General features: G+C 34.3%; 2 protein-coding genes across 2 annotated transcripts; both read left to right on the top strand.

The window, feature by feature from the left end:
* The first annotated feature begins 23227 nt into the window (after positions 1-23227).
* On the top strand, positions 23228-99706 carry LOC129802225 (knirps-related protein). The gene is made up of 3 exons (XM_055847892.1): positions 23228-24071; positions 92647-92724; positions 96203-99706. The coding sequence occupies exons 2-3, from the start codon at positions 92647-92649 to the stop codon at positions 97331-97333; spliced, it is 1209 nt and encodes a 402-aa protein (XP_055703867.1). The 5' UTR covers positions 23228-24071; the 3' UTR covers positions 97334-99706.
* A 10182-nt stretch (positions 99707-109888) lies between these two features.
* LOC129802226 (phenoloxidase 1-like) lies at positions 109889-113327 on the top strand. The gene is made up of 3 exons (XM_055847893.1): positions 109889-110608; positions 111417-112359; positions 112427-113327. The coding sequence occupies exons 1-3, from the start codon at positions 109925-109927 to the stop codon at positions 112888-112890; spliced, it is 2091 nt and encodes a 696-aa protein (XP_055703868.1). The 5' UTR covers positions 109889-109924; the 3' UTR covers positions 112891-113327.
* The last annotated feature ends 30852 nt before the right edge of the window (positions 113328-144179 follow it).

Genomic DNA, 144179 nt, shown 5'->3' on the forward strand with positions numbered 1-144179 from the left:
TATTCTACAATAGAAGATGGTACTATTACGCGAGATAACCACCGTGAATGATAGACAAAAAAAGTGTTGGAATTTGATGTGAAAAGGCTTTTGGAGTTTCAAAAAAATGGGCTGGCAATGTCAAGAGGACTTTGCAGAATGCTTGAATCATTTAGCTTGTAAATACAATTCGTTCCTGATCAAATTCCTCACTAAATCCAATATTTTTTCTTTTGGTAAATTTAGGGTAAATTTACTGATCAAAATTGATCACTTTACTGTTCAAAAATCGATTTGTTAGCCAATATCGACTATCTCCTGGCTAAAATTGATATCTTACGAAACCAAATTTATTTATCACCTGACCGAATGAAATATTTTTATTTTCCAAAATCGATTTTTATGCCTCTGGCATACCTTTTAGATCGATTAAATTTCATGAAATCAAAATTCGCGTCCCATTCTCTCTCACACTATTTCTATAAGTCTATCTCATTCTTTCTGACTCAAAATTGGACTGAACTAAATTTAATTTGTCGTGAATTTCAAAAGAAGAAGAAGAGTACGAAAGAGTAGGATAGACATAGGAAAGAAAGAGATGTGAATTTTGACTTTATGAAATTTCCCGGATCAAAAAGGCATGCCAAAGTCATTACTGACTAATAATTATTTTTTACGGCATGAAATCAAAATTCTCATCCTGCTCTTTCTCGAATTGTTTGCATAATTCTATCTTACTTTTTCACACTCCTCTTTTTCTTCTTTTGAACATCACTAAATTCAGTTCAGTCCAATTTTGAGTAGGAAATAATGAAATAGACATATCGAAAACGTTAAATTTTAAGAAATTTTCTGATCTATTCTGATTTATTACTGACCAAAATGTTTTTTTTATAGCTTCGGCACATCTTTTAGAACAGGAAAATTTCATGAAGTCGGAATTCGAATCTCTTTCTTTCTCATACGCTTTGTGTATCTCTATCGCATTCTCTCGCACTCTTCTTCTTCTTTTGAACATCACAAGAAATTCGATTTAGCTCAATTGAATTTGAAGTGAGAAAGAACGCGATAGACAAGTGCAAATCTTTTAAGAAAGAAAGGGACGAAAATTTTGGTTTCTTGAAATTTTACCGATCTAAAAGGTGTTTCGGAGCTATTATAAATAAAATTCTTTTATAACCTATATTTTTCTTTTTTTAAATTGGTTTTAATAAATTACCAAAATTAATAAATTTAATTATCAAAATCAATTTTATAGTGAGCAAAATCATTTTTTAATAACTAGAATTGTTTTTTATCGACTAAAATCGATTTTTTCAATAACCAAAATTAATTTGTCACTAAACTTAATTTATTTTTAACCCGGTCGAATTATATATTCTTACAGACGAAATTTGACTACATTACTGATCTAAATTGATTACTTTTACTGACAAAAAACTTGATTTTTTACTGATCATAATCAAGTTTTTTAATGACTAAAATATTTTTTTTACTTATTAAAATTGATTTTTACTGATCAATATGTACTTGCAACCTGGTCGAATTAGATATTTTTATAAACCAAACTTGCAAAAATTGATTTATCAAAATCGAATTTTTACTGGATAAAAATTGATTTCTTACAAAACAATATTTGTTTATAATTATGACCTTTTGGAATTAAATATGTTTGCTTATAGAATTTGATTTATTTAATGATCAAAATTCACTTATTTTTAATAAAATTAATTGATCTTTTTTACTAAAATATTGCTGATACCCCTGAATGGCTTTGACGTGCAAACTTGTACGCAGTGAAGCTCACGGATGATATTTGAAAATTATTAAAACCAAAAAGTTCCAACTGAACTGATGGAGAATTAGACCTAGAAACCTTGCATAATAGAGCAATCATTCTACCATGTAACCCATTACGTTCCCCCAGTTGATTATTTCGTACTTTAAATAAAGTAATGGTGCGAAATTTAGTGAAGCAACATTCTCATCAAACCCAAGTTAAAGTAATCTACGGGATCTTATCAATTTCATCACCCCTCTTTGCGCCTTTTAGCTTTTAATTATTATGTCTAAACTGATTGGTGTAAAATTCCTGGAACATGCTAAATAAATTATCAGTACATCTTTTGTTAAAAAGTTTATAAGAGAAGAACGAAAAAGTTTATAAGACATAGAATTTTTTCGATTGATTTTCTTAGAATGGAAAAATTTGTTAAATTTTAATCAATTCGATTCAGAAATACGCCTTTAAGAGAAGTTTAACCTTTGACCTTGACATACTCATGGAAGGAGTAGTTAAAGGTCACTGTCGTGTTGCATATTAGTAGGTATCACAAAATCGAGGAATTATATTCGTATAATATTGCTACTTGTTGGAGTTAGAGCAATAAAAAGCGCAGGAGTTTGGTGAGATGGAGCACGAAAAAATGTGCCACAAGAAGACATTGAGTGGTGCACAATGGTTCTGTTTGAAAGAGGCACGAGCAGCAGCATCCACAAACCAGAGGCCAGGGAGTTGCTGGAGCATCAAGTGGATGTCATCATGTGTTTTAAGGTGATCTTTTTGTCTTGATGCAAGAACAGGCAGATAATAAAAAGTGCGATGTTGAAGAGGAATCTACAAACAAAAGCCTTTTACTTCTTAACCCCGTCAATTTATTCACCTCAATTATGCACCTCTTTGGAGTTTTTCATCAGCATTTCTTTCCTTTCTGACTACAATGTTGCTACTCTTTTGCACGATTATCTCATACACTAGAATAGTACGATTTCAAATTTAAGAACTTTAATCGTTAAATGTTCTTTTCTGTGGTATTTTTCTGCATAAAAATTACTGAAAGAAACCCTGCGATTAGTTTGGTTTCGTTTCTGTTTAACAGACTAATTAAACGTAGATTTTTATCATTTAAAAAGTACAATGTATTTAACAAAAAACAAAAGCCTAAGAATATGGGCTTCAGGAGTAAGGCTTAGACATACGTCTTAGGACATGAGGTCGAACTCTCTAGCGCTCTTGCATAAAACCAACAACAAATTCTTGATCAGGATATTCGACTATACCAAACGTACCATATAAGATCCGTGTGCCAAGAGAAGTTGAAAATTTGTGGTAGGGTAAAGTGATACAAGTTGGACATAGTGTTACAATTTGGACAGAGCTTTTTTCTTGATAAATACAGTACAAAATTTGTTTTTAAGCACAAGGAACCAAATTATAAAACTAAGCAATAAAAATATACAAATAAAAATTAAGTACTTAATTTATCAAGAAAAAAGCTCTGTCCAAATTGTACCATTGATTGTGACCATTGTCCAACTTGTACCACTTTACCCTATAGTGTAATTTTATGTTTCTGAGTGTTTCTATTTCAAAACACCGAGATGCTTCCGGTGCTTTAGGGATTTTGGATTTTCGGGATTTTAACCCATTCGCAATATTGGCCCATTTGGGATTACGATCTATTCAGGATTTTGGCTTTTAAAATTTCGACCATATTCGGTATATTGCCCCTTACGGGATTTTGTCAATTCAGGATTTTGGCCGTTTCGAATTTCGCCTTATTCGGGATTTTGGTCTTCTGGATTTTGCTTTCAGGGTTTTGACTTTCGGAACTTCGTATTTCAGAATTTTGACCGGAACCCTAAAAGTGCCACTAAAATCGAGCAAGTCCGAATTAAATTTACTCCACTTAAAATCCTAAAACTATTTTTATTTTGCATTTGCACATTTTCTTAGATTCTGGTTAAATTTCTTAAATAGCTAGTAATATAATTCGCAGTAGATTTATTAGGTTTTAATAAAAGTTTTTGAACTTTCTCCAGGTTTCTCAGTAGATTTATATGATTCCTCATCGACTCTTTCGGATTTTGTAAAACATTCTAAGGTGAATACCATAGGTTTTCCCATATGAATCGCCCCTTGATGCTCGAAAACGTAATGATATGTTTAGAATAATTCATGGATATCAATAGTTCAATAGCTATTTCGTTTCCCGCTGTTCCTAAAACAAACTCCCCAGAGAGTTTAAGAACTTTATTCAGAATTGAACTTATTCCAATTATTATAATTTTCAGCATTGAAAAGTAATTGTATCAATTACTTTCTACGAGACTTATACGAACGATATAACCTTCTTGGGTGTAACAATAACCGACAAAATGTCTGTATGTTGAATTTCTTAAAACCCACTGAGCTTTAGAAGTTCTAAAAATTGAAACATAACAAAAATCAATCAACTTTCTTCCCGGAATCTCATCTGATTGACAGTTATTCTTTTCCGCGCACTTTGTAAACGGCCTTTTGAGAAAATAAAATCAATGAGCCTCTGAGGGAATTACATTGGAATTTTTATTGTATCGGGGACTCCTTGACGAAAATCACTCTAATTATCCTCTCAACACGCGCATACATTGTCCAAGAAGTGCGTCATTCTTTGGCAGCATTGTCGATGGCTTTTTTGTTTGGATCACTTTTGAGAACTGTTCAGGTGAAGGTGTGCTGAAGGTGTCTTGATGGTTTTTTTTTCTCCTCGTGAATCTTCTGAGCCGAATTATGTCTTGATCAGGAAGAGGTGGGGATGGTGTCAGATGTGCAGAGAGAATCCATTCGTCAGGACGGTGAGAGATCCCAAATGCCATGGAGAATTTCGACAAATTTCAAATCGCGGAAGAGCCAAAGATGCCACAAGGTTGCCACTTCTTGTTAATCTCGCACCAGCGCGCCATTGGGCTCAGCTTTTCGTGTGGACTTTTGCACCAAAGACGTTGATTGGGTGTGAGATGGAGGTACTCTGAGAAAAAAAAATATCTCGAGCTATAGTTCCGGAAAGACATGAGCTCATCGTTGTGTCTGGAATTGTGGCTGAAAAACACCAATTTGATTTATTTAGCAGAGCGAAGAGATCAGCACTAGCGCCAAGCCCGATGATCATTCGATCATGACAAGGACATTAGCTTATCGTGCATTGCAGTGGCTTTTGCAGATGCGCTAAAACGATAAATTAAGCAACAATTGACGGAAGAATGGATTCATGTCGTCAATTATTATAAATAGACAATTAATTAATGGGGAATATCGTGTGTGACATCATTTAGAATACGATCCCCCAACAATTCCATTCCTTCGCTTTAGAGCTTTCATCTCGATTTTCACTTTACTGACTCATGATCCACCATTCGACCCTGCCACAAGGAATTTCTCAATAGAAATGTTGCTCAATGTTGTGATATGAAACTTTTTTCGATGGTGTATAATTATAATTAAATACGTCGTTCATTGAAGACATGGAAGATCTTTTGTTGTGGAGACCCTCTTTGCCATCCCGTACAACTTACAGCCAATTTTCATTCAAGCCACTCTGAAATCTTGACACTGTATCCTCTTCCACTTGAATAAGGGAGAGATGAACTGTTTTGAACACTTTTTAATCCTTCTGAAAAAACCAGGAGTGACATGATAACTTCTTTTCGATAGTATCGACTGTCGATTCTGAAAAAAAAAATTGAAAATGGCTTCACTTTTTGTAGCCAATATAAATATTTATCAACAGTCACATTCTATTTATAATGTCATACTAAATGGCCTAACAATGCGTAAAACCTCATCATTCACATAATCTACCAGATATAGATTTATCGATACTGTCGATTCGATAGTATCGAAAAGCTATCATTCCACCCCAGCTTTCTAAAGAATTAAATTTATATAAAAGGTGGGGTAGTTTCTACTTGGTATTGGCAAATTTATCTTCTAAAAATTTAATATTTTCAAAAATTAGACGGTGAGGTGACACTACCTCACCGTCCCCTACTCTGAAAAAAACATGTCTTGTTAAACGAACAAATGGATTTTGTTTAAATTTTGTGAAAAGGTTGTTATTTACCAATTTGACATAACTTTTTCTTACATTTTATATGGAAAAACACCCTTTTGACAAACTTTTATCAAGATCCAGTTGGCCGCCGATTTGACAAAACTTTTCCATATTCTGTATGAAAGAACATCCTTTTCACAAACTTGTCTTGTTAATTTGACAAAACATTTTTTTTTTCAGAGTACCTTTAAATTGCTAAGTGTGTCAGTGATGACCGTTTTAAAAATCGTTTTATTTTAAACAAAAAAGTCGTGTACAATAAACTTATTTTTGATTAGTTTGATTTAAAACTTCTTTATAAAAATAAAATTTAGTATAAGTTGCGACATTTGAAATGGAACACCATTCCAAACAGCAATGAAATTAATTTTGAAAACTTTATTCTTTCTTTGCACACAATTAAAAATACAGAGATATTTGTGTGATTTCAGCATATGCTATCTATCGATTTTACTCAATAAACTTTCTTGAAGACCACTGCACCATTAAGGCCTCTACAGACTGAGAGTAATTTTTATCAAAAATTGATTTTTTTTAAGGAAATTGCATACACTCTTGTAAGTGAAAACGTCAGAATTCTGTCAAAAATGCTATTTCCGTCAAAAAATGCGTTTTGATTGAAATTTGAGATTTTACGTACAGCCGTGCAAGCAATTTCCTTCAAGAAAGCTTTTTTTGACGAAAATTGCTCCTAATATCTAAGGACCTTAAGGCCTCTACACATTGTGAGTAGGTTTCATAAAAAATTACTGTTTTGAAGAAAATTTCCTTCAGTTCTATAGGTAGAAACGTCAAATTTATGTCAAAATACAATTTTTGACGAAAATTGCTCCCAAAGTGTGGGCGTGATGAAGCAATTTCCTTTAAAAATATTCTTTTTAACAGAAATTTTGTTTTTCTTTATACATTTGATTTCCTTCAAAGACACAATTCTTGACGAAGATCGCTCAAAATGTATATAAACTTTTGAGGCCTCCACACATTGGGAGCAATTTTCATCAAAAATGCTTTTTTGAAGGAAATCGTCTGCACTTCTGTAGGTGGAAACGTCAAAATTCTGTCGAGAATTTGACGAGAATTTTTCTTAATGTGTAGAGACCATTAGCCAAGGACCTCTAATCATTGGAAAATTTTTTTTTATAAAAATTGTTTTATTGAAAGAATTTTAACGTCTCTACACCCACAGCAGTGCAGGCGATTTCCTTCAAAGAAACGTTTTTGACAAAAATTGCTCTCAATGTGTGTAGGGGCCTAAAATAGGGTAAATGAGCAAAAAGGAAAAAAATGCACAGTGGTTATATCCCTTTCAGGCCTCTGCATTGGGAGGAATTTTCGTCAAAAATTGCTTTTTGAGGAAAATAGTACATGGTGCTGTAGGTGAAAATGTCAAAATTATGTCAAAACTGCAATTTTTGACGAAAATCTATTCCACCCAAGCGACATTTGATATTCAAATATTGTATGTCTCAAATGTAACCAACATATTTTTAACGTAATAGAGCTATTTCTAAAAAATAATAATGTATGAACATGATGGATGTATATTATCTCAAAATTATATGGGTTATATATCAGAAAAATAACTTAAATAAAAATTGTATAGGAAATATCAGTTATTTTCCATTAATATGAGTAAGACATTTTAATTGATAAATTTCACTTATTTTATTGGTATTTCCCCTTAAAATTATGACTAAATATTTTTAAATCCATAAACAAGTCATAATAATAATAATAAAATTTACTCAAACTCTGTCTTTCCCTTCCTCCCATGCGTCTACCGCCGTCTTAGTGGCAGATGCATGGCATGTTTCTTTACTGGCAGTGAAATCTTTCAAACATTTGATATTACAAATTTGAATTCAAAATTTTACAATAATGGCAGGAATCTAGCGCAAAGGCACAGGGATGTAGAGTTAGAGCTTAGGCAAAAGGCTGTTCGCGCCCTCTAAATGGAGATGAGATCTCCATAATGCAATCTATTTTTGAGTGAAAATGTATAAATCTGTGTTGAAAATGTCGAAAGTATATTTATCTTACATATTCATGCTGTAATGTTCACATAATGTCGTGAAACTGTATGTACATCACGTTTTAATATTTTTTAGTTACATTTGTTCCGTATAGGAGACAAGTTGTATACAACTTATGTTTTTTTTTCTGTATGATGTTGCCGAATTGTCAAACTTTGCTTTGTTTACTAAGCAGTACCATGGTAAAAATGCTACCTGAACAAACTTATTTTTACGTTTATTCGGTTTCAAACGGTTTTGCACACCCTTGATTTAATGAAATTAGCTTCAATGAAATATTAAAATATAACGATATTTTTTTGTTCAATTTCTCAATATTTTCTAAATTGCAGAAAATTCAAAAAGATCGTTAACACAACTAAAGACCATAGGGGAAAGCGTGCCATTTTCGGACGGATTAAGAAGCTTCGAACAACTCAATTTTTTTCTATGTTCTTAATGGATTTGCCCTATAGATCTTTTCAAGAAATTTGAGGCACCGGACAAAATATTAAATTAATAATTATAATGGACCACATTAATTAAAAACGTGTTGGAAAAAACGAGTTGTTCGAAGCTTGAGTCGTCTTTGAAAGGTAGCGTACTTTTTCTACAGCCTGTATTGGTCTGTGAAGAATCATTTCCGCTGTTTGGGTTTGGAGGTTAGTCACCAACGGTAAGACGGCGGCAGACGCATAACATGGGCCTTATTCCTACATAAATTTTGTGCCAATTGTGTATGCTCAAGTATAATAAATTTATAATATTACATTGCCATATTATAATAAGTTATTGATGAATTACCAGGGCGTCCTTTTTGAGCAAATGACCCTTCGAATAGGTTTAGTTTAAATGTCTCTAAATCGTGAGTCAATATTTTAGTGAACCTCCAGTCAATAAATAAAACAATGTAGCTCCATTTTCTGCGGTGAAACGTGAATTTATTCCTTCCGGGGGCGCATTTAAGAGCGGCAAAAGAGATATTCAACCACCCACTTCTCAGCACAATATTATTGCTATTTTTGATACAATTTCCCATGCTTCGAAGTTGTAGAAAAAAAAAACGAGAAGTCTCCCTTCTGGTTCTCCGAAAGGCATCATTTCACGATCTTTCTCCACCTCTTAAAGAGTTTTGTGCTTCTTTTTGCCGACTCTTTCTCCCATGAATGCCCAATGCAATAATAATAACAATAATAATAATAGCAATAATAGAAAAGTCCATACAGCTGAATCAGATCACTGTCTGAACTTATGTGGTAAGTCTGAGGGCACAGAAAGGGGAGGAAAACTTCTGAATGTGCTGATCTTCCTTGTAATAGCAACTTGTGAACTACTTGAGCGGCACGTACAGCACGATTTAGTGTCTTAGCTATGGCTATAGTTTTAATTTTATCACATTTCAATCGGATGTTATGTAAAATGTGAATATAAGAAATTAATTCAGGAGGATTTTCTCCCATTCAACCATCTTCAATGGAAACTCTTTCCAGCAACACTTCTTCATTTTTTTTTGTTGTCTTAAAACCACTGCCGATGCAGCACAAATCATAAATTTATGAGCGATTATAAAAATACTCTCTGGGCTGAATTGTACACTTTATTGGCAGATAATGAGTGCTTGAGAGAATTTAGCGGCTTCTTTTCAGTCGTCATCTTCTTTAACATAATAATTGGATCTCGCAAGACCGTTGAGGCAAAAACCATTTTGGAGGTTTTAACCATGCGATTCAACTTGCCACCGGAGGAAGATTGAAGCCCTTACTTCAGCAAAAATTGGTGTCTCTTGAGAAAAGTGAAATCTGTGAACAATTTTTGCTGTAATTAAATACGCATAGATCAACTTTCTCCATCACACTCACACTTGACCCATTGCTCAAATTTCCACGATATGCCATCTCTGATATGGCACTGTCTGCAAATCTTTCCCGAGAACTTCAGCCGGACACGAATCTCGCGTGGAATATCTCTAATTGAAATTTATTTGGTTTAATTAATTTTAACATCTCCACCGAGCGATGTTATTTGTCAAAGTGGCGGGAAAAGCATGTGATTCAATTACACTTCATTGGAAGAATCTTGCACTCCTTGTCTATGCCAAGGGGTGAATTGCTTGACATATGAACTCGTTTAAAGGTCTTCTTATACTAATTGAGATGGCAATAATAATATTTTCTCAGGTTAATTTTCAAATTTGTTTTAAACTACTATAAATTTACTATATCACTTTAGCAAACTTCAATAAATGTTGGTACTATGTAGGCAATGAAGGGGCAGTTTCAGATAGATAGGTCTTATACGTGAAACAGCGAATAATCAAAAATAAAATAATGGGGTTCAATTGGTGTGTCTTGATATTAGATATTCGAAAACTTATAATATACACTATATTCCCCATAATTATCAGAAAATTCTAAATTTTTGAAAATCATCTACGCATGAAAGAACCCCACCCTCCCCTCCCAATAAGCAAAACTTGGCCAAATCGTCGAAATTAAATCGAAATCTCTGAATCTGTCGAGCGTATTTCGACAATATTTTGTCAAATTTTCGAATTGGTCAGAAAATGCTCTTTGGGCTGGATACATGATCATGAAGATTAGGTAAAATCCACCGTATAGGATGAGACTAAAACAACACGAAACGAGATACTTAAAATCTAATAAATTCGTTTATTCTCCGCACAAATGCATTTGTAGTAGATTTTTTGTAAAATTGCTTTTAAAAATTCTATATTTTTTTTAGAACAATGTAATTTAACAGTAAAGGACAGGTATTGTTTCAATAGAAAACTTGAAGCTACTGGGAGGAATTTAGAAATGAGGTACCTTCAAAATGGCAAAATACAAACGAGCAGTAAAAAATTCAAAATGGGCAGCAAAAAGATAAAAATGAGCTGTAAAATAAGTAATTATGGTCAGTAAAAACTTAAATCTTTAGAAAAATGGGTCTAATTTATATATTTATTTAAAATTGTTGCAGATAGAATGAAAAATCCTTTATTTTCCCTTTACCAAAACTTGGACGATAATATCAATGTTTCAATTTTTTTGTTACTGCTCAATTTTAACTTTTTACTGCTCATTTATACAATGCCCTTCAAAATTGTGCTTTTTTCTTAAATTTTAAAATGGAACTAAGCCTACAATTTAGTTTCAGTTCCGTTTGTTGGAGAAAAAAGCCTAATTTCAATAGTACCCCAAGTCAAAAGTGCCCCACTTCCTCCTATAGGAGATATTTTAAATTTTTATCACCGAAATATAGTAGCCGTACTCACTATGGCGCTGTTATCTTGTAATATCGTTATCTCGTTATCTCGTTATGTTCTCGTAATGTATTTTATAAATGAAAAATTATAACAAGATAACAGATTACGGAGATTACGAGATAACAACGCCATAGTGAGTACGGCTAGTATTTTTTATTTTAGTTTTAATATTGATTTCAAACATGAGATTAATAGAAATTCACTCAAACACCCTGCTGATGATTTACAAGATTTTTTGTGATAATGACAAATTTTTAAATTATTTGTTTTTCATACTTTGAAAAAAAATATTCAAAAATTTCTGCAAATAACTGTAGATCATAAAAATATATTTAATAATAATAATAAGTAATAATAAGTTTATTGGTTCATGCCCAGGATACAGAAAGTAACATGTAGGACTATACAATATAAAATATATACAATATAAATTTATATTGTATTGTAATATTGAAATATCGTCGGGTAAATCAAGAAATGTTTGTGTTTTTACTTATATTGAAAACTTATTATTTCTAATTTACATTGGTGTTATTATTATTTAAGAATGCAATGTAAGGATTTTTCAAACTTACAGATCTACGAGTTAAACCGAAAATAGACTGTGGAAAATTTAAGAAAATGTGATTTAATTGATATTGTGATAATAATTATGCTTACTCTTCTGTCAGCTAACCTTTATCCTTAGGGGATACTGGGGCAGAATTAGTCAGGGATAGAACTATACAGTATAATTGAGGTGTAAGTATAAGAAAAGAAATGAAGGAATAGATTCAAGTCGAATGGTCGAATGTGAATTGACTTACTTCTTACTTACTTACTTACTTACTTACTTACTTACTTACTTACTTACTTACTTACTTACTTACTTACTTACTTACTGATTGAGTAATTAACTTACTCCCTATTCCTTAAAATATTTAAAATCCTGCTGATTCAAATGCATTTTTCGCAAATTATTTTAAAAAAAAAAAATTCTTTTGCTACCCCGGTCTCCTCTACTTTAAATGATCTTTAGACCCATCTCAGTAAACTTATCAGGGGCTAGTTTAGGCCTAATATTCAGGGCATATGATTTACATATTTGATTATGAAAAATCAATAAAATTGTTTGTAATTTACAATTTAGAGATCTTCGGGATGTAGGCATGGGTCCTTGGCAGACTTACAACTTAAGACGAGACACGTCTTTCAGGTCTTTTTTCAGGTCTGTTAAAGTCCTTAGCTTCCCGCCAGTAATATACCTAGGCTGAACATCAAGCTTAACATCTAGTCTCAATGATCTTCATTATAAAAGTGGTGATCTTATAAAGCTTTTAACACTATTTTTTAAGTAAATAGACCTTGAATAAGTTTAATAAGTCTATCAATAACCGAATAAAAAATTATAATACCGATAATATCGTAAAAACAGGTGACTTTGTCCCCTACGGGTGACTTTGGCATCCCCTGTTCGTAAGCTTTTCTCTATTTCTAGAACTTAAGGATGGTTTTTACCGATCAGACTTGGTAGATCGAATCAGTAAAAACCATCCTTAAATTCTAGGACTTACGGTATATTGCAGTTAACAGCGTAATAGGTTCTTGGGTAGCTTCTTTGTATTGCCTTAGTAATTGTGGACAAACAACTAGCTTTCTTTACTCGGAAAATCCATAATTGAATTTACCCAAGAAATTTTTTATATGCATTTCTCTAAGTAAGAGGTTATAGAACCAAAATTCTTATAATCTACTTATAGCGTTCTTGGTTCCGTTACTTACACTACTAAAAGAATATCAGCGCGCTCGAGCTTAAAAGTTCTTACAGGCATTACAGACACAAAATTCTCATTATAAACCTTTTAAAGGCACATCAACAGGCTTGTCAATGCCTTGGTTCTATAAGGCAGCTATTTTGCTTATTTGTGGTGCTCCTGCAATGCTTCTCATCCTGATCATTAATTCTGTAGAACCAGTTAGAATTGTCACATGAGAAATTATACTGACAGTACACAAGAAGCAAAATAGCTGCCTTATAGAACCAAGTATTAGAAAAGTCTTTTAGTGTACTTTTAAAAGGCTTAAAGTGAGAATTTTCTGTTGAAATTCCTATAGAAGCTCTTAAGATCCTTAAGAGTGCGCCACTTTACTTTTAGTAATCTCAGTGTTGGAACCAAGAGCGTTATAAGCAAATATAAATATTTTTGGTTCTATAGTGCCTTACTTAGGGTATTCTACAAGACTATATTAAGAAAAAATTGCTTCTTGGGTAATGGCGTGGACCTTATAAACAACTCTACCTCATATATGTACATATAAGTAAGGTGGGGTAATTGGATAGTTTTCCGAAGAGTGCTACTTAAACGCTTGTTTTTGGACTGATGAAATTCTTTTTTACTTCTTCTAAATCCATAGAATTATTCACTGTTTCATTTAGAAACATAATATTAAAAGAAATTATCAAATATATTAAAGAAAATTTATTAAATAATGATAATACAGAAATAAGTCAGCATGTACTAACTGGGTCGCCTTTTCGCTAATTCACCTTTAATTAAACCTTTGGATTTAAAATACTTTTTTCTGTCAGTTTTTTGTTCTGTTACTTTTTTAGCTGTCATTAGCGAAAATATCACTGCTAGAAAATTTTTACTGAGGAACCCAGGTGGCACAAGATTGAAATGAGTCGATTACACTCACTTATTTAATGGATAAAATATTATTTTTGGGTTTTCTCAAACTTGAATAGTTATATTATGTTACTGTAATGACTATATTACGGATATAAAAATAAAATATTTTATTTTAAGTGGATTAGTCATAAACGATCCAGATAGCGAAGCGCCCGGATTAGCACACTTGACTATATGTACACTGATAATCGATGGTTCATTTTGATATCATGATTATTATCAATCTTTCTGAAGCTCGTGACCCTCGTCTCATGGGACAATCACAAACTAAGAAATTTTGAAGTCATGAACAATATGCAATTTTTAATAATCCCCTGCAATTCGAGACGAGTAACTCGGAAGTCTCTCACCCCTCGATATCCATAAATATCATGCAAAGTGTGTAGCATCTCCTGAGGAAATCCCCCAGTTGCGTCTCAATTTTGGGCAGAAAAAACGACTGAATTTCCCCATGGTACATTTTTCTTCAGTCTGGAAGTCTGGCCACAAGAATTCCCTGCATTGGCTCCAATTGCCTCAGCACGGCATCCATAAATAATGCACGATTAAAATGTTATCCGGGGTGCTGGTGCAATGGCAAGTCTTGGGTTCTTCAGCAACAATTTGTTGTTGTGTGTGAAACTGACAAATTGGATTTGTGAACTCCGCACGCGGTGAGGGTTGAACTTGAGCAAATTGCAAGATGAAAAAGCACACAATTCCAGACACTCAATATATTCCATTCTTGGAGTGTCTGAATCGCTTTTTCATGCGTCTTTTGACCGTTTTTTCCAGTCAATAAATTGGCTCTCCTTTTTTTATATTTTCTGGAAGCCATGGGAATTTCCTTGTGAGGTTTTTGGATAGAGAAGAGGTCATTGGAATAGTTTGGATGAAGAATAGGCGGGAGTTGAGGAAAATTGGCATAAGAGATGAGCACGATTGACCGCGTCCAGGTAAAAGAGCTCCTCCAACTTGATGTTGCTTGTATTTGTCGTGGACGAGAAAACATCGACATGGGCAGCCAAGAAGAGGATTCATATGGCTATACAATAAATTTGCATGATAAGGAAACACCAAGAGACACTTTTATGTGCATCATGTGAACATCATCGTTGTCTTTTCTCAGTATCCATTGCCTCCATTTTTGCATAAATATACTTTATACGCTGTGTCTTATTCCCCATATAGACTTCTTTTGCAACTCATCCAAGTTGTCATAATTTGCCATTGGTAAGCTTTGGACAGCACAAAAACACTGCCAAGAAGTCATTTATGCACATTCTCTCTCCTTCATGTCTATGATAACATTTTCCCTTTGGATTTGGTGGTCGCAAAAACCAAAGACCTCAATGCACTAAAAGCTACGAACCCGATTTTATTTTATTGTCCCTCACGCGATGATGCTCATATTTGCAGAAAATATTAAAAGTCTATTTTCAACCTTTTTTGCATAAAACCTTTTACTGCAAGAACATTTTGCATTTTACCCGAGGACCCGTTACTTTACTTTATGGAATGCCATTCCTTATACCTCATATGAGACTCCTCTGCCAACAATGCACCTTCTTTTTGCCTTCAGCGGGTCGTGTGACAAAAAAAAACGGTGATCAATAAATTTTTATGCACCAAATTTGTTCCAAAGTTTGCAAAAAAAAAAATCTGCCGACATTGGCAAATATTGCACTCAAAAAAAATTTCTCTTTCAACCCCATAAAAGAAAATGAACCTACCCAAGAAACATTTCATCTGCCTAATTGCCTTGTGGGATGCTTAAAGCCAAGCGTTACCATGAAATCAGAAATCCAGTACTTCTTCAATAACTTCTTCAAGGAATTAAATAGAAAATTTTTGTTATAGGCCTCTTTTAGGTCTATTAAAAGAATTTTTAAAACAACTTGGTTCTATAAAGGCAGTCATTTTTCTTCTTAAAAAGCACCTTTTATATAAAACTGGTGCACTATTAAGGGGCTGAGTAAGGGCCTCGACAGATCTGAGGATTAGCCGAGAGACGGCTTAGCGTAATTATATTAGAAATAATGGTCAAACTACATTTCGATCATTTTCCACTAAGTCGTCTCTCGGCTCAAGTCGTAAGTGTATCTAGGGCATTAGACTTCTAAATAAGAAATTTACGTATTCTATACGGATTCCAGGTCTAAGGCTTAGCCATATGGCTTAATAGTTCCAATTTCTTATCAATTAAATTTTTTAGAAAAAAATAATTTATGACTAAATAATTTTAGCCTTAATGACCTGTTAGTTTCTGAAAAACAATTAAATTGGTTGCTATTTAGGATTTTGAGACCTTCCGGAACTGGGATAAACCTCTAGTCTTAAAACCGCTCTATACAGAATCCTACCTTGTGTTTCCTTAAGTCCAAAATAAAAATTATAAATGTTCAGCATAAAATTTTGTACAGAGAACAGGCTGTTCTATTTTATTTTTAAATAAATTAAAAGTACAAAAAAAACACGCCATATTTATTTGTAACAATTTCCTAGACTTCGAACGCGAAACAACAAAGAACTCCCAAAATTATTCAAACATTCACGTAAATAATTTACTATTCTAAGGATTCACTTTTTTATTTATTCGAGAGCTTGCTAATTCATGCTAAAGTATTCTAAAACCTACTTTTATTAAGCAATTCCTTATTTCGGATTGATTCTTTAAATTTATCAATCAATTTAATCCTAAGTAAAGCTGATGTATGTACCTAAAAGTATGCGAAAATTTAATACACGGATAGCTCTTTCTCGTGAGTTCAAGCACTCTGCAAAGCTGCGACGCTTTGTCATCTCTTTTATAACTATAAGAGTAAAGCGGCACACTCTTAAGGGGCTTAAAAGCTTCTACAAGAATTTAAGTACAAAATGTTCGCCATTATAAGGCAACAAATGTAGTGAACTAATAAGAGATTAGCTTGGTAAAAAAACGATAAAACTGCATATTTTCTGAAGTTTTTATTTAATTCAAGATTTTTGGCATTAAAAGTACAACATTTAAACTATGTATTCTGAATTACTTATTTAAAAATTTTAAAACTTCGACCATTAGTACCTGATTTTTGGCGACCTTTTTGAAGGAAACTTACTTTTCCATAGATAACATAGATAACTTCCATAGATTTTTCCAATTTGTAAATTCAATTTAATTTTCAGATAACTTGTTCATCTTCGTCATTTTGCATTAAAAATCATTTGAATTGATAGATTTTCGCTTATTTATTGACATAAACTAATACTTGGCCCACCAAAACATGTTTAAACACTCTAAAATAGCATAAATGTGGTTGCTCAATTAAATTTGAATTCAGCAAATTTAAATGTTAAAATTACTCATTAATTTCAATTTTATTGCAGTTAAACAAGTAGCATTTTGAACCAAATTGTTTTTATTAAATTTATTTACTCGTTATTTAATATTATTTGTGGCCAAAAAAATATGATAAGTACAGTAATTTAGTGATAAACTTGTACGCGAGTGAAGCTTTAGTATCGGGAGTAATTTGCTAAGTTCGAAGGAAATTGTTTTATGATGAAATTGCATATGTTAAACAAGACTGTATGAGAGTCTCTCCATGAGCCCCCCTGCCTAGAACCCTTTCTTCTGGCTTTGGGGATTCTTTTGCATAACAGATAAGTGACTTATAAGACATTTTAAGTACTATCACACATTTTCCGGAGTCATTCACAATCAAAAATCTCGCAACACTACTTAAAAATTGAGCAAATTTCTTGCAAAATGTGTCCTGGCTGTGAAAATTTTCAAGTAAATTCTAGAAATCTTATAATGCTCAATTGGCTCAATTGAATTTAAAAATAAATTGTGAAAATCCTAGTGTGATAGCACCATGATTACTCAAAGTAGGTTCATCCGAAATCAAATATTCAAATATTTCCTGTTAGCACCGCAGTTAAAATCGGACAAAGGATTTTTTGCTTCCTTGTTGACAACTTAGTTTTCAGTCCGAAACGTATTGTAATTACGCAAAAACTGGCAATCTTTTGATTAAAATTACTTTAAAAATTCAAATTTCATTTTTTTTTCAGAACCGTTCAAGTATGAGTTTAACTCGTTTTATAAGAACAACGTCGTCTTAAATTTAGATGAACCTACTCTGAATTAAAAGCACAACATTTTTCAAAATGTTTCCGTAAATCAGGTTCCAATGGCTGATCTTTTTTTTTAGTTTTTAATGAAAATTTCAGAAAATATAGTTTAAATGTTATTTTAATTAAATAAAATTTTTAATATTCTAAATAAAATATACAAAAAAAAAATGTTTTAAAGCCTGTCGAACAACGTAACTCTAAGAGGCCCTGGGTATTGTATGACTAGTTCCACTACAAATAAGAAAATTCGTTGTAGAAAAAGTATTGTAGTACTATATTCTTTTAAGATGTCATAAGTGTAACGACTCATGATCGATTAAATCCGATTCAGTCGCGTTGGAAATTTCAAGGTCTTTTCAAAAATTTAAATCTAAGCAAATCGGTTGAAAAATTAAAATAGGCCCTCCAAAATCGTTAAACTTTGATATTCGGAAACTCATGCTTTGCCAAAATGTATGTTAGCGACCTCTATAATAAGCACGTATGTCCTCGAGAAACAAAACATCAGTGAACTAATCTTAAGCTTTTAGTTCTTATAAAGTCTTCATTTTGATAATTCCCACTGTCAGCTTCGTGTAAAACCATTATGAGACTATTTCAAACTTTTCGTTATATTAGGCTAAGTATTTTGTGATATTTTGCTTCTTGGGTATGTAATAAGTATATTCCAGGCAAAAGTAGCTCTTTTTACGCGTTCACAAAAATTCTGCCTCATGTCCAACACACGACTATTAATTTTTGCAAAAAAAATACTATCTACTTCATAAATTCTGTACAGCAAAAAGACTTAGACATACCGAAATTCTTTGCTGACGAATTGGGCCAATAAAAGAGCAAAAAGAAGGGACATTGTTCTGCCTCAATTTGGTTTTATTGACCCCCTAAACTTTCCAACGCCATTCTTGCAAAATTTCTTAGTTTTTTTTCTGGAACGGGACATTTGCAGAAATATTTTTTTGAAGAAATTCATTTATGCTAAAAAATATTTTGAGGCCTTTTATTGGTTGTTTATACGTCAACCTTCAGAAATGAGGGTGGCAAATTCCAAGAACATAAACATTTTTAGAAAATATTCCAGTGAGAGAGGGACACTTTTTAACAGTTCTTTTTTATACCTGTAAATGCGAAAAATCAACATGAAAAAGTAAATTTTATTTACCTTTTTTTGACTTTAGAGTCTTCAAGGATAAAAAAGTGACAGTGTGATTGGAATTTTGAGGCAAAAGAGGTGACATTCTTCCTCATCTTCCTCTCCCTGGAAGAACAAGGAACACCCAAGGGAAGAATGGCAAAATTTCAGAGAAGATAAAAAGCCAAGAGAAAAGTCTTCATCATCACATAAACAATTTGCATTACAATACCTCAGCGAAAGGGTTGAAGAAGGAGTTGAGGAAAGGGTAAGTCGAAGGGTATCCTCAGTACGTGAAAGAAAATTTATGAACCCCGTGGCCAGACAATGACAAAATGCCGAGAAGAATCTCCTGAAGAAGTTCTGTGGTCAGTTGCTTGTAATGGTTTTGGGTCATTCTTGGACACAATGTCCTGCAATAACTCACTGTTTTGCCTTAGTGCACCCCTTGTTGGACACCCGTGAAGGTATTAGGACAGACAATACTGTTAACTTGGATGATGGTCAGAACCGTAACACACCAATAATGAGCTTAGATGGCATCCTTCTGTCCTCGCCTTGACCACTATGATAAACAGGTAGATGGTCAGAGTATTTTTCATTCACTAAAAGTCATTCTATATTACCAAGTCTGTGCCCTACCTCATAAAGACCTTTTTAAGATTCACAATTATTATCAATCCAAGAATTGTTTATGGTTTATGAGTAAGAGATAGGGGGAAGTGGGGTACATTTGAATTAGTGCGTCTTTGGGGTTCTTTCTCCTGGACCTTACAACGATATAATTTAGATCCACAATCCAATTGTGAAGCTAAATTTACGTTATGATAAGGCTAAGTTCCTTAAAAATAGGAGAAAAAATCCAGATTTTAAGGGTGTCTCAATTTAAAGGTCCCCACTTCCCCCTAGAAATCTAATTCTCGATTTGTGTAGGCCCGCAAGAATCTAAAGAATATTTCAACTGATTTATCTGATATTAAGTTTATTTAAAGATTTTAAGACTTTTAGTAAAACAAGGCAAAGATTCTTAAGGCCTAAAGTTTACACAAATGATCTAAATTTTCTAATTGAATTTGAATTTATTTCATCTCATTCTTTACCTTTCCCACCCCCTATGCGTCCACCGCCGTCTTAGCGTTGATTTCAACCTCCAGGACTAAACGGTGGAAATGTCCTTTCTCTGGTTGTATGTTTCGGTTTTACAATATGTTTTACATTTAATTGGGGCTAGGCCAGTCAAAAAGATGGCAATTTCATTTTAACCTAATTTCACAACTTTTCATAATCATCACTGTTGTTATTGATTTTTTTTTTGGAAAATTTTGATAGAGTTTATACTATATTAATTAAGGAATTGATCTTACAGATTCTTACAAATTCAAATTAAAATATTCTGTTTTAAATATTGTGATATTCTAATCGGTTTTGAGCTATGTTTTTAAAGACTTCTGTATAATTTCACTAAAGAATCGTAGAGGAATTTTTAAAAGCATAAAAGTTTTCAAATAAGAAAGATATGAACTTGATTAAAATGAAAACTTTTATAATAATTTTATTTATAGAAAAATACTGTGTAGGGTAAGTGTGCCTAATTTTGGCCATTATGTGTGTAATTTTGTCGGAAGTACTTTTGAGGTAATTCACAAGGTTCGAACATTTCCCAAATCCTGTAACGCTTTGCCACCCGTTTTTTTTTTTCTTTTAAATAAGGTCAAAGGAACACCTCTTTGACAGGAAACCCTTATTGACACTTTTGCCAAAATCTTTAAATTTATTTGAACTATTTAATAAAATGTAATATGCCGTTTGTTTTCCTTAGTCTACGTTTTCTGATGAGGATAGATGTTCAAATTTCGTATATGAAATGGTACAGAGTAGGGTATCAATAAGTCCGGACACGACTTCTTAAAGTGTCAATAGGTGTTCCTTTCACCCCTTTCACCTATTGACTTCAGTTTATTAAATTCTTTTCAGACAAGATTTCTAGGAAAATCTTGATTTACAGGTCATTTGGACGGCTCAAAATGTAAAACGAATAAGTCGCGATTGGCTAACTTTACAGAAATACGATTTCCAGCTGAGATAACTTTGAGAATAATTACTGCTCGGTATAATATTCACAGAGAAGGTAGAGAGTGTCAAAAACTACCCCAAAAGCGATGAAAATTATTTTAGCACAAAATCGACTTATTCGACTTATATTCTGCAAAGTTGATTTCCATTAAGAAAAAATTCAGATTTTTCTAATTTTCAATTCACACAAAAGCTTGCAATAAAGCCTAATTTAGAATCCGAACATCTCGTTGACATTTGGTGGTTTTCTTTTTTTGGTAAAAATGAAGGAAAATATCCGAAACATTCATGGAATCACTCCTAAAGGATATCTTTAGTCGTTTGATATGCGAATTTAGGAATTCAAAGAGATAATAAAGGGAATTTCTAACCATTATACCACTTTAACGGCGTTATCACACTTGCACATTAAAATTTTAATGTGTTTCACATTAATTGTCGCTTGTAAGCGTCCAAATATGTTATTTGTGTCTTTGAGTCACTTAATATTTGGGGTTTTTCTATTTATTGATAAAGAAGTGGACTTGGCCTGCAAAAATAAGTTTAAATTTACTTAAAGCATAAATATTTTTCACATTAAAAAATTAATGAGAAAATCGCATTAATTTTTCACATTAATGCTATAAATCAATTTATATCAAATTTTGCGGGCCAAGTCTACCTTTTTATCAACAAATAGATCAAATTTTGAATGTAAAATGATTCAAAACACACAAATTACACATTTTGACTCTCTTTTGATACTCTTTTGATACTCTTTCTGACGCAATTCTAACACTATCCGTTTTTACCGTAAATCAGAGTTCTAGGTATGCCATACACCGGAACTTTCTGTCACTGAACGCATTATTTTTTACCTCGAAGAAACTACAATGACTTAAATTTAATCTAAAAACACTTTCACTGTGAAATGAAAATAAGCTTTTTGTGGGAATTTGTTTAGTTGACTAACTCACTTGCGTGCAAGTGTTCCCAATGAGAACAGCGTGGAAAACTGTTCCCAATTTTTATTTTAAGCTTTTATGCGAAACAATTGAACCAAATTCAAGTTTTTCTCATAAAATTGCCTTTTTTATAACAAAAAAAGTTCTAACAAATTTGTTGAAACATTTCTCAGTGGAAATGGCCCATTAAGAAAAAAATAAATAAAAAATAGTCTTTGCGTAATAACGGATTTAAAGACAGTCAGGAGCTGGACTAAAACTTGAGTCTAAAACCCGTATAACTTTAATTTTAAACTTAGTTGAACAGATGGCTTTTCAACCTATTAAAAAACTTTAAGTTAAATGCTATTCAATTTTTGACAAAACAGTTTAAATGAAAAAAATGTTTATGATTTTTTTCATAATGTGTATGAGCACTAAATGAAGTGTCAAATAGCCCTTACTCTGAATGAGAAATATTCATTTGGTCAGTAAGTAGTTTAAGAAAATTAAACAGAAATCTCTGCATTCAAATAGTCAAAAATATCTAATATTGTTTCTTAAATATTTTGTTTTTATTTCAATTACTATTCTCCCTAAATTATGTATAAGTTTTAATTTTTTGCGTATAAATTACTTGCAATATTTGAATGTAAAAAAAACCAATTTCAAATCATACTTAACAATTTTTAAAATTTATTTTTATTGTATTTATTGAGGAATATCCCATTGATAATTTTGTAGAAAGAGTAGATGGAGTAGATTTTATTAAATTGAAGAATAATAAACAATACCTGGAAAAACGCAAAAGGCGAGAAAAATATCACAGAAAAATTGTTAAAATGTCGAATGTGATGATTGTTGAAAAGGTAAACAAGAGCGCGAAGCTGAAACACGCCAGAAATGCGATCTCTATACCTTCAGAATCGAATCAAAGCAGAGGCTAAAGAGAGAAAAAAGGCACCAGCACACACCTGGAACAGTTTTGTCTGCTGGTGGGATCTTGAGACCTCCCGATTTCTAATAGTTCACATCCGCTCAACTCCGCCTTTTACAGGTGTAATACCAACGGATTGGTGCTACAATTTCCCCTACCCATGTGATCTTGCCCAGGTAACACCGAACCCGACCAGTTTTGCAAGAAATTTCAAGCCGAACCGTCGCTCTTCGGCTAACAGCAAACCAATGTTGACTTTACTACTCAGTTCGCTCTCGTTCGTGCTCACGATCACTTGACTTTTTTGCTGTCTTTTGTGCTATCAATCGGTCTCAAAGTGCGATCGTGCTTGTTTTTTTTCGTATCGGTGCGTTTTTTTTTATTTTGAAAAAGTGCGTGCTTTCTTATCATCAAAGAACTCCTTCGGCCTTATCAACAGTGATTTCCTTGAAGGATTTTATGCTCTAAGTTTGTCAATTTTTGGTGCTATTGTGACTGAAGATCACTCAAAGATCACTTGAGGATCACCTGCGATCAATCGCGATCAATCTGAAGGAATGCACTACGAATCACTGTGATCAATTTGAACGTCCAATTGATATCTCAGAAGACTGGATATGCTTGGTAGAGGGCAATCTACTGTTGAGGATTAGCAGTTTATGTCTAATTGAACTCATTTCTATTCCAATTTGCCAATTTGTCAGCAATTAGATCATCTGGAAGAGATTGTTCCAAAAATTGACAGTGCTAATTCATTATCACGAGTGACTCTGTGATTAACGTGTGGGACCAAGAAGATAGCCAGGTGCTCTAGAAAGAGCGCTAAGAGGTCCATGTGTCAAATGGCACCGCTTCCATACTTTGCTACACTTTAACTAACCAATTAGAGCTTGAAGGTGCAAGAAAGTTAATCAAATTCCACGGATTTTCGAGATACAGACACCCAGAGAAAAAAAAGCCTTACTGTGATAGTGGAATAGTGACTAAAGTGACCTAAGTGAACGATGGCATATTAGCTATTGGAATCACGTTCGAGTGACTTCTCATTGTTATTTCGTGTCCATCCCTCCAGATTATTGTGACAGCATCAAAATTGAGGACTTATACAAGGTAAGACAGTTTATTAAACTACCCTGAGGTTCATGTTAAAAAAAAATTTCCATAAGAAAAAAAATTCCCCTTCGAGAAACAAAAGACTTCAACATGCTAATTAAGTGACGAACCCGTTTACAAATCACGATATTAATTATTCCCCAAACGATGTGGCCACTTTTTGGCAATTATGTAATTGCATTCTGCTGTCTTGTTGGAAGCTCCAGTAATCGTCACTGAAGCCCTTGTAAATTACCTATTCAATTATTGCACCAATTAAGCACAAATCCTCAATGGTACGATGGTAGAAAACTTATGGTCAGGTCTCCACCGTGGGCTTTGAAGTATCATTAGAGTGAAATTTACATGGTAAAGGAGAGGGACAGTTAAAAAGACAACTTTACACAAATTATCAGATTAAAGTGAAAGAAGAAGATACTGCGCGGAATTGATGTGAAAGTGATCAAGAAGGTGATTTTAGTGACTCTTTCAACCAATCGACATTTTGTCCACTCATAACAATTTTCATGCTGCTCATCCTTTTTTTCTCTGCTGCTATTTCTCTTCTACTAAATTATGGAAACCGTGAAAAATGAGACCCTGAATTGAGTACTTTATTTACAATAAATCACCAAAGACCAACATTTTGGAGTGGTTGAGCAGACAACCCAAAGAATTTACACAAATAATGGGAAGAGTCTATGCGAGAACCACAAAAATACCACCATACAAGTGCCACTTGCCAAAGTCATTGAATAAATTAAGTGCATGCTCTCGGTTTTTCTAAACCAAAAGACCTTTAGGAAGCGCGCACTCTTGAGAAATTCCACCATTGTGGCCCACCTTTCGGGAGCGCAATTTCAGAGCAAAGGATGGGCCGAAAATACAAGAAGTGCAATGAATTAGTGCAAATTTTAGCATAAGGTGCAGTCTGTCTCATTCTCAATGCGCCTTTTAAAAACAAAAAGTAGTACGGAAGCCTCAAGTGTTATGATACCGGCGAACACTGGAAATCGATATCTTTGAAACTTTCTCCTCAAGACTCGGAAAAATCCTTTCGGACGCAAAAATAGGGGAGAGCCTGCATGTTTGAGACACGGTGGACCATTTAATAAATTTGGCAAAAACACTAATCGAGGTGTTTTAATAAAGTCTATACTAGGGGAAAGTACTCTCCTTTCGAACGTTTATGCCTTCACTGAGAGAAATCCGAAAAAGTTAAAATAACATTCCGAAAATGTTAATTTAACCCTACAGTAGGGTGGAGTCTACACTTATGGATGTTATACACTTATGGACAGCGTGCAAAAACATCATGTTCTTACGTAAAACAGAATTCGAAAAGTTATAAAATTATTAGTTTATGATCTTAATGAACAATTTTTTGATTTTTCAAAATCTGTTAAAAGTAATAACTTAAGATTTTTGCGTTGTCCATAAGTGTGTATAACATCCATAAGTGTAGACTGCACCCTATTGATCCAAAATTGGTGTAAATATTACACTTTTTAGGTGTATCAGGGGTTAATGGTACCCTTTTTCATGTTAATTTTACTCTTATAAAGGTGTAAAATTAACATTAAAAATGTTGGTATATTTTTACACCTAAAAATGTTAAAGTTCAGAGGAAAAAATGTTAATCGCACCTTCTTTTTTTTCTCAGTGTTCGAATAATATGATTTTTTTATTTTTCCTAAGAGATTTCCACATGGTTTTCACATAATTATCAATAATTTATAATAAATTAACTAATATTTAATAGAAATGTTTAAGTCTCTTAGAAAAACTTAAAGAAAATTCACATTATTCGAAGGCATGAACGTTCGAAGGGAGAGTACTTTCCTCTACTGGACGTTATACGAGATTTCAAGATAATTTTCTGAGTTTTGGAAATAATGCCTTAGTATTAAAACATAAAAATTCAAAATTCACCAAAATTGATCCTATCGAGTATAAGGAATCGTTATGTCCATCCAAGACAAAATTGTTATGGCGTTGGCACACCTTTTCAATTGAGTGAAATTCAATCAATTGAAATTTTACATCTTACTCTTTCAAACTTAAATCAGATACAGCTGTCTCTTTCTGTCGAATGAAATTTAAAATTGAAATTGTAAATGAAATTGAAATTTCAATTTTCATTTGACAGAAAGAGACAAATATATCTTATTTCAGTTTGAAAGAGTACGAGGTACAATTTCAATCGATTGAATTTCCCTAAATTGAAAAGGTGTATCAGCGCTATTGAGTTTAAAAATTAGGAACACTTCCCAGCGCCACTCGCGGGAGAATGCAGCGACTCCATGCGGAAGAAAATGATGTTTACTAGACCTGTGTTAGGTCTCAAATAGACTCAGGCTGATCCTCGAGAGTTTTTAGCCTGTAAAATTTGGCAATAAAAACTTGGTAAAGTAAATTTATGCAACGGACCTCTAAAATCGATAATCCTAAGGTCTAAGTGTATGACAGTTCGGAATTAATCAGTTGCTGTCAAATTTTACAAGCTAAATATTCTTGAGGATCAACATAAATCTATTTGGACCCCTATATAAGTTATTATTAATCGTGTCGAGGCCTAAAAAAATTAAATTTGTCTTACCAAACAAACGGGTAAAGTCAATGGCAAGCGGACTTACCATCATGAGTTACCATCATTGTTCTTTTCGACAATCAATTTTAGCCTCATCGTGAAAGGATCAGTCAGTTCCCGAGGACTGTCCAGGAGCAGCGATTTAGTTCTGATAAGCCCGAAATACGCGTAGAGGTTCCTTCCTTGCTCCCTCTATATGAGATACAGACTGGAGGCTTAATTCAGTTCCCGAAGGTCTTGAAATTCTAAATAAAAGGAAATTTTACTTATTTTTAATATCTAATAATTTATTTACCCAACATCCAATCGTAAGGTACAATTTCCTCATAAACCTGACTTGATAAGAAATTAACAGAGTTAAGCCATATGGTTAAACCATAAGTTTGAAGACCGTTTTATCTTCTAGAGGACAAAACAAATGAAAAATGAATAATATAAAAATGATATTAATCTGGAATTCATGAAATTCCAAAATTTTGATTAAATATCACTGAAATAATGTTACAAAATTAATAAATTTCAAGGAATAAAACAAATATTAGAGTACTTTTGTTATTGATAAAATTAATATAAACTTTTATTATACAAAACGATTTTTTTTAACATAGAAAAATCGGGTAAAAAATATTTCTTACTAAGTTATTAATTTATTATTATTAATATATTAAAATGTGGCAATGGAAAATTAAAAAAAAATGTATAGAAATTCTCTAAATATTTCTTTATAATTCATTAAAATACATATCAAACATTATTGGCAAAAATTTTATAAATTTTAAATGTGTTATAGTTTTCTCGTCTTATAACGTCTCCACACAGGAAGTAATTTTTACTAAAAAATTGCCCTTTAAAAAAAATACGTTTCTGCCTACAATTATGGGGAAATTTTCATTTTAAAAGAATTTTTTTTTAATTGCTCTTAGTTTGTAGACAGCTTAGTTGAAAGATCTCCACTATAGAAGTTTGTGAATTTTATTATACTTTTGGAATTTTACAAAATTTTCAAAACTTCTATTTATTGCAATATTTCAAAAAATAAAAATCAATATGATAAATCCATCACGCAAAATTGAAGATTAGGTTAAAAAAATTCCAAAAGCCCTATAAGTGTTATACATTTTGAAATATCTTTTTTTTTAATTATTAAATCTCTAAGATATCAGTATAATAATGTCAAAAAAAAACCTTACATGCCCTAATTTTTGTTTTACTAGTTGGTCTTTAGAACTGAGAGACTATTATAACATAAGTAAATGCAAAAGAGAAATTTAATATTTTTAAAATTGTTGCTATATTCGAAGTTTTATTATTGAAAAGGATTCTTAAATTTTTATTTTAAAAATATTTAACTTTCTTATTACTTTAGATGCGTTTGATTTTGTCCTCTGCGAGTAACTTTGACCCCTTACAGTTCGTAAGCTTTTCTTTAATTCAAATGTTTAAGAACGGTTCTCACCGATCAGACATGGTAGATTGGATCGGTGAAGACCATGCTTCAGTTCTAGAAGTAAGGAAAAGCTTACGAACAGGAGGGGGCAATGTCATCCACGAGGGACGAAGTCACCCGAATCTACGGTAAGTTTACTTTTTACTGAGTTCTGGGTATGTTCAGTGTGATTAATAAGTGTTTTTGAACTTACCAATCTATAAACCATTTTAAGTAAAATTTCATTTATTGAAATATTTTTAGTTAGATATAGAATCAAAAAGCCTAAGTAGCTATGTGGTTTTGAATGAAGGGATTTTCCATCGTTTTCATCCCGAAGGTTTGAACGTTTGGAATTAAAAACAGAGATTACACTAAGATTCAATTCAATTCAATTTTTAGCCAAAATAAAAACCGAACATAAGAGTAATGCACCCCGAATAGTACGATTCGTCTTTTTTTTCAAAAATGTTTAGTTATTTATTATATTTTTTTTTATTTTATTATTATTTTTTAATAATACTTGAAATATAATAAAACTAGTTTTTTTTACTCAAAGCTAGTCTAACTGTGTTATCATACTTGCACATTAAAATTTTAATATGATTCACATTAATTGTCGCTGGTGAGAGTCCAAATGTGTAATTTGTGTGTTTGAATCATTTTATATTCAAAGTGTGATCTATTTGTTGATAAAAAGGTAGACTTGGCCCGCAAAATGTGATATAAATTTATTTATAGCATTAATGCGAAAAATTAATGCGATTTTCTCTTTAATTTTTTAATGTAAAAAATATTTATGCTTTAAGTAAATTTAAACTTATTTTTGCAGGCCAAGTCCACTTCTTTATCAATAAATAGAAAAACCCCAAATATTAAGTGACTCAAAGACACAAATAACATATTTGGAAGCTCACAAGCGAGAATTAATGTGAATCACATTAAAATTTTAATGTGAAAGTTTGATAACGCCGTAAAGAAGGCTTAAAGTAGTGGACTTAATTTTTATTTCCCGAAATAAAATTATTAGTCGAATCAGCACTTGCGAACACTTCTTGGATTGGATGTAACATTGAGGCCATTTACACTGCCTGATTGGATTGAAATTGAATTGTCCCAAAATCGGATTTTAAGACAATTCAATCTGAATCTAATGCGATAGTCTAAATGGCTTGAATGAAACCGTTTAGATTGCGGCCTTAGGGCCTTGACACACCTAAGGATTAGCCAAGGGCTTAGTGTAATTATATTCGTAATAATGGTTATACTTCATTTCAATCATTTTCCACTAAGTCATCTCTCGGCATAAGTCGTAAGTGTGTGTAGGGCATTAGATTGAGCAAAATCGGACGGAAAACGCTAGACCTCTCTTGATTTTCTCAATTTCATTCTTTACGACGCCGACGTTTCAAGGATGAATGTCCTCTTCATCAAATTTACAAATCATTTCTAAGAAAACCTTTAGACTATTTTTTTGTCAGTGATAACAAATACTTTCTTGGACTTGGATCACAGATTGCACTTCGAAGTTCACCTTAGATTGAGACTTAATTATCCGAAATCCAAATTATCCGAAAATTTTGGGACAGTCCAATCCTTATCTAATGGGGCTATATGGTCTCATTCATTTGACCAATATGGCATTTCAAATGGGACACACTGCTAAAATTATTCCTGGAAGGAAAAATGACTTTGGCATGAGATGCAATTAAAATTGATTTTAATTACTCAAATATGACGTTGCACAAGTGATTGAAACTCATACTCAAAATAGGAAAATACTTGATTGAACAATGGTTGAAATATTGAATAAATCAATTCTGATAAATCATCCTTTTTTGTCCCCCGGTCTGCAATTCGTGATGCCCATGTTTTAAATGGGTAGACTGTGTGGCTTTTTGCGGTGAGAAATTGCCACTTGGGACACTTTGCATCTTTTGCCAAGCATATATAAGATTTTGAATTGAAGAGCGCTTTCCTATATAGAATTTCACTTTGCAATCATGCCACAATGAAGATTCACACCCAATAATCTCCAACGGAGGGAATTGTGCAGAATCTTGTGAGAATGAGATAAATCGCCTCCCGGAGAGACGTGAGATCTCACCAGCTTCTGCAATACCTTTTGACTGACTAATAAATACCCATCGGGAGAAAAGTTGTAACAATTGACACTCTGGAGATTGGAAAGACTATTGAGAAGAAGCTCACCATTGATCCAGAAGATGCCAAATAATTGATTCGTGGGAAAGTGTCCAAGAAACTTTTCCTCAAGCCAACAAATTTGCGCTCCAGAAACACCTTCTTACCACCTTCAATCAATCTGTCTCTTCCTCTGTCCCAGGCACAAAAGACATTCATGTGCATAAGCCACTTTAGCATTAAGTAGCCCTATCGCACATAAACCATCTCTTCCGACCGCTAAAGTGCAACTTCCTCACCAACTAAGTGCCCCCTATCTCAAGAGAATTAATAAAAAAATAAAATGAACAAAGTGCTGAGATATTGTGAGAGATCTCTGCAAAAGAATTATGAATAATAGCAATTCTATTCATAATTTTCAAGGAAGCCAAACCGTCAAAGTGTTAATGTCCTAGAAGACTAAGAACAACCCCAACTAAATGCGTTCTCTTGGACAAAAGAATCAAGAGACACAATGCACAAGTGCATTAATTTATTGCTTTAAGGAATAACAATTAAAAGTGTAAAGCTGTTTGTATACCTTTTTTTTTCATTTTATTTTCGGTGGCATAAGAATTAAAGAGGTGGAAGAGAAAAAGAAGTCAACAGTGCAATGCACGCAGATTTTTTTTGCTGCATATGCCTCGTTTAATGGTAATTACCAAGAGAATTGCTTTTTGTTCCAGCCTCTTGGAGGTCTTGTGAATTTCTGGTCAATTGTACATTATCTTGTGCATTTTGTGGGTGATATGTTGCAATCCAATGGACCTTATCACACTTTTCACTCGTTCTATTCACTTCATAATTCTGCGCAATTAAGTACCAAAGAATGGCACATTCTATGCTTTTGACGCATAAAATGTTGATGAGCTTCTTATTTGAGCCACGAGCTTAAAATTCAGGATTTTCCCACTCATCCATTTGATTTATTCCATTTAGTGTCATGCTAACTTTTAGCATTGTTTTTGTTGACAATTTCTGAAAATTTAAATTCAGCCTATCACAAAAACCAAGACGTTAATTGACTTCACAATTTCCATATCTCTATTATACAATCTTTTAAATATAAGTATTAAAACTATGCAACTAAGGGTCTATTTTGCTCTGTGCTCCTATTTGCATTTGTACGATGTGAAGAATATTTGCCATAGTTGTGATTCTATGATCCTATGATGATTCGTAACGAAGAAGATTTACGATTTTGTCACGGAAGAATATTTAACTTCATAATTTGCTTTACAGCATTTTACAGTGAAGAATATTTGCAATTTTGTCTTAAACGAATATTTAACATTGTGATCTTCTACGCTTTCAAAGTACGAAAATTTCCGATTTTATCATGAGAGACTATTCAATTTATGATACATATTTCTTATAAGCTTTTAATATGAAGATTTACGATTTTTCTACGGAAGACTGTTCGACTATTTGATCTTCTTTATAAGCTTTGAAGAGGACCTTTGACTTTGTCATGGAAAACTTCAACTTTATGACCTTTTTCTCAGCCTTTTGATATGTAGAAAATTTCTGATTTATTCACAGAAGGCTATTCTACTTTATGATCATCTTTATAAGCTTTGGAAAATTTCCAATTTAGTCACGGAAGACTATTCGACTTTGACATCTTCATAGGCTTAAAGTTTAGGCTCTGTACACGGAGGCTACTCTACTTTGTGTTCTTGTTCATAGGCTTTCAGTGTGAAGAAGATTTTCGACTTTGTCCTGGAAGACTATTCAACCTTGTGACCTTCTTCATAGACTTCAAATTTGAAGATTTCCGATTTATTCACGGAGGATTATTCCACTTTGTGATCTTGTTCTTAGGCTTTCAGCGTGAAGAAGATTTCCGGTTTTGTCCTGGAAGACTATTTTACTTTGCGATCTTCCTCATAGGCTTTTATTATGGTGTTTTTTGATTTTGTCACGGAAGGATATTCAACTTTGAGGACTTCATAGGCTTAAAAGTTCAGACTTTGTAACAGAAGGTTACTTTACTTTGTGATCATGTTCATAGTCTTTCAGTTTAAATAATTCCGGTTTCGTCCTGGAATACTATTCAATTTTATGATCTTTTACTTTTGATACAAGGAAGATAATCTATTTTGTCTCAGTCAGAAAACTATTCTACTTTGTGATCTTCTTTATAGGCTTTTAAATTTTCGATCTTGTAACGGGGGATTATTCAAATTCGAGATCTTCTTCATAGGCCTTCAATATAAAGAAAACTTCTGGCTCTGTCACGTAAGACTATTCAACTTTGTTTTCACCGAAGGTTATTTTGTAAAAGAAAGTAATTTCCTAATTCTAATCCTATATATATATATATATATATATATATATATATATATATATATATATATATATATTTTTTTTTTTGTTTTTTTTTTCAATTGATTTCTTTACCTAATTCCTTCTTTTCTTTAAGGTTTCAAAACAAATAAAAAATAAATAAATTTATTAATTACAATTAAAATCCCAATAAGAAAAACAGAAAGAATAATAATTTTTCTTTCTCAAAAAATTTATGCTTCTAAAACTAAGAACTTTTTAACACTTTTCTTTTCATAATTATCAAACTATTGAGAAAAATTCCAAATCCTAGAAAAAAATCCAGCCAATCTGTGAGCTAAGACCAGTGAGTCAAATACAACCAAGATCACTCCAGTTAGCAGCTAATACAGATTTTAAATGAATATTGCTTATTTCCTAAAATAAAACCACTATCCAAAGACCGACTTAAGACTTACTAATTTCATGAGTTAATTAGTACCTTTTTTGGGAAATATTGCTGCTAAAAAGTAAATATTTTTAGCTACGATACCTTTGAGTCATGATCCAAGAATTTCAAAGCTGAATCCTCCTGAATGCAGATTGTCATTCTGAGAATATCACTTTCTTCCTCCTCTAAGTCATAAATTGTGAATTATTGGGATGCAAAGTGGCCAAGAGACACCGTGAGAGATGCTGAGAAGGTGAATAAAAGAAGTAAAAGAAAAAAATAAGAGAGGCACAGACAAAAGAAACAATTAATCGCACGCAATCATGATTAGACGGTTGAATTCTTTCCACTTTGCCGCCAAGAGGATCCCCAGAGCAATTGGATGGTGAATGTGAAAGAAAACTCGTGGCAAAACCTGCAACATCCAAACGGCATAACACAATTGGACATGAGCAATTCCAAAAATACAAATTGAAATGATGCAAGATATCGACCGGTGTACGTGAAAGTCATTACTTAGTGCTGTGGCGGATTGAATTGATTTTTCTGCCCTCGTCTCTTGCCACCTTTGCGCCATTCTCACCAATTTTCGGGCATCCTTGTGGGGTCCCCAGCTTCTTACCCAGTGGCGCCTCAAGATACTACAACTGCTGGACAACTCATTGAACCGTATAAGCTGTTGAGTGTCTCATGGGATACCGCGAAGAATTGTTCTGCTCGAACATACAAGGGGCAGACAACTTGTAAAATTTAGGTCGCAAGGTTACTGATAAGTGCTTATAGTTTTTTATTTGTTACTAATTTTAGTTAGATTCTTTAACTAAAAACATCTTACAAGATATTATATAGTTTGTCACACAAAGGTTACCGATAATCTTTGAGAGGCGTGGCCAAGGGCGTGGCCGAGGGCAAGGTCTATTTTAGTAAAGCAGGATCTCTTGCCACTCTTTTCTATGGAGAGGGGGAGAGAAAGAACAATTTGCAAGGGATTCACTGATTTACAGGCATGCTTTATCTCCGCTAGAGGGCACTGTTTACTCCCGCAAGTAGCGCTGCAACTGTCCTCTGGTATTCTTGCCCTTTTTATCTCCGTCGGGGTCTCTATACTGTGTCAGAAGTGAACACATGGCCCTGGTCTGACGATCAAAGTATCTCAAATTTTTATGTAGGGTGGAATCACCAGTTCTCGCCAGTGCCCCACTTCTCGCCACTTACATTGAAATCGCTATTTTTCGCAATTTATGAAATAAATGAGTCGCATTTTTTTGTATTGTTTCTGCTTCTACGCATAGAATCGAAAAATAATAATTATTCGTTTTGGATTCACGATTTTGATCACTTTTTAGAGCAATATTTTAAGCAAGTGCATCGAATCCAACATCTCTTATAAAATGTACTAAGTGTCGTCAAATTTTTATCAGGCCAAAAATACCTATTTGGGTAAATAATTTGTCTATTGAATATTTAATTGCACTTGTGGAATACATAAAATTTGTATTTAGTCAATATTTCATTTTATATTATTTTTGTATAAAAATGAGGCATGGCGAGAAGTGGTAATATTCTGGAATTGATTTTACCACCTGTCGCCATATCTTTTCAATAGGCGACGCTAACTTCACTTCGTACATTCTCAGTTGTCAAATCTGCATTGTTTACTTTCTGCAAAAGCCCCATAATTTGATTTCTCAAAGAAAAGTGAAGAAAAATCATTTAAAGAGAGTAATAATAAAGTGATCACAAGGAAAGAGAAATGGTGAATGTATTCTTTTCATAGCATTGCCTAAAATAACCGAGTGTGGTTCTTTTCAAGTGGGTGGCGAGAAGTGGTTACAAATTTTACAAAACTGGCGAAAAGTGGTAAAAAGTGGCGACGAAATGGTTATTTTTGCATTATTAATAAAAATCAGTTTTTTAAGTAGTCCAGCGTTATGTTCTAGGATTATTGTTTTCACGTATCTAGAGCCAATACATCTAAGTAACTTTGTGGTCCAAATTTGACTTATCTTGTAACAAGGATTCAAAAGGTATGATTAAATGAATTTAATTTTTTCCTAAACATGGCGATAGCCGGTTATTCCACCCTATTCTAAATTAGAATTAGAATTTGAAAAGAAAATCTCAAATTAAATTACGCAATGAGCACAGTTAGCTAAAAAAAAGTCAGAGTTGTCAGCATATTTTTGCTGAATTGATCAGCAAATATATGCTGACCGGAAAGCAGTTCTCGAACAAAAAGTGATAGCCAAATATTTGGAAATGGGATTTCCTCGCGAGTGTTGTTTGAAAGATTATCAGAATTCGGCTAAAAATCTTGAAAATGCATGTATTTTCAGCTGAATTAAAATCGGTTAGCATTCTATGTTCACTGGGTAGTACAAACGCAGATCGCTTGACACGAGAACACTTCCAGAATCGACCTCGTTAATTTCAGTATTCATTTTTCCTTTTCATAAATCCAATAAGTAAATCCATCCGGTCGGTATCCATCCGCTAAGACGGCGGTGGACGCAATGGAAAGAAAGAAAAGCATTTGCCGAAGAACGAACATCTATTTATCTATATAAAACGATTTTAGGGAAGAGCTCATAATTTTCGACAGTTCCTAAATTTGGACACTTTAAGGATAAAATTGGACACTAAAAATAAATTGATCAAAATTAAGGATTTTTATTCCAATATTTGATTAGTAATGATGAATTCTATCTAAATATTTGTTCTTTTTGGATGATCTTAACACTAAATTCGTTCAATTTTGAATACGATTTGAGTTGAAATTGCTTTGTTGAAACTTCAGTGTTGCTTACGAGAAATATGACAGAACTTTGTATTTACTTCAGTCTTATTTAGCTGTGGTGAAGTACTACCAATCTTTCCTCGATATTTTTGAGTGATATTATCAAATATTCATTGAATATTGTGTTTTTTTTTTTCAAGTTAATGGTGATTTGTTCATTTGACCTGAAGTGAGATTTGCCTTGTGAATTATGTTTTTCATGTGAAACTGGACAATTTTCTAACAGATTCACCAGGTGAGGCGATACACTTTATTTTGGACAGGTGTTTTTCTCTCGAAATATCGTGAAGTTTGAGCTTTTGTAATGACTAGGTTCTCTACTAGCGAGATGTAGTGAGAAAAAAGCGTTAAAAGGCTTCCAAAAAGGCCATGAAATGCGCGAATCCGCGCGTACTTGGAGTACTGAAGTCAACTCACTTTAATTAATGATATGGAAAGTTTCCAGGCTTCTTGTGGCATTTTACGGTTCCCTTACATAAACAGGAAGAGGCCCTAGTAAGATAGGTTCTTGAAAGAGAGAACAATGGGCATCCTATTGAGGCGAATTAGTTGTCCAAATATACAGCCAAGGTGTCCAAATTTACAATTAAGGTGTCTAAAATTACAGTAATATTCACCTCTACATCTCCTCGTTTTTTTAACGTATAAATACTAATTTTAGTAAAAACAAATACGATAAACAGCTTGACAAGTACATAAATAACCCTCCTGAAATTAAAAAAAGAAAAAAAGTAACAGAAAATATCGAATAGTTTCAAAAATATTGCACTTCAAATTGGGAGAAGCTTATAACCACCCTACCCAAAATTATGAGTCTATCCCCTAGGGGTAGCCTCCGGCGAAGTGCTTTTTTTATATGAAGCTGTTTAAAGCCAACCCACAAATTCATCAGAAACTCAGCTTACACTTCTCAGAACAAGACCGCATTTAGACAGATATATAGTATATCTATCCTTCTTTACAAGGATCAGAGTCTTGTACACAAGGCCCACGTCAATTTTGACATATATCGTGTAACGGTCACGAGTGCAGAAAAATTCCCTTACACATTTGTATGTGAAAGAAAGAAATTGGCTTCAACTTTGAAGGCCACACGCCGGGGACTAGCCCTAGGGTAGGGTATCTGATTAAGTTAGATTCAGATATTCCTTTGTTCGTCAGAGGCAGCTTTATTTTTTCTCAATTCAAAGAACTCAAATTTTCTCCAAAGCCTTCGACCCTTGATTTGAGTTAAATATTTATCCCTCTTTAGAAGGCTCAGAGTCTTGTACACAGGGCTCACCTCAATTTTGACATATATCGTGTAAAGGTCACGAGTGCAGAAAATTCCCATACGCATTTATATGTGAAAGAAAGAAATTGACTTCAACTTTGAAGACCACTCGCCGGGGACTAGCTCTAGGGTAGGGTATCTGATTAAGTTAGATTCAGATCTTCAGGTATACGTCTGAGACAGCTTTATTTTTCTCAATTCAAAGAAATCAAATTTTCTCCAAAGCTTTCGATCCTTGATTTAGGGCCTTCATTGCAGATACTCAGAAGCCCCTTAAATCGCTGGGTCATTCTGCGTTCTAAATCGTCTGAAAAAGCGATCGAGCGTTTTCAATGGAATTGTCTCAAATGTTTGTGTTGAAATTCACGTTTTCCATCACAAATCTGTGTTTTATCTTGAGAAGTAATTGATGTTTTTCTACCCGCCCATGTCACGTGAAAATGTCGCTGATTTTCCACGGGCGCCATATGCACCTAAAGCCCAGCCGATTGGTTGGAAAATGCGTTTTTATCTGTATTTTTTTTTTAGTCTGTGTGATGGGAAAAAGGTGATTTGATGACCGTGGAAAATGTTATTTGCTTGGGAGACAATGGGGGACAATTGAGATGATTGTGTCTCGAAAATTGGAGGAAAAACTATGGAGAGGGGCTAGGCGGCATGAAGCCTCAGAGAGTGCTTAAGAATTAGATCTTATGGGTTTGGTCACCAGTCAAATTAAATTAACATGGTAATTTGGATGGGGCTTTTTTTGTGCTCATCGCCTCTCTCACGTAAGTTCGCGGCACTTTTTTGCTTCCCGGATGGTTCGGAATGGGGCATTTAAAAAGAAATCTCTGACGAAGTGGCCACTCCACGAGACCCACGGGATAAAAAAAAAGAGTACTTCATCTTCCCAACTTCCTGGCATGAATGAATGCTGTAAATTAGAGTCATTGATGGACGAATAGGAAAATCCCTCGAGAGACTTTTGTATATATCCCAATCCACCGCCAAGATCTCCAAATATTATTTTAATTAATCTAAAAACTCCATAATCATTGAACTAATCGTCTTTCACACACAAGCACCCCTTATTAACTACAATTACACCTGTTTTTTACACGAGATTCACCTTCTTGGCGACGGGATTTATTACACTCATTAAAATTTATATATGTAACTAATTGGTATGCACCGACAGGGCATTTTTTTATTCACAAACCACCTTCTTAACACTCCATTGGGAGGAGATTGGTTCAAAAAGTAAGAATAAAAAGTTTGATATTGAGATTCAATGGATCCTATTTATTCGCTTACAGAGTCCAAAAAATTTTATGGTGCGAAAATATTTCAATATATTTTTTTTATAAGCTCAATTGGCTCTTCCGATGAAAATCCCACAGTGAGATATTTCAGTAAAACTTTTTATTGTCTTCACACCAACGATAAAAGCCCCGCGAGAATGATACTTTCGGGAGCTTCACAAAGTCTCTTAAATACTGATTTACATTGAGGTGTTAATTGAACCAAAAAATCAAATGCTTCAAAATATGATTATGCAAATTGATCTGCAGTATCGCCAAAAGACAAAAGCACAGTCTTTTTTTTCATCTTTCCTCAATAATTCTCTCGATATGCAAGTTTGATCGCAAATAAGCAATGAGGTCATCTGAATTAAAGATCAATTTGCACAGTGCGAGATATTTTTGTCTTGAGCACCATCCAATTGTGGTTTTAAAAACTTCCACACTTAATTAACACATCTCCGATCATTTCAATGGAATCATCTTTCAGATCCAGGAGAGAGAAAAAAAAACAGACCAATCGTCAATAAAACTAAGGCGCAATCGGTGTGAGAAGATTGATCAAAAGTCGGTGGGATTTAGCCGAATTTAGCCCCAAAATTGCCACAGTATACCTGTAATAAATCCATGGAGGTGCTAACATTCAATTGGATTGGTTCTTTTTTCTACAGGGCTTTTGAAATCTTTAGAAGACGATGAGTAAGAAATTCAAAACAGAAGCTGAAATTAAGAAAAATATAGACTTTGAATCAGAAAATCTAAATTATTTCATTCCGGAATATAAATTCCGGAAGCATGACTGTGCAGCTTTTATTGGAACTTTGAAATCACCATTTGATTAATAAGAATCTTAATGGATCTTCTGAAAGGGTATTGAAAAAATATTATTCCACGATTGGGATTAGTAATCATTTTACTTAGAAATTATTTTTTATATACAAAATCCTCGATTATAGAAAAAATCATTAAGATTTTGTATTAGGGTAAGGTAGGGCAATTTGGAAACATGTCAAATTCGGATTTTTTTAGATTTCCTAACAGTTTGGGATGACAAAAAAAAACAAGGAAGAAGTATTTTCGAATGTAAAGCCTTGTACTTCTTCGTGGTTATCTTTTCCTCTTTGATTATCTGAAATAATGAGAAAATCTCAAAATTCCAAAATAGACTAGATTCCGAATAACTCCATCTTACCATTTGATTTTTTGAAGACTTATAAAAATTATTCGGAATATAAAGTTCTATCTAAAGGTTTCGCTTTAAGAATTCAAATAAAAAACGTATTTAGCTATTTAAATTCTATTGAACAAATTCTTAATTTTTTAACATTTTCATTCGTTTTTGAAAATTAAATTCCGTATGAGACTTTATCCGGAAAATTTCCGGATCTTTAATTATTCGCTTTGATGAAACATCTTATCATCCTGTCTTGCTTTATTTTTTTTTTGTAAAATAATAATATTATATAATATAATATTGAATATAATATTATATTTTTAATTAAAATAATAGAATTTCTGATAAAACAATTTTCTATCAACAACTTAAAACAAAAAATATTTTTTTTTTATTTTTTATTTATTTATTTTTTGTTTTGACATAATAATAATTATAAATTTGACTAATTTTGACATAAATATTTACCCTATCAATTGACCTATTAACTGACATCCTAATTATTGGTAAATCAAATAAAAAATTAAATCAAAAAATCTATTTTAGAATATTAATTCTTAAATTTTCACGCTTGAAAATTTTATATTTTTTATTCAAGTTACTTGTACTATTTTTACATTGAACATTTACATAGAAAGCCAAAATGTAGAATGATTCTTTCCTCAGCGGAACAGTCACCACTAACAGCCCCCATTAGAAGTACTAAGGGAAAGTACCCATGCTTTACACGATCCCAAGCTTCATAGTGACTATTTTTTTCTATATTTTTCAATAAATGCGACTCATCGTACCCATATTGTAAAAACTAGGGGACAGTGTCCTGTTTTTAAAATATATTGCAGTCATATTTATTCAGAAACATAGGAAAAATTAAGCCATTATGAAGCTTGGGATCGTGTAAAGCATGGACACTTTCCTCTACCTTGGCGCCCTCTTTTGCCGGATTAAGCTATTCGAGTTCTTTGTCACTTAGGGGTAATACTTACCGTAAATCTGGGTGCCTTTGACACCCTCCTGTTCGTAAGCTTGTCTTTACTTTTAAAATTTAAGAATAATCTTTACCGATCCGATCTACCATGTCTGATCCGTGGGAACCGTTCTCAAACATTAGACTTAAGGAAAAGTACCTACTTAGGTAGCTGCAATGTTCCTTTAAGGGACCAGACCTCTCGCACTAACCTGCTCCAGTCTTGGCGATTCTCCGTCAGCTCGTTCCAGAAATGTAGCATAGGTCGTTATCGAAAAGTCCGTCCTAACGGTTGCTCCTTGCCAGTTTTCGCAGCAATCTTGCTTTTACGGGGAGGGATTGTTATTCTCTCGCCCAAGCCTTCTCTAGATAGAAGGACCAGATCCCTTATTACTTTAGCCCATTTGGATTCAGAACGTAATCTCCTATGACTCCATCTGAGTGCACCGGGCCTACCGGGCATCTAGCCCGCATGAAGATGAACATAGGAATTGAAGGGAAGAATGTATGTATCGCTTTACCCCCTATTTAGACGCCGATAATAATTAGGTAACACAAAGTAAAGTGATACTTATTTTGTCTCTTATTCATACATTTTGTTAGTAATTTTTTTATTTACTTCGAACTGAGAAATATTGCATTAAAATGAGTGCTTAATAAGTACTTAATAAGTACTTAATGAGTTAAACGACTAATGACACTGGAGGCTTGTTCACGCCTTCGCTGAGCGTGATAGATTAAAAAACGAATTAGATGTAAAGAGCCTGGCAGTGCCTGTTCGGATAGTATGACTTAAACTTGCAGAATTGTATTTATGGCCTGCGATACTTATAATGTCCAATGCAAACTATAAGAGTAAGAAGAAGATTGACAGCTTGTCCGAAAATATTTGAATTCAAATATAACGATCATAACGATCATTAGCAAAAACGTTGGTATTCTTGTCGGGGCAAATCAACTAAATAATTTAAGCAAATTTCTTCACATGAACCTCATGAAAACACTCTAAACTGCTTTTCAAATCATCTCTTCTGGCTCTTTCTGACCATTTGAATTTGATGGGTGAGAAAACTATCGCGCAAACCGCCTCATCTCACAATTCGCTAGCATGATGGGTATACGAGGTAAAAAAAAAGGCCGCACAAGTGCAGGCAAATATTGAGATCGAGAGACGAGCATGCAGAAAAACATGTGAAATGCTGTGTTATTGCTGTGTAATTATTGACTGTTTGGTGCTATTGTATGAAATTTCTTTTGCAGCCTCAGCAAATTGTACAATTTTGCGTCTATTGAAGCGCAAACAGTCAAAATAATTGATGTGGCCCAGAAATTCCTCAATGAGTCGAAGATTTCTGCCATGGTAGGTTTATCACAGGGAAAAAAACACCCAACACCTTCATCTTCACTGTGGGAAAAAGTGTTGGACGTTGTTTTTTTTTTTTGGCAAAATCGTACAGAAATCTCTACCAAATGGTCAGTCAATTGACATTCAACAAGCAAATGGACTGAAATCAAAAGTGAGCCTATCAATTCAACCCAGAAAAAAAAAAACACTTAAATTGCCGATCCGATGAAAAGTAACTCCTTGGTTTTTCTTAAACATGGGTCAGGTGAGAAAAAATCTCTTACACAATTTCCACGGCGCGCTCTTTTTTCTCCCTCGCCAGAGTGTGCAAGAACGCGTTACACATTTGATGTCGTGCCTCAACTACAAAACACCAATTTTTCACCTGGAATGCTCAAGAGCTGTGGCACAAGAGAAGCACTTGCTGAATATTTATGTGGATTAATAGGCAGATAAATATTCAAATGTTGCTGTGCATCTAACACTTTGCATTGACTCCTCTCATTGTCGTACCAGGAAGGTTCCAATTTTTTCCATAGTGCACTTGAAGCTAAAAACTCTAAAGGCATCTCTGTCAGAAAAACAAAAAAAAAACCAAACTCTCTTATAGGAAGAAACGTGATTGAATGTCTCGCACACGCGTTCACCTCAATTGTTGACAGATCTTTTTCCCAGGTGTATCTGAGAAAAGCCAAACACGATGTTTTCCGAACAAAGATTGCTCTAAGTGAGTTATTGGATTGAGAAAAGTCGTGAATTTACCATACTCTTCCTGATACTCTTCCTTGAAGTTTGATTTTCGCACCAATTTTCTGTTTTTTGACATTGACAGTTATTTGAATGTCAATGTCATAATTAATAAAAGCTTAAAAATAGTTAAGGGTTACTTTATTAGAATAAACTTGCAAAATAACAATAATAAAGTATAGTTGGTATGAAATATTTTGAGCACCTGCCAAAATTTAAATGTCAAATATCACTTTTGACAGATGCGCAATGATTTGAAATGTCAATGTCATCATTAATGAAAGCTTAAAAATAATTAAGGACTATTTTATTAGAATAAACTTGCAAAATAAAAATAATAAAGTATAGTTAATATGAAATATTTTGAGCACCTGCCAAAATTTAAATGTCAAATGTCATTTTTGATAAATTCGCAATGGTTTGAAATGTCAATGTCATAATTAATGAAAGTTTAAAAATAGTTAAGGGTTATTTTATTAGAACAAACTTGCAAAATAACAATAATAAAGTACAGTTGGTATGTAGTATTTTGAGCACCTGTCAAATTTTAAATGTCAAATGTAATTTTTGATACATGCGCAATGCTTTGAAAGATCAATCTTGCTACACAAATTTAAAACTAATTCCAAAATATGAAATATCGAATATTTCATTACAATTTAAATACGTGTTAAACTTAGATCGTTATTTCAATTTTAAAATTAAATGTCAATGTCATTTTTGACAGAAGCGGTAAAAAGGTACAATATTACTACGATTATTTCTACAGATTTTACGACTAATTCTACAATGTTAAATGTTAATTGAAATTATTTTATTACTATCGGCATACTTTTTTTTTTAAATTAAATACATGTCAAACAATGATTGTTATTTCAATTTTAAAATTGAATATCAATGTTATTTATGACAGAAGCGGTAAAATGGTGCAATATTGCAACCGATATTGTTACAGATTTTACGAAGAATATTAAAATGTTAAATGTCAATTGAAATTATTTTATTACAGTGGGCAAAAATATTTTTTTTTTTTAAATTTAAATACATGGCAGAAATTTGTCGGTATTTCAATTTTTCAATTTAATGTCAATGTCATTTCTGACAGAAGCGGTAAAATGGTCCAACGGACTGGTATTGCCAAAAATTTTAAAAATAATCCTAAAATAATAAATATATCAATTGAAATTTTATCACATTCGTAAACTAAATTTGTGATAAAATTAAATACCTGTCAAAATTTGACCGGTATGTCAATTTTGCATTATAATATTTTTCACAGAAGCACAAAAATAGGCTAAAAAAATTATTAAAGGAAAACTCTAATTGTGTCACTTTAAGGTTTTGCAGATTATACTCCGATTAGTAAGATCAATTAGAGTGACATTCTATCTGTCAAAATTCTATCTGTCAAGTGGTAGATAACTGTGCCGCTGAGGATTCTCTCGAGTGCCGATATATGGATTTCCTCCAAAAATGGTGCCAATCTGCCGATCTCTGCTTAAAATAGTGCCGATTTACTGATTTTTAGCTTCAAATCGGCACTATTTTGCCAATCGCTGGTCACGGTACACTCTGAGAGCCATTTATTCACCCCTTGATGACCGATAATTCAAAATAATTAAGGGAAAAACAAGTGGACTAAATATTAGCATTATTATTTTTGAAACAATAAGTTTGCTATTGACTTTAGCATTGTTGTTGATCAACAATCAAGCCATCACGACAGAACCTTTGATTGATATTTGATAATTTTGAGAACTGTCCAAAAAAATTCCGATGAAATAGATTTTTTTAATATTCTAGAAACGGAACCAATTGACAGTGGTAAATCCAATTGAAATCCCCGTCGAAAAGCATGAATAAATGTGATAGGAGATGGTGGTGAAACACCCAAAAATTCACCTCATAAATCGACAAATCGCCTTGAAAGTCTGGTAGCGACAGAAAATTTTGATGTCAAGCTACTTTGAGAGAATTACTAATTAATCTGAGATGTAGGCAGGGGAGAAGGCAGGTGAAAAAACAACAAACTCAGCTACTGTACACAACATCAGGTTGATTTTAATCCCATTGATGAGCACGATTCTGCCGCAAGACAATCATCGTTTTGCATATTAAGATGGGTAAGCCCTGCTGGGACAAAAAAAAGGCAGTGATCTTAAAAAATTGTCCACTCACTGTTCCACAAAAAACAAAATGTTGACCAAAGAAACCATCGCGGTGATTTGCTTTTCGCAGGTAAATGCTAAAATTTCATTGATGGAACTGCGAAAAATCTTCCTTGGTGGGATCTTGGGAGAATTTTGGGTCATTTAAAAAAAATGATCTTAAACCCGTTGACAGCAATTACCGCGGAAAAGTTTGTATATCGTCCAAAATCCATGGGAGAAAGACCACGATGTTGGCATTAAAGAGATGATGATTTTGAATAGGAAATTGCATTAAAGGAATTAACGATGTCAAAGTCAGAAAACGCAAAGAAATCATTAGTGATCTTGGCGAATGGTAAGAAGAACTTGGATGAGTCTAAAAAGAAAAAAAATGATGTTGGAATATGAACGATCAAGAAGATTTTTAAACTCATGTACGCCTCCACATTCCATCTTCCAAAGCATTTCCAGCTCGATGATCTTCAAACTAAGCATCAAGAAAGTCTTGGGAGATTGGAGCGCGAAGTGCGCAAAATTGTACGATCAATCTTGATGCACCTCTTCTCCAACTCTTCCTCATCCATCCCTTTCACCATCTCTTTCTCCCATAGCGTGTTGGATGATCGTGTCTCCTTCTGGTTGGGCCTCTCACTAACACTCCCCCGCAGTTAGTTCAATAATAATAACTCGATCGCTGTTCTATATCAAAACAAAAATTGTCTGTGTTGAGGAGCGCGAGAAACCATGGAAGATGAACACTATCACCTCAGCCAATGACTCTACTCAAGCCTTTCGTCGGGCTCTAATGATCTAGTTCCCACGCCGCGATCGACTAGCTGGATCGAGACGATTTTCAGATCACAAGAGGAGCCCCACCTCGTGATCGTGACCGCATCGACCATTTCAAATTCCTCACATCGCTTTCGTGATCGCTATCATGAGGGAAAACACTTTTCGAGGATCACCACGAGATCGGCTGTGATCGCGATCGCCCGTCTTGCATTTCTCGAGGATCTTGCCAACACAGATCTTCAGACAATCATGCTCTATATATGATCTTGGAGTTAGTCACACTGAGAAAAAGAGATCAGTTAAGCATAATTGTGCTCGAAGAGAAAAATATACCTAAACGTGAAATAATTTATTAATTTATTAATTAATTAGCTACAAGTCTGACTGCTTAATTTTAAGCTTTTACCAATCCAAGAACGTGATGATACTAAAATTTTAATTCTTTTAAAATGTTTTAAAACTGGGGGAGAGTCATATTGGTAAACGAGTGACAATGAATGACAGATTGGCGCCGATCTGTCTCCATGATCGGCCGATCGACTGTGTGGAAGACATATTTACCGCTCCATTAATTGGAACATGAAAACGTTTAAAACGCTAATAGCCTAGACTAGACACACTTACGACTTAAGCCGAGAGATGGATTAATTAGACACCAAAAGGTGGTTCAGTGACTCTCAGATTGAACCGTGTACGGCGATCTGCAAAATAGTGCCGATTTGGAGATAAAAATCGGTAGTTCGACACTATTTTGCTAAGAAATCGACAGATCGGCACAATTTGGTAAGAGTTCGGCACATTACCATGCGATCAGTAGGATACAGTAGGATCAGTGGTACAAGTTGGACAGGACGACAGGACTTTTTTCTTGATAAATTTAGTACTTCATTTTTATTTGTATATTTTTAATGCATTAGTTTTATAATTTGGTTCCTTGTGCTTCAAAAAATGTTAGTATTGTATTTCTCAAGAAAAAATCCCTGTCCAACTTGTATCACTTTACCCTATGCGATCGGCAAATTGATATGAGCTTGACAGATCTGCAAATTTTTGGAGGAAATCGGAAGATCGACACTCAAGGGAACCCTGAGCGGCACAGTTATCTACCACTTTTTCGAAACTAATAGAAATGTGATCTGACCATTATTTTGATTATAATTAGGTTTAACTGTCTTTCGGCCTAACACGTAAGTCTGTCTAAGGTATCATCCTATTTTATTCTTTTTCTTAGACATTGATCTCACGATTTTTAATACTCTTCTTTACACAAAAAAATAGCCAAGTGTATATTTTGTATATTTGCTTTCTTTTTTTTTATTTTACAGAGAAATATATTTTTTTCAAAATTAATATTAAAAAATCTAAGTTAGAGGTTAGATTTTAAAAACATATTTCAAACATGGCATATTATTCTTAAAGAAAACAAATTAATAACAGCCATAATTTAAAAAGCTTTCAGGATTAAAGAGAAAGGGCGTCTAAAAAAGATCATGTTACATAACCCCAGATTTTTTTATTAAAATTTTTCAAATTTTTGGTTTTAGTCAGGGATTATTTTCTAAAAAAGAATATTTTTCTAAAATTAGGTTATTTATTTCTCAATAAATTATTGCTTGGTTACGGTCGTTGCCGAATTTAAGTCATATTTTTTTGTTTTCAAATCCTGCAATTTTTGCACTGGTTCCAATGAAACGTTTGGAAAATTGACCATTAGATTTCGAAAAAGAACTAAAATTAGGGTAAAATGGGTAATTTGAATTCATGTCTATTTTGAAATTTTGAGATTTTCTCACTGTTTCAGATGGTCATATAGAAAAAGAAAACCACAAAGAAGTACAAGACTCAAGATTCTAGAGAGCACTTCTTCGTTGTTTTTTCCCTTCGCCATCTAAAATTGTTAAAAAAATCTCAAAGTTCCAAATTAGACATGATTCTAAATTACCCTATCATACCCTACATGTTTATTTAGAGTTTCAAAAGATGAAGAAATTGGGCTGATGCACTTACAGTCCTAAAATCGTAAGTCATCTTCATCATCATTTTCAACCACTTATCCCTATTGTAGTGGCAGGCCTATGCCATCCAATTTAGCAGACCATACCTGTCGATCTTCCGTCACTTTAGGGAGATGTTCGGGTTCGATCCCAAGGCGCCCCAAGACAAGATCCTGAATTATGCCCTAGATACACATACGACTTATACTGAGCGACGGCTTAACGATTATAATCAAAATATTGGTTTGACTAAATTCCCATCAGTTTCCCACTAAGTAAGCAGTTTCTAGGAGTGAGCCGAGAGACGGATTAGTCAGAAATTGCTGGAAATGTAATCTGTAGGAGACTTCTGTAACAGTATGACAATGTCATATGATGAATTTTAAAATTTTTGTGTGATAAACCCGGAAGAACTAATTGAAAATCGGATTGATACCAATTACTAAAATCTTCACAAAGCTCGTTCGAATAGTCATTCAATGCTCACTGGGATGGAATATTGTCCTGGTTTTGAATTTATCAGGAAAATTTGTCATATGACATTGTCATCCTGTTATAGAATTCCCCTAGAGATTACATTTCCATTAGTTTCTGACTAGGGTCGAAGAAACACCTCTTCGACAGGAAAAAGCCCTATTGACACTTTTATTGTCAACATCTTGAAATTTATTTAAAGTATCTAATAAAATGTAAATAGTAGGGGAGACTGGGGCAAAATTTGTCAAAACGAAAATTTCAATATGCACTATTTTCTAAAATAAAAGAGACTGAGGCTTGAAGTTTTTATTCTGGATAGTCTTCATGAACCTTCTAAAACTTACAAAGTTTCAAGGGATTCAAGGAAGGATTATGTAAAATAAAAAATAATGAAATTTTGAGCCCTATTTGTGGAATATTTGGCTTACAGAAAATATTATAATACTGTTTAGCTGAATTTACGAACATTTCTCCTGTCAATAGGTGTTCCTTTCACCCTAATTAATAATTCGTCTCTCAGCTTAAGCCTAGAAACGGCTTAGTCAGTGGGATACTGATGCCAATTTAGTCAAACCAATATTTTGATTATAATCATGTTAAACCGTCTTTCGACCTAAGTTGTAAGTGTGTCTAGGAGGGCATTAAATATGAAGCTTTTAGAAGACTAAAAATCAAAAAGAATTATTTTTATTATCAGGCAATCATACTCCAACTTTTCTCAGTGTATCCAAGAGGTAACTGAGCATACATATAGGGGAAACTGGGGCAATACCGAACACGGGGTAACACCGAATACTGCGATGTTTAATCGCATATTAGACTTCAGAGGGTAGGAACGGTAGCAACTGAAGGATTTTATGGGCACTATAGCGAAGCTTGTCCACTGAAGAGTGCGATGATACGCAATGTTCGGTAATGCCCCAGTTTCCCCCATGAATTTACTATCAGTTTACCTCTGAAATCGGTAAATTAAGGATGTAACACAAAGTCGAACACAAAGTCACTGTCGATTTGGCAGGCCTAATCAGATATTTCCATTTGCAATTAAGATTCATTCTGTGTTTTATGGATTAATTTAATAGGTGCGAGATGATGCCACCGAAAGACTTCACTTGCTGCAACACGCGATAAATCAAGCGCATCGAATTCTCAATACCGTAGCGTGATTAAATAATAATAACTTGGTGAATTTGAGTCAAATTGTGAAATGTCGCTTTTTTCGGGGTGGATACGCCAAGAGCCCATGAAAAAAAAAAGATCCAACGCGCAATTCTCCGATCACAAAATTGTTAGTTTCATTGAAATGTAATTGGATAGGAAGAGTCACTTCTTGCAATCCCAAATGCAATATTTGCTATTCCATGAGGCCCATTCCACTGAGGACGAATGGATATTTTGAAATCAATTAACGATCACTCAAGAGAGTGAATATATTTTTTTTATGATTATTATTGTTATTGTACTTTGAAAGATGGCAAAGAAATGAGAATAATGATGATGATTGGGCAAGTTTAATTTGCAGGTTGCTCTTACATGAAAAGATAGAGAATGTTATTATATTAAATGATTACGAATTTGCGTTTAGAGAGCAATTTGTTTATCTTCTGAATGTGTCTTTTTTCGCTGGGAAATGTAATAGCAGATCTTCAGGGAATTGTATGAAAAGTATTGGATTTTTTGGGTACATATGGCTTGCAAATGAGCTGAAGAAAAAATATGTTGTGCAATGGAACATGATTTAGGTGTTGATGAGAATGGTACAAATTGCTCATCATGGAGATGTTATACGCAAAAATATAACATGAGGGAAAAATTGTGGATGGGTAAACATTAGAATAAATTGTGCAATAGAGCACGATGATCGTGTCTCAGGTGAGAGATTGTGGTGAAGGAGGCAAGAGCCAATGCTACAGAAATTCTTCTTTTGGCGATGCTCTCTGAAATCGCAAAATCTATTAATCTGCATTCTCCCTTTTTCCATCTTCTAATTGAGCCATCATCACTTCGTGAAATTGCAATTATGGCAGGTTGAGCTCGGCAAGAGTCACAACATCCAAAGCCCGGAAATGCTCTCCTAAATTGGAGTAAAATGATTAATAAAGCAATCATTTGTGAAAAGGGGGCGTCCGGTGAAACGTGATTGTGCCTGAGCAACAGACTCTTTTTCCCATCCACCATCCTGGGTCCAGAGATAGAGATGTCTTGACTCTTGGGCGAATGATGGAATCCCGCAAAAGGCAGAGATATCCATCCCCGAAAAAAAACAAGAGTTCCTGGGAGAAGGAATTCAAATGGCTCGGCAAGTGATGAAGAAGATTCATCATTTGCACAATTTATTTGATGGAAAGCATGGAATTTTCTTTCCAGAAGATGAAACTTGGTATGATTTCTTAAGGGGTCTTCTCTCTTTGCAAAATGGCAATCCTGGGATGCACCAAAGCTGTGGCGTTAAATAAATTGATTCATCAAACTTGTGATGAAATTGATAAATTATTCACAATCCCGCGGATGGGTGAGAATGCCACGAGGTTACAATTTCTCTATCCTTGCCCACAAATATCTCCTTCCACGTGCTCAACCAGCCAAAGATAAATCTCGATGGGATGGAAAAATTAGCAATGGAAAAAGTTTGAGAGATTAAAGAGGGAAAATTGCTTGGGTTGATTTTAGGGAACGTAAATTTCATGAAAATTTCTCAGCAAAAGTCGAAAGTTTCACATTAGGAATTTTATTGAAGAAAACCATCACTGATAATTGCATTCTTTGACACGATCAAGCAAAATTGGCATAGGGGAAACTAGTGCACCACCAAACACGGGGTAGCACCAAACACTAATTTTTATTTCTAAACTATTTGGACTATCTCGACCATTTCTTCAGCGGACTGGACTGGACAAGCATCCCTATAATGTCTAAAAATTTGTATAAGTCTTGTCCTCTGAAGTCGAATAACCTATTAAAAAATTGCAGTGTTTGGTGCTACCCCGTGATTGGTTGTGCCCCAGTTTCCCCTATAAAATACTTCTCAAAGAATTTTATTTGAACAATTTATTATATTTTTTTCAAAAGTCCATTAAATTGATTTTAAATAGAATAATAATTTCATTATTCCGTATATCATTCCAAATTAATAAAAAACTAAATAAAAATATTTGATAAAATTCCTCACAAAGTTATTTCAAGATATAGATGACAGTATTCAATACTTAAATTTGAATAATATTTTTCAAAAAGTAAGGGAAGTCATGTGAAATACATTTACCTAAAGGCCTCTACATATTGGGAGAAGTTTTCATGAAAACTTAGTTTTTTTTATGGAAACGTTAAAATTCTGTCAAAAATCAACTTTTTGACAAAAATGCTCTCAGTTATAACTGAAGCCTTAAATTAAAAAAAAAATAATAATTTTAAATAATTTATCAATTTAATTTATTGTTTGAATTAAATGGAATTGGTCGAGCAAGGTTAAATAATAATACGATAATATTGAGGAAGACAAAGAGAAAAATTATTCTATTTCTCACTTCACCTAAAACTTTTATCACATAACCTCAAATTTTGCATTTTGAATTTAGCCGTCGCGTGGGCGTCGGTCTACAGTCGTTCAAATTTCAGAATCTTGACTGTAAACGGTTTTAGTGTGAGATTTCAAATCATTGTGTAATAACTAGTAAATCTTACTAAAAGAAAAGCAACTCAAAAAAAGCATTCAGAATATCACAAAATCAATAATTCTTTTAAAAGAAATTTTTTTTAATATTTATTAATTAGAAAAAAAAGCACAATTACTCTGGGTTTTAGATCAAATAGGACTTCAGTCCAATTATTTCGGTCGAATTATTTTATTCGTTTTATTCATTTAATTTGGATTAAGATATATAATTATTTTATTTTTATATATCTGTTGAATATAGTTATTAAATTATTTATTGAATTAAGGAATAATAAGGTTCCGTTAGAAATAAAAATCGTTTTCTTTTCAAAAAAAAAGAATTTTTATCCTGAGCTGAACCTTCTCTCATAAAAGACTACTTTAAACTTAACGTCAGTTTCCCTATTTTCTGGTATTTCGAGCGACTTCCAGTATTTTATAGGGATACTCAAATATTAAAGAATTAAAAAAAAGTAATTGCAATAAAAGCCTGAAAACTTTAGAATTCCATAAAACTGATTAATTTTTTTACAAGAAAGGAATTTGTAATTTTGTTCTTTTTTTACAAAAAAAAAATTAAAAAGAGATATTTTGTAGTTTAACAAGTTGCTATTCCAATAATTTTTTAAAGATACGATGGGGTAGGTTTACACAGTTTAATTTTTTTTTTAAACTTTTGCCAAATAAATATGAACAGTTTTCAAACTCACCAATGCCCAGTGTATTTCTTTTTTGTAATAATCATAACAAATTAGAATGCACGATTTAATGCGGGTATAGCCCTGAATCCAGAATTCCGAAACTAATATCAAAATTTCAAGCTGTCAAATATTTCCAAAATCAAGACTTCATATTCTGTCGCGAAGTATTTATGAAACTTTAATTGTCTTAACTAATTCAGCAGGGAAATGAAAATATTTGTCAGAATTGACGTTTCGTTAAGTATGGTTAACCAAGATTTCAAGATTTTCCACACTTAACGAAACGTCAATTCTGACAAATATCTTCATTTCACTTCTGAATTTATCGAAATATCATAATTTAAATGAGGAAAATTAATTATAGGCCGTATTAAATAGTTTGTAGGATGCCATAATCGGGAATAAAGGAAGTGCAAACCGAACTTGTGACCTGTGATAAACCTTATACAGGATGTGATTCTTTTGCAGATATTCTCAGGGTGTTGTACTTCGATATGAAAATCTAGAAATATGTACCATTTCCATTAAATTACAAGACGAAACGCAGTATTTTTCATAGAAATTTTGTTTTTGTGTCACCTCTTGTAAAAATATTCTTCATCAAGAACGATTTTTGCGTGAAACTCTTCAAATTGTTAGTATCTTGGAATTATTTCAAGAAAACAAGAAATATTTTAATTGCAGAATACCAAAATCTTGAAATTTTCTTGATCTTGATCTTGGTCTCAGAATTGAGGCCATTGTTTAAGTATTCCAAAAATATTAGCTTTCTAAACTTATCCATTTGAGGAACTGCCCCATACCCCTACCAGGCTAGGCTTTAATGAATATATTCAATTTTGAATTTTTTAATCCAGTAACGGAACAGCATAACTTTGGCATATTTACGACAGTTGTTCAGTAAAGTCTACCGTTTAGAAAAAAAATGATTAAGGGCAAGGCGCGCTACCTTCGAACAACTGAAGCTTAGGAAAACTTATTTTTTCTTTGTTCTTAATGGATTTGACCAATGGCTGTTTTCTGAAAATTTGAGGCATTGGATTAGTTATTAAAATACTTTAATATTGTAATGGGTGAAATTCATTAAAAACACATTGAAAAAAAACAAGCTGTTAGGAGTTTAAGTTGTCCAAAGATAGCGTGCTTTCTCTTAGGGGAAAGCACGCTATCTACGGTATCTTCGGTTGCTTCTTCGCTATCTTCGCTATCTGCTAACTTCGGACGACTGAACCTTTGGACAAATCAATTTTTTCTCTATGTTCCTTATGGATTTCACCCATAACCCTTTTCTGACAATTTGAGGCATTAGACTAGCTATTAAATATAGTGATATTAAATATTAATATAGTGATGTTCCAAATTCATTTACAATACATAAAAAATGAATTGTCCGAAGCATAAATCGTCCGAAGGTAGCGCGCTTTCCCCTAATAAAATTTTCATATTTTAAAAGGTCTTTGAAAAATTGCAGAAAGTTTCGTGCGATGTTTCACAAGTTTCAGCAACTCCCACCGTCTCTTGTTGCTTGACGAAGTGGCTGAAAGTGTGATTAATCAACACATTGAGGGAAAAATGGTCTTGTGCTTGACATAGACAAAATAGAGTCCCTCAGGGTATTTTTTGCCATCCCGAAAGAGGTGTTGCTAATGGTAGAAACGATTATAGGGTTGCATGGTAGCAATTAAGTGTTCTGAAAGTTGGTGCCTTATTGCCGCCCGCAAGTCACCTCTGCCACGATCATCCAAATGAAATGTTGGTCTACTCGAGGCGCAACAGCCTTGTTTTGCGAGGGAACGATGTGACATCCAGAAAAGGAATGAGTTTACCATTTATAAACGATAAATCGGCGAGCTATCAATAAATTTCACCTATCATCAAATACCACTTGTCTCACTGTGTGTCGTTACTTTATTGTCAGGCTAAAGTGGATAAATAGCCAGAGCCACACAGAAGATACTCTCTCCATGGCTGTCGAGGTCTCCACTTTTGCCCATTATGCTGGCAAACCTAAATAGAGAGCTTCTTCTTCAATGGCGATATGGCTCGAGATTATGCAAAAATTCTTTGCATTTCACCATCACACACTCACAATTTTCTCAATATAACATTATACCCCAAGCTCCTATACCATCTTCTTCTTAGTCCCTCAAATCTTTCCTATCTTGCGCGTCTCTAGGTCTCTTGTCAGGAGAGACAATCAATCAATAAGTCTCAAAAGTCATTCCCTTAGTCTCTGAACATTTCTCCCATCTATTCCTATTCTCACGTTCCATCTTCAATAAAACACTTTTGACCCCAAATTGTAAACTTTATTGCAAATTTTTTTTTTGCTAAATGAGAAATTTTGAAAACTTAAAAAGAAAATTTTAAAAATAATTATTGTAATTATGGAAATATTTGTATCAAATATTGGACTATGCACCCTATCTCCGTCAATTAATTAAGTAAACCTATTTTTCCGTATTAATGCGTAATATTAAATATTTAGGAAGTTTTAGAGCAAAGCTTTGGCAATGCTTAACCCTAATGTCAACCTCTAAATATCAATTGAACTAGAACTCTAATACACATTAATTATTGCATAAATTGCGTTTTAGAAGCATTGCACTTGGAATCGTGATCAAATGGTGCGTAAAAATCGTGCGAATTTTTCTATGTAATTTATAAGCTGTATGATACAAATGCTTATCGATCGTTTTGTTTCCTTTTTTTGAATATGAGTAAAGTGTTAGGTTTCAGGTTTATTAATATTTACATTTGTATCAGTATTTTAATTTGAGTTTGTAGAGCAATTGTAAATAGGGTGAAATTAATAAATTCGGAATCATTTTCAATTCGGAATTTTGAGAGTTTCTCACAGTTTAGGTCTTTAAGTTGAAAGACAGCTGACGGCTTAATGTAATTACATTCAAAACAATGATCAGATGGCATTTCCATCAGGTCCTGACTAATCCTTCTCTCAGCTTAAACTAAGAAACGTCTTAGTTAGTGGAAAACTGATGAGAATTACGTTAAACCGTCTCTCGGTTTAGGTCGTATGTCTAGGGCTCAAGGGCCTAATACGGGCTTCAGACCCAAGGCTTAGCCATATGGCTTAACTGTGCTAATTTCTTATCAATCACGATTTTTATAAAAAAAAAATTAACTTAGGATTGGATTTTTAATGATATATTGTAATCCTGGGTCTCGGTACAATCGATTATTCACTCTGCAAGACACAGGATACGGAGCTCGATGCTCCCCTTTCTCTGGTCTGATCAATACTGACCCTCTTTCTTCTCGCATTCGCGATACTCTCTAACTACCACGAAAGGAAATCACACACGATTTTCAAAAGAATAGCCGTTAGGATTATTGTAAAATAACTGAATCCTACAATATGACATATTTAGGTTCTCAAAAAGAAATAGAATTGCCCGCTATTTAAGATTTTGAGATCTTCAGAAACTGGGCTAATCTTCTAGTCTGAAGACCGCTTAAGACTCAAGCTGATCCTCGAGAATATTCATCCTGTAAAATTTGGCAGTTCAGGATTAGGCAAAGGAAATTCTTAGAAGGAAGAGTCTTAGGCCCTTAAACCCTAGACATACTTACGACTTAAACCGAGAGATGACTTAACGTAATTCTCATCAGTTTTTCGCTAACGAAGCCGTTTATTGGTTTAAGGGCAGTATCAGATTGACAGTAAAATATTCACCGTATTTTGTTAATTTACGCATTTTCATTGCAATTCTTATGCAAATTCTCGATTACCGTATTACCTTATCTCATACTCGGTGGCATTAGGTGAAAAAGAAAATTGAAGAATTAAAATGAAAATGTGATAAACGATGAGCAAAAAAGACTGTACGATTAATTTCTCTTTCAGTTTTTTGCTCATCGTTTATCGAATTTTTCTTTTATTTCTTGAATTTTCTTATATTATTCACGCCTAGTGCTACCGAGTATGAGATAAGGTAATACGGTAATGGAAAATTTGCGTAAGAATTGCAATGAAAGTGCATAAATTAACGAAATACGGTGAGGCTACGGCGAGCATTTTATTGTCAATGAGATTTTGCCCTAAGTTGAGAAACAGATTAGTCAGAAACTGATGGAAATATAATCTGATCATTATTTCGATTCTAATTATCGTAAGTACGGGTGGCTTTGACACCCTCATATTCGTAAGCTTTTTTTTTAATTCTAGAACCTAAAGATGGTCTTTACCGATTTGATCTATCGTGCCTGATCGGTGAGAATCGTTCTTAAACATTAGAATACTAAAAAAGGCCTACGAACAGGTCACTACTTAACGCACTTACGGTACGTTAAGCCGTCTTTCAGATTAAGTCGTAAGTGTATCAAGGGCATTATACTCAAGAGTTTATTGGGCCAACCGACTATTGAGCCGAATATGATTTCGGATTATAAATCCTTCCGAATTACCCCATTTTACCCTTAGACCAGCTTCAGACCTAAGATTTAGCCCAGTTCTCGATGATCTCTAAATTCAAAATAATAACAAATTTTATTGCCTTTTGAAAATTTAATGGAGCACTTGCCCATGTTGTCCAATCTTAAGTGATAATTTTCCAAAAAATCTTGATTGATAAGAAATTAGTTAAGCCATATGGCTAAGTCTTAGGTCTGAACCCGGTATAATATTCTAGGTCTGCAAAATACTTTCAGAACTTACTTATTAAGATAAGACCTAAGTGAGATATAACTTTGTGTAATCACCTTCCTGTCATAAATTTACTAGTTCTATTCCAAAAAATCATCACTCGAGTTTCTAAACCAGTCCATCCAATGTGATTTTCTATGGGAAAATTCTCGTGGTGGACAAGAAAAATCACCTTGGAGGTGCATAAAGATCACCAGCATGTCAGTGAGACAAATAGTCGGTGGTGATTTGACCAAGAGAGTCATCAGTGGCAGATTTTGAGTCATGTACCACTCCCATGCGCACATATTAAAAGTCAAATAGTGCGAGTGTTGCTGGTGAGCCTCCATGGTAAAATCTCGTTCAGAGTTCAAATTTATTTGACTTTTGTACGGTCACATTGAATGTCAATAGACATCTCTTGTGGCTCCGAGGAATCTCCGGCTGGTAGAAAGTCTCGAAAAGAGGAGAGACACTCTTTTATAGTCACCAGAATGAAGAGAATAATTTACAATGTACACGCCACAATTGCAACTTACAATCCTTGCTCTTGGTGCTTCAGCCATTGGAAAAGATGTTGTTGCTTCTGGATGTCTCCAGTTTGCAATATTCCCTCCGATATGATACTTTATTGTTGGCTACATTTTTCACCCGCGATTAGACAACATCTTGCAAAGTGTTGACCAAGAAATGGGGGTGAAGAGGTTGATGGGCAATTTCTCAAAAGGAACCCATCCAATAGACAATTTTTTTTTCTATCCACCTGGCAATTTCTCTCATTGGCGGTGAGAGAAGATTCCCAGGTGAAATTGCTCGGCTGGAGGTGAGCATTCCGTGGAATTTGGTGTTTGTTGAACTTCTTGGAAATATTGATGACATCTTCGAGAACACATTTTCTCCCTCTCTCAATCATACAGTATTTGGTGTACCTTTTTCTGCCTCCTTCCCTGCCAACAATCAAGCAATACACAAATCATTTGACCAATTTGTTATCGTCTCATGTTTTATGCTTCTGAGCTTGATGGTGAATTTCTGATAATTCAATCCGTCGTTTGCTTTTGCTCTTCCACTTCTTGTATCACCACTCCCTGCTCCCTGCCTCCCCCTTGCCCATCGCCCAGACACCCAAGAGGTAAATCGTGGCGAAGGGCATCACTTCACAAAGTTGCAAATATTTACATTTTATGCATCATATATGGGTAATTTCTGCACACCACTGATATTGAGATGGATTTCAATGTCAAGGAGATCAAACGGAATTCGCACGTTTATCGCTAACGGTTGCATTCAAATTTTTAAACTTTTGTCAAAATTAGCGATGTGGATTTTTCTGTCAACCACGTATTGCATTTTGTATTTTCTGTAAAATAATTTAAAAAAAAAACACAGACCAATAATTTTAAATACAAAAACAATTTAAATTTTTAATTTCGGATTTAAGGATGTCAAACATTTCTAATGATTTGAAATTGAGTTATAATCACAATCCTATCTTGAAGTGGGACTGTTGAGCCTAGAAGAGTTGGAGGGAGAAAGCCCATCCTGACGAAGACTCTTCTAAGCCAGTACAGTAGACTCTCACTCAATCGGCTTTTTTCAATCGGACAAAAATTTTGTTGACAATTTTCACGTTTAATTATGAAGCTAATTCGCTCAAATTCGCTGTAGTTCTTCCTATTTTATCGTGATTCTTTATAATTGAGCGCTTTTTGTGGAATTTACAAAGGCCAAATCTATCGATAAACCGGATGACATTTTGCCCCAAATGCCCAATTGAGAGAGAGTCTACTGTACCAATCACAGTTCAGCTGGAGTGGTAACTCCGAGGGGTGCTATAACGGCGACTATCTTCAAGATACGACATCGCTATAGTTCTGCTAGGGGGAGTTAAGAATTCTCGACGAGTTGTTCCGAAGGCACAATTGAAGTAGCTCCTCAGTCAGTCTCCACCAATGAAGCGAGGAGGACGCCAGATTCGTGGCTCTCTTGAAATTGGTAATGGGGTCACACTCCCTGAGACAAGCGATGAAGTGTGCTCCAGTAGGTTCAGATGTGGACCAGTAGCAATTCTTGCTAGAATCTTAAGTTTTAAACTTTGTATATAATTCATTGCACCTTAGTCTCTTCTTGTTCTTGATAAGGTATATTTTTCTTATTAATACATTTATAAACAGAATTTTACTCCATTTGGTTTCTGGAAGTTCGTTGCCAAAGCTAAGACGGCGGTGGTCACTTATTTTTCTTACTGATCAAAATTTTATAACCTCAAAAGCTTTATTAAATTAAAAAATGTTAGTAAAAATAATTAATTACTATAATATTATTTATCTAAAATAAACTTCAAGTATTATTGGACTTATTATTCAACTTTTCCTTATGAAATACAAATGACTACAAAATGAGTCTCGAACAACTTTTTCCAACTGCTTTTGAAAATAATTAAATTTGTTCAGTTACGGATCCAGACAAAAAACGGATTTTATTTTAATTTTCAAATAAGTGTCAAATATGTCACAAATAACCCGGCTAACCCAAGGTAAACTGTTACTAGAGAAATGTTGTAATTAAAGGCATTGTCCATGATCTTAAAAAACGTCTTTGTTCAACTATATAAAAAGGTCCTTAATAAGTACTTATTAAGTCCTTAATTAAGGCATTTCTGGGCGACAGAAATGCCTTAAGTACAGAAACTGTACATACTAACTGCCTGACTGCATTCGCTGAAAACGATACGTAGCAAAGTGTTGCTTGCAACGAATGCTGACACAAAGCAAATGTAGTTAGCACAGTTAATGATCCTACCGACCAAGGATATAGTATCAAAAAAAGTGGTGCCTGGCAACATAGCAGAGGTAGTAGCAACATGTTTACTTTGCTAATTAGTCAAAAATGTTTTCGTTTTTCTTTGCGAAGTAAAAAAAAAATTAAAAATTAAAAATATAATGTTTCATGAGCATAACGATAACTACTTAAAAAGTGCTAAGTCGAAAGTCCTTAATTAAGGACTTTCACAAAGGTGTTAATTAAGTACTTAGTGTTAAGACTAAGTTATGCCATATTAGTTTCGCTGTCGCGAACTCATTCATATCAAAGTCCAGTTCGCGAATAGTGGATTAGTAAGCAAATTCCTTTATATGACATTTGCTCCACCACTGGGCTTCCAGCTTGGCTCTTGCACTAATCAGTACAATTTTAAATAAAATGTTTTAATTAGAAGGGAAATTTATGTATAAGTTATTTAAGCCCCTACATCGCTATTTGCCACAAAGCACTTCAGATGTTACTTGGTAGAATAGAGCTTAAGATTTTCTAATTGATGCTTATAATTTATAATAACAATTTGGAACCGCATCGTGATTACTGTCTTAAACAATTTTTGAATCTTCAAATTATTGTCAAATGTATGTTAAGTGACAGAAATGAAATTGACTTTGAAACCTTGATCAATTTTAAAACACTGTAATAAATTTTAATCCATCTTCTTCCCGTTTCCCAACGTATTTTATTTCAATTTTTAAATAATTGTCAAACTGATTAATAAAAGGTTTTGAGGAAAGCATTGAACTTTTGTGTTGAAAAATAACAATTTGCTTTCTTCGCGGATATTTGACAGGTAATTTCGCAGAATTTGCAATAATTAACATAAACAACTTAAAACGCATACCCTCGGACCGCCTTGAGCTAAAATACAATGGCAATTATTTCCTGGACATTGACACTGAAAAATGTGTATTTTCCCAAAAATTCACTAAAAAAGACAACCATTGGAAGACGATAGAGCACAAATTTCTCAGTTGAATTTCGTGAATGGTATGAGGCAGTGAAAAAAGAGGCTCAAAAATAAATCACGGAGGCAACATAAATAATAATAGAGTGTATATTGGTGAATAGCGTGGCTTTTATCGGAATTTAATTGATTTAATGCGCTTCCAAAGAACAACTGTTTCTCCGGTAAATCTTCCCCAGCTCCTCCAATGGTGATAATGGTCAAAGTGGCTGCACGACTTTCGAGAGATTGGAAAAGATGGCTTTCAGATGGGGAGAAAAGAGCAAGAGGAGGAAAAATTGTGGCTTCCACGAAAAACGAAAACATCGAGCGATTTATGTGCGTTTAATTGAATATTTTTCCACCTTCCTATTCCATCTTTTCTCTTGGCGTTTTGTCTCCCAGTCAGAGAAATTCCACTGTTTGCCAACATCTCCATCTGACTACCATCTCAATTTGTTGAATGAAGCAGGAACCACTTTTTTTCGGGAAACACTTTTTTCCTGATCAATGCAGCAAGAAAAAAAAATAAAGAACAAGACAGCTCAGGGGAGAATTAGTGAAAAAGAGGCAGAAAAGTAAATTGAAATTACCGCTGACCAATTTGGCTGGTGGCTTATAAGTAAAAGAAGATCTCACATGGGATTCAGAAAACTTTTCTTGGAGCAGAGAGATAATAGGGAGCCCCCCTCAAAAAATCATCTGATTACCTGGGTGAAAAAATGCGACTTCACTTGTTCCATCGTCCATGAAATCACAATGTGGCGGATTCTCCATAGCCAGAATATAAATAAGTACACTGAGAAAAATATGATTGTAAAATTACCAAGTTTTATAGGTAATACTGCTAAACGCTTAAATTTACAAACTACAATAATTTAGAGAGAGTTTTACTATATGGATATTAGAATGTCATATCTGTATAGTAGATTTTACAAATATTTGTTTATGAATTACTAAGTTTAATTGAGCAATAATTTACAATCTGGATATTAACATATTGTATTTGATTGATAAGATTTTACCCACTACACCCTTTATTTAATTTACAAAGTTCACCTTTTAAATAATTTTACTGTTACAGAATTAAAATAAAATATTTTACTGCAAAAAAAATACTCTAAATTGTACGAAAACGTCTGCAAATTCCTATTGGGAGCCTACGAAATGCTTGTAAATCATATAACCGACAAAAAAGTTCGCAAAAGTTTGCCCTTCTTCCCTATTGTTGGTCTGCCACTCATAGCTCACTATCACTATGGGTTTCAATCAGTGCGATCCTGGAGACTGATCGCTTACTTAACGTGATCCTAGAGACTATTCACACGATCAGCGTGATTCTGGAGACAGATCTCGAAATTAATGCGATCCTAGAGACTGATCGTGCGATCAGTGCGTTCTCGGCGAATGATCAGCGCGATTTTGGAGATTGAATCAGCGTGATCTTGTAGATTGATCAGTGCGATCATCGCGATCTTGGGGACTGATCGCTCAATTAACGTACTCCTGGAAACTATTGGAGCGATCAGCATGATCCTGGAGACCGATCGCGCAATTAATGCGATCCTAAAGACTGATCGTGCGATCAGTGCGATCTCGGCGAATGATCCGCGCGATCTTGGAGATTGAATCAGCGTGATCTTGTAGATTGATCAGTGCGATCACTGCGATCTTGGGAACTGATCGCTCAATTAACGTGATCCTCGAAACTATTGGAGCGATCAGCATGATCCTGGAGACAGATTTCGAAATTAATGCGATCCTAGAGACTTAAGTGCGATCATTGCGATCTCGGCGAATGATCCGCGCGATCTTAGAGATTGAATCAGCGTGATCTTGTAGATTGATCAGTGCGATCATCGCGATCTTGGAGACTGATCGGCTGGATGTGCCAATTCACAGTTCACTCGCTGTTTATACTTATTCACCCTTTGCTTTTTCCACAAACATTGTTTGTAAGATGATCACTTGACGAACAATTTTTGTTCTTTTACAAACATTTATTCGTGCATTTTGATTTCAGAATGACAACTTTTCAGGAAAGTCACTTAAAGTTGGCGTTTTCCTATGCTGTCGGTGTGAATTTTTTTCAAAAATATTAAACATCTTGTTACCCATACGTTGGGTAACCACCAATTTTTCTTCACTTATGGATCTCGATTCTAGGAATAAAAAACCTCTCGGGAAAATATAATTCTAAGTCGACTTAGAATAGTATGAAATGGAGCCGTCGAAGCCTTCGATTTGTCTGACAAAACTTTACGAACAAATGGCAAAGTTTTGCGAAAACTGTTTAGTGTGCTTACGAACATTTACGAACAATTGTTTGTAAAAGAACAAAAAATGTTAGTCAAGAGATCGTGTCACGATCAATGTTTGTAAAAAAAATACAAACTTTTACAAACTTTTTTGAGGATTAAACAACTTATGAGCATTTCGTAAGTCGCCAGTAGGAATTCACAAACATTTACGAACAATTATACGACACATTGTTTTTCTGCGCAAACAGTGTTCGTACATTCTTATTTGTCTGTCAAAACTTTACGAATAAATGACAAAATTTTGACAAAACTGTTCTGTGTGTTTGCGAACAAATCTTTGTAAAGGCAGAATCACATTGACAGTAAAATACTCAACATATTTCGTTAATTTACGCATTTTCATTGGAATTCTTACGCAAATTCTCGATTACCGTATTACCTGATCTCATACTCGGTGGCATTACGTGAAAATATTATAAGAAAATTTAAGAAATAAAACGAAAATACGATGAGCAAGAAAACTGTACGATTAATTTCTCTTACAGTTTTTTTTTGCTCATCGTTTATCAAATTTCCCTTTTATTTCTTCAATTTTCTTATATTATTTTCACCTAGTGTCATCTAGTATGAGATAAGGTAATACGGTAATGAAAAATTTTTCGTAAGAATTGCGATGAAAGTGCGTAAATTAACGAAATACGGTAAGGCTACGGCGAGCATTTTATTGTCAATGTGATTCTGCCCTAAATGCACTAGGAGGACCGAATTTGATAAATGTTCTTTATGATTTTGCAGTTCTTAATATCTATTTATTATATGTATTATAATTTCCATATATTTTTAATATTAATATTATTATTTCAAAATAAGTCTTTGGCTCACATCATAACTATTTTATTCCCTGTATGCTGAATTAGATGCATAATATGTCATTATTCTACTAAATTGGATGATACAAAATATTTCTACTATATTTATGACAAATTCTAATATGTGGATAGTAAATTGAAATATATGATCTAATTAGAATTCTAAAAACTGTGCATTGTAGTTTCCAGAGAAATAGTAGTTATGATAGTCTATAATTTATACTATCTTCTGTCTAATTTTACATCTGAAAAATTCTAAATATATGAATTGTAAAAAATACAAATCATGATTTTTCTCAGTGTAAAAATCGGATTGAAGACGATGGGTAACAGTACACAAAAAAATCTCTGAGTGTGTGTGTAATGTAATTTATTTCACATTTCGAACCACATAAAGAGCTGAAGGTTAAATTAATTTTATGTAATTTCGGTTAAATCAGTTTCGATAATTCTAATTCTCCTTAACGCCACACATAAAATGGCTAAAAGCTCTTTGGTAATTTTTCAAATTTAATTCACAATAATAACCAGAATTAATTCTCAAAGACACTTTTTTTCCTCTTTGGATTTTTCTGGAGATTCCACCATCCACACATTTTATTGTTAATTGCATCAAATCAATTCTCACTCATAGAATTGCCTCAGGCGTCGAATTATCAGAATTTAAAATCTCGTGTGTTTTTTTTTATCTTGAATTCTAACCTCCATGTCACAGAATACCATCTTTCAGCATCCTTCTCAAATGATTAGCCAAATAAATCCACTTGGCAAAAAGACCTTCGAGAATTGCACCAGAAATTCACGGTGTAGAATTCACAAATGATCGTGATTGTTAATAAATTTGTGCAAAACAATTGCAAAAGACAGAACATGGTGTGGAAAACGTGTAAATATCAATAATTAAATACACATTAAGTCCGATTCCATCAATTTCCGTCTCACACATTTTACTTATCCACGATTCTCTGGGTGATACTGTTGGTAATTTTTTCATATCACTTTTTTCCCACATGCCCAAGGATGGTTCTCAAGTCGAGGGAAGTAAAAAGTGTAATAATCTTAGGAGGAGACACTACAAATAATACGCAAATGTGAGAATAATAGTTGGCAAATGAGAGTAAATTGTTGGATGGAGGGAGCAATAGTGACTCAATCTTGCACAACCTTGAACTTATATAGTTGGGAAAAAATATTACTATACACATGAGATCTTGGGAAAGTAATTAAAATCGAATAGGTATACTTAAGCACGCTCTAACTCTATTTGTGATCATTGCTTGGGAAGTTGCGCGCCATCGAGCAAAACGATCAGTCAATTTAAATTCATATTTGTCAACAACTTAAAAGCTTTTATAAAAAAAAATACTAAAAGGATTTTGTTGAGAAAAACCAAAAAATAAGATATCAGAAGTTTTAAAAGAATAGAAGTTAGACCAATTTTAAGAACTGACTAGAAACTCAACAAAAATATCTCATGTAATAAGTAATTTTAGATCGGAAATTTATTTATTTATTTTTTGAATTCACAAATATTAAATATTAAATGCAATATTAAATGGTAGAAATTGAATGAAAACATTCATGTACTGTTTTCAGTATTTTCCACTATTTTGTATTATTTTTTAGTGGTCGGAAGGAAATTGTATGGCTACCTTTCAAACTCTGCGAAATGGAAGAAGGAAGAAGCACATCACTGATAATGACAGTCTCGTCCTCCATGAGAGGGCACTGTTTTCTTCTGAGTGGCGCTGGCAAATGTTCTCATTTTTAATACACAAGCTGTAATCGAAAATTTCTACCACATTTTAAATTAAAGAACTTAAAGAATTTCTTGAAGGTTTACATTTACATATTTAATTAAAGCAGTAATTAGAATACTAGAAAAATTTCTTTTTTTTTTTAAATAAGTTATGCAAACGATTTTGTTGGCGTCTATAATGGCTCCGGCACACCTTTTAGATCAGGAAAATTTCATGAAGTCGAAATTCGGATCCCCTCTTTTCTCACGTGTTTTGCATATGACTATCTCATTCTTTCGCACAGCAAATTCGATTGAGCTAAATTGAATTTGGAGTGATGTTTAAGAGAAGAAGAAGAGTGCGAGAGAATGAGATAGACATATGCAAAACATGTGAGAAAGAAGGGAATTCGAATTTTGACTTTATGAAATTTTCCTGATCTAAAAGGTGTGCCGGAGCCATAGGAAAAGAAAAAGCAAAATCCAAAATCTTACAAAATTTTTTTGAAATTTCCATGCAATTATCAATACATCTTAAATGACAGTTTTGGTTTTTCAAAATGCTTTGGGGAATCTTCGTGAAAATTTCCATAAATTCATTAAATTTTCATGAAAGTTTTCTTGAAATTTGAAGTTATTTGTTAGTTTTTTTGGTTAAATAAGTAAAATACGAATTTTTACTGAGGATTTTTAATTTCTTGCTTACCACTTTTGAATTTTGGTGACAAAATGTAATATTTCTTCTGAGATATTTGAATTTTTATACCTGGAGCACACCTTTTCGATCGATAAAATTTCATGAAATCAAAATTCGTGTCTCCTTTTTTCTCGAAAGATTTGCATAAGTCTATTACAGTCTATCGGTCTCGAAATTGGACTGAACTAAATTTATTTTGTCGTGATGTTTAAATGAAGAAGAAGAGTATGAAAGAGTAAGACAGACACATGCAAAGCTTTTAAGATAGAAAGGGATGTGAATTCTAACTTCATGAAATTTTCCTGATCTAAAAGTTGTGTCATGGCCATTACTGACCACATTTTATTTACTGAACAAGTTTCGATTTTTTTACTTACCACTTTCTATTTATTGCTGATCATGTTTAATTTTTACTGAGCACTTTTAAGGGGTTACGGGAGATTTGCAGACTAAAAAACAGTATATTCGACAAAATAAAAAATTCATTTAATTTGAGCTCTTAAGCATATAAATAAAAACACAACATTTTCACTTTTCTAAAATTTTCATTACAAAATTTTAAAATTGAACCTTTGGGACCTGATTTTTCGAGACGGTTTTTTTTTTTTTTTAAAGAAAAAAGAACTTTTCGGTGGACAAAATTTCTCAGAGTATATAATCATTTGTCGTCAAAAAACTAAATATTTCTTATCAATTGATGAGTTAAATTCGAACTGAAAGGTAGAATTTTTTCATACCTCGATTACAGCTTATTTTACAAGATGAAAATACGGTGTTTTCTAGTCTTTTTTAATTCACGTAACCCCTTAGTTCTTTACTGACCGTGTCCAATAAAAATACTGCTCCTTTTGTCGGAGTTTAGAAAGTATCCTTCGTCAAGTAATAATAATAATAATATTTTTATTACACTTAAGCATACACGATTGATACAAAATCCATAAAGCAATAAAGCATTAATCTTCTTGCGTTCGCCGCCGTCTTAGTGTTGATGACCAACCTCCAAAGCCAAATGGCGGAAATGCTTCTTCACAGGCTGTATAGTCTTTTGTCGTGATAACAATCTTTAATTTAAACCTTTTATTTAAAAGGATAGTCCGGTAGTTGTCGGATGGGAGAAGGTTAGGCTATTCACCATTTCTTTTTTAAATTGTTTTACTTGCCTAATTTAAGATTTGCTGGCCAAAATTTAGCTTTTACTGCCCGCTCCACTAACTAACAAAGGGTGTTGACCTGAGACTTTTTTAGCTCTAAGGCTCAACTGCTTTAATTTCTCAGCAATTAATTTAGTTGGGAAAATTCTTTTTTAGGATCATAATTTATAACCTTTAAAACCATTAATTTAAGCGTCTTCAAGAATAACTGCAACTGGTTTTTGTTTAGAAAACTTAGATCTTTGGCAACTTGACTAAATCTCTCCGATTGAGACAAATTAGAAAACCATATTATTTAATTAAGTCTCAGTTATCAATATATTATATGCTTTTTTAAATATCTTTTGTAAAATTAATTGAAAAAATAAGTGAATGAGATAAATTCGAAGTAAATCGCAATAAATGGTATTAATAAACTTAAAAATTAAAAAAAAACTGGATTACTGAATTGCATAAAATAAATTTAAAAAAAAAATAAAATTTTTGATTTTTAACATTATCGTAGATGTGGATGACTTTGCTTTGTACCCTGCTGTTCGTAATCTTTTCTTTAATTCTAGTATTTAAGGATGATCGTTATCGATTGGACATGATAATAGGATCGATGAAGATGATCCTTTTGTCCTAGAATTAATGAAAAGCTTACGAACAGTAGGGTGCCGAAAGCATCCAGGGAGGGCAAAATCACCCGCATCATCTACGGTACTATTAAACAGTCTTATAAGAGTACAGATTTAACCCAGTTCCCGAAGGTCCTAAAATCCTAAATAGTGCTATCTTTAATAATCCAATTCTAAGTCAACTTTTTCCAAAAATTCCTAATTGATAAGAAATTAGAGCTGTTAAGCCATATGGCAAAGTCTTAAGTCTAAAGCCCGTATTATGGACAGTAAAAACATTTAAGCCACTTGAAAATTTGCAATAAAAAAATCTGCTAATCAAAATAGCTATTTCCTTGGCAAAGTTATCAAGATCCAAATCAAAATTTCGCAATTAAGCAAATTTGCGTGAATAAGATCCCTGCGAAGTCCATTACTCCAGAGTCCAGAGTAACATTTTCCGATATTACAATTTTCCAAATTAAAAATTTCAGAGCATTAATAACAATTTATCTCAGGTAAATCCAAAAAAATGTTCTTAACTGATCTCTTTGGATCTTTAAATAAGAATATTACATATCTTGTGAATTGCAGAGCATTTGAAAACTAACCAATTGCAGAGAGATGATTTGAAAATAAGAGGCAAAAAGGAGAGAAATGCGCTTCTTCGACAACCCGCCGCGTGATTTATTCATTTTCGCATGATGAATGCCACACAGTGGGTTATAATTCAGTTGTCAATCACATCAAAGTATTTGTTTAATTAATTCAGTACCAGATTTTTGAGATGAGAAGTCTCTTCTGTGGTGTTTTTTCCGCAATTCCATCATCTGCAAGAAGTTTGTAACCTCTCGAATGGTGAGATCAAGAACGCGCGAGGAATTCGTTACGGTTTAATTTTCCCTGAACAATCAAAGTGCTTGTGTACATTGGCAATTGTTGGGCAATCGAACCCCCTGTGCTTGGGTACCCTGATAAAATTACCCATGGAGCACCATTAATCGTCCGGGTGGAATAAATTTAATATCAATCAATTCACCTGTTTGTCTCGGCAAGATCTCTGCATCTGGATGCCTCTGTTTCGGATTGTTGTTTTTTTTTTTGGTCACCATCGAGAGGGGGAGAATTTCATCATTGGACTGTGTCTAATAATGGCTGATGTGCAGCAAGAGCCAACTCTGGCCTCAATTCACAATTGATTGTGGCAACGATATTCGCGCCATCACCGTAAACGATCGGCAGCAACACCTTGTACAATAAATAAATAATTCACTAATTGTCACCATCCATCAGGTAAAGCTTGGCAGACTCTCGCTCACGGGCCTCAACACGCTCTTTTCTCCGGCAGAGCTTTTCATTGATCACCCAAGTGTATAATTATCATGTGTGGAGATGAGAAACAAACGATAAGATTGTTGGTGCTCTTACTTGATGATCGTTTGCTCGCCTGGACTTTTCCTCCCTTTTTCGCGCAATTGTAAATCAACAAGATACCACGCTCATCGTACTCGTCCCCAAAAGAGGCGCTTGCCAGATCCATGGAGGTGTCATCAAGGGACATTCACTTGATTTGTTGTACATTTTGATGACGTATTTCCCAGGTGACTTATTCAATTTGCAATTGATTTATTCTCAAGTGTTCAACCAGTATTTTGAACAATTTGCATTTTGCAAACTACATTTCTTTCAAATTGAAATTAAACTTACTCATGGGAAACATTAAAATTCAAATTTACTTGCAACCAAACGTCATCCGATAAGTCCGATAAGCCATGTCGATCGACTCGTTCGTTATGAGGATATACTCAGAAATCTATGCAGAATCTACGCAAGCCAAATCTAAAGAACAAGCTCAACGAAATGTCGATCAAATCGAAATGTGATCGATTGTCTCCATAACTCAGTCAGTAGAGCTCTTGTCTAGATAACAAATGGTCCCCTGTTTGATACTGGATTTACGCTTTTTATCCAAATATTTCTCACTTATTCAGTATTATTAATTTAGGGTAGATAACCGATTTAATGCTACCTTTAATAAATTGGTATATTTTTCTTTGATTATCAAATGAGTCATGGCATTAAATGGGTCATCTGCCCTACAAAGTCATTCATTTTTAGAGCTCGTTTTAGAGTTCCTGATATATTGATCCTTGGAAATTACAAGGGGTCAACTCACTTTTTTCCTAATCTTTCTAGTGCACTTAGAAAGACAATTTAATAAATTTTCAGATGATATAAGTCATTAAATTTCGATATGAGAAAAGTTTTTCAAAATTTTAATCTTTTTGATTATTTGCACAATTTTATTTGAGATAAAGGGGCACTAGTAAAGGGGCATTAGTTCAAATTTTTGTGAAACAGGGGACTAACTCAAGCAAGTTGATCCTTTGTCATTCTAATTTCAGCAAAATTTGCACATAATTTAGAACGACAAGGAGCTAACACATTAAAAAAAAACATATTTTGAAAGGTAAAAATATAAAAGTTTCGATGTTTATATTAGTGCTCATACAAATAGAAAAGAAATAAATTGTTTTTGTTTAGTCATTAAATTGAGATACTTATTTACACAAAGTTGAATCTTTCATGCTGTCTCCTGAAAAATGGCCGAAAATTAGTTGGCCCCTTGTAATTTCCAAGGAGCGATATCAACATTTTTAAGTTTACATAATATTTAAAGTCCAAAAATGATATATAAATACCGTTGTTGCCATAGATGAAGGCGATTGCGCTCCGGGTGTGACTTTACAGCCCTCTTTTTCGAAAGCTTTGCATTAAATCTAGGGTTTAAGGATGGTCCAGCGATCATAAGGGCATTTAAATATTGTCTAAAGGTTATCCTCAAGTGCTAGAATTAAAAAAACAAACCTTACGAAAGCAAGGGTGCAAAGTCACCCCTTAATACCACCAAGATATACGGTGTATTTAAACTTTAATTACTGAGAAGTACTGTTCAATTAAGGCAAACTACAGGCTTGAGTTTAGCTAAGATTCTTTACATTTTCTTATTTCTTTGCATTCAGTAGTTATTGAAATCGTGTACCTATACCTAGGTTTGCATAGATGTTACTCGCATGAATTATAAGCTTAAAATAAAGAACTGCTTTTCTGGTGTGAATCACGCATAAAATCGCTACTATTTTACCCAGTAAGAATGAGAAGATCACCTGTGATCTATTGTCATCCTTTACACAAGTTTCAGACTTATGGTATAGGCATATGCCTTAACTTTTTTAATTTCTTTTCAGGCAGTATTTCGACGGATCAGAATACGAACCGAATAACATGCTGGGTATAGAATTTTTAAGTTTTGATACCTCTGTAACTTTGGGTATAATATTCATAGGGAAGGTAGAAAGTGCCAAGGAGTACCCAAAAAGCGAAAAAACGAATTATGCAAAAAATCTACTTATTCGACTTATATTTTGGCAAGTTAATTTTCCGGTAAATTTTAACTTAAGACCTTCTACACATTGGCAACCAGGGGTATGACATTTTCTAGGTTTCCCATATGTTTCTAACGCCAAATTGGCAACTTACATAGTTTTGAAGATATCTCGTGAAATGTGTACGAAAACAGGAAAAAATTTGCACTAAAACTGGTCGCATTTTTCAGAGCTAATGTTACCCCTCTGTTGGCAACAATTCTTGTCAAAAAAAAACAATTTTTTTTTGAAAGAAAGTGCTTGGAATGCCATAGGTAGAAACATAAAAATTCTGTCAACAATTCTATTTTTATGAAAATTGCTCCCAATGTGTAAAGCCGTAAGGTTGGGCATTTAAGGCAATTAAACCATTTGATACTGGTATAAACATCAAGTTTGAATCTCGTACATAAGGATAATACCGCTATTTACTTACCTAAATTGTCCTACTATTAATGGTCTTGGTCTGACTCGGCTCGTTTTCACTCAATCCTTTTACCTACCCCTATTCTGCAACGAGCTGAAGTCCCTATCGAAATCTAGGTCGGTCTTGTCATTTCAAAGCGTACAGCCAGCCTGGTCCCTAAGGACGTTCTAGACTAGGTCACCTTGGTCCCTGTGAACCAGTTATCCAGCCAACCTCTAAACCTCGCCGTTTGCAAAATCGTTCTAACACCGTTAAACCATTGTGATACAATTAATCAATTTTACGTAACTAGTGCGTAATTTTACAAAAATAAATGCTCAATTAATTCAAAGCTTACGTGTACACGATATAACGAAAACTTCTGAAGGAGCCAGAAATATTTCGTCTCAAAGTCTTCAATGAGAAGACTGAACGTTTCAAAGTAATTGAACTAATACCGATTTTATACTGAACGTTTAACCCATTTCCCGGGCTAACGTTTCAAAATCCCAAGTAAAAGGCAATTTCTTAGTTTTTCGAAATCTTGGATCTACACTGAGAGAAATCCGAAGAAGTTAGAATAACATTCCGGAAATGTTCATTTTACCCATAATACCGCATAATACCGGGATTGAGTGTAATCGGTTATTTTAGGCTCAGTGTTAAGTCCTTATAGGGAACACGAAATTCAAATATTTAGCAAAACCTGAAATTTGGCAAAATTAAGCTAGGAAAATTTTCGTTTTCGGCTTCAGTTTTGAACAAACCTAACCAAGAAGTCAAGCGATTTTATTATTTAAATAAAAATCATTGCATAAATATAATTTTCACACACCACTCAATATTTATCTGACTTGTCAGATTGGACACAATGTTCAAAAGTCAAGTGGAGCCATCTCTTGTCCAACATGATATTGTCTATAAAAAAAAACTTGCTGTGGAAAAGCATCAAGAAAGTCTTCCCACCTTGGATTTAATTTGACTTCGAGTGACAGTTTTTGCTATTTGCTGCTAAAGATCATTAATTGAGGAGTGAATAATCAAATGATGTTTTTTTTCGCTAAATCCATGGGAGATCTATTTGAATGGTGACATGTTATTCAATTTGCTGGGAGGAAGACAATAAGGGAGGTGAGTGGAGGAAATCGTGTCTGTCCTTGCAATGGGCAATTTGAAAGATTGATCATACTGCAAGTGATTTATCGAAAAATCCGAGGTAATTGCAGCCCTAAATAGATCATCTTGTTATTTATGACTGAACACTCAATTGGCGAGATAAATTATGCATTTTTGCTGTCCATGATTGCCCTAAATAACCAATTTTGCCACGATTTTCCCACTGATGTCTGGGACGCTAGTGGAAGGTGAGAACGTTCTTTTGATGCAATTTGCTAGAAATTTGTCTATGCAATCTCTTTTTTTTCTAGATTTTCGAGCAAATTGTGAGAAGAATAGCTTCTGCAGGGGCACGAAAATTTGACTTGTCATAACGTTTTGTCAAATGATTGATTAGATATCATTGTGTGTTTATCCTTAGACCTCCTCTTTGTCACATTTCCCTCTTCAACACCAATCCATTCTACTTTGCACCAATTTTTTTTTACCTTCCAACAATTTTTTTCCTGTTTGCCAGTTTGCGAGAGAGGAAAATTGTGCATGATCACTGAGAGATTGCCCCAAGAAGTCCATCAATCAAATCGATCGATCGAAGACACGAATTTAATGGAAACACTCCCTCCATACCATTTCCTTCCCTGACTCTCCCTTGGCCAGACCCCCACAGATTGTCCATGGCAAAAAAAGTGTCTTGGAAAAATATTGTAAAGTTGTAAATTAAATAGAGCGTGTACTTCGATAGTTACGAGATCGCACATCGTTACGCTGAAAGAATACAAAATGTCCATAAATTCTTGTGCCATTGTTAAATGTTGGCAAATATAGAAGAAGAGAAGAGAGAGAGACATGAAAACAACAAAGACACTTGCACTTCTTCGCGAATCACGGTGTGTTAGCAACAATTGAGAATGAAATTGAAATTGCCAACGAAAATCCAATTCAAATTCAATGAAATTCACTTCTTTAGCGATCACTGGCATTTTTTTCCAATCCCACTGAGCAGAATGGTTGAGAAAAAGAGCAAATCGAGGTGAAAGTGGTGGCTGAGTGCTCGAAATTTGGAATTGTTTGATGTAATATAGTTTTACTCCAGAGGTCGGTTATCAAGGCTAAGACGGCGGCAGACAATACAAAATAAAAATCGAAAATAGAATTCCTTGAACATCAAATTTGAAGAAAAATTCCTAACATCGATTAATGACAATACTGCTCTCCCTGCTTGAATCCCGAGCGAGTTCAGTAAATAAAAAGCGCAGGAATGGCAAAGTGACTCTACAAATTTTCACTTTCATTGAATTTCTGCATCAATTCCCTGGCAAAGAAGACACAGGAGGACGAGATCAGAGAAAAAATCAACACATTGTCTCGTGAGACATTGCATGAAACTCGTCTCTGACCCTAAAAGAAAAACGAACCGGATAATCATTCGATCCGATTCAAATCATTTGTCATTCCAGGGGGATCGTTTCTTCTTCCAAAACTCTCAATTGTGACGAAGTGATTTTACAAATTTTACCAACAAAAGCCAATCGAAAAAGCACTTTTTTTTCCCAGCTCTATCATTCGTCAATGAGATTAAATGCATGATTTATAGTGTGTTCTGTGGAAATCAATGAGATGGATTTAATTGTGACAAAAACACTAAAGAGGATCACAAACTGATCTACCATATAAATATTCATACATTATATACTTTGTGTGAATTCTGGGACTTGAGAGAGAATGACTTTTGAGAAAAGATCTTCTCACACTTGTCTATATTAGAATTTATGCATTTTCGAAGAGATTCTCAGGAAATAATCACGGAAAACCACAAAACATCCACTATTTCTCACCATTTGCGATTGAGAAATATATATCGATCTGGCTAAGCGAGAAATTCATAAGATAGAATTCTTTAGAATCTATTTTGCCATTATCGCGTGAAGGCAGCTAAAAGTGGAGCACGAGGAAATCCTCGTGGAAATTGAAAAAAAAAACTATCAATGAAAAAACAGAATTAAAATGGAAGATCGCGTGAAAAACTAATAAAGATCACTAGAATAGATACAGTGTGAGATTTTTCAATTGAACGGCGATTGCGAGATGATCGCAAATAAATCTCAATTGATAGTGATCATAAAGTATATCAAAAAGTTCAAGATCAGCCATTTGAAAGGGGAAAAAATGGCTCTTGTGAAAACTTCACAAAAGCTCAGTGGAAGATCTTTTTAACCAGATAATGATAATGCTGAACTCGTGAAAACGCATCTGGAAATGTGAAGTCTATATGGGTCGATTTTTTGAGAATTTAGGATGTATTAACCACTTTTTGCCAGTTAATTTTACTCAAAGTACTCTTTTATCTCTCGAACTCAAAGTCAGATGAAGGGGGAGAAAAAGAGATTAGATTACTCAATATCGGCTATCGATAGATAGATAGAAACATAAATTTATTCATCAACAATGCTTTGAGAGGTACGGTTTCTCTTTAATGAGATTTCAGCATCCACCGCCGTCTTAGCAACTTCTACTTTTTGATCTACACCAATTTAATTCACTAGAATTAAAAAAAAAACACTTTTGAAATTTCAACTGAGATGTTACGATGTGATCTCTTTGACTTAGATGGTCAGCAAAGAAGAGGAGAACGAATTCTCTTTGCATTGTGCTTTATTGTGGAGGGAAGCTTTCGTTCCACACTAGTTCCACATGCAGGATCGTATTTTTCCACACCAATTTTCTTTCGGAACCTTCCTTTCATTCTGAAATACATTTTAACTTTAAATCTCTATCGCTCCGGTAGACTTTTAGATCAGAAAAATTTCATGAAATCAAAATTAACATCCCTTTGTTTATCAAAAGCTTAGCATATGTCTTTCACTCTTTCGCGCTCCAAATTCAATTGAGCTAAATTTAATTTATTGTAATGTTTGAAAGAAGAAGAAGAGTGCGAAAGAATGAGATAGACATATGCAATGTGTGTGAGAAAGAATGGGGTTCGAATTTCGACTTCATTACGGCTCCAGCATACTTTTAGAACAGGAAACATTCATAAAGTCAAAATTCATATCCCTTTCTTTCTCAAACGTTATGTATATGTCTATCCTACTCTTCTTCTTCTTTTGAACATCACGCCAAATTAAATTTTATTCAACCCTATTTTGAGTCCGAAAGAATAAGATTCATGAAAATCTCTTTACAAAGAAAGGAACGCGAATTTTAATTTCATCATATTTTACTGCTCTTCTGACAAATATTTTATACATTGCAATTATTTGGGCATACTACTTAAAAAGCAAAAGAAAAAACTTTAGTACAACTAATCTGTGACCAAAATTACCGTTATTAAATATTTAAGTGGTGAAAATATATTTTAATTTGCCCTTAGGAGCCTCCGTAACCCTTAACTAGAAGCTTAAAGTCTATATCTTTTAGAATATCAAACTGAAATTCAAATGAATATTCCTTTCAAGTATCAAAATTGGAGCAATAATTGCAGTAAAATGGCCAGTTATGGCTCCGGCACACCATATCTGCATACCTCTATCTCATTCTTCCGCATTTCAAATTCGAATGAGCTAAATTTAATTTGGGGTGATATTTGAAAGAAGAAGAAGAGTGCGAAAGAGTGTGGTAGATATATGCAAAACGTTTGAGAGAGAGAAAGAGATGCGAATTTCGACTTCATGAAATTTTCCTGACCTAAAAGATGTGTCGGAGCCATAGATATTAAATTTGGTCAGTATGTAAATAAAGTGAAAATCATAATTTGTAAAGCAGATCAGTAGATCCTGGAGATTGATCGTGCAATCGACGTGATCTTGGAGACTGATCGTCATGATCATTGCAATCCGTGCAATCTTGAAGACTAATCGCGTGATTAAGCCAATTTTGAATACTGCTCGCTCGATCAGGGCGATCCTGAGGACTAATCGACACGATCTGCCGATCTGCCACTCCACGGTTCAGTCTTTCAAAGATAAATAACGTAATTGGATGAAGAAACTGGCGTGATATATATATATATATATAGGGGACTTTCCGGTGATGGCCAGTGGATTTGAAGTCATTTCACAAAGAAAAACACCTTTTCAATTTTTCCCAGAGCTTTCGGTCCTGGAAAAAGGTCCATATCCTAGACCGAAAGCTCTGGGCAAGATTGAAGAAGTGTTTTTCTTTGTGAAGTGACTTCAAATCCACTGGCCAAAACCGCAGAGTCCCCTATCGATAAATCACCTATTAGGCTTTCAAAAAATAATGAAATTGTTCGCTATTTTGGATTTCGAAACCTTAGATTAGAAGTTTAAGTCTCTGATCTAAAGCCTGTGTTATTCCGTGTCCTAATAATTTCAATAAAGGCGGTAAGAGAGTGGGAAATTTTGAGTGATCACAAGAAATACTCCTTTGGCCACTTTTTGATAACTCAAGCAGACATTTATGGATTAGGGGGAGGGCGAGCTACTTTGAGCTGTGATAATTTATTTTGATACACAATTGTTTTGTTTATGTAAATTCCATTAAGTTAAAGCCCAATTTCCTTTAGAAATATGCGACACAATCGTATAAAAATGTAGCCCTACAGCTCAATGTAGCCCCTCCTCTCTCTAGATTAATTATTGTTTTGCATAAAGCGGCGACAGGCGGTTAATCTCCCCTACAATAACGAGATCGAAAGAACGTTAATGAAGATCGCACGAAAACACGTATTTCGGTGAAATATCGCTGAAAAGTGATCAACTGGACAAAAACAAGCGATCGTGATAATTCTTTTTGGTTGTAAGAACAAGTGGAAAAAAAGTACCAGAGATCTAAGAGTGATTGTCTAATCCACGGTGGAAACAGGAAACATAAAATCATTAACGCAACAGTCAATCAATTGTGTCGATACAGCAATCTTGCGAAAAACTCCCTCAATCTCGTGTCTGCAGGGATGATTTGTAGGTCATGTGAACAATACTTGGACTTGATTCCATCAACAATTGCAATATTATTTCCATTTTTGTTTCTTCATATCCCATCAGCAGGTTACTTTGGCAGCTGAAATGGCCTGAAGTGGCCCAGGATGCAAGATGTTTGATTGAAGTTCTTACCCATTGGTAGGGTATTAATTTGTCAACCTGTGATCGCGCTTCGGATGACTTGATTTGCAGGTCTCTCACCTAAATTATACCCTTCCTGCTGTTGTGCTTTTGCCTTCTTGGCAACTTTGGCAACAATTTGACTTGTCTTGTTCGGGTGCCTCAAAACATACATAAACTTCTTGGCAACTTTGTCACGCCACGGCAAAGAGAGACACAATAAAACACCCAACACACGTCTTATTGTTGTGTGGCGGTTTTTTTTTTACTGTCTCTCTTGTACCTCCAACTTCATGCTACAAACAACCAAATAACATGGAAATTGGGTACACAAAACAGTTTCACTTTTCAACCTTGGGTACAAGAAGTCTCGTGTGGCATTTGCCTGAGAGACACAGAAAATAGCCCAAGAAATTGGTGCAATTTTTCCGCGCCACAGATCGCATGGCTATTTGACAAATTTCCACGGTGTTAGCTTGCAAGAAAATTCAATTGACCCGCGAAGGTGGTAAGCAGTGCAATCAATGTTTAAATACCTGCTTAGTAATTTATTTGGTTTTATTTCCCCTGTTTTAGAATGTAATAAATTCAAAATTGCAAAAAATGGTAAATTTTATCCATTCTCCATGCAAAATGTGAGGTATCTGTACCTTTATCAAATAATTTGAATTTTATAAATAGAATGTTTGAGAATTTTATTGAAGCTTTCAGGATATTTAAAGCTTTCAAGATTTTTAAAGATCGTTAGTTTATTTATTTTTTATTTTATTTTATTTTTATTAATCATTACAGACAAATGAACAAGTGCTTTCAAAACCAATTTAAATATTAAAACAAAAATATTTAACTTATAATTACATTTGGATTAAAAAACGAAAATAATATTTAATAATGATAAATGTAAGAAAAACATTTAGAAAAGTTTATTAAGTTGTTTGTCAAGGATTATGTTAATAATAATATATTAGATAATGACTTTTATTGAATACTCTCAGGCTTGCTTAAAATTTAAATTTCCCGTATAAATGACTATGCAAATGATTCCGAATAAAGTTGTACTTTTAATTGAACGTTTTCGATCAACTTACTATAAAAAAAACATTTTAATAAAGTACTCAAAGTTTTACAATATAAAATTTGATGGCGCTCACATAACAGTTTTGCAAGGTAAACAATTTTTTTCTAATTATACTAAAATAATTAAATAAAAAAAAACAAGAAATTCAGTACTGTAGATGGAGGTGATTATACAAGGATGGTTTTTAGACCGCTCCATAGTGCCCTTATAGTCCTTAGACCATCCTTACACCACTCTTGCATTAAAGAAAAGTTTGCGAAAGCAGGGATGTAACTACGATATATTTAAAGCCTGTATTACCTACTCCAGACATATTTTTAAAATAAATATAGGGAAAGTGCTCATAATTTTGGACAGCTTCTAATTTTGGACACATTGAGGGTAAAATAGGACACTAAAAATTTATTATTATGGTTTTTTTCCAATATATGATGAATAATAAGACCTATTTTCTCTGGAAGGAAAGGCTCCTTACTTGAATTTCTTGTTTGCTTAAAAGTTTGTCAAATAAGATATTTTTTCGCGAATGAAACTATGATAAAGGGCTTGGTCAAATTAGGAAATAATATCCTTTTGACGAACTATCAATGAGATCCATTTGACCTATTTCACCAATCCTTGTGCCATATGCAGACTTATGGCTGAAGTCGGGAGACTTAGTGAGCAAATTACTTTCAGGGTAGTAAAAATGCAAGGCCATAAAACCAAAAACTTTATACACATAAAACCCATCAGTACTTCACTCCTCAGGATATTCGAATACTATTAGTTCGTGCTCTGCTCCATATCCATATCCTTTGGTGACGAACTCTTTTTTCTTCTTGTGCAGCTTCTGTGAGTCGCCTGACTATTACGTTCAATAATTGCATTCGCTATATTTTCAATCTTCATCCTTTCAATCACGTGTATCCCTTTAATACGTCTGAAGCTTTTGGAGTGCCCTGCCACTCTTCCTGCAGTCACGAGGTGTCGATTTCACATCCCGCGATCTCCAATATCGTCAGCCTTAGGTATCTGGCCGAATTTCTGCTTCCGAGTTCATCCATTAGGTCTTCGAGTCTCGTTGAGGGAGTTACTCTCTGGAATGTACTCCTCTGGAATGAAGTCCCTAGAGAGGAAAAACGGCGGCTTATTTAAATTTTTTCGTCGTCTTAGTTTGCCTGTTTTCCTCTCACCTAAAATGTCAGAAAGTTTTCTTTTTTACAAATGATGCAGGTGATATATACAACTTGAGAAAAAGCATTTCCATCGTTTGGTTTTGGAGGTTGTTAACAACCTTAAGACGGCGGTGGACGCAAACTTTCCTTTCTGACAAATCTATATATTTTTATATATGTATTTTTTTGCTTTGAAGAGCACCTGCTCAAAGGCATTGGTTTTTTTTTAAATAATTAAATATAAAAATAAATAAATAAAATCTAGTTGATGATCTATTACTACTAAATTATTTATACATTACTAAAAATTATTTTTTTTACAGATGAATTCTTTAATTTTCATAACTGTCAAACATCTCAGGGATCTCAGGGCACACCTCTATTGCAATTTTTCGTATTTTGTTTATTTTTTTTTAAATTTTCAATTAAAATCATAGAGTATGACTCCAATAGTGTCAACGTTTAAACATTTTAAACACTAATAAAAATATATGTAAAATTCCGGAATTAATGTCAAAATTTTGAACTGTTCTTGCTGTTGCCAACTAATTATTTAAAACAAAAATTTACAAAAAAAGAGAAATATACATGCTGACACATGGGTGTTCTACTGCATTAATTCTAATTTTATTAATGTTAAAAATAAATTTTCAGTAATGCTCAAAATTCGCTGATTTGAGAATTTTTATATCTTTTAATAAAAGTAACTTTTTTATTACGTAAACTTTATGAATAATGCGAAAACTTATAGTAAAGTTTTATATCAGTAATTTTTAAACAATAATAATAATAGCGATAAAAAAGCAATAGATCATACTTAATTGCAAATTTAAGATTCTGACTAAAATAGAATTAGGTATAAAATTAGAATGTTGCTACAACAATTTAATTATTTATTATCCTTAAATTGTAAATATTCAAATGGACCATACTTGTCAGAAAATTGGCAATTCTTTAGGACAAAGGATTATGCCGCCTAAAAGCTTAGGAATTAAAAATTTAGAACAGATTTCAGCGCCAGTCGCGGAGGAATAAGGGAAAAGTACCTATGCTTTGCACGGTCCCAAGCTTCATAATAACTTTTTTTTTTTAAATAAGGGTGCGATGAGCCACTTTTATTAAAATACAAGCAAAATTTAGTGATTATGGAGCTTGGGACCGTGCAAAGCATAGGCATTTTCCCCTACAAATTTCGGAATTTTGTCTTTTTAATTTTAAAATACTTCAAGTACTTGTAAAAAAATAACTGTGATGTTATTCAAAGACCGTCAAGCAATTGATATGCGATCATGTGCGATCGCGAGCGATAACAAACCGATCGTTAATGATCGCGAATGATTGTGACTGTGCAATCATGAAGATCCAACTTGCGATCGTGTGCTCCAAATGTCTCCGTATACGAAAACCACCAATAAAACTGCTTTAATTATTTTCTAATTGCCTGGTAAGAAAACACGAGATCTTCTTCTTTTCAATATTGAAATTATGCGAAGATCATCTGGAAGAATTCTTACCGCCGTTGAATCGGTTTGGTTGTCATGGTATCAACAACTCAACCACTTCCACCTATGAGTTTAAATTGAATATTCTCCACCATTTTGATGTGATCTCATGTCAAAATTAGTTATTTATTATCAATTAAGGATCGGTGCGCCTAGTAATTCGATACTTAAAATATCATATTTATGCGCGATCAACTTGTTTAAGTATCTGTTGATCGTTTCAGTGCTATACCTGAAAGTGTTGAGCATTAAAAAGGCAACAGAAGAGCACCAAGAAAGAGAAGACTCCAACAAGGCTACTTATAAATTGTTGAAGTTAATAATTTCAAAATCAACGATCTCTCTAAAACGAAAAATTTTCTCTCTTTGCTTGATCTTGATACCATCATTTTTCTACCACATCCCAACTTCTTAACATTTTATTCAGATGCTTTTGCACTTGAAATGGATTTTTTTCCCACGTTGAAGATCAACAAAAAGAGCCCACATCTCCTTTAAAAAAAAAAGAAAAATAGAGGTCAATCAATTGTCTTTTGCAATTTTTCTATTTTAAGAAGATTTTACAAGAAGAAAAAAATGTGATCGTAGGAAAAGGCCGAAGGAGAAAAAGTTAAAGAGATGTGCAGATGAAAAAAAGGAGAGATATGAGATATGTTTTCAATGGAAAAGTGTTAGGTTATGAAAGAACTCGTTAATAATTTATTGTTGGTGATGTGTGACTCGTATGAGTGATATATACGATAGTACCAATTAATACACATATGAGATCACAAGAATAACTCCATGAAGATGCAACACACAATAAATTTATTCCAACTCTCTGCCATTTGTGAATTGAACAAATTAAAGGCACTCGATCATGCCATAGCCACAGGAGTTTTCTCAGTGTTTTGCCAAGTTATATTAAATTGATGATCTTATGTGATCTACCTATGGAATAATTTTCTTGTGACTTTTTCACAATGCACCATCTTTATCAGCCAGCATTTTTAGCTCAATTCTCTCAAGGATTTTTTTCTCTACAAAACCATTTGCCTCAACCTTAATCGACATCCTCCCCATGATCGCAACAATCTCTCGACACTTTTCCATGCGATCGAACGATCTTGCGATCATTTTGTGAACTGAGGGATTTTGAAATAGGATTTCAATCGCTTTTGGATTGTTTTCACAATTCGTGTAATTCGAGATGATGATCGTGAATTATGCACGCAATCCACTTGAGTGATCGTGTGATCTTCTGCAATGAAGATCACACAAATTTCTTGTGATTTTTTCCCTATTAAATAGAAATCGGTGGTGATCTTTCGTATTTATGGCGTTTATTTAATGATCTCGTGCTAATTTTCATTTTTTTTCTTTTTTTGTGGTTATCTCGATCACTTGATCACTTAACACATTGTCCACTAATTGAATGTTGGAAATATCTTCATGAACTGAAAGGCTGTAAACGCTGTAAAAGCTTCTTTCAACTGAGGAGAACTACCCAAGTAGCAAAAGTAAACAGTAAAGGAATAACTAGTTTGGTCACAGGTATATTATCAGGAAGAAGTTGCACGCAATTGTACGACATTGTAATAAATTAGGAAAATTATTAACTGACCAGATTACGACCAGTTCACGACTTTGTTTTGACTAAAACTATTCTGTCGCCAAATGGCACTTAGTTTCTGCTAGGTTCTCTGTTTTATTTTTTAATACTTAAAATCTCAATTTTATATTTTTAATAAAATTTGTTTAATAAAAATCAAATTTTGAAAAATATCGAATATCCTGAAATAGAAAATATAATTTTCAATTGCATAAAAAATTTTAAAAATTTCCTAGCAACACTGACTGAGTGAACTGATATGAACATACTTTAATAAAATATTGAAAAAAACTACCATTTAAACAATTTAGTTCTTTTATTGTACTTTCAAATCGGTAAAAATTACCTGACTCTGATATGACTGGTTTTTCGTGTACAAGAAATAGTCAAAAACTTATTCCTAATTGGAATTTTAAAAATTAGTAGTATTCGCGTCGAATTTGGGTCACAGAATTACTTAAGATTGAATTAGTAATATAATCGTTATTTTACGGTTTTAAAATTTACTCTACCATGGAGTAACAAAAACAACTAAAAACGACGGTCTTTTTCCGTACAAAAAATGATGCGCCAAAAACAATGCATAGGTACGGAAACGACGTACATATTTTGAATGAAGATGTCAAGTGTATCTCAAAATATTGTATTGCCCTACTACCGTAGAAATTATTTTCTCAACAACTCTTCGCGTTTTCTAAAATTTTCTACCAGGTTCCGTGTGGAATTCTCTATTTTTCCTAATTCACTACTCACATTTGCGAAGATTTTTACTGTTCGACTATTGCTTCATTAAATTATCACTAAATGGGTCTAATTGACACAAAAAATTTTGATCACAGAACACTCAAGAAACTAGAGCAAAATCCTGATCCACAAAATTTCATTTTCAAAAAATATAGTTTGTGTATTTATCATGCAAAAAGTTGCTCAATTTTGACTTAATTCTTGTTGGCACTGTACTTTTTCGAATCACAGCACACATCTATACCAGGGGGGGGGAGCTTTTCCTCCCAATGCGCATTATAAAATTATTGAAGAAACACATGAAAATACAAGGGGGAGACCTTAGTCGAAAGATCGTGTACACCACTTCCATCACTTCCTAAATTTCTATGGAAAACGTCAGAGGCTTTCACACTTCCGGAAGTGTCATATGTACTTTCCAGCACTTCCAAGCACTTTCGGCATTTGAATTTCAAAGAAATGACTAAAATTTAATTTGAATCTTCTTAAACACGTTTCAAATATCGTTCGTTGAACGATAATTTAAGTTTTCCACGAGAATATTAATGAGAAATTGAAGATAATTTCGACGAAAAACGACATAAATAAATGTAAAAGCTTTCAAGGTAAGCTTTACTTCCGCTGTATGCTCATTACACTTTTTCTAATGTACTTTTATTCTTAAATTAATTAAGTGAAAATCGCAAAAATCATTTCATTTTTGAAACTTCCACTAACAGAAATAACAGAACATTAACCAATAACAGAAATTAAAAAAATAAATAAAAAGAACAGAGGTTAGGTACTCTCGATTAGTGACACAAAACGATTCAAAAGCTCCCGCTTACAAGTTAATGGGAGTTCATTCCAACAACTGACTCCCCCAACGAATCAAGAGTAACGCAAGATGCGACCTACCGATCTCGGAACGAATAGACACGAATATCTTTCGGATCTGTCCATAACAGGCGACAGATAAAGTTAACAGCTCGAAACTTAAGGTGCTCCAGCAATGCCCGTCCCAGAATCTTGGCGACCTAATATCGCTCCCTTGCGAAAATATCAACTAATGTGTGAGTTTCACAGCGCTGAGTAATTCTATTTGCCATTTGACAAGTATTTCCCCTCAGATATACCCAATGAGGGGTAGATTTTTTATAGAGACACTGGAAGTCACTGGAAGAGATCATTTTAGCGCGTCATATTTTAGTCGTGAGCGAGTAATCTCAGAGTTATTAAGACGCCAAATGACTTTTGTAATTACCGTCATATTATTCTCCAAATTCCGTCATTCGACGCTCTGACGACCGCTACAGGACTCGATTTTGGAATCCAGAAAACATATCCAACAGTAATCTTACTCAAAATTGCTGTTTGGGGTGCCTAAGCCTTAGGTTTGAAGCCAATATAAGAAGGCACTGGACTGGACACTGAAGATTACACAGTTTTTCATTTTTACACTCTTAGAAAAGTTTAGACGTGATTACTAATGAAAATTAGTTGTTTGGGCGATTATTATCAAATCTATTTAAAATAGTTCTTATATTCTTAAAACATTATACTCATAATAAATTTATTAGTAGTGAGAATATAAGGCAATATTTACGTGGATAAGTTGCGGCAATTATTTCATAATGCTTTCATACAATTATATTTGCTTGTGTTAATTAAATGAAATCATTATCCCAACTAATATTGGTCACTAATTCCTTTTAGTTCTCACAACCAATACAAATAGATGGGCCTATATTTTCATAAAGTTATGACTACTTTTCTAATAGTAAAGAGTGGTTTTTATTTTAGTAATGCGTTGAAGCTCTTTCGAATTTTAAGCAACTAATAAGAAATATGCATCACAATGAATGCTATATAGTAACCACAACTAATATGATATAGTTATTACAGCCAATAGGATGGCTATCAACCCCATTTATTTAGTAATTGGAACTAATATGTTATAGTACCCATTACTATTTTGATTTAGTTGTGATAACTAAATGAAAAGGATACTTTAACTAACTGTGGTCAACTATTTCATTTAGTTACCCAAACTAAATATATAGTTGGGTCTATATTTACTATATTTTATAGTTCTAATAACTGCATATGAGCTTGTACGAACTAATTTTTTCTAAGAGTGTAGTAAATTGTTCAACTAAAGCATTAATGATATAAAAATTTCATTAATATGAAGGAAGTTGCAAATTTTGGGATATTAAAAATATCTAGGGGAAAATAATTTTCCTTCGAACGTTCATGCCTTCGAAAGATGTGAATATTGTTTTATTTTTCCTAAGAGATTTACACATGATTATCACGTAATTAACAATAATTTATGATAGGCTAAAAGTAATTTTTAATAGAAATGTGTAAGTTGGTGTAAGTCTTCTAGGAAAAGTAAAAGAAAATTCATTCACATTATCCAAAAGCTTGAGCGTTCTAAGGGAGAGTACTTTCCCCTACAAAGTCTACACTAGCGTAAACAATGTGTCGGGATGTACCAACGAAATTGACGAAATATTTTTTTAATCTGAACAAAAATAAAACGAACCTTAATGTAATTTAATTTTACAATTGATTCAGGGAGCTAAATTATATTGTGGTAGGTTCAGTTTCATTAAAAATATATAGGGAAATCCTATTTCAAAGGTACCCCAATTTAAAGGTGCCCTCTTTTTGATATTTGTTTGCCCATTTTATCCTTTTCAAGTCGCACAAGGGTCTTATTGTATCGCCAAATTGGATACTCAAAGTAAAGTTATACCAAAATGTGCTACTTGGGTACAACTTCTGACCCCAATCCAGTGCACTTCTCTCAAGCGATGTTCATGTGATTTTTCTGATGTTGAAGGGAAGGAAAAAGCAATTGCCCAACATAATGTGAATTTCCTCAGAGCTTTTAGGCATCGAAGAAAATTTTCCAGACTCATGCACTTGTGCCACATTGAGGCCTCATTCTGGTTGAGGTTTAATTTAAATCAGAGATGGGTGTTTTGTGTATGAAATATCGCAAAAGGGGCCCATCAACGTTAAATGTGTAATCTCTGAAGCGTGCACATGTTACTTGAAGGTATTAGGAAACACAAGGACAGTGTGTGACATCACTCTAATATATCCGGTATAATGAAATGGTTGGAAAAATAGTAATCGAAATAAGGCAGAAATTATACTAATCTCGCATGATCGCGTTTTTCACGTTCTCTACCATACATCATGACTTATGTTTTCTTACAATACTTGAATATCTGGTGAGATACTTAATGCCAATTTTGAGTATTTTATATGACTCTCATATTGGCAAATCTTGAGAGAGAGAATTGTTGGAATTTTGTGAGGTTAATAATCAGAAAATAAAATGTCTCTTCTGGCTTTCTTCTTGTGCGATGCCCAACAAAAGATGGTATGAAGTGTGATTTTATGCAGTCGGAAACACAGTTAAATATTATTATGCAAATGAAGCTGAGAATTTCATTAATGAATATGCAAATAGCCAAGTGTATTTATGTATATAAGCGGCTATTAAATATTTAGACTCTATCATTATGGCACATTATAATCTTAGGAGATTATTATGAAATACTGCTGAGCTTTATGGTCAGTCTGACAACCACCAAATCAGCTATATATTGGTTAATTCTTTCACATTGAAATTATCTACATATTCTTATTGGATTTACCTGTTTGATTGTACCGATTTTGGGGCGAAACAAGACAAATTCTAGAGTGATTTTCAACACCATCAACTCACCCAAGCTATGTCCATTCAACTGAAATAGATTTGAATTTGAATTTGAATGAAAGCAAAAGACATACCATTTTTCAAAAAAAGAATTGCTATCGATTTTTTTTGGGTGTTTACCTTTGAATTTATTGGAAGAAAAATTGCCAAAATGAGGCTATTGGACAACTTGACAAATTATCTGAGCGACAACTATCTGTTTAGTGATATTTAAATTAAAATAACAGGCTTTTTGGCAGAATATCAACAATAATTTAAATGTCAGAATTATCGAAAGTATTTTTCTCCTAAATTTAAATTAAATTTTATTTAACCCATTGAAACCCACGGTATAATACGTTTGATATATTTCACGTAAAATATATCATTTCTATCGATTTTTCTTTGCTTTTCCCTTGTTTTTGGAGTATTGAATTTTAATAAATTATACAAGTGTATATATCGTCGGTTGCATCGACAATTATCGTATCTGAAATTCTCTTGTGTCAAGATTTCATTCGAGAGGGGAACTCTGTATCGTAGCTTCCACTAAATTCAGATGTAAAACAAATGCAGATACGACAATAATTGATCCAACTGACGATATACAAAAGAGATTCTTTCACCCAGCGAGTACCAAGTGTTAAATGATTGCAATTCAGCTATAAAGTATTAAGTATTAAGTATTAAGTAATTTTAAGCACTTTTTGTTCGAGAACTGCTAACCGGTTAGCATATTTTTGCTGATTGACTTAGCAAAAATATGCTGAAAGCACTGCCTTTTCAAGCTAAATTGGAGATTAAGACATATTAAGACATATACTATATTAAGATCACAATTGCTTTAATTTGATAATAGTGGACAAATCCAGAGTGTGGGCGAAGCCTGAAAGCTATCCCCTACTTCTTTGGCAGAATTGTTTTCCCAAGAGATTTTAAAAACTATTCAAAATTGTCTTAAGTTTAAAGTAGGGGAGACTGGGGCAAAAAGTCACAAAACGGATATTTTATTTTTTTATAAGTTACCCGAGCTCCCCAGAAATTTCTAATTGACGCAGTTTTATAGGAAGTTTACCACTCTACAACTTTGTGAAAGTCATTTTTCTCTATTTTGTTAGGAAATACATTTATTGAGCTGTTATCTAAAGGGTAATTTTGCGATCATTCTCAGAATTTCTGGGGCAAATAGTACCAGGAGGGGAATTCTGTAACGCTCTGGCAATGCCATATGACAAATTGGGTTCGAATCTTAGGAGAGCTTTTTCGAAAATGCGATTATGTAGCCGTGACATTGTCATTGCAGCTCACGTGACATTGTCAGAAGTCACATATTTGAGATTTCTGGCAATTAAAATGTTAATGAATTTTGTTAAACAAATCAACCAAGACAGAGTGTATTTTCATAAAATCATGAAGTAAAGGGATTTCATTAAAAATTCAATTAATTGCATTTTCGAACTCATATGATGACAAAAAAAAGCTCGAATGACATTGTCAGGTTTCGAACTCACGCGTGTCAATGCCACGAAAATTACAGAATTCCCCTACAGGTATGAAATATTATCACATTTTTATTTACTTTATTACTGGCTTTCGTAAATTTAAAAAAAAAAACAGAAATTACATATTTTGATAGGAAATTATTTCTCTACACCTCTGTAAAACACCGTTTTCTCTATCTGAACGAGAAAAGTGTTTTTCAAGCTATTTTAGAAAAAAAAACACTGAAGAGACTGCAAATCGATTGACCAATCCATACAATAAGCGGTGTCACATGACATTGACATTTCTTTTCCCCGTGATACATTAGAAATTGCTTTGGATTTTCTTACTTTTTGCTACATAGCAAAGAATCTAAATCATTTAGGAGACATTCACCATTGCATCAATTTTAAATAATGGGAAATAATTGATATCTTCTGCATGGAAAATATTTCAAAAATAGTGCTAAAAATTTAGTAGAAGGGAACCGGATCTCGTCGGGGGAATGGAGTCACTCTTGGAAAAACGACAATCCTTTCCAAAGCTTTCGGCTCGGTCTCCAAGCTTTCATCAGTGGTCAAATCAATTAGTAACTTCCAGAGTTTTGTCTCTTAATCTGTCTAGGGATCGTACAGGGCATAACAGAGGATGTGGGGGCACTCCACTAACAAAAACAATTCAATTTTTCTCTTAAAAATTTGGCACAAATCAAAAATTTTTCACACAAATTCTTCTGCTTTGGCAACTTCTTTGTGCACACTGCCGAAAGCTTTGGAAAGGATTGTCGTTTTTCCAAGAGTGACTCCATTCCGCCGACGAGATCCGGTTCCCTTCTAATAAATTTCCCTAACGTCGGTTTTCAATACTAAAAATTTAGATATCTTTTTTATTTTCTAAATTCCTTGTTCGAATTCGAAGAAGCTAGCGACAATGAAGAAGGGTAATGGAAGCTATGAATAGAAAAAGATTTAAGTCGCTATCTTTTTGCCCCAGTCTCCCCATTCTTTCGAGGTTTACGTCGTTTTAGACAATTTCCCACATAGACTATATTACACGGAAAAAAATGTTTCGTTGAATTATTAGAAATGTTTGTAAAATCCTAGTGGGAACTTACAAAAGGCCCGTAAACCGTGTAATCCACAATAAAGTCCGTAAAAGTTTGTAATTCTTCACAAAATTTGTTCGTAAAATGATCATTTGATGAACATGTTTTGCTTTTACGAATTTTTGATCAAACGATCATACATTGATGTCTGTCACGCAAAATTTTACGAACAAATGACAAAATGTTACAAACATTTTTCTGTGTGTTTACAATCATTTTTGAACAAATGTTTGTAATAAAAGAGAAAGTTATTCGTCAAATGATCATGTTACGAACAATGTTTGTAGGAAAAATACAAATATTTACGAACAATTTTATGAAATAATTCTCTGTGTACTAAAAAAAATCCAATTATAGATCATCATCAACAAAATCTCTAATTTTCTTTGCAAATTTGAGAAACTAGTCTTTGTAACGCTACTGAAAATAAAAGAAATAATAAATACACTGAGAGAAATTCGAAAAAGTCAAAATAACATTCCGGAAATGTTTATTTGACCCTGCAGTATTGATCCAAAATCGGTGTAAATATTACCCTTTTTAGGTGTATTAGGGGTTAAAGGTACCCATTTTTATGTTATTTTTACCCTTAAAAAGGTGTAAAATTAACATTAAAAAATGTTAAAATATTTTTACACCTAAAAAGTGTTAAATTTCTGAGGAAAAAATGTTAATCGCACCCTCTTTTTTTCTCAGTCTAAGAAAAAAATAACAAATTATGAAATAATATTTTATTGAATTATATTGTCATCTTTGTTTTTAAATCCCATCCCTCATGCGGTCATCTCCGTCTTAGCGTCAATTCCAAACCACGGGATGAAAATAATAAAAAAAAATCTCTTGGTTGTTTATTTCGGGAACGTGCATGTACGTAGCTCATTTACGTGGTAAGACGAATATGTTTCCCCCTGAGGTCATATTCTGCATACTCCTGATAATTGTCATATGAGTATCCTTATTGGAAATCATGCTGACCATCTGACAGTTTTCAAAAATAAAAATAAAAATGCTTAAGTAGGTCAGCTCCTATTTTCTTCAACACCTTATACCTTTTAAAAAAGAAAAGTATTAAGCAAAGTCACAAATAGCTTAACTCGTGATTCTTGTCGCTAAATATCTTCGTGTGACAATTCTCACTTGAATGTACACAAAGTCCGACCCCTACAGTCATATTTTATAGGCTTTAATTGAAATTGTTATTTATATTCCCATCTGTTGCATTTCTTATTCGTCTTTTATAGATCTATCAATTAAAATTACCAAGATTAAATTTGTTTGAAAAGATTTTAAAAGTGTCAATAAGTTTGCCAGAAGGAATTCCAAATTGTAATTTATTTTATTACTTAATAAAATATTTAAATGTGTCCAGTGGTACTGTAAGCAATAATTGAACAATTATAAATTGAGTTTGAAGCTTGTTTAAGTCGATTCACTCCCAAAAGCACAATCCTTGAACTTTTGGTCTTCTTCAACACCCTTTTTTTTGTTGCAAAAAGTGTTCCAGTAGAAATTGGCGTAATATTAATAATTTCGCAACCCTACTTCATGGTATCCCATAAGAAAATCGTTTGCAATACGGGAAAGAAGTGGAAGATGTTGATGAGAAGATGCCTCTGCCGGAGATGGAAGAATGTTTGGGTGAGACTATGGAATGAATTACAACTAATAAATGTCGATTACTGTTGAGTTATATTGCGTTTGCCTAAACGAATTGTTCTATACGTTTATTATGAAATTGTTCTTTTACACCCCAACACCACCAATATTGTTATTCTTTAGCACATTTGCGTCCAAAAGGCCATGTGAATGGTGTGCATTAATTTGATGAGTCCGCGAGGATAATTATATTCCATGGCGAAATAGTTGGATCTTTTCCTCGCCTGGGAGAAGATGCCCCAAGAAGAATTGAAAAAAAGGGGGAATATGTGAGGGAATTTTTGTAGTGTTGACGAACAAAATGCGGTTCACTTTTGTCTGGGCAACAATCAATTCTTTTGGCTCTTTTTCGTCCTGCCCTTTTCATTCCAAAGCTCCATGTTTTTGATCTTAAATCAACTTTGAGGAGTCATAAAACGTCCAACATCTTCGGGATGCATTGGTGAAAAAGGCAACAAAGAGGTCAATGTGTGGTTGGGTTGGAAAAATAATAATTTCTCACTATTTTTGCCATCTACCTTCCCATTCCCAATCCCCACATGGTAGGATTTTTCTCACCAGAATTCTCTTTTCTTTGCAGATGAACCAAACGTGCAAAGTGTGTGGAGAACCCGCAGCAGGATTCCACTTTGGCGCTTTCACGTGCGAAGGATGCAAGGTGAGCCAACTTGACACAGATATTCAAATTCACAAACCAAAAATTCCACAATTGTCTGGCAAGAGCAAAACAACTAATATTGTGTAATACAATCTTGTACATTTAATCAAAAGCGCAAGGTAGCGGAAAATGAACGCTTTAGAGACTTTGTGGAAATTACCGGCCAGAAGCAACAATGACTGAATGTCTCTTGCAACAGCACTTGACTCACCAGAGACACAATTTTCCACAAATTTTCTCAATTTTGTGTTCACTTTAAGCTTCTTTGCTCAATGTTTGGCCCCCAAAAATTGACTACCTCTTCCGCTCCAAAGAAGCGACAGAAGATCACCATAAAGTGCAACAAGTTGAGAAAAATCCATTTAAGTATTGCAAAAGGTCTATAATCCATTTCCGACCTAGTGCACTCGCTGAATTTTCTCCTTCCTTCGCAGACAACTGCACGATTTAATATTGAGAGGGCGACTAACTAACCGAATATAATGCATATCGCAAGGGGTGACTGATCCATCAATCTCTTTTCAAAATCGAAATTTCTTTTTCGAAATAATATCGAAAATCGTGTCCAATGCGCAAATGAATGGTGTTACATATAACGGGGTTATCACACTTGCACATTAAAATTTTAATGTGATTCACATTAATTGTCGCTTGTGAGCGTCCAAATATATTATTTGTGTCTTTGAGTCACTTAATATTTGGGGTTTTTCTATTTATTGATAAAGAAGTGGACTTGGCCTGCAAAAATAAGTTTAAATTTACCTAAAGCATAAATATTTTTCACATTAAAAAAATTAAAGAGAAAATCGCATTAATTTTTCGCATTAATGCTATAAATCAATTTATATCAAATTTTGCGGGCCAAGTCTACCTTTTTATCAACAAATAGATCAATTTTTGAATGTCAAATGATTCAAACACACAAATTACACATTTGGACTCTCACCAGCGACAATTAATGTGAATCATATTAAAATTTTAATGTTCAAGTGTGATAACACAGTAAGATTAATATTAAGATTAATACTTTGTGAATTGCGAGAATGGAAAAAAAGATAGCAAGTGTTTTATCTCTGCGTACAAAGTTGGCAGCAATACAATCGCTCGAAAAGTGACCGAATCACAGTTGGAACTCATGGAAAATTGCTCGAATTGCCTGTAATATGATTCAGAAAACTATTAATACGAGCAGTAATATCTTACTCATCGTATTACTCTACTAGAGTGTACTCTTTCTAACACACGTATTTTTCCATTTGAAATTTTGCATACTATACACCTCTCTCTCCGGCCAAAACTGAAGAAAGCAAGAAAAATCTTTAAAAAACAAAATTAAGATAGTAAAAAGACCTAAATCCCGTACTCTCTGGATCTGTATGTGCTGAACACACTTACGACATAACCCGAGAGATGGCTTAACGTAATGATAATAAAAATAATGATTTTACTAAATTCCTATTAGTTTTTGATCGGCTAAATCCAAGAGACGGATTAGTCAGAAAGTTGTAAGTCTGTCCACTGCACTAGACTAGTTGACAAGGCAAGAACATTCTAGATTTGACCACTGAGGAAGGCTTGGATTTAGAGCCGAAAGCTCTGGGTAAAATCGTCTTCTTCTAAGCTATCCATCTCCCGGCGCTAATCGGTTTCTTATTAGCTGTTTGTTTTTATTAATTACTCATCGGAAACTACTCAACGATCAATTGAAACGAGGGTCTCTGGAAAAGCACCGCACTCACTGTGATAAACTCCTATACCAGATTCAGAACATTCGCATCTAGATTTTTCCCAAGAGAAAAGATATTCGTAGATCGGTTTCGAAAGCCAAAAAAAAAGACATTTTTACTTCCAGTTTCGGTTGCGTGGTGGCTGAATTACTCCCGGTTCGAATTTCGAAATGTCTCAATTGCCAACATGTGTCAGTCTTTACTTTTTTGTGAGCAATAATACACATAAATCTTGCAGTTCCATTATAATTCTCTTTAAAATCACTGAATAACTTTTTTTAACAACTTCGTAGCGTGGTATTTTACGAATGTTCCTAACTTTGCACGAAATTTTGTTCGAAAATTCGAAATAAGGCTGATGTTAGAAAATGAAATTCCAACGGTCTTCAGTGAGTCTCAAAAAATCTCAAGTGGTTCGTTTCTGAGATATTAGCAAATGTCCCGACTATCTTGTAGTAAGAATTGTTATACTGGAGCACCTTTTATCGATATCCTCCGGGAATTGAGCTTCAATACCCCATTCCAAGATAGTCACGAATTTAGCGTTCTCTTCGCTTCGCTGGTGCAGACCGATTGGAGCCGATTCGATTGTGCTTTCGAAATAACTTGTTGAGCATCCTAGAATCTAGAGGAATTATAAATATGTCATGCCTTGAGTTTAATCACCATTGTAACAAATTCCTTCGTCAGGATGGAATTTCTGCTTTCAACTCTTTTAGGCTCAACAATCCTATTACAATCTGTTCTAATCCCCCATGTGTGTCTTGGCTAAAATTCAAAAAGCAGATTTTCTATTTTATTTCGAAACATTTAAGGTTATGAAAAATTGTGTTTGATTAGCATAAACATTTTATTCACAATCTTGACATTCGAGAAAAAAAATTGAACATGTAGTACTCTTTCCTAATTCGAAACCCGTCTCAGTGAAGAATATTTTGTTCTACTGGATCTCAAAAAATATATACAATTATATTTTGAGTAGAAATAATTCGATTTTATACGCCGAAATTCATAAATTCCGCAAAATAAATTTTAAACTTCATAAGAAATTGCTAGTTATTCGCCCCTCAATTGCACAAATCTCTCTATTCAGTGAATTTTCATCTTCACTCTTCTCAAACTGCATCCCACGAGGAATTCCCCATCGTATCTTGTCTGAAGAAAACGGAAACTCATGTCTCATCCGCCTCCAATTAGATTTCAATCGTCTTCCCAACGGATCACCGATCACATTAAATTGTCACTGACGATTTTCACCTGTGTCTTTTCATTTTCGGGATCAATTTCACTTTTTTTCGTGTCTGGTCCAGTGTACAATCGTCAGTGAGGAGAAAATTGAGCATCACTGCGACGGCGAAGAATGCAATAAATCATTTGCGTGACGCGATCGCGGTGTTAATTAACTTGTGTTTCACCTGAGCGCTTTGGTGAATATCCGTGCTTGGAAGTATTTCCCTTTGCACTGGATGAGTTAAATTGATCTTTTTGACATTTTTTAGCTGAGATTCATTTATGATCACAGCTTCTGTTATTTGTCGGGCTGGAAATTATCTCCGCTCGAATAGAGATTCAAAAAGAAGATCTTTTGAACATCGCTTATTCGAAAAATGATCGGTTACCGGAATGGTCTATGTTTACTGATTTAAAGTAAGCCGGCAGCAGCCGTATCAATGTTTTGCAAAGAAAATTTTCAAATAGCTACCGATTTATTTTAAAATTGTGACTAATTTAGTATGGGGCTTTCTTTGCAGTCCTTCTTCGGGCGGTCGTACAACAACCTATCCTCGATCTCTGAGTGCAAGAACAACGGAGAGTGTGTGATCAACAAAAAGAATCGAACAGCCTGCAAAGCATGTCGCTTAAGGAAGTGCCTACTTGTGGGAATGTCCAAGAGTGGTTCACGCTACGGCCGTAGGTCCAATTGGTTCAAGATCCATTGCCTGCTGCAGGAGCAGCAACAAGCAGCCGCAGCGGCTCATGGCAACAGAAAGACACCTCCACCTGGACTGGCAATGCTAGGTCATCCAGCAGCCTATCCTCCAGGATATCCACTGCAAAGGCCTCCCTGCACAAAAGAAGAGTTAATGCTACTTGGCATCGAAGACTACAGCAAACACCCATCCGCCTCGCCGTCTGTTAGTTCGCCGGACAGTCATAACTCAGACAGTAGTGTTGAGGTCGGTGACAGACGAAATTCCCTGCTGCGCAAAGTGCCTGATCACCAACCTCCACTAAGCAAGGAGCAGCTATTCCTGCCGCTACCTTTTGCCGGGCTCACATCTCTGCCCATGATGCCACCGCCCGGATTCCTGCCTCAGTCGCCACTCCTCTTTCCTGGCTACCATCCAGCCCTCTACCCGCCTCACCAGGGACTCCTGAAGCCCGCCGAGCAACAGCTACTCAGCCAACAGGCTGCTGCTGCCGCCGCGGCGGCTGCCAACAACAACAGCCGTTTCACACCAAACCACAACAGCAAAACCGCCGAGGAGCTCACAAAACGCTTCTACCTGGACGCTGTGCTCAAGTCCCAACTCTCGCCCAGTAATGGTGCCACGAAAAGTGATGCTGATGAAGAGGATGTTGATGCTGAAGATGTAGTAGCTCTTACGCCACCACGATCACCTTCAGCCGCCAGAGAAGCCACCATCCAGGAAAATCCCATCGACCTCAGTATGAAGACGGGCAGCAGCACAACCTCAGCAGCCGATAGACGAGCATCTAGCGAAGTCAGCGACATCGGATCAGAAAATGAAGATGCAGCTGCGTCTGAAAAGCGACTAGCCAATGGCAGTGATCTCGATGAGGAAACAGAGTACGAACGCGAGGTCAAGAGGATGAAGACACAGGGTACTACTCCACTCGATCTCACCACGAAAGTCTAGCCGGTGACAAGAACTGACGTCAGTACAACGACTTTCTCACCTTCAAAGAAATTCACTGAACATTGTACGATGGATTGGTAGTTAAAGAAAGGTTTGCCCGCTAAGATATTTCTCACTTAACGAATATTTAAGGTCTGTTGAAAAACCGTTAATTTAAATTCGAATTTATAATTCCCAGTGAGCACCGAATGCTAACCGATTTCAATTGCTGACGTTAAAATTACACTCACAAGGCAGTGCCATTTCCATATATTTGGTTAGCACTTTTTGTTCGAGAACTGCTAACCGGTTAGCATATTTTTGCAAATCGATTTAGCAAAACTATGCTGAAAATGCTGCCTTTTTTAGCAAACTCTGCTCGTTGGGTTATTCATATACAAGTTTTCGAATTACGAACAAGAAGTAGTGAACCGTAGACTGGGTTAACAATTGTCGAATAGGTCATACGCTCTACGCACCAGTGTCCTCTCCAGTATTTCCAGAATTTACATAGGATCAAGGGATACCTGTGATTGTGGAGTGATCCAAACCATCCTCCACTTGTGTATTTGTCCGTTGTCCCCTGCCTCATGCAAAATAGAGGATTTGATGATAGCAAGTCCGTTTGTCATTGACGTGGCCCGTTTTTAGGCAAGACAAACTTAATTTTAGGCAGGGGCTTGACGTTTCCTATATGTTTCTAGCGTGCTGAAAAAACTTTGGAGTTTATTCGGTGTTTTCTGTCATTGTGGAATGAATTAGCAAAAAATACAAATACAAAATAAAAGCCAATTTAATATGGAATGGGCATCCGAAAACCCCAAATTGACAACCTACGTAGTTTCGGAGATATCTCGTGAAATGTGTACGAAAACAGGAAAAAAATTACACTAAAACTGGTCGCATTTTTCAGAGCTAATGTCACCACCCTGATTTTAGGCTTCGACATTTTAGGGAACGTATATTGGTAATTTCGTCAAAATATTAAAACCTATTTAATGTATCTACCTTTCTACAAGGATAATATCCAAGGGTGCCAATAGGTGTTCTTTCGACCCTATCACTTCTGAACCTCATTATCCTCAAAAATCTATTCTAATCCAAATTGATACTAAAAATTCTCCATAGAGATTATAAGATGATAGTGCTTGGAATAGTATGAGAGAATCTGTCTCAGAGATCTCCACCCATTTCCGATCGCGAGACGCTCTAATTGCAGGAAGACGATGGTGGATAATCACAGAGTGACTCTATGTCACTGATTGGACCCAAAATGCGTTGGATGCTGCACTGAGAAAAAGGGCAGCACTTTGAATGATGGATCCAAAAAAAAAAATTGAGTCAGCATGAACCAAATGCTCAGTGTGTTCAAGTAGAGATGTAGAACCTAAAGAAGAGGCCACAGCTATAAAAAAAAAGCAGAACTATAGCTGAATGATTGACGTGTGCAACACCAACGCATTATTCCTCAAGTTCTTCCTTCCCTTTTGGGCACAACACTTGGATCAAAAATATGAGTCATCTAATTATATCACGTCTGACTTGGAAACAAGTTGCGCGCGAACATCACTCGTGAAATTGAGTGAAAAGATGATTGCTGATGAATCGTGGGATGAATGCACTGGAGTAAATTACATTGTGCCACTCCTGTGGTAGGCTAAATCATCAAATGCAATCCCTAGCATCTTTGCAATTTGGTGACTCTCATTCACATCCCGTGATCGGCTTTTTTATCGCACCCACCACTGGCTATTTGCATACCAGACACATTGAGGCCTTCGTATCCATTGACTGAGGCTCACCCTAATGAGCACTACGTCAAGTGGAGGCTGAGATGTCTCTCCATGAGGAAATTCGCGCGGGAAAAACTACATTTCAAAGGCTCTGCATGCTCTGCTCTTGAGACTTCCATTGATGAAGAGTAAGTGATGGAATATTTCAGTCAATATTTAATCACTGACTTAATCTTCAAGAGAGAGAGAAATCACTAAATACGAAATATTATTGATAAACATTTTTAATAGTCAATCTCTCCATTATCATCCAATTAACAAATTTTTATTTTGAGATTTTATAATACTTCAACTCTAAACACTAGAGATGAGCTCTGTGAGAAAATAAATCACTAAGTGTGTAAAACTTTCTTTTCATCGCTGTGTTAGCGAAGGAGGCTTTATCGTCGCTTCCATCAGCTAGTGTCGTATACGTATTTTGGCGATTTACTGATTTTAATTTAATAGAAATCCGACTGATTTCTTTACTATCCATACTTTCAAAAGCTACATTTATTAGATTTTGATATTGTTAATTGTTTCATCAATAAACATTGCAATCAACAATCGTTCTTTTCGTTTAAACTTTAATGTAAGGGGGATTCCAACCGAGACACTTAACGTCTATTCGGCGGATACCGCTTCACTTAATCTAAAAAAAATAGATAAATAGATAGATATTCATCGACAAATGCTTAAAAAGCGCAACAATTTACAGAAACAATTATTGCTTTTCCCCCTATTGCGTCCACCACCGTCTTAGCGTTGGTGGCTAACCTCTGAAGGCAAACGGTGGAAGTCCTGCTTCACAAGTTGTAGGGGAAAGTGCCCATGCTTTACATGGTCCCAAGCTTTATTCTGACTAAATTTTTCCTACGTTCCTCAATAAATGTGCCTCATCGCACCCGTATTTTAAAAACTAGGGGAATGTGTCCTGTTTTAAAATATATTGCAGAGTCATATTTATTCACAAACAAGAAAAATTTACACATTATGAAGCTTGGGACCGTGTAAAGCATGGGTACTCTCCCCTATAAGCCGTTGATGTATGGCTCTTTTGAGAATTTCCATAACTTTTGTATGCCTTTTACATAGTCAGATACTATAATTTGCATATAGATCATTGCTTGAAGTTTTATTTATATAAAATTAAAAAAAAATAATTACTGAAATATTTAATATTTCGAACACTCAACAATCTTTTTGGATTTCAAATTTCGATTTTTAAAATGCTAAAAGAGAATTAATGTATTTTCCCCAGAATGAAGTGTATTTTAAATAAACCAAAAAATTATTTTCAAAACTGAAATTTTGAAAATTAGAGGTTACGGGCACGTTTAGTACTCCAACCTTTTTTCATATTCCTCTTGTCAATATTAAAAAGCAATTTAATTCAAGCTGAAATATTATATATCGTGCTATCTTCCTTGTTTCATTAAGTTTTTTAAAATATTTATTTAAATTGTATTTCTATTTTTCGGCATAAAGTCTAGAGCATTTCATCTGTTGCCTTAGCATTTTTTATTACTCAAAATAAAAAAAGCAATACATTGTGAATCTACCAGTTAGAAAATTAAAAATCTAAATTTCAATATTGTCAAATCTTAAACTATTTGAATAAAAATTAAAAATTTGAAGTAGGGTCGAGGAAACACATTTGATAGTTTAAGAACTCGTGCCATGATCTATTGGCAACCCATTTTATAGCATTAGGAATACGATATTAGAACACATAACCTTATATAAAAAGGTACATTAATAGAAAACATCATATTATGTACTTGAATTTTATTAGATAGGGTAAGTGTACTAAATTTCGGCATAGTTGCATACAAACACCTAAGTCTTAAGTTTTGAATTTTTTCTTACATCTTCTTAAGGGACGTTGCTTTGTACCTAATTCATTGTCTTTGTTTTCTCCAAATCATTCTTAATGCATTCTAAAATGAATAAAAATATAGACATAGTTTTGGGTATTATTTCGGCCACCTAGATTCTCATAGTTTCTTGAACTTCCGTAATTCTTACAAAGACTTTTTCACATCATATAGTTCGTCAAATTGAAATTTTTGGTTTTATTTCTGCATTGTACAATCTTTTAGAGCATGAAAAACTAAAAACCATGGAAATTTGAGGAACAAAAGCAGTGGCCGGAATTGCAAGCTGGCCGAAATTTGGTACAAGTCCCCTACATTAAATAAATTTCGAGTGTTTCAATGAAACTGTCAATATGTGGTCCCTGCCGAACGGGTGTTCAGCCCTTACTTTTAATGAACAAATTAGTTGGAAAAAATATGGATTTAGAAAACTGGAAAAACATAGGGGAAACTATCGCAGAAGTAAACAGTATGCTAGTATGCTAGTATGAAGTGTACTAGAAACACTAATCTTGTAAACTTGCGGCAGACCGGCACGAGATCGGTAGATCGGCACTCGAGTGAACTGTGAGCGACACAGTTATCTACCCCTTGAAAAATACTTTTCCCAAAGCTTCATGTGCTCTTATTCTAGGCTGGAACTCCCCCCATCCGATGAATATTGCACTATCTTTTTCAAGTAAAAAACGATGTTTTTTCCCATTTCGTTGAGTACCATGATTAAAGATATTGAGCACTGCAGTGTTCCGAAAAATTCCGAAAAGTATTTTTCTTTCTTTTCCACTCATACTCTTCAAAACTAATTATTTACACCTTGAACCGGCTAATTCTCCGGTTTCAATTTTTCAAGTTCAGAGTTTAATTACCCAAGAACGAACTTATTTCTTAACCGATTTGGCCAAATAATGATTCAATCGAAAGGTCTTGAAGTCTTTAGTCATCAGCATTGATATTTATGAGGAGTTTTATATTTTTCTTCCTTTCCAAGATAAATCCCCCTTGAACCCAGTCTATCAATTAAAAAACTACGATATGAAACTGTTAAAATTTCAAATGGTTTGCACGCTGAGCCGAAGACGTGATTTGAAGGGGTGGATGCTGGTGAGAAGGTGAAAATCAATTGTCAAGCTTTCATTTTGGCGTGCAAATTGAATTATGCGAATTGGACTGACAAGTTCACCCCATGAGGGCATACAAATACGTACAAGAGCTGTCCAAGAGCCCACCTTCACCTGTGGTAGAAATCCCAAGAACATTCACGCGGGATGAGTGCGCCAGCAATCAATTAAAGTGGATTAAAAGATTTGTGTGAAGGTGGAGAAAACCTGTTAGGTGCTAGAGAAAGGCTTTATAGTCTGACTATTTTGTGGGAAAAAAAATTTTGGCGTGCAAACTGTTCTCTTTAGCCAATCTGACGATTATGTTCAGTGAATTGGAAGCCAGTATAGTGACTTAAGGACTAACTTTATCAAGCTCAATTACCATGACTCGAATTATCTGTACAATTTATTGTGTTGTCGCTAAATGGCCAGTTTCTCAAAGACATGACCACGTGAGAAATCACTCAAAATGTTTATGATGGAGCAGAGAGTTTGAATTTATTTATTGCTGTACATTCAATTTAAATCCTTTTTTGAGGAAAAAAATAAATTGCAGAGTTAGGGCTTAATATGGCGATACGATACGGTGTAGGAGAAAGTACTCTCCCTTCGAACGTTCATGTCTTCGAAAAATATGAATTTACTTTTCGTTTTCCTAAGAGACTTACACATTTTTATTAAATATAGGTTAGTTTATCATCAATTATTGATAATTATGTGATAATCATGTGTAAATCTCTTAAAAAAAGTTGAAAAAATTCACATTGTTCGAAGGCATGAACGTTCGAAGGGAGAGCACTTTCCCCTAAAAATTATATTGAAATATTTAGGGTATTGAAAATCTACGGAATTTTTAGCAAATTTGATCCAAAATTCCTAAATCCAAGGTATTTGCAGAAAAATGAAAAAAAAATTGTTGCTGCAATTATGTTTTCAAAACTTTCTTTAATTTTCTTTAAAGAAAAAATCTTTAAAGAATAAAGTGAACTAGCATTTTATGATGAATGATTGGACAGATTGGACACCATTTTCTGATTCTAGATCGTTTTTAAGAAAGTTTCGTTGACTAAATTGCAGCCTAAAACCCAGAGTTAATTTTGCATTTAAGTGAAAAGTATTTATCAGAGTCGTATCGTATCGCTAGATATATGCGAAGCCCTTAATATCATGAGGTCAAAAAAATGTAGGTAAAAATTGTGAATAGTTGCATTGTATAATCTCACCTTTACCCACACTTTCCAAAATGTTTTTAAATAGAAAAAAAGTGGGACAGAAGGCAAAATAATTCTGTAGATAGTGGTATGAAAAAAAAAACAAAATTAAAAAAAAATCAGCAAAAAATTGAGTTAGTGAATAGAATGAGAAAATATGTTCTTAGTGATAATGTTGTAATGTTTTTTTAGGGTTAAAAATGTTAGTGAATGAAATTGTTGAAGTGTTTGTGAGATAGACATTCCTTTTCAACTAATTAAGTCAAAAGATTATCACCACAGAATGTCCAAATTGGTGGTAGAAGGAGATGCAAAAAAAAATGGATAAAGGACATTCATGGCCAGTACAAGAAAAAAAATGTAAACAATTTATTACTCTATTTTAGATGTAGTTTAGCGCAATGAGTGCTAAAAGAACATCTTCTTGGACTGTTGCAAGAAGAAAAAATGCGGAAAAATGTGTATTTTTTGTAGTTGATAAAATAGAAAAAAAAGACGCAAATAAATTGTATAAATTTACTGTGAGAACACCACGATTTTTTCTCGTGATTTTCCTCCAACAAAATTCCCAAAATGTCGAGGATGGACCTCGTGAAATATTCCACGAGAGAGATGCTGTTGGAATTTGGCGGGAAAGCAGTCGTGAAAAGTGCATGAGAAAAAGTGACGCTGAATAGTCTTTAACGGTAAGTTCTAGGCATCTTTTGTGGCTAAAGATGGACCAAACAATATCTGACCAAAATACACTGAGAAAAATTCTGCGGTGAAATATGAATAAAACAGGGCTTATTTTTAACACTAGATTTTAACACCTAATCAAGTATAATGACTTACTCACTTAGGTGGCTACAAAGTCATTTTAAAGGACCGGGCCAATCGCACTAACCTTCTCCAGCTCCAGCGACTCTCCGTCAGTTCGCTTTACAAACGTAGCATAGATCGATATCGAAAAGTCTGTCCCATCGGAGATTCCTTGCGAGTTTTCGGAACAATCTTGCTCTTACGGGGAAGGGTTGTTAGCCCCTCGTTTAACCCTCTCTAGAAGGACCAGATCCCTTGGGGTTGGTAACCCAATTTTCTATCACTCGCCTGACTGTACCAGGTCCTACCTGGCATATCACCCGCTAGGTGGTAAGCATAGTAATTCAGGAACCGGACTTAAAAAAATCAAACATATTGACAAAAAAAATAGAAAGTAATATTTTATTTTTATAAGTTATAGGGTAAGGGCTCGTAATTTTGCCCAGTCTGCTTATAAGCATTGATGTTCCAAGTTTGAAGTGCGATATTTTCAATACTATTTGATTTTTTTGTTACTCTCTTTTCAGAAGGATTGTTTAGAAACTTGGCAAGCTATTTATCGTCTTATTTTTACTAAAATTAGTTTTAATACGTTTAAAATGAATTGATATGTAGAGGTGAATTTGACTCTTATTTTGGACAACTTGGTTATTAATTTGGACAACTTGGATGTAAATTTGGACAGCTAAAATAAAAACATGGACAAAATTATGAGCTTTTCCCCTATCCCTTGACTTCAATACACTTGGGTTAATGACCCTCCAAATTTTTTTTTATTTAATAGCGGGAGTGTATTCATTAATCTTCCACTTTCACAAAATTCCGCATTTTTTTTTTATTTCAAAATTTAGTAACTTTTGAAGAATTATTTCCTGAGTGATTTCGCCAAAATATGGTCTAATGGAATGATCCTGAAAGCCCTTAATCTTCTGGATTGGGACCAAGCAACAATATGTAACTCTATAATGATTTACAATGATCTATAATGAGTATTACTTCCCACTGCAATGTCCCACACTGTACGGAGACACTCGTGCACTTTCAACAACTGAACACAAGAAAGTCCCTCAGCAGAGGATCCCACTTTCCCTATCGAAATTTGATGAAACACAAACATATAAAAACGGAACAATTCCCGAATTTCGCATCTCTCTGACTGAGTGAGTGACAATTCTGGACGAATTATGCACTCAGAAAAACGTGTGTTAAATTCAGTTCCGTGAATTCGAAATTTGGCCAGGGAAGCCATAACGAACTCGCGAAAACCACGAGAACTCCAGGAACTCATACGTTTGTTTAAAAATCTGGGGTGTCCTTGAGTGTTAGAATTAAAGAAAAGCGTATGGGTATGATGAGGCGCTGAAGGGTTATCACTTTGAATCGCGGACAAATCATTTTTTAATATGTTCTTTATGGATTTGACCCTTGCCCCTTCTTTATGAACCCAAGGTATTGGACAATTTATTAAAATACAGTATTATAATGGATCAAAACGGTCAAAATAACTAAAAACATATTGTTAAACATGAATTGTTCGAAGCTTGAGTCGTCCGAAGGTAGCGTCCTGTTCCCTAATTATGTACAGGATATTGGGGAAGGCTTCCAGACGTCGCACACACTCTGGCTTCGAATACTTCATTTTTTGCTATATTTATTTAATGAATCTAACCTATGGAAATAAATTTTAATAGCTAGTCTTAAGTCATTTACATTTCCTGAAAAAATTAAGTAATATTTACTAAAGGAATACGGGAAAAATATGAAGTGTTCGAAACCAGAGTATGTGCTAAGCCTTAAAGGGTTTAAATTTACACACTTTTGGGGTTAATACAAGCTTCAATTGACCAATACTCAATTTTATACCCCAAATTCCACATTTATTTCTCTGAGTGTATATAAGCACACTCCAGGGAAATCCTTCATGGTGTTTTTGTCGTGATCAATTGAGAGCAATTTATTATGAAATGAGGGTGAATTATATGTTTCACCATGGTACAATTCACTGCACAAATTCAACAGTGTACAGAAGAAGAATCCGCATTAGCAGGAGGAATAAGAACGTGCTTCGGCAATCTTTTGGCTTAGCCAAAGTGCACCCTGGGAGAAAATGCCCCAAAACCAAATGGAAAACCCCCTCAAAGTATAGAGTATAGAGAAAATTTTCAATTTAACTGACTCAGAAATACTCATCTCACCGCCATGGTAAGATTTATGTGACGAGGCAGATATCATAAATCAAACATTTTGTGTGAGATTCTGCAGCAACATGAAAGATCAACTTGGCATCTCACCAAACGAGAAATCTTTTCCATCTTTTTACCATTTTATTGATGTTCCCCTCCTTTTGATTCATGGACGAAAAGAAGTCTCCATGATACAAAAATTTGAATATTATTCATTTTGTCCGATGCTGATGAATAAATATTAATTTTCTTCTCTCTTGCCATGTAATACATATTAAATATTTGTGCAATTGCAACATTGAAGCTCCCACAGAAACCACAAATCAGTGAGATATCGTATGCAAAAAGAGACGCGATCATTGACTCACCGAATGATTGAGATAACACATCATGAAATATTTCCACTGTTCTGTGATATATTTCAACAACACCACAGATTATTATTCTATGAAGAATATCTAAAATAATTGTTAGCATTTTATGCGGAAAATTTCAACAATTTAACAAATCTCAACGGAGGGGAAGCCCTTCAGGTGTCAACACATCATATTTTTCCCATATTCCATTAATGAATCTGACCAATTTTCCTCGGGAAATTTATGAATTAACTTTAAGTTACTAAAATTATTGCTATGGATAGGTCAGATTAATTACAGATACAGATACATGATGTAGTCGAAACCAGAGTATGTGCGAAGCCTGAAAGCATTCCCCTATTAAACCTTCTTAAGAGACATAGGGGAAAGCGCGGTACCTTCGGACGACTTAAGCTTCGAAAAATCTTTTTTTTTTCAAGATGTTTTAAATGAAATAAATAGCTACACTGAGAAAAAAAGGGGTGCAATTAACTTTTTTCCTCCAAACTTTAACACTTTTTAGGTATAAAAATATATCAACATTTTTTAATGTTAATTTTACACCTTTTTAAGGGTAAAATTAACATGAAAAAGTATAACTTTTACCCCTAATACACCTAAAAAGCATAATATTTACACCGATTTCGGATCAATAATGCAGGGTAAAATAAACATTTCCGGAATGTTATTTTAACTTAAATAAAGTAAATAAAGTAGCGTGCTTGCCCTATTCAAGTTTCTAGGTCTTAATATTTTAAAATCAAAAATAATAATTCAAATTTTAAAGTTTACTTTTGAGGGCAATTTTATTTAACCAAAATAAAAATAATAAAAGTACAAAACGAATTTGTTTTTATCCCAGAAAATAGTCCAGTCCTATCAATCCTATAGCACTCTCTGATTCAATAAAACAAGGGTGTGCAAGAACCATTGAAACTGAATAAACGTAGGAAAAAATTTTGTTCAGAAAGCGTTTTGACCATTGACGTACAAGTTTCATTTGACGTTTGCTCGGCTTCAAACGGTTCTTCAACACCTCTGCAATAAAGTTTTGAATTATTATAAGTTAGTCTTGAATGCTTTCATCTAATCAATCAAAGAATAGAATAAAGCAAAATATTTTATAAAACTAAATGCTAAAATGGCATATCTACGTTCACTATCTACGCCATCTACGCCAATACAAATTTTAAAAATCACTCGGAATCCTGCAAAAAGAAATTCTGATCCAAAAAGATGCTTTCCTCAAAGTATTTGCAATAATATACTTTGAAAGTTTCCTCAATTCGGTCTATTCAAAGGGTTCAACAATTAAGCAAATACTTCTGGAGAGAAAACTACGAAGGGAAGTTGGGCACCTTTATAATGGAGCACTTTGGAAACGAGGTTTTTTTCTCCGAGTGTGAAGTGGAACTGAACCTTAACATAATAAATTTAGCTAAACGAACCGAAACATCATCATCATCATCATCATCATTTTCAACCGATTATCCCTATTGGGGTCGCGGACTTAGGACATCTAGTTTAGTTCCTTACAAACGGCTACGTTCTTCACTCGATCTCAACGAGTGATTCCCTTAACCGCCCGGAGGTACCTCTTCTCGGCAGCTTGTACTCGCGATCTTAAACTTTCGGTCATTGTCCAAATCTCTAGACAATAGATCAGAATAGGAATGAGCTCAGCTTTGAAAACCGATAATTTAGCCGAACGACTAAGCTTGACCTTCCTTACCACACTTCTCCAAAAACTCCGGGAGCATAGAAGAATCATTCACATTGCGGAGAATGCGCTTCTGGGTGATCTATGATCAGTAGTATGAACCCTGGAGGATGCCGTTGAGAAAGAAGAAAGGAAAATCCAGAGAAGTCAGTAGACAAAGCGACAGTGAAAGATCAACACGGAGAGTACCAAAAATTTCCAAAAATCAAATAAAATAGTTTAAAATTAATAAAACAGTGAGAATCCCCGAGAAAGAGTTAGAGTGAACATGACGATGCATAAAGTTAGTCAGACATTAGACGTTTTTCAAATACTTAAAAGTTTCTAAATTGGGTAAGTCTTGAGTGAGAGGATGAAAAATTGTTAAAAATTATTCTCAAACAAATAAATATTTTCTCAGCCCACTGAAGAAGACCCATACCAAAGGTTGAAAGCTTTGGAGAAAAACCAGATTCTTTTAATTTGAAAGAGGAATACCCTTCTGACGAACACCGGAAGAATTGAGAGCATATGATCAGTAGATTCTTCTAACACAGGATATACAACAACATGATCGAATTGTAACAAAGTACTCCCTTATTACTGCAGACGCTTAACCGATTCGCGATGATTGTGAAGCTATATTACATTATGATAATACTAAGTTGCATGCATTTAATTCAAAGGTGCCCCACTTCCCACGAATAAAGAAAATAGGACACTCCATCAAGAGAGACTGCTATCCAGACTAGTTCTATAGCACGTGAGCCATGGATGCCAGGTGCTCTCATTGCACATTCTCCTAGACTGCAAGATGCCCTCGTCCCCAGTTCAAGAGATCAGGAAGGACTCTAACAGTAAATATAGGGGGAAGTGGGGTACCTTTGAATTGGGGCACCTTTAAAATTTGGCTTTTTTCTATTTTTAAATGGTATTCAGCCTTATATACTAATGTAGCTTCACAATTGGTTTGTGGAGCTAAATTATACCATCATGGTAAGGTCAAGTTTAATTCAAAAACTTGAGGTCAAGTAAAAGAAAAATTAGAAGAAAACTGATTCCATTATCGGTACAAAATGGATTCATCACCGATGAAGGCCGATTTTAACCAAATTTGGTTAAAAATATAAGAACAATATCCATTTTAAAGGTGCCTTACTTCCCCTTGTAAGAATTTTTCCTGTCCCTCGATGAAGATTATGCTTTGGGCACCAACTTTTCTCATTAATACCCTTTTCCAATAAATTAAAGTAATTAAAAAAAACTGATTAGTTTTTAAATTACCCAAAAAATTTTTGATTAATCTTTAGTACCTCTACCACCTATTATTCTCAGTGTGTATTAGATAAAGTCTCATTGAAAATTGCATTGTGCTAATTTTTATTTACTTATTATGGTATTTAACTGATATAAAAATAATCTAATGGAAGCAAATTCATTGACCTTATACAAAATCGATACAGAGTTGCATTTTTTCATATTTTTCTCAATTGTGGTCCCGCAAGTGATAAGGAATTTCCTGGACTGGAAAATCAAGTCATGTATAAAAAGCACTCTAACAGCCCATGTGCAATCAGTATCGTGAGCGATCTGAGTTTAGAACATTTACCAAGATGGGAGATCAAGAGGAGATCAAAAAGAAGGCGCTCTGCAATTTGGTCTATAGACCAAATGAGTCGGCGGCTCTTGCGCCCAAGAACCGTGTAAGCTACGAGATTCCACCTGAAGCTATGAGCGAAGACCATAAGTACATGGGTAAGGATATCCAGACGCGCTTCAGTGAGATGGATAGCAACATGGACCAAGTGCATGTTAAGACGATTGAGTGGCCGGATCTTAAGTTTACTGCAGCTGTTGGACACGACGATGCATTCAATATCTTCCATGAACCACACAAGAATGCTGCTGCAAAACTCATTGAGCTTTTTTACAATGTTAAAGACGTAGATGATCTTCTGGCCTGTGCTGTCTACGTGAGAGAGAGGGTCAATCCTTATCTCTTCGTCTACTGTTTCTCTGTGGCTTTGGCTCATCGGCACGATACAAAGGATATTGTGCTTCCTGATGCTCTTCTCGCTTTTCCCTCGAAATTTCTCCCCAAATCCACTTTGTCTGAGGCCAAGGAGCTTTGCTATGTGGTACCTAGTGAACTCAGGAAACCTATTGTCATCCCACGCAACTGGACAGCTACTGACTTGGACCCTGAACATCTAATGGCCTTCTTCAGAGAAGATCCATGTATCAACCTCCATCATTGGCATTGGCACGTTGTTTTTCCCATGGCGGGTCCCAGAGAGGTAGGTTAATGCCGCATAATGAAGGCCTCACTTTCCCCTTGTTAGGGGAAGGTGGGGCAGTTCAGGCAGCTGATCTTTTAAGACTAATTTGCCAAACGTTTATGAATTACACTGAAGCTAATCACCATAATCATCATCATCATTATCATCATTTTCAACCGTTAATCCCTATTGGGGTCGCGGGCCTATGACATCCAATTTAGCAGCCCACGCTTGACGATCCTCCGCCACTTCAGGAAGATGTTCAGGTTCGATCCCAAAGCGCTCCAAGGCAAGATTCTGAATTTGATTCAACCACCTTGTCCTAGGTCTGCCTCGGGGTCCACGCCTCCTCACATTAGCTTGCATAGCTTTTCTAGGGAATCTTTTTCTTAAAAGATTCTAACTTCTTCTAATTTCTTAACTTCTAATAGGTTGTCTTCGGGCTGTGCTGGGGGAATTATCACCGATGATCCCTCTACTCATTTTTTGGAAGACCTATAGGCAAAAGAGAATTTGTCTTCCTCGCCAGATCTTTAATACATTAAATACTAATTAACCCCTTAATTTTAAGGTAATCTTTAAAGACGTCTACACAGTACACACTAGGAGAAATTTCATTAAAAAATGCCTTTTTAAAGAAAATTTCCCGTATCATTGTAGGTAGAAACGTCAGAATTAAAAAAAAAAAACGCCATTTTTGACGAAAATTGTTTCTAGTGTGTAAACACCATAAGAGTCAAAACCTATCCCTCTTGAAGTATACACCTAGCTCGCCTAGCTTTAAAGCCTTAGTAAATCGTGTTTATTATTTTTATTTCGATTCAAGATCATCAATAAGGATCGTCGTGGGGAACTCTTCTTCTACATGCACAATCAAATGCTAAATCGCTACAATGCCAATAGACTCTGTGTTGGATTGCATCGCGTTGAACCCTATGAAAACTTCTTGGAGGACAAAGCTCCGGCCTATTATCCAAAACTGGATAATCACAATTCATCCAGAATGATTATTGGGAGGCAGAAAGATTGCCAGTGGAGAACGCTTAATGGGGTCACTAGCCCTCCTGTAACAGTCCAAGATATGATAACCTATTGTGAAAGGATTAAAGCTTGCATCCATTTGGGATACGCTATTCGTCCGGATGGAGAAAAACACGAATTAACAATTGAAAAGGGTTGTGATGATTTGGGTAACATGATAGAAGCATCTTGGCTGTCGGTAAATCCGCAGTTTTACGGTAGTTGTCACAATATGGGACACGTTTTCTTCGGAAACATTCATGATCCTAAAGGCGTTATGTATTTGGAGCAACCAGGAGTTATGTCAGACACAACCACTGCTATGCGCGATCCCGTTTTCTACAGATGGCACAAAATGGTTGATGACTTGTTCCAAGATTACAAGTACACCCTACCCCCCTACAGTGCTGATGAACTTGCATGCCCTGGAATTAAGATAGATAAAGTCAACCTAATCGTCAACCAAAAGTACACAGATGAACTATGCACATTCTGGCAGTGGGACGACGTTAATCTGGGTATAGGATTGGACTTGAATGGCGATGGCAGCAATCCGGTCTACATTCGCTTCTGCCATATCAATCACGAAGACTTCATATACAAGATCAACGTCACAAACTCCACGGATCAACCTATCAAGTGCACTGTCAGGATTTTTATGTTTCCAACTAGAAATGAAAACCTAACAAACTTTACAGTGGACATGTACCGAAGGAACGCTATTGAAATGGACAGGACTACGGCGACCTGTAAGGCTTGACTTAAAATAACTTTAAATGTTGAATTCGGTTTTGAAAACATGTTTTTGTGTTTCAGTCAATCCTGGTGAGACGAAGTTCTTCCGAAGCTCTAAGGACTCCAACGTGACCATACCTTTCGAAAGGTCTTTGTCAACCGCTTGGACTCATGATCAGGAAACGCTTCGTTCAATGGAGGCATCGATTTGTGCATGTGGCCTTCCTCATCATCATCTTCTTCCAATCGGAACTGCAGAAGGCTATCCTTGCAACCTCTTTGTCATGTTGACACCTTACGAATTGGATAAGACCAATGAAGATATCAATGTAGCTTGCAATGACAATTCTGTCTACTGTGGTGTTCGCGATCGAAAATATCCGGATAAGAGAGCCATGGGTTTCCCCTTCGATCGTACCCTTCAATTCCAAAGTATTGAAGATTTTGCTGACCGCGACAACATGGCCCTAATGGACTTCAAGATTAGGCACAAGGATGTAGCAGTGAAAGGACCTCACTGCGGACCAGATGATCTTGATTACTAAACCTTACTGACCGGATTCCTTAAATTGACCCTTGGCCAACGACACCGGACCTCTCCCCAACTATACAATAACCCCTATCAATATCCATTATCCCAGCATTGAAAAAATACTGTTAAATCAGCTACGCTTACGAATAATACTTGCTTGAAATACTATACAATGATTATAAACCAAATAAATAATATTGAAAAATGGATTGATACGATCCCCAAAAAATCCCAATGACTTGTTATTCCAATTCCCAAGAGGGCAACAAGGAAAAGTTATGACCACGATATTTTGTGTCCGAAGAGAGAAACTTGATCACCATCTGATTCCAATCGAAAAAGAGTATCAACATCTTATGGTGAAACTGCTGTTTGTGGCCTGAAGGAGGAGGAAGATTGAAAAAAAACGAGGTGAATAATTAGATGAATAAAACTAATCAATTGATCGTTTGACTTGGTTGTAAAGATTCCAATTTTCAGTTGTATTATTGTTCGACCGCACAAGATGTGTTGTTTCTCTCATGTTGTCTTTTCTTCTTCACCTGAGCCCCTTAATTTAATATTGTGGTGTCTCATGGAGAATTTAGAGACACAAAACTGGTCCTTCACACTTGGTGGTGGATTTTTCTGTCTTCGAGGGCATTTTTCTGGACCAAAACTCAAATGCCCAGAAACTTCTATATATATGTGCTCATAAATTTAGCGCGGGATATCAATGGATTTTTGTAAATTCATTTGACGATTATCGGCATCGAAAATATAGGTTTATTATTTGATGTTCCTAAATATTTTACGACTGTCTTAATTAATTGTTAACTGAAATTAGGATTAAACAGTCTGAACGATATTAAAATGGATATGGCCAATAAAAATCTAATTAACATCAAAAGTTCAAGTCCTTAGCGTGGCTGAAAAATTTCACCTTTTTCTCACAAAATTCATGCACAACTCTTAAACTTTTAATGGAATCAGGGGGTGAATAAGTATGGATAGCGGGACGAACGTGAGTGGAAGATCGTGCCGATCAATCTCCATGATCGCAGTGATTGCGCTATATCTCCAAGATCGCGCTAATCGCGTGATCAGTCTCCAAGATCTTGCTGATCACATGACCGGTCTCCAAGGCTCCGCTGATGGCACGATTAGTGTCTAAGATTCGGTCTCCAAGATCTCGTTGATCGCATGATCAGTCTCCAAGATCGCGCTGTTCTCACGATCAGTCTTCAGGATCGCACTAATCGAGCCTATCAGTCTCCAAGTTCGCACTGATCACATGACCGGCCTCCAAGGCATCACTAATCGCACGATTAGTGTCTACGATTGCGCTGATCGCGCCTATCAGTCTCCAAGATTGCGCTGATCAACGATTGGTCTCCAAGATCGCGCCTATCAGCCTTCAAGATAGCACTGATCGCCCCTTTCAGTCTCCAAGACCGCCCTGATCGCATTATCGGTCTCCAAAATCGCACTAATCGTGTCTATCAGTTTCCAAAATCGCGCTGATAGATGATCCGTCTCCAAGATCTCGTTAATCGCATGATTAGTCTCTATAAGATCGCGTTGTTCGCACGTTCAGTCTCTAATATCGCGCTAATCGAGCCTGTCTCCAAGGTCACGTTAATTGCACGATCGGTCTCCAAGATCTCATAGATCGCACAATCGGTCTCCAAAATCTCGCTGATCGCACGATCGGTCTCCAAGATCGCTCTGATCGTTCCTATCAGTCTCCAAGAATACGCCGATCGCGCCTATCAGTCTCCAAGATCTTACTGATCGCACGATTAGTCTCCAAGATCTCGCTGATCGCATGATCAGTCTCCAAGATCGCACGATCAGTCTCCAAAATCGTGCTGATCGCGTCCATCAGTCTCCAAAATCTCGCTGATTGCACGGTCACTCTGCGAACACTTCAATTGAACTCATTCATCTCATTCAAGTGATTCTTCTCTCATTTTCGTATAAAAGCAAAATTAATTTCGTATTTTACAAGATATTCCAAACACTATTGGGATTAATCAAGAAGAAAGGCGATTTTACAAAATTCCACTGATGGTTCTTCACTCGATCCACTATTTAAATCATTTAAGAAACAAAAAGGGCGATAAGAATCTCCACTGAATTTTTAGCCCGGTGAATCTGATCTGTTTACCCTTCCTCGGTTTCCTCTACATATGGCCTTTGTGGAAGAAAATTGTCTCAAATCCATTGGAATTCCCTCGTGTGTTCGGAATTATTTATCACACTGAATGATTAAGAATTTTGAGAACAGGTAAATTATTGTTGATCGCCGAAATATTATATTTCTCCCACTAATTTATTTCATCTCTAGAGGAATTTCTCGTTCTGTGATCGCGATGCTACAATTTTTCTGACCATCTATGTTAATTAGCTGCTAAAGATATACACACAGACCAGATAATTGGATTTGATAATTCACAGTCAGGGAGACACTCTTCAGCATGGTGCTTCTGGGTGAGACTGTTTTTCTCTTTGTCAGCTGGTTCTCTTGGATAATTATTGGACAATTTATGGGACTCAGTTGATCATCAATGTGACTGTTTATATTCTGTCTTCGATTCAAATTAAATTAAACCAAACTGGGTGGCTTTGATGAGTTGCAAGTCCATCAGATTGAAGATTTCATAAGGACTTATCTACAAAAAAAGATCTTGAAAAGTATACTACTGGTTCTCTCATAATCCCAAGGTAATCTCTTTATACTGTCATTTAAAGTTCAAACCATTTAATATTAATTCTTTATTAATAAATTGTATACAGTAAAGAGAGGAAAAAAATCTATAAGAAACTATAATAAATAATTTCATAAATTTTAGTATTTTAATACAATGTAATGTAACCTTCACGGAGAGCTTAATCTCTTCACCCGATATATAACCTTTGCCGAAAACCGCAAGTCGATATCTCTTTTAGTTTAGGAGCTATTAAGCTCCAAAGAGGGGCACGCCGGCCGGTCGGGAACGTAACTTAGCCCCCCATATATTCGTGATCAGGAAGTGCTGAAACACATTTTTGGCAAAGTTTGGGGCCGATCGGACGACATGAAATTTTGTTAGGATTATAGTAGGTGAGATTATTAAGAATCTCACCTAATACAGTCAAACTGTCCGAAATTTGGCACAATTTTCTAATTTGTTGAAAATACTCCTCCACTAAATCACATTAACTACACGAAGAAAGCAACTAATTCTGAAAAGTACAGATTTTCCTCCAAAAAATGCTTTAGTTAAGTACTTAGGGTAAGTGTGCCAAATTTCGGCATAGTTGCATGTAAGTGCCAAAGTCTCAAATTTTAAATGTAATATTTTTAATACAAATTGATTTTTTTATTCCTTCTTCTTAAGGAGTGTTGCTTGGAACCTAGTTCCCGGCGAGTGGCCTTCAAAGTTGAAGCCAATTTCTTACTTTCACATACAAATACGTATGGGATTTTTTCTGTACTCATAATCGTTATGCTAAATATTTAAAAAGTGAGAAGTTTTTCCGTATTATAAGATACCTTTCCGTATGAAGGGATAAATATACTAAATTTTTGTTGAAATAAATTTTTTCCTTGGAGCACTGTGAGCAGAGTCCGAGATCAATTTAGGAATTGGCTTCAAATAGCTCCATAAAAAAAGGCCAACTTGCCAGGCGCTTGCTTGGAACCTTGTAGACAGTTTATCATCTTTATTTACTCTAAAATTATTCTTCATACATTTTAAAATGAATAATAATGTAGACATAGCTTTGGTGCCCTATTTCGGCCACCTTCATTCTCATAGTTCCTTGCCCTTCGGGAATTCTTCCAATATCTTTTTCACGTCATCTCGTTTGTCGAAGCTACATTTTTTGTTATTCTTTTGCATTGTATAATCTCTAGAGTGTGTAAAAACTAAAAATTCATTGAAATTCAAGGAACAAAAAAGGTGGCCGGAATTGCAAGCTGGCCGGAATTTGGCACACTTACCCTATTTAGGTCTTATTTTATGCATTTAGACAAAGATCTAATTTAAGAGCTTGGGAAATGCCTTTTAGGTGTTCGACTTTCAGTGTATCCGACTTTCTGAACTGTCCGACTTTTATAGCATAATGTAGGCTTCAGACCTAAGGCTTATGCCCTAGGCACACTTACGACTTAAGCCGAGAGACGACTTAGTGGAAAATTATGTAAATGAAGTCTAACCATTATTTCGAATATAATTATGCTAATCCGCTTCTCGGCTAATCCTCAGGTCTGTCAAGGCCCTTAGCCATATGGTTTAACTTTTCTAATTTATTAATAGTCACGAATTTTTGGAAAATTAAAATTTAAAAAAATAATGTTGTGAGCACATGATATATTAAATTCTGAAAAAAAAGAAATCTATAAAACTGGTTGCAATTTTGAGACCTTCTGGAACTAGGCTAAAGCTCAGGTCTGAGGCCGGTACAAATTACCCAAAGTGATCCTTCTTTTGTCCTTAAACTTTTTAAATAAATTGGAACTTGAACAAAATTTGTAAATCATATTAAGTCTTAATGTATGGAATATTGCATAACGTTGTCAGAAACTGTTATCGGGTGTGTTTGCATTCGTGGGAGGTGCTTGAGATGATCATTTGGCGAGGAAAAACTATGGCCGTGAGCACAACTGGGGGAGCTGCGAAAAGTGTCCAAGATGATCATAGAGCCAATGATTGGACAATCACGAGATCACAGTATACGATCACACTGATCACTCGAGGGGATAATTAGTGATTTTGAGAGATTGTCGAACAGCCTCTTGCTCCACGCACTCTCTAATTGCCACCGTTGGCCAGGTAAAAGCACTCTCTGGGTAAACACAAATTACCGGCTCCTCCATCTGATGCTGCCATCGTCTATTTTGCCAATCGCTGATCACATTGTGCAATTGCTTGACCAAAACGGGGGAAAACACCAAATGGTATACAAAAAAAAATCCTAGCGATGGTGTCTCTGGAAATGTTGCTCAAATGGTTTAATTGATTGTTGCGAAGAGCATGGTAGGTGTTGTTTCGTGTATTTAGTGAATTTGAAATAACCGCCAGGTATTTGAATTTGGTTGGAAAAATGCGCGCGAAAATGAGCCGTGAAAACGGATGCTTGAACCGCAGTGGAACATTGCAGTTGCTGGTAAAGAAAATGCAAGAGTGGCGATGGTGTTAAGCTCATAATTCACCAGTTGAGATAGAAATCTGGAACCGAAGCATCTTCTTGTACACACTCTCCTCGCATTTTAGTGCTTCTTTTCCCAAGCTTATGCTGTCTCACTGGGGGAGACACATGGCGCGATGGCAACATTGGTGTTAATACAGTGTTGAGTCTCCCAGAAGATAACACGAATCTTTGAGCATAAGTTTCGACGGCCAGGGAGAGAGAGAAAAAAAAGCTTCACGCTACAAGAGGCTAAAAGAACACACAATTAATGGTTGATGCTGTTACGTCTCTTTGTGCCACACGTCGTTTTGCTTGTGTTACCTTAATGAAAAGCAAATAAATGCTGCGTCTGATCTCATTCCATCGCCATTCAATTGCTCTCTAACCCATTCCCTCCCCTGGGTAACCCATCGATCGACCAAAAAACGAACTCCTAGACTTGATCACTCTGAATCGTGTTGAGGAGCAATATCTGGGCAAAAAGGAGTCCGATGGAAAAGCTTCTTAAGCAATTTCTCATCTTACGATCCTTCGCCCCTCAGAATGCACAAACCCAGCATGGTCAGCATAAAAAATTAAGGGGGGGGAAGCGACGTCAAGATGATGGTGTGCGATTGAACCGATTCTCACCATGGGGAGTACATCATTAATAATTTTGTCAAAATCATCAATATATAAATCACGTCTATAAACAAATTGTTCGCACTCCATGTTCTTTTTCATCAGCATCTCCTCAAAAACCCTGGCCATCACCTCGTGTGATCTATGAGAGGGCAAAAAAAGTGCTTCATCCAAAAATATTTGAAGCATGTGCTTGGAACGCCTTTTTCAACATCAAACCACGATCGCGAGCCTTCAATCTGTCCATGATCGGACAATTGTGAGATTCTTTGGTGCTGTACTCACCATGGGATCGAGTGTGACTGTGAGATTACTGATTTTTGATCATCTTCAATCTGCATGGTGTGAGATATTGAAAGCGAAAGATCACAAGATCAATCTTCCACTGCAATCTTCAGGGGTGAATTTAATCCCATTATGCAAAGTTAAGCCCGTACTATTCATTTTATATCTTTTGACTATAAATTTATTTTATTAGAGGTACTTAGGAAATAGTGGGAAATAGTCTTTAAAAAATGTTCATCAATGTTTTTGTCTGGTGGTGGTACCACTTGCTATTACAGTTCTAAAATATCGTAGAATATCGTTGACACATATCGCGTACTAGGACATATTAATGTCCCAGAGTCGACCTAAGGGGGTCTCTCGAAGGTTCCATGCCGCTACCTCTGACCGTTTGGGCTCTATTCGTAGCAACGACCGGACAAGTAAAACGGTCAGATTGAAGAAATTTTCTGAATTATAATACAGAATTATACTTTATACATAAACTTTACCTCCAAATAATTCGTCAGTTGGATCAGAACTTGTCGTAACTTTCTCATAACCTCTTCAGCACTTCTTCTAAAAATACAGAAGACTCTCTCTCAATTAGGCATTTAGGGCAAAATGTCATCCGGTTTATCGATAGATTTGGGCGTCAAAGCCTTTGTAAATTCCACAAAAAGCGCTCAATTATAAAGAATCATGATGAAATAGGAAGAACTACAACAAATTTGAGCAAATTAGCTTCATAATTAAACTTGAAAATTGTCAACAAAATTTTTGTCCAATTGAAAAAAAGCCGATTGAACGAGAAGCTACTCTATGGAAATATATATATTACACAAGAATTGCTGACGAGGAAGTTACGACAATTGCTGATCCAACTAACGAATTATGCATCACTACCTTTTCAAGAGCTATGCAAAACTGAAGCTTATTTAAATTAAAAATATAATTTTTAATTTAAGGAGATATTATTACACCCTTAGAACAACCTATTTCATGGTTCTAAATTAGGAAGGAACCGCAGTTTATGAAGATGAAAAATAGGCCACGCCTCCAACAAGCTATCTATTTTTATATCAACCCATATTTCCCGTCTTTATTTGAAAGATTACAACTTTTAGAAAATACTTAAGATTTAGTGATAAAATTCTTGAAGCATAAATAGGGGAGACCGGGCAGAATTAAACACGGATGGTATTATATAGTGGGACGTTATTGCGTGCCTTAGAAGGAATATTCAGGAAACCACTTCCTATTCATTAAAATATTTAACAGTCTGATACACACATTTTTCTACAAATATAAAATATCATTTGCTGGCTAATTCTATCCCGCTCTCCCCTATGTATTATTCCCATTATAATTATTTTATAGATTACGTTTTACATAAAGGGGGCCAGGGGGGCAAAGCATCCCAGGCTTGGCAAAATGCTCGAACTCATGACTTAGATGCCACGATTTACCGATCCATAGCCGATTTAAACTGATTCACAAATTAGGGCAGACTGGGGCAAAAAGTCACAAATTGAAAATTTCAAAATTCAATACCTTCTAAGATAAATAAGAAAACGACTTAAACTTTTTCCCATAGATAGCCTCCATAGACCTTCTTCAATGTCGTAAGTATCTTAGAATTCGAATAAAGAATTTAGAAAATAAAAAAATATTGAAATTTTTAACCCTGTTTTTGAAAAATTTTTCTTACAACAAATATCATTTTTTACCTATTTATTTTCCAAAGTTTATGCACTGGTGAATATTTTCTCAATGGTAGAGATTCTATGAATACGAAGCCGATATCTGTTTTAGCATTTTCCAATTTTTTTCTCCAGAAATCCTTTCATTAAAAATGACCACTTGGGGTAAAAAATAAGAAAAGGTATATGGGGCAAAAAGTAACAAAAATCGAAGCAATTTCTGATGTCTCACGGCGAAAAGAAACATCATTGCCATGTGCGCCATGTATCGCCGTTTGTTACTGGAGACAATGATGTTGATGAAGATCCGAAAAAATTAAGAAACATGCACAGCCCAATGTATAATCCGGAAGATAAAAAGCAATAAAAACTCTGTCGCATTTTACTGACTTTTAGATATTTAGTTTAAAAGAAACACAAAACACTTCCTTCCATTATTTTTTTGTTTTGCTTTTATTCTGCATTTAAGTGACATTTACTTGGCAACTCTTCGGTAGATTTCGTCAAATTTATCTCGCCCAATTAGCCATTTTCGCCTTTTCAGAAAGATTGAATAGAATTTTCATGTCAAAAAATTACTTAAAAAACACTTTTCTCGTTTAGATAGAGAAAACGCTGTCATACAAAGATATACAGGAATAAATTTCCTAAGAAAATATGCCATCTAGGTATTTTTAAAATTTACGAGAGCCCGTAATAAAGCGAATCAAAATGTGATAACTTTACCCCATGCGTGATACAATCTGCCCCAGTATTTTTGAGAATGGTCACAAAATTACCTTTTAGGAAATGGCTCGATAAATGTATTTCCTAACAAAAAGGAGGAAAATTACTTTCACAAACTTGTAGAGCAGTAAATTTCCTAAAAAAAACTGCACTAATTAAAAATTTCTGGGGCGCTCGGAAAGCATGTAAAACAATAAAATATTCGTTTTGTGAGTTTTTGCCTCAGTCTTCCCTACTTAAAACAATCACCCAAAATAGCTTAGGAGTAATACAATTGATTCTCTGATAAAAAAATTACTTATCGGTTATGAATTGATCGACTACCGGTTCAAAACCAACTAAAATCGGTTCAGACTTGTCCGAAATTCTAAGATATTGCAACGTGCTTAAACATAATACGATTACGTCGCCCTCATTCGAACGGATCCTCGACTCGACCGGTAGAGTTGTTTATTCAGTTTATTTATATTTGCTATATTTAGCGTATGATTAATAAATCAATTATTCCATAAATATAATAATACGAATCAATTTAAATTTCGTAAAAATTGACCATCAAACATGGAAAAATTGGCCCACTGGTCGAGTCGAGAAAACTGGTCGATTGAGGGCACTTTACCCTATACACTGTTAAAAATAAATGGAGCAAATTGATCCAAATTTGATCCTTTTGCAAAGGATGGATCAAATTCCAAACGTTGAATGTGCATTTATCATATTATAACATGTTAATTTGATCCATCCTTTGGAAAAGGATCAAATTTGGATCAATTTGATCCTTTTATTTTTACCAGTGTACTGCTCTCTCTGTGGAGATCGAGTAGTAAAATGGGAAATTTCTCAACAAAGTATAAACAGTATATAGTAGTTACAAGAGTTACAAGATATGCAGAAAATATTAAAGGGAATTTATTTCTTTAAACTCCTACGGTGTAAAACCTTCAGAAGCTCTTCCGGATTTAATTTCTCACAAAACCTGGATAAGAATGAGGCCAAAGAGGCAGAAGACTCAAAGGGTCTGAGCTCCAAATGAGGTCTATGAAATAATTGTCATTGATTAGATAGCTTCTATGGAGGATTGCCTCTATCGTCATGGAATCTCGTCGGCTGATCTGGGCGGAAGTGCAGAGAGACTTGGGGAAGGAGACACTGGAGTCACACGCAAAGAGTCTCCCATTAGATATGATGATGTTTCGATGGGCACTATGTGGGTCTAATTAGATTTTGAGGGAGAGAATGAGTGTGGGCGATACAGAGTCGATCTCCTGACCCCATCCGAAGCTAGCCTCTGCCATCTCCAATGGCCAACACTATTCAGGCTTACTATATATGATGTGCGATGGGAAAGGTCAGACAATTAAGTTATATTGATGTGTGCAGCTCTGTTCTACACCAAAAGACCTGCACACATTGTGGGAGATGGCTATAGAGAGTGGCTTAGACCACGTGAAGATGAATACCATCTTCAGTTCCATTGGGATTCTTTTCCTCCCTCATGTACATTTTTCAGACATTTTTTTAACCCATTAGACTGTCTCAGAGAACAATACTACAAAGTCATCATTCTACTGAATCAAGGTCTCAGACAAAACTGTAATACCTGCTGTATATTCAATTTAATGTTTGACTGGTTAATAACTAAAATTTTAATCTTAAATGTATCACTTATATATAGTACAACGTATCATTTCCTTTTTAATCGAAGACACTTTTTCCTTTTAATTAATGTGTATCACCTAAAATTACCTAGTTCTTTAAAAGTACTAATTTTATTTTATTATTTTTTTTAGTATTTATATCATACTATTACTCAGTGCTAGCTAAACTTCTGGTTTAGTATATTACTCCTGGAGGGTGCTAAAATGTAGAATCATTTAATAACAAAAACACTGTTTAAGAGCCAGTTATACAGAAATAAAAATAAGCAAGATACCTGTTTCCTTCTGCACAGAAGATCATATTTCGCAAAATTGTTTGAAAATGTTTGTTAATTCTTACTGGACACTTACGAATGTTCAGAAATCGTATAATATACTAAAACGTTTGTAAAAAATTGTACTTTTTATCACAAACATTCCTCGTAATTAGATCACTTCGAAAAAATGTTCGTAAACACACAGAAAAATATTTGTAAAATTTTGTCATTTGTTCGTAATCTCTTGCCAGACTAAGGAAAATTTTCGAAATAATATTTGTAAAAGAGCAAAAAATGTTTGTCAAGTGATCATGCTTCGAACAATGCTTGCTGGGAACTTTTTGTATGTCACACGATTTATGAGCACTTCGTAAGTCCCGGAAGGAATTTAGAAACGTTTTACAAACAATTTTACGAAGTATTTTTTTCTGCGTATAAAAAGAATTATGGAAGAAAATCAATTATAAGGGAAGAGTACCCCGGATCGAAATGTTAAGAGACATGCTCGACATTTAGTTGAAAATATAAGCCTAAATATACTATTTGGAATTTTTATGTATGCCAATCGGTATATTAGTGATCATTTAACTATTATATATCTGTGCATTTAAATTTTAAACTTTTTCAATAAATTAATAAAAAAAAATAGATGTAATCGTAACTATGTTCTCTGTAGCTCGGATCGTCACGAATTTAATCAGGTGTATCACGGAAATTAGTTTTATGAATTAAATATGAACTAATGCACTGCATTCTTGTGACAATTAAATGGTAAAAAGCAGCTAATAATTTTTAAAAATTCATTTGAACTGGTGCAACAATATGGTGAGAACCTGACGATCCGAGGAACACTGCCGATCGCTAGTGCTCGTCCCTTACTTAACAAGATTCTGAGCTGATGGAAATAAAACCATCAAATTCAAATCCTTTTTGCAAAATATACAGTTTTGGCATTATAGTGTCGGCCATAAGTTTCTTGACAAATCTTTATTGGAAAAAATTATAGAAAAAAAACTTTTTTTTTTAATTTTCTCTTTTTGAAAATGAGTTTCTTGTAATCCATTGTTTTTCTATTTTAAATAAAATTAATTAATTTTATTTCGTATCAAAAATAATTGATTTCTCTAAATTGAGCATTTTTCATGGGTCAAAAGTTTCTTGACACATTTGTAAAACTTACTCAAAAAGGTCAAATACGTCCAACTAACTTTTTTAAACCAGTTATATTTTGAAGTTTAGTTGAAGTTTAGTAATGTCTTTTGAGAGACAAATAGTGGGATTATACATTTTTAAGTGTTCAAATGCCAATTTAAGAAGATAAAAATGATGATAAAAAATAATAAAATAGTGTATATTTTGTTACTTTATAATTTAGGTTAAAATTGCAAGTTAGAAAAAGTTAAAGGATGGGTACTCGTCGAGAAATACTGTCAGAAGGAGTCCGTGTCGTCAATTGTTTGATTTTCTGGAAAATCCCGACTGGATATACATAAAATCGTCAAAATTTATGGTAATAAGGCACGAGTACCTCTGGAAAACGCGACTGGGAGACCCAGGTTTGCGACTCTGAGGGTTGCTAACTGTACTGAAAGTATCTCTGATAGTGAACTCGTGATATCAGCTCCAAAAAATCAGAATCAGTAGGATTCTGAAGGAGCGTAGACCCTAAATATTACAAGAATCAATCGCTAATAGAGAAAAGTAGTAAGAATGATTAGGTAACTTCTTGGAGTTCATGGATAAGCAAGTGCCATCTGAATAAAAGTTTTCAGTTAAAAAGTTAATGTGCATTTTCCACCTGGTTTCTCGAATATAGGATTATCAAGAAACTTATGGCCGACACTGTATCTTACGAATTTTGAGATATGATAAAATGATTTTGTGGTACTTATTTGATTGTCCAATGCTAAAATGGTTTGAGATATTCATCTATAGGGCAGAGGTGTGCAAGAACCGTTTCAAACCGAACAAACGTCAAATGAAACTTGAACGTCAATGATCAAAACGCTAATTGAACGAACTTATTTTGACGTTTATTTGGTTTCAGCGGTTCTTGCACACACCTGATCTAGGGAAACATGGTCTTTAACATCACGCCTTTCCCTTCTTTTTCAGAGTTATGCTTGAAGTAGTCCATCACAACGTAAATTAGATGAAAACTTTTCAAGAGCAAAGCTTAAGGAATACTTAGTTATGACCGTCGAATGGGTTAACAACTGTCAAATAAGTCGTCCGCTCTACCTCTTACAGTTTAATTTGATTTGATATTTTCACAAGAAAAAAACCTTTGACTACATTATATTCTTTCCCATAAAAATGTGCAGTGAATTTTGCGCTATGTACAGTAAATCTACAAAGGGTTAATGATTCTACAATGTTTTGGCATTCGTTGGTGATCTCTTGCACATTTTCTAAAAGCACAGTTAATCAAGGGAAGATATTTATGATGAATTGCTGCGACCAAGTTGCATATTAATATATATCTCATCTCTCGTACAAGACCATCTTCTTCCAAGCCTCCCAATGACGAATGATATGTCGTCGCGTGTTGAAAATCTACCTTCTTGTCTTCCTCATATTCTGCACACCACAGGTACACCCCAGACAAATCTCATCTCCATTGAATACCAAGGAGGGAAGAAGATGATCCTGCAAAGTGAGAGTTAAGAACGAGCGCCACTTGCAATAATTAATTTGTATCGATTAATTCATAAAATGGATTCTAATTCCACTCTACACACAGATTAATTGATTTGTCACTTGGTGCGAGGCAATATTTATGCAGTACTCTAGCAAATATTGCGTGAGATGCACTCATATTTTTTACAACGATTGGAAACACCTCAATTGATGATATTAATTCAACACAAAATTATACTGATGCACTCGTTTGCAGGTGCGAAGAATTAATTGTGCCCTATTGCTCTTCTCGCGCGATGGTGCAAAGATGAAAAAGTGATTTGGAGGGAATCCCTCTGCAAATGAATACTTTTCACCTCAACATTTTCCCATACTCTTGTTCTTATGCCACTTGAGATCATTTATCGGCATTCACATCCGAGAGAGTGGCGAGAGAAATGATTTCTTCCAATCCACTGAAATGGTCATACTTTTTCTCACACATCTAATTTATTGGATTACTTCCAATAAATCAAAACACTTCATTGATCGCATTCTCTTGATGGCTTTAGGAGGGATTTAGGACGTGCTCTCGATAAATTAAGTAAAAACATTCATAGGAACATACACCATTTGTAATTCTTAAAAGACTCTCTAAATATATTAATAAATTCATTAAATTTATTTTTAAATTCTTGTATACCCAGGCCCCATTTTTAGTGGCTATTATGTTTAAAATCACAGATGAAAAAAAAAACTAACACTTCTGATATCTGAGCTCAATTGGAAATAAATCACTAAACACACATTACAATAGCTGTGACTGTAAAAAACAACACTGCAATAATTAACAGAAATTATTTTCATTTGGCTCAAACTTTTTTCAAAACATTTACAGTGTTCCAAATAACAAAATTCTAAATATAACTCTAATACAAAATTAAAAAATATATATTATATATTTCCAAAATAATTGAAATATTTCCAAAATTTCCAATATTTCCTAAATAAACATTTATTATTTATTCCTAAAATATTTATAAATTAGACTCGTGATATCCTAATTATTCGTAGGGTAGAGTGTAGACTTTTAACAACTAATGGACAGCTCACAGAAATATTTTTTTTAATTATTTATTTAACGTGATTATTATTTTACAAATTTTTGAAATTTATTTTAGAAAAAAACTGAGAATTTCTTCAAGCTGGGTAAACATTGTATAACGTCCACAAAGTAATGATATCACCTGGTGCCAGACAAAATTCCGAACGTTAAAATCCCAAATGGGACAAAATCCCGAAAAGTCAAAAATCTGGAAAAGTCAAAATCCCAAAATCTAGAATCCCAAAATCGAAAATCCCGAATGGGTTAAACTCCCAAATCGGTTAAAGTTTCAAAAATCCAGAAGTCGAAATACCAAATGGGTCAAAATCCCAAAAAGCTAAAATCCCGAAAGCCTAAATTCCTGAAAGCCAAAATTCCGAAAACCAAAATTTCAAACGCCAAAATCCTAAATGGATCGAAAGCCGGAATAAGCAAAATCCCGCTTCGATCAAAATCATGAAAATCCAAGTGTGAAAATACCAAAATTCCAAAATTGTCGAAATCCCGAATGGATTAAATATTGAAGGTCCAAATGCATAATAATCAAAATCTCGAAAAGCCAAAATTTCCCGAAAACCAATATCCTGAATACCAAGATTTGGAATAGTCAATATACTAAAAGGGACAAAATTATGTGAAGGATAATGTGTGGAATAATTTCCCAAAAACACAAAATATTTTCCTTTTACTTCCAACAAGCGCGATGCAATCCTGGAAGAAGCTGTGATACTTTTATTAATTGGATTGCCGTAATAATTCCAAAATATTTTTAACGCAAATTTTTCTGCAAATTTTCGGCGCTATTTCTAAAAATAAAAAAATAAAAAAAGATTTTCTAAAAATTTCAAAAATTATTTAACAAATTAACTGTAAATGGCAGGAAAATATGTATGATTGTGTGTGCATAATCCCAAAATACATAATCCTGGAGCCCTGTGTATTGGTAAGTCGGCAGCAGTCGTAACTGAACTACAAAAACTCCTAAATTCCTAAAATATTGGAAAAAATTCCTAACGTTCGTAATATTCTTAAAATAGATGCATTCTTTACTAAATACTTGGTATTGAAAAAGTATTTCTAGTGTTTTATATTTGAAGCAATGTAAAACCATAATTTTGGTGAGATTTTTTTTTTCGGGACAGGGGGGGTCACTGAAGACTGGAAGTCAATAACTTTTACCGTTTAAGCTCCAGAATGTGCCAAGTTGAAAAAGCTGTTTTTCACACCGCTTTACCATTCTCTCTTCAAGTTCAAGAAGTAAAATTTCAATAATTTTAAAAATAATTTAAATATTTATTATTTTTAAATATTCTACATATTTTTACATATTTTACATACACTGAGAGAAATTCGAAAAAGTCAAAATAACATTCCGGAAATGTTAATTTTACCCTGCAGTATTGATCCGAAATCGGTGCAAATATTACCCTTTTTAGGTGTATTATGGGTTAAAGTTACCTTTTTTCATGTTGATTTTACCCTCAAAAGGTGTAAAATTAACATTAAAAAATGTTGATATATTTTTACACCCGAAAAGTGTTAAAGTTATGACAAAAAAAAGTTAATCGTAGCCTTTTTTTCTCAGTGTAGGTATATATTTTTTTATGGACTACCAATTAATTAATTTTCAATTCACCGAGAGTTAGTTATGTCCAGAAGGCCTAAGAATAAATCAAAAATAAAATAAAAAAATATATTTTTCTTCTTTCAATGCAGTTGATATTCATTTAGAAAAAGACTCATAAAGAATTTTCACCGCTTCAAATTTTCCCAAAGCGATCACCTTATTTTAAAATATTGATTGTTAAATATTTATAGCAAAATCTCTATTTATAATTCAATGTTGAAAGACATTTTCCACGCATATCGAATGACATAGGCGAGATTTATGGTTCAATTTGGAAAATGAGCAAAAACTAAATTAAACAAATTGCTTGAAATTTCTCTGGTATAAATCCAGAGAAAATCCGCAGAAATCTTCCATGGATATCTTGCCCTCTGTGACTGTTAATTCCACAAAATATGATTATTCCGCAGCTGAGAGAGTTGACTGAGAATGGGGCCAGCGAAGCTGGACAATTGTGACTACAGTCCAGGAGGATTTTAATGGGAAATTGGTAAAGTGAAGTGGATGAATAAATTAATTTTATTGGTTTGAGGAATCAAGAGTGGTATAAAATGTGTTTGGCGACATCGTGAAGATCTCTTTTTTCGCATATTCAACCGACACAACAAATTCACGATATGGCCCCCATTAACATAATTCTCCGCGGGCACAGCAATGGGGCAATCTGGAGGCTCAACTCTTTATCACCACAATCATTCTATATATTGGCGGGTGGGATATAAATTGCCATTTGAGTGCGAGGCCTGATAAAAAAGTATGGACCAATGCAGTGTCACCAATTAATAGGATTAATTTTTCCATGTTGAATCAAATGAGGGAAGGCTGGGGCGGCCAGGGAGGCTCTGTCCACCTCATTTGGGGTCCATAAGAGCAAAATGAGATGTGCACCTGAGGAGAGTGTGGGATGCAAGTCGATGAGTGACGATTATTAACTAGTTTGGAGGATCGCGATTGCCGTAGAAGACGATCATAAAGTTGTGAAATATTGAAGGCAGCCCCAGAGAAATGCCTGGAATGCAATAATCCGAGCGATTTGCAAAGTGGCAGGGGGTAAACTAGCCACAAATTCATTTTGGTTACTTGTATGCGTGCAGAAAAAGTTGATAAATGCGATTACTAATTTAATACGTGGCCTTATAAAGTGGATTTGATCTTACGTACCTCTGACCGTATGGATTTTTGCTCCACTGCATCTTTTTTTTTATCCCATTTTAATAACTTGGTGCTCCGTATTTGGTGAGGCCAAAGTTGGCATAAATGTACTCAAAATCAATCAATTGCATTTCATAAATCACTTTTTTTGTCAGCATCAACCATGAAAGATTAATCCCAATCTTTTCATTTCAGAGTCTGCATATTTATTTGCAGAAAATTGCTAGCATTCCACCACAATGTCTACCATTTATTTAACTGGAAGTGGATTGATTGTGGGAGAAAATGATTCTCACTTTAGATGTCAAAGAAATTGCAATGAATTGCTCCATAGCACTGGAATGTTTGTTGTTTTGAAGGTTCATTTGAAATTTTATAACAAGGGTATATTATGCAAAATTATATTAATTTTCTAAAAATTAAAATTCTAGAGCTAATTCGGTCACAAAAGTCGAATTGTGCTATAATTTTATAGCAAGTCATCAATCAATATTATTTCTGCAGATAATTTCCTATTTTATACGATTCAACACTAAGTATGAATATTATTTGAATATTGAACAACAAAAATATCTTAATTTTTAAGGGTGATTGATTATTTTTATAGCAAATTCACTATTCAATAAAAGTCATTTGTGCTAGTATTTTATGGAAAGCCGCTAAAATTTATTTATAGAATTTTCTGTATAGGGTCGAATGAACACCTCTTCGACACGGAACCCCTAATGGCACTTTCGTCACAATATTAAAATTTATTTAAAGTATCTAATAAAATGTAAGTACTATGGCGTGTTTTTTCATTAATCAATGTTTTTCGATAAGAATAAATGTTCAAATTGCGTATTCCAAATGTTTTAGAGTTCTTAAAGTGTCAATAGGTGTTCCTTTCACCCTAATAGTGATTATGACGTTTGTCTCAGATATTTTTTAAATTTTCATTGAAAATAAAATATTCCGAAAAAATCAATTGTGCTATAATTTTTTAAAACCATATTCAGCAACTTTGTTCAAAAATAAATACAGATATTTTTTCTTATAGAATTGAATATAAAAATTTGGACGGTTCTATTCCATATTGTTCTAAATCGACTTAGAATTATGAAATTTCAAGAGATATTTTATTAGTAGGATTGCAGATTTGTAACTTCTGAAAATTTTAAGGCCATTCGATGTTCAGATGATGAAATTTTTTCGGAGAAAATGCACCGGCGTCAGCATAAAAACTCTTCAGCTTTAAATATTTTTTCAAAAAAGTTATAAGGTTGTTGTTAAGATAAAATAGTATGGAATGCATCCGTCGATATGTGCTATAAAAAATTGTATCATTTTTATAGCAAGTGTTACGTTCATTTTTAAATGAACGTGAACAAGTTGCATATGCTGCATATTCTCTTATCGGACAGATGTTTTAAAAAAATAAGCGCCAAAAATTCTATTGATCGACACTCGATGTTGGGGGAAAATTTATTCCTCTGATATCGGGTGACAGAGGGATATTCTTTCGTTTGTTCTACAGCCACCGTCCCAGCAACATCGTCTTAAGTATTGTCCGCGAAATTGTCAAATTAAAATTAATTGTCAAATAAATAGTGATTATTAATTAAATTAATTTTTGTCCCTAGTATTCGGTGTTTTTATCTGGTTCAAGATCCTTGTAGGATCTGATGCCCAACATAAAACACCTATAAAGAAATAAAAGAGTACCAGTATGGTGATTGTGTTGACACAGGAAGTTGACAGAGAAACCAATAGAAAGAAAAGTGTATTATGCACGTATTAATTAGCATTATTACTAATATTAGTAAATGTACTACATAGAAATAATATTTTGGAGAAGGATTTTCCCTTTTAATATTTCATGGAGTAACACCATTACTCCCATAATATCTCTCCCTCTAGTTTATATCTTTTAATGAAAGTTTTACACTTTAGTTCTACACAAGATGCTATCTTTTAATACTTAAAAAAGAAATGAGTCTTCACGATTTTCATATTGATCAAAATATTGATAACCTTTGCTTTTATCTAAGTAAATGCTAACTATAAAATTACCAAAATGTACTGCTAAGGGACGGGTAATAGAATGGAAGTTATGAAACAATATTAAAGTTTTTTCATATAATCTGTGAAAGTATAAAAGAAATTCCAGAAGGAAGTGGAGTACCTACTTTTCATTCCTAAAAGTATAATTTTCTCACAGTAAAAAAAACTAAACTAAAGCAGTCTTGAAACGTAAAGATCACTGCTATAATTTTATAGTAACGCCTGTCAGGTTAAGTAAATCCATGAATAAATTCACATTGATTTAGGAGTTGAGTGAATTAAATTTACAATTTGTTATTTTATTGCTGAAAAGCTCTATTTAATGAGACAAAAGTAATCCATTAGTGGTTTTTATAGGCCATCAAGAAATAAAAATGTATCAAAATGAATTGGTAAATTTGCGACTGAATTTTCTACGGTTAATCACTTCCTCGGAAGAATTTCTTGTCCTCAACATAATCTACATTATTTCTCATCTGTCGCTTTCTTATTGCGATCGATCTCAATCTCTGTCCATATTTTATCCCAGCCCGATTTTTATCCATCGAATGACGATCATCTGAAATTCGCTCATTTTGGACTCATGAGATAATCTTAAGATAGTTTTGTGGCTCCGGTGAGATTTTAATTTTCGATTTGATCTCAAGACGACTTATCTTGTAGTTTTTGTGTGTGGAATTCAAGTGGGGAAATTTATCTTTTATCGTATCACACAGAGAAAGAGCATGATGGTGTCTTACCCGGAGCATAAATTGTCCCAAAACATGATGACTCTAAATCACCTTTGGGAGATTTTAATTAAATTAGCATGAAAATGCATGGTAAATCGTATAAATCACACACAGTGTGGCTGATCATGGTCAAGAAAAAAAGGAGAGCTTCAGAAGATAGCAAGAATATCTAAGAGTATCGATGAGATTTATTGGAAATTCCTTGGGAGAAAAAAAAAATGAGGCGCGCGCGCTTAAAATTTGTGTGTGAATTGAGTTCTCAAATAAGAATGATTTTTCAACTTTAAACTGGAATGTCTATAATCTCCAGGTGATAAGAGGATCATTGGCAAAAGGTATTAGATCCAATTAGATGTCCACAACAATGCCATGGGTCTCACTTTTCCCATCATCTTGAGCATTTTCTTTTGATAACACGAAGAATTTCTTTGCTTTTGTGATGAAGGTGGTAAATTCCTGTGAGATTGCGTGTAACAGTATCTTCTTTTCTATACGCACCATCCAAAACAGTGTGTCAATACTCGAAAAATTATGATCAAACACCACGATGCTCCATTAAAATCTCATAAAATTCCCGCCTATTTTACGCATCATTTACATGGGAAATTTATACAGAGAAACTAAAAAATAAAAAAGAGCCAAAGTGTGTGATAAACACTTGACAATATAGATAAATTTTTCTTTACGATTTCTTGTCATCAGACTCTTAAAGTCACCAAAGTTCGCCATCAATTGCACAAGATATTAGGTGAGATTCTTAACAATCTCACCTACTATAATCCTAACAAAATTTCATGTCGTCCGATCGCGCTCAAACTTGGCCAAAACGTGTTTCAGCACTTCCTGATCACGAATATATATGTGGCTAATTTACGTTCCCGGCCGGCCGGCCGGCCGGCCGCTCTTTGGAGCTTAATAGCTCCTAAACTAAAAAAGATATCGACTTGCGGTTTTCGGCAAAGGTTATATATCGGGTGAAAATTGCAACTTGGTGCATTGACCCCCCACCCCCCACCCCTCCTTCCGCCATTTTGAAGACCCCCCTTTTTTTGTTTTCTCAATAGATCCGCCCCTATGGCATCGAGCGGGCTCAAATTTTAGTATGTTATAGCTGGGCCTTAGAGCTTTCCATCAATACCAAACTTAAGGTCCCTCGACCCCCCTGACCCGAGCTATAAGGGTCCAAAAAAAATTTCTTAAAATGGCCATAACTCCAGTTCTAATTGTCAGAATTTAAAAAGTGAGAGCTTTTTGGAAAGCTCTCGTGAAATGCCACTTTCCCTTCTAACATCGCAAGTTCATAAAACCACCGCTAGGGGCGCTATTATTAAAAAGAAAATTTTTAAATCTTATAAGTTAAATAACTCAAAAATTCCATTGTGCATCGGGCTAAAATTTTAGTATGTTGTAGCCGTTGATTATACCTATCAAACAAAAAAAACCTTAAGTCGATCCATAACCCCTGACCCGAGCTATAAGGGGTCAAAGTTCGAATATTGACCGGCCTCTATCTCCGGTTCTAATTAACATAGCGACCTAAATTTTACCTTTTTGGTTTCGTCTCGATGAGCACTTTCAGATGGAAGTTCAAAAAGTCACCACAGGTGGCGCTGTGATAGCGTCAAAATTCATCGAAATTGAAAGTCACTTTTCTCAAAAACGGCATTGTGCAAGTTAATGAAATTTTAGTATGTTGTAGTCCAGTCTAGGACGTTTCCAAAATGGTGCGTATGTGCGCTGTGGTTTCAATAGAACTGGAGATATGAGGGGTCAAAGTTCACAAAATTCAAAAAATCATATCTCCGGTTCTATGTGACCGATTTTGATGAATGAGGGCTTAAACGAAAGATCTCACCAAATGCTACAACTTTCTAGAATATTTGAACTTCGTGGGACCAACACCAGGGGCGCCACAGTCGAAAAACCAATTTCAATATCACATAACCTCAATTATCTCGACTGTCGCTGAACCGATTTTGATGATTACTTCGACATAATTGTAGATCACATTTGTCTCTACATTTCGTCCATACATCATTTTCTACTCAGATTACGCTATCACTCCGATTTTGCCGTTTAAGTGTGAAAAAATTGATTTTTCCAATAATAACGCTTTGAAACCACTCAGATGCCAATTTGACTGCTTCTACTCCACCAAGACACTTAAAATAGGGTTTTAAATGGAAAGTCCCACAAAATACAACAATTCTTTGAAATAGTTGAAGCTCAACAAATGACTACTTGGGGCACTCTGGATGAAAAAACGAGTTAAGAAACAAAAAACCTCGATTATCTTGGCTTCTGAGTAATCGATGAGATCATGTTCTGTGGGAAAATTATAGAGAACATTCTGGTCTACATTTCACCCATATAACACTTTTCTGTCAGTTCATCCAAATCCTTGATATTTTGGTTTAAATACAAAATTTGTATAATTTCACGAATTTGATTCAAGATAACTGAATGGCGACTCACAATTTCAGCTCTAAATCGAATTTGCATGCATTCTGAGTTAGCTCACGTTAAGAATCTCACCTACATAAGCCGGTTAGGATTATCTGTCCCTTTTTTTGCGTTATTCTTAATGTGAAGTGCTAAAAAAAAACTTTCATGCCATCTCATAATATCTCATAATATTGATGGTTTTCAAATGAAATCATTGATTACGAGTTGCTATAAAATTGGAATGTCAAACTGACATTTTATAGCCATGTCATTTTTATTCGAATTTTCAGATATGATGGAATAAAGTCTGAAAATATTAAAGATCATTCAACTCATAATGCTTTATATATACGAGATATAACGATGTATGTATTACATATAAGATTATAAATAATAAGTATTAAAAATATAAAGTATACCTCATGCTTCGCTCAAGACTTGGAAACATTAAAAACCAAATTATTTTATTTAAAATTAAATTATATGTCCCCGGCATACCTTTTTGGTCAGGAAAATTTCGTAAAATCAAAAATCACAACCGTCTGTTTCTTAAAAGCTCTACATAATGTCTATTTTACTCTTTGGCAATCTTCTTCTTCTTTTCGATATCACACTAAATTAAATTTAGTTCAGTCCAATTCCGAGAGCGAAAGAATGGAATAATCTTATGCAAATAGTTTGAGAGAGAAAGAGACGCGTATTTTGATTTCATGAATTAAAGATGTGCCGAAGACATTTGGATCTATTGGGACAATTTTGAGAACTAAAATAAAATTGTTTTCTTTAAACTATTTTGTACTTGTTGTCAAAACAACTTGAAAAACGTATTTAAAAAAAACAATACCCTGGGAAGAAGATGAAGAAGTTAAAGCCAGAGTAAGGCATTATTGATAAGTTTCCCAAAAGTTGTTTATTGTTCACTATAAAGACATAAAAGACATTTAGGGGAGACTGGGGCAAAATTTGTCAAAACGCATATTTAATTCTTTCACGAGCTTTGAGAAAACTTAAACGTTTTATAATGAGCATATTCTTATAGGAAATTTACTGCTCTACAACATTGCAGCAGACTATTTTGCTCTATCTCGAAAGAAATGAGATTTTCGAATCATTTTCTAAAAGTCGATTTTGTGGAGATTCTCAAAATTGCTGGGGCAAATTTTGTCAGTCTTCGGATAATTTGTAACGTTTTACTCTCGCAAACGTTAAAAATATCAAAGAGACATATTTTTATAGGAAATTTATTCCTCTACAACTTTATCGAAGAGAATTTTTCTTAACGAGAAATGTGCTTAAATTGAGCTAATCAATATTGATATTTTCTATAAGCTAAATACTCCAAAAATAGGGCTCAAAATTTCACTATTTTTTATTTCACATAACCTTTCTCGAATACCTTGAAACTTTGTAAGTTTAAGAACGTTCATGAAAGCTATCTAATAAAAATTTCAAGCCTTAGTCTATTTTATTTTAGAAAATAGTAAATATCAGTAAATATTGAAATTTTTGTTTTGACAAATTTTGCCCTAGTCTCCCCTACTGCTCAATATCAAATAAATAAAAACAAAAAAAAACAATTGCCAATTACCTGATCTTTCATTAATTTATGAATAATTAAATCAAAAAGTTCATTAAAATTCAACATTTAGGTACGCTTGAATAAACTATAAAACAACTATAATAATATTTATCAACATTAATAAAAAAAATGCTAAATAAAAATATTTTATTGTTTTTTTTACCATTTGGTACTTAAAAAAATTAAAACATTCTTAAAATCTCAAAAAATATTTTAGTTAAATTAAATTAGAAAGATGCTATAATTTATTGATAAGTTTTCTTGTGGTTGCAGAGTATTGTTATCAAATTTTAAACAAACAAGCTAGTGAAAATGGGATCGGTAATCTTTGCTTTTTCCATTTTGTTCCGCTCGATCATTATGGGACTGATTTTATTAGCAAATTTTAAGTCATTAACTGCAATTAATTTTAAAACGTTTTGGTATTGATATTAGCAGATAATGTCATTCTAAACAAAATTATAAAATTGATTTTTACCAAAAAGAGCTTTTGCTTTAGAAAGTTTAGAATATTCTGGAAAGATTTTTAGCACATTCTGAAACCAAATGTGATTGATTTTTAGTACACGATAAGATTTATTTTAGAACATTACGAGACAGATAGTGTGATCGATTTTAATGTTTCACAGAACTGATTTTTAAAACAATTAATAATAATAATAGTACAATTAATGTGAAAACGTTGTGGTATTGATGGTATAGATTGTTAACTGACATTGATTTTAGAACATATTGGGATTGATTTCTGGCAAATTATGCTTTTGATTTAGAACACTTCAAACGTTATAAGACTGAATTTTAGCACGTTATTGTGCAACTCATTTTAAGAGACTGTGGTATTGCCTTCTAATACGTAATAGGTGTAATTTTAGAATAATATGAGTATGAGACTGGTTATTAGTAAATAGTTAGATTGATTTTAAAATATTATAGAACTTATTTTTATTCATTGTAGGATTAGTTTTGAGATATTGTGGTATTGACTTTAGAAGAGATTAATTTTAGCACATTCTGGGATTGATTTCTATCAAATGCTTTCGTTTTAGAACATTTAGAATGCAATGAGACTGATTTTTACTACATCGTACAACAAAATTTAATATATTGTGGTACTAATTTTTAGCACATCATGAAAATGATTTTGACGCATAAGAGAAAGCGATTTATTTTTAAAAAATAGTGGGATTGATTTACACAATCGATAAATTGTGGTATTGCTTTCTTAAACATTATGGGCATTAATTTTAGTACATTTTTTGTCCAGGATAAATATTTTTCAAAACAAAGTCCAGGGTGTGCTAAAATTGTCTTAGGACCTAAAATATTTTAGGATAGTTGTGGGATTGAGTTTGTGGGATTCGTTTCAATGCTATATTGTCGTTAATTTAAAATTCTTTTCTGAAATCAATCCCGAAGTACTTTTCCAAATCAATGCCAAATTCTTCTTAGATTAAATACATGATATTTTAGAATATTATGGTATTTAATTCATGGCATTCATTTGAGTGCCATGGATTAATTTAAGTCATGAAAAAAACCTTTTCACTAGGGAAATTGCGTTGGGATTTTACGTGATTTAGTCTCGGGCTGTTAACTATTAAAATTCCAACAGTTTTTTTTTTAAATAAGACTTGTAAATTTTGTTCTAATTGCATAGTGAAAAGCTGTGGCAAGATAAACATCTGCTCGCGATATATTTGCACCATCAAATGACCAATTTTCTCGCTGTCGAAAATTTATTACGTGCTGTGGTAGTCGACTAAATCTGAAACGACATGCTGTAAATCTCAAAATCCCATTAAAATGTGATCTTGTGTGACAAAGTGGTCTGTAAGCATCGGTGTTTGGGCAATTTTCCGGATAACTTTTCCCAATGAGAGTCAGGTTCGGATGGATCTATTGAAGCATCAACTGAAGATGTGGCCCAAGAGAAGAAAAAAAAAGACGAAGAGAGTTGATGGTAAGGAATAAAAAAACAAGTGCCATGGAGAGGAACGCGATGTAAAATGAGCGTATATTTGAATATCTCTTAAACACTTTATTAGATGACATTTATCATTCGCCGTGTGGACTGTTGTTGATGATTACATTAGACATATTGGGGAATTAGCATGAGTAATCACCATTCTCAAGACACTCACTCGCTCTCAGGTGGAAGGAGTCAATTTGGGCAGCAGAGTCAGACTCAAATTTGCGCTATGTACGATGATCGGTTCATGGAGTCCCAAATCCAACGCTGGAATTCTCCGGATCGATTGTATAACGATTGATTGTTTATCATTTTCGTTTGGTTTTTGTTTCATGTCGTCATTCTCTTCTCCTGCTTCTGCTCCTCTCACCTCAGTCGCACCTTTTTTGAGCTGCGGGCGCCGCTAAAAATGGTCTATTGCATCAACATGATGACCCGTAGTGGACAAAATCACTCAGCGATCTGGGGGGTTCGAAGCCGTTCTTTTGAGACCATTAACAATTCACCGATTGATCTTCCAAGTTCCAGTAATTTGTTTATAGGAAAGGTTTAGGAAGGTACATAAAAAAGAGTCTTTTCAGAGCTGGAAATCCATTTGTGAGAAGAAACTTGACCACTTAACGGAATTGACGCATTAGTTTACACGCAGACAGGACACTGAAATATGCTCCTCTCCGCATTTTTTGCACAGCATAGCACACAAACATTTCATCAGAAATGGTCATAAGTTCTGACGTACCAAACACAATCTGTTTATATTAGTTCAATACAAATATAATCAATAGGAATCACATCTAAAATTACATTGTGAATTACAAGAGCTTCTGCAGCAATAAAAACATGGAATAGAAGGAGCATCCACAAGCTCAATAACATGGTAGAAGATGCACGAGAAATAATTTTAACGAGGTTAATTCTTAGCATTTGTAAAATTATGACTATTGTTGACTATTGAGGGAGGACAATTAAATAAATAAAGCGCTGCTGGAGATCAATTTTCAGAAGAAAAGTCCTCCAACACATCTTCTCCTCCTTCTTCGTAATTTTATACGTTTACATGTGCCTCTGGTTGAGATAGAGAAATAAATACACTTATTTATGACAACATTCTCAATTAATTGTGAAATTTAATTAACTCTTCGCACGAATTGGGTGCCTTTTTGCTTGACCAACCTCTTGTTTTTTTTTATTTTTTGTTCCTGGAGAGAGGTGAAAGATGATGAAAAATTAAGAAATTAATCTTCTTTTCTGATCAAAAACGCTTTTTTTTACCTTACAATTAATTGATAATTAATTCATTTGATTGGGCAAATATTTGACCGCAAAAGAAATTGTGGAATATGATTAAATACCTGGCAAAATATCCACGAAACATCCAAAAATATCACCTTTGAATTTGAAATTTGCATGAGAAAATCGAGGGCGGAGTCCAATGAGGACAGCAATGGAGTCAAAGATGAAGGAAATCTCTGGTGATTTTTCCCCTCTTCAGCCTGAACTTCTACAGAGAAATTGAAGCCCACTGGGAGTGTCACATTTGGGAAAATAAATGTTGTTTTCGTATTGAAGGTATAGGAGAAGGAAAAAAAAAAAGAATCAATTTGATAAATTATTGCTAATCGATGTTTAATCAGTGCCGAACACGAACCACAAAACTCCTCCCTCATAAATATTCATGCATATATACAAGACCGTGTCATGCATATTTTGAGGTGATCACCGATGAGAGAATTGTGTTCCAGTAACTCACAAGCTCATTTAAATCAGAGTACCAGAAATAACAACACCAGATCGTACAAGAAGCTCAAGACTTCAAAATACAACGTGAATTAATTAATGTCTCTTGCCATTTCTCACCTTCAATGGCCAAAAAGACACAACACAAAACATCTCTTAGCACGACATTTAACACAAGAGTTCCGGATGATAATGCCAAAGTGAAGATGAGCCTGAGACCTCGAGAGATCTTTGATATCTCATTTCGATTGTGAAAATATGCCACACACTAAAAATCAATCTGTCCTCGTCAAAAATTTACCAAAAACACTCCCACTAGATTAAATTTATTGCAGTTCATTTAAATAACAAATGTCCTAGAAAACGGACACTTTTTTGAATTTTAATTTGAAATTGCGGTTATAACTGTCATTTACGTCATTATTACGTTATACTTCTCTTATTACTTGTTCTTGCTATAAAATTAGTAATAAACCCTGAAAAGTTTACGATATGGAATAACTTATTTTACAAAATGCATGCCACGACTTTAGTATACATTTTTTTTCTACCGTCAGATTAATTTTGTTTAATTGTTCGAGCTTGCCACCTGTGATATTAAAGTGAGAACTCTTTAGAAATCTCCCTGAATGTGCTGAACGGTACCTGGAATAGTATATGAAACGTCTTAAGAATTGTTAGAATTTTACGAACTTTAGTTCAAGTTAATTGTATTTGAGTACAGAGAATCGTCAATCAGAGCAAGTGATACTTAAAACATCCAGTTTTCTCCGGAGTGGAGATAAGAAAAATTCCTGCCTACACCCAGGATCGAACTGGAGACCTCTCGTTAACTAGACGAGTGCTCTACCAACAGAGCTACTAGAGGCCGAATACTCTGCTTGACTTGCTGCACGACCTTAACCAATTGTCTTGCGCACTGCAATTGCTTACTCACTTACTCTTACTTGTATGCACCATATCGTTTCCAAATCTCGCAACCCCGAGAGTAAGCGATTGCAATGCACAAGACAATTGGTTAAGGTCGTGCAGCAAGTCAATCAGAGCATGTGGCTTCTAATAGCTGAGTTTGTAGAACATTCGTCTAGTTAACGAGAAATCCTCAGTTCGATCCTGGATAGAGGCAGGAATTTTTCTTATCTCCACTCGTTCAGAGGAAACTGGAAGATTTGAGTATCACTTGCTCTGATTGACGATGCTCTGTACACCTTAAGAATTCTCCTGCTCACTTACTTCCTTCCTGTAGAATGAAGTAAGTGGAAAAGTCACATTTATTGAGAAACATAGGAAAAATTTAGTCATTACGAAGCTTGGGATCGTACGAAGCATGGACACTTTCCCTACTTTCTTCCCAACTAATAAATTTAAAATTCTTAAAATTAATTTATTGTTAAATTAACTTAAGTTTAGGTTTCTAAATATAACGTTTATCATTTGGTACCGCGACTGCCGTTACTGAACATTGTTTGCTAAGGGCATTACTTTTTACAATATGGTATATTAAATGATAGGCACTCTTTTTCTTCTTCTTTTTAAAATAGAGACCTGAGAAGCTTAGGATGTGGAAACTCTTATTTCTCTTTTCTCTTTCTCTTAATTTTTCTTTACAACGGAATTAACTACTGTGAGTAGAATTTTGAGGGTAAAGAATCGCGAAATTGCCAGGGAAGTATTCCACTCCACCTTCGGGAAGATTATAATTCGATTCAAGGAACTCAAGACTGTTGCTCAGAAGCCAGGAGGAAGTGGCCGAAAGCCTGGAATTCAGGACAATGGGATGGAAAAGGGAGTTCTTGAGCTTTTTGAGAACCAACTCAAATCTTTTCATGCGAGATATTGCCAAAAAGGTGGGAATACATTGAAGCTTATTCCATGAAATCAAGAAGAAGAATGGTTTGATAACCTACAAAACCTAGGCTGCTCCCCATTGGACCGATAAACTCGCGTCAAAGTGCCAAAACAATATCTGGGAACCTCAACGGTTAAAGATGATTTTAATCAGTTTCCTGGTCAGGAATTTTACTCAGCAAAAACACGTAGGGAAAAGTACTCTCCCCTTTCGAACGTTCATGCCTTCGAATAATGTGAATTTTCTTTTTGTTTTCCTAAGAGACTTAGACATTTCTATTAAATATTGATTGGCTTATCATCAATTGTTGATAATTCCGTGACAATTTAGTCTAAATCTTTTACGAAAAACAAAAGAAATTCACATTATTCGAGTTCCTCAAAAATTAATGACAGTTGAATCCAAAATGTAAAATTTCAGGTTATGAGAAGAAAGTTTTCCGTGGAGTGTGAATAAGATCCATTTTTCTCTAATGTTTTCTCAATATTTTCGTATTATATTAACTTCCTCATTAAATTCCATTTATTTAACAATAAATTACATTGATATGTATGTATGTTCTCTAAAGTTATTTTTCTTAATTTAAGGATAGTGCATTTTAGATGAATTTCCAAGGGGGAAATATTAGCTTGGAAGTGGTATACATTGAGATGGAAGTACTGCGGAAGTGGAAGTCTCAAAAATGAAAAGATTTTTGCACTTTTCATTTAATTAAATTGACGTTTTTCACACAAATTCAGGAAATGTTGAAAGTGGTATATACGATTTTTCGACTAATATCTCCCCCCAGTGAATTCTGTTACGTTTTTGAAAATATTGTTCAAGTTTGAGGAACTCTACTGTAAATTGAATTTTATAATTCTTATTATATAAAACACATTCAAATAAAATCTCAATAAATTTCTACTTATCTTTAAAATTTATAAATTGGATAACACATAATCGAAATCCAGTAGACTCTTGCTAATTCGGCTCTTTTAAGATCGGGGTACTTTTTAATTCGGGCAGCGGTTACATTTGAAAAAAGTTTGTTGTCATTTTTCAAGTTTGATTATGATTATCAAATGAATCAAATATGCTCAAATTTGGCATGGTTTGTCTTAGTTTTGATGTGATTTTGCATTATTGAGGGATTTTCATGCAATTTACGATATATATCAGTGTGTAAACTCAATATGTATATGAACATGTCGCCCGAATTTCTGTCTAATTCGGCTGACATTTCGGTCCCATATGCCCGAATTTGAGAGAGTCTCTACTGTATATTTTTTGCCATAACCTCAATTTGTATGGTAGGGGAAAATGGGGCTATATTTAGCTGTGGGGTTACATTGATATTCGATTTTTATCATATTTCTAAAGGAAACTGGGCCTTAAAGGCCTCTACACATTGGGAGCAATTTTCGTCAAAAATTGCATTTTTGACAGAATTTTGACGTTTCTGCCTACAGCACTGCAGCCAATTTCCTTCAAAAAGCAATTTTTGACGAAAATTGTTCTCAATGTGTAGACACCTTAACGTAATATGATTTATATAGACAAAACAATTGTGAATCTAAATAAAACAATTGTAAGGACCAGCTGCCTTTAGAAATATGCGAAAAAATCGTATATCAATTTAGCCCCATAGCTCAATATAGCCCCACTTCCCCCTAACCCCTTTTAATACAAATGAGAATTGTTTTACATAAATCTAAAATTAATTCATAAAACCACAACTAAAAGGCGCTAGAAAAAGCTTTGTATGGTAAATATTCAAATAAAGCCTAAAAGGAAAATTGCAATTAAACTCCTACTGAAAAAAAATAAATTTAGAGCTATTTTGGGGAAAAAATTGGAGAATAATTTTACAAATCTCGCTTTTTTCATAATTTTAATAATATTCATAAACTCCATTCGCCACGTGAAAAAAATACCAAAGACTTAAATGTCAACATTAAAAAATTGTGCATAAAATTAACGGTTAATTAATTCATTAAAAATGATATAAAATTGGAGGCAAAAAAGTCAATTTGGTGATGGTTTGATTTAGTAAGACAGAAAAATGCGCCACCGTCGAC

The sequence above is a fragment of the Phlebotomus papatasi genome, chromosome 2 (assembly GCF_024763615.1).
Source record: "Phlebotomus papatasi isolate M1 chromosome 2, Ppap_2.1, whole genome shotgun sequence".
NCBI classification, from domain to species: Eukaryota; Metazoa; Arthropoda; class Insecta; order Diptera; family Psychodidae; genus Phlebotomus; species Phlebotomus papatasi.

What these genes read in the sequence shown, in the direction of transcription:
- LOC129802225 (XM_055847892.1), top strand. Translation starts at nt 92,647, where the DNA reads ATGAACCAAACGTGCAAAGTGTGTGGAGAACCCGCAGCAGGATTCCAC. An exon ending in TCACGTGCGAAGGATGCAAG is followed by an intron (nt 92,725 to 96,202) that starts GTGAGCCAACTT and finishes CTTTCTTTGCAG; the next exon opens with TCCTTCTTCGGGCGGTCGTA.
- LOC129802226 (XM_055847893.1), top strand. Translation starts at nt 109,925, where the DNA reads ATGGGAGATCAAGAGGAGATCAAAAAGAAGGCGCTCTGCAATTTGGTC. An exon ending in CCATGGCGGGTCCCAGAGAG is followed by an intron (nt 110,609 to 111,416) that starts GTAGGTTAATGC and finishes TTTCGATTCAAG; the next exon opens with ATCATCAATAAGGATCGTCG. An exon ending in GGACAGGACTACGGCGACCT is followed by an intron (nt 112,360 to 112,426) that starts GTAAGGCTTGAC and finishes TTTGTGTTTCAG; the next exon opens with TCAATCCTGGTGAGACGAAG.